The 130,291-nt window shown below is 32.0% G+C and overlaps 7 protein-coding genes, 1 long non-coding RNA gene and 1 pseudogene across 10 annotated transcripts; 6 read left to right on the top strand and 3 right to left on the bottom strand.

The window, feature by feature from the left end:
• The first annotated feature begins 9,577 nt into the window (after nt 1-9,577).
• On the top strand, nt 9,578-21,521 carry LOC137810567 (uncharacterized). The gene is made up of 2 exons (XR_011080922.1): nt 9,578-13,456; nt 20,988-21,521. It is a non-coding gene; the product is annotated as an uncharacterized lncRNA (long non-coding RNA).
• Nucleotides 21,522-43,257: 21,736 nt separating this feature from the next.
• Nucleotides 43,258-43,931, bottom strand: LOC137810564 (ubiquitin-ribosomal protein eS31 fusion protein). Its single transcript, XM_068611908.1, has one exon. It carries the CDS (start codon nt 43,875-43,877, stop codon nt 43,410-43,412), a length of 468 nt encoding a protein of 155 aa, XP_068468009.1. The 5' UTR covers nt 43,878-43,931; the 3' UTR covers nt 43,258-43,409.
• Nucleotides 43,932-50,503: 6,572 nt separating this feature from the next.
• LOC137808993 (uncharacterized) lies at nt 50,504-53,194 on the top strand. Its single transcript, XM_068610136.1, has 6 exons — nt 50,504-51,106; nt 51,196-51,421; nt 51,505-51,941; nt 52,023-52,373; nt 52,458-52,602; nt 52,722-53,194. The coding sequence occupies exons 1-6, from the start codon at nt 50,504-50,506 to the stop codon at nt 53,192-53,194; spliced, it is 2,235 nt and encodes a 744-aa protein (XP_068466237.1).
• A 5,460-nt stretch (nt 53,195-58,654) lies between these two features.
• LOC137810565 (ubiquitin-ribosomal protein eS31 fusion protein) lies at nt 58,655-59,373 on the bottom strand. The gene has a single exon (XM_068611909.1). The coding sequence runs from the start codon at nt 59,276-59,278 to the stop codon at nt 58,811-58,813; it is 468 nt and encodes a 155-aa protein (XP_068468010.1). The 5' UTR covers nt 59,279-59,373; the 3' UTR covers nt 58,655-58,810.
• A 3,573-nt stretch (nt 59,374-62,946) lies between these two features.
• Nucleotides 62,947-68,204, top strand: LOC137808992 (uncharacterized; annotated as a pseudogene).
• A 1,887-nt stretch (nt 68,205-70,091) lies between these two features.
• On the top strand, nt 70,092-73,148 carry LOC137808991 (uncharacterized). The gene has a single exon (XM_068610135.1). The coding sequence runs from the start codon at nt 70,092-70,094 to the stop codon at nt 73,146-73,148; it is 3,057 nt and encodes a 1,018-aa protein (XP_068466236.1).
• A 4,571-nt stretch (nt 73,149-77,719) lies between these two features.
• LOC137810562 (uncharacterized) lies at nt 77,720-83,605 on the top strand. The gene is made up of 9 exons (XM_068611904.1): nt 77,720-78,076; nt 78,957-79,314; nt 80,609-80,642; nt 80,867-81,100; nt 81,969-82,058; nt 82,594-82,659; nt 82,741-82,832; nt 82,913-82,960; nt 83,280-83,605. Exons 2-9 carry the CDS (start codon nt 78,986-78,988, stop codon nt 83,395-83,397), a joined length of 1,011 nt encoding a protein of 336 aa, XP_068468005.1. The 5' UTR covers nt 77,720-78,076; nt 78,957-78,985; the 3' UTR covers nt 83,398-83,605.
• A 1,310-nt stretch (nt 83,606-84,915) lies between these two features.
• LOC137810560 (uncharacterized) lies at nt 84,916-87,796 on the bottom strand. 2 transcript variants are annotated; one of them, XM_068611902.1, is made up of 6 exons: nt 87,392-87,796; nt 87,235-87,317; nt 86,635-86,721; nt 86,117-86,265; nt 85,760-85,891; nt 84,916-85,336 (listed from the first exon to the last, which is right to left on the bottom strand). In XM_068611902.1, exons 1-6 carry the CDS (start codon nt 87,528-87,530, stop codon nt 85,147-85,149), a joined length of 780 nt encoding a protein of 259 aa, XP_068468003.1. In that variant the 5' UTR covers nt 87,531-87,796; the 3' UTR covers nt 84,916-85,146. The 2 variants fall into 2 exon arrangements, with proteins under 2 accessions (XP_068468003.1, XP_068468004.1); XM_068611903.1 differs by having other exon boundaries at nt 86,117-86,262; nt 87,392-87,789.
• An 11,624-nt stretch (nt 87,797-99,420) lies between these two features.
• Nucleotides 99,421-103,991, top strand: LOC137810563 (ATP-citrate synthase alpha chain protein 1). 2 transcript variants are annotated; one of them, XM_068611907.1, is made up of 13 exons: nt 99,421-99,713; nt 100,197-100,305; nt 100,728-100,904; nt 101,015-101,176; nt 101,286-101,366; nt 101,507-101,558; nt 101,685-101,799; nt 101,940-102,021; nt 102,775-102,870; nt 102,962-103,063; nt 103,255-103,371; nt 103,466-103,582; nt 103,697-103,991. In XM_068611907.1, the coding sequence occupies exons 2-13, from the start codon at nt 100,207-100,209 to the stop codon at nt 103,766-103,768; spliced, it is 1,272 nt and encodes a 423-aa protein (XP_068468008.1). In that variant the 5' UTR covers nt 99,421-99,713; nt 100,197-100,206; the 3' UTR covers nt 103,769-103,991. The 2 variants fall into 2 exon arrangements, with proteins under 2 accessions (XP_068468008.1, XP_068468006.1); XM_068611905.1 differs by having other exon boundaries at nt 99,602-99,950.
• The last annotated feature ends 26,300 nt before the right edge of the window (nt 103,992-130,291 follow it).

Below are 130,291 nucleotides of genomic sequence, written 5' to 3'. Positions count from 1 at the left end.
AAGTTGGGCACCCTATTCAGTTCTTCAGTAAGAAGCTCTGTCCAAAGAAACAAAACAGTTCAGTTTATGTAAAGAAATGCTAGCAATTACTGAATCTGTTAAGAAATGGAGACACTATCTTATTGGAAATCACTTTCAAATTATCACAGACCAACAAAGTTTAAGGGGACTACTTACCAGCGCTTGCCATACACTGGAGCAGCAAAAATGGGTTTCACGACTTATTGGGTACAGTTTTGATATCCTCTATCGACCCGAACGTCACAACCAAGCTGCAGATTTCCTTTCCAGGCCACCACCCTCATTTTTTTTAGTCATCTCCTCCCCAGTACCAGAGATTATGGATTTCCTATGAGCTCTTCTTGGATGATTACTTGAAGATGGTGCGGAAGCTTATGGATGAGAGTGGACAAGGTCCTCCTAAGAGGTGTGGTGACCTTGAAGGTGCATGAAGAGTATGGACATGGGGAGGTTCGGCCAGCCCCTTTGTAGGTGGTGAAAGGAAGATTAAAACCTAGAAGCTAGGCAAGGAGTAAAGTATGGCACTAAATGGGCAGCATAACATTACTCAATTTAATCTTGAAAATACAAGGTGTAGGCTGCTCCTTTTATAGGCTAAGGAGGACCATAATGTAACCTAATGCTAATCAAAATGAAATGCAAATTACTCCAAATGGAGCACATGGAGCACATGGCCGGCCATGTGAGGAAATGTTCTAGAACGTGAACAAAATCTAGGGTAAATCACATGTAAGACAAGTTTATGCTATTTACACTACACTTAGTACTAAGCTACCCTTAATGGGCCTTCATGGAGCATATACATGTTGCTTTCTCTCCCATCCGTGGCTTGGCCAAAGGCTCCCAGTCGTAGCTTGGTCATGGACCTAGTAAGAGGTCCTAGACGCTCTCATCCTCCTTCTAGACGCTCCCCCTCTAGACGCTCTTCTTCATGTGCTAGACGCTCCCCACTTGGCTCTAGACGCTCTAGGTTTGGCTCTTTTCTTTCATGGGGTGTTGAGCTTGGCCCTCTTCCATCATCCCCTCCCCCTTGGAAAGGATTTGTCCTCAAATCCAAGTCGTCTTCGTCGTCATTGGTACCTACAAATGGAGATAGGTCAATTACATTAAAAGTATCATGTACTCCATATTCAAGAGGTAAGTCCAATTTATATGCATTGTTGTTGACTCTCTTGAGGACTTGAAAGGGTCCATCACCTCGGGGACTTAGTTTGGACTTCCTTTGAGTTGGAAAGCGGTCTTTTCGGAGGTGAAGCCAAACTAAGTCTCCTTCCTCAAAAATTATTTCTTTCTTCCCTTTATTGTTGTATATTGTATACTTTTCATTTTGTTGTTGTATTTGGATTTTAATCCTCTCATGCATTTTCTTCACAAAATCGACTTTGATTACTCCTTCCTTATGCACAAAATCTTGTGGATTAGGAAGAGGTAACAAATCCATAGGTGTGAGAGAATTAAATCCATATACCACTTTAAAAGGATAAGCATTAGTAGTCTTGTGGACCACTCGATTGTAAGCAAACTCAATGTGGGGAAGATACTCATCCCAAGATTTATGGTTTCCCTTCATGATAGCCCTAAGCATAGTCCCAAGAGATCGGTTGACTACTTCAGTTTGGCCATCCGTTTGAGGATGACAAGAAGTTGAAAATTGTAGTCTTGTTCCAAGTTTGCCCCAAAGAGTTTTCCAAAAATGGCTTATGAACTTGGGATCTCTATCAGATACCATGAAGTCTCAACACTTTGGGGCATCTTTGTTACCTACTTCTAGGGAGACCATGAAGTCTCACCACTTCTCTAAAGAAGAGTCTAGAAATATTTTGAGCATCATCTACCTTGTGGCAAGGAATAAAATGGGATATCTTGCTAAAACGGTCCACTACCACAAAGATAGAGTCATGGCCTCTTGCAGTCCTAGGGAGTCCTAAAATGAAATCCATGCTAATGTCTTCCCAAGGAGCATTTGCAATCGGCAAAGGGGTGTAGAGTCCATGAGGCATTGTTCTAGACTTTGCTTTTAAACATGATATGCATCTAGAACAATGTCTTTGGACATCTTTTCTCATGTGTGGCCAACAAAATTTTGCTTTCAAAAGGTCTAGAGTCTTATCAACTCCAAAATGGCCCATGAGTCCCCCCTCATGTGATTCCTTGACAAGGAGTTTCCTATGTGTGCCTTGGGGAATGCAAAGTTTTCTTTCTTTAAAAAGATATCCCTCGGCCACATAGTACCCTCCTTGCGCTCTATGTTGACATTGGGCATAGATGGATGAAAGTTTTTGATCCTCTTGGTAAAGCTCTCTTATGTGATCAAATCCAAGAATTTAGGCACCCAATTTTGAAAAGAGTGTATGTCGTCTTGAAAGAGCATCGACCACTATATTGGTGCTTCCTTTCTTGTATTTGATTACATAAGGAAATTGTTCAAGAAACTTCATCCATTTAGCATGTCTCTTGTTGAGCTTGTGTTGGCCTTTTAAATATTTTAAAGACTCGTGATCACTATGGATGACAAATTCTTTGGACACAAGGTAGTGTTCCCAAGTCTTTAGGGCTCGCACAAGAGCATAGAGCTCTTTGTCATAGGTGGTATAGTTGAGGGTGGCACTATGGTTTCACTAAAATATGCAATGGGGTGTCCACCTTGTAACAATACCGCACCTATGCCTACTCCTGATGCATCACATTCTATCTCAAAAGTTTTGGAAAAATTTGGAAGAGCTAGAATTGGTGCATTGGTGAGTTGAGCCTTTAGCCTTTGGAAGGCTTGCTCATGCTTATCATTCCAACAAAATGCAACATCTTTTTTTACAAGTTCATTCAAAGGAGAAGCTAGACTTGAAAAATTAGGCACAAACCTTCTATAGAAGCTAGCTAACCCTTGAAAACTCCTTACATCACTTACATTTTGTGGAGTGGGCCACTCTCGGATGGCTTTGATTTTCTAGGGGTCAACATGCACCCCCCTTTTGTTGACTATGAAACCTAAGAAAACTACACTATCTACACAAAAGGTGCACTTATCCCTATTGGCAAAAAGACTATTTTTCCTAAGCACTAGAAGAACTTCCCTAAGGTGACTTAGATGGTCTTCTAGGGTTTTACTATACACTAGAATATCATCAAAATAAAATACTACATATTTACCTATGCAATCTCTCAAGGTATGATTCATGAGCCTCATGAATGTACTAGGGGCATTAGTGAGCCCAAAGGGCATCACCAACTACTCATATAATCCAAATTTGGTCTTAAAAGCGGTTTTCCATTCATCACCCTCTTTGATTCTAATTTGGTGATATCCACTTTTAAGGTCAATTTTAGAGAATATGGTTGACCCATGTAGTTCATCAAGCATGTCATCAAGCCTTGGGATTGGATGCCTATACTTGATGGTGATGTTGTTAATTGCTCGACAATCACAACACATGCGCCATTTTCCATCTTTTTTGGGCATCAACAAGACAGGTACAACACAAGGGCTTAGGCTCTTTTGAACCCAACCCTTCTCCAACAAGTCTTGAACTTGTGATTCTATCTCCTTGGTTTCCTCGGGGTTTGTTCTATAAGCGGGCCTATTTGGTAGGCTTGTCCCCATAATGAAGTCAATTTGATGTTCTATACCTCTAATGGGAGGGAGTCCAATGGGTCCCTCATTAGAGAATATATCTTCAAATTCACTTAAAAGTTTTTATATTTGAGGAGGTAGATTCATGAGTTCATTACTTGTGGCAGTGCATGTAAGTGTTCCTTTACAAAAGACTAGGCTTGGTTGTTCAACAAGAAGCAAATTTTCCAAAATGTTTTCAAAAGGCTTTTCTTGTTGAGCAACCTTGTGGGAAGGAACACTCTTATCCCACGCCTTCCTATCCCTAAGAATTTTCTCTTTTTCTAGCGCTCTTTTTTTTTTTCCCTCATCCCTCTTATGTTTCATTTGTATTTGGTCTTTCACCACTTGAGAATGTGGTAAAGGACTAAGTACAAATTTCTTATGCTTGTGGGTGAAGGAAATCTCGTTAGTGAGACCATCATGCAAGATTTTCTTGTAAAATTGTCATGGTCTCCCTAATAAGATGTGGCAAGCTTCCATAGGCACTACATCACATAAAACTTTGTCTTTGTAGTTCCCTATGGAAAACTTGATTTCCACTTGCTTATCTACACTTAGTTCCCTATTTTCATTAAGCCATTGTAGTTTGTAAGGTTTTGGGTGAGGAACTACTTGTAGGTTAAGCTTTTCCACCATTCTAGCACTACAACAATTACAACTAGATCCACTATCCACAATGAGAGAACATATGTTTTCTAAAACATTGCATCTTGTATGGAATATGTTTTCCCTTTGTGTTTCTATGGATGTGCTAGGGTGATTGTTGAGGGTTCTCCTAATCATAAGCAATTCTCCCTCTAGTGGAGCTACCCTCTCATCCTCTCTCCCTTCCTCTCTTTCACTAACCTCATCCTTGCCACTGGTGTATTCATCTACACCCTTTAAAAACAAAGTCCTTTGGTTTGGGCATTGTGCTTGCACATGCCCTCTACCATAGCACTTAAAACACTTAACATCTCTAGCTCGGATGGGTGGGGTGGAGGTTTCTTTGGTTAAGGGTTTGGTAGGTTCTTTTTGTTTTTCTCTTGATGTGCTACCCTCCCTTCTATATTCTTTCTTGGGATAAAAGCTAGAGTAGGAACTCACCCTTTGACTTGAAGTTTTGCGCAAAATTTGTTGTTCAACTTTAATGCAAAGTTGAACCAAGTCATTCAAGTCTTGGTAGGGAAGGAGTTCTACCCTATCTCTTATCTCAAGTGAAAGGCCACTAAGGAACCTAGCTATGGTGGTGTCCTCCTCTTCCCTAATGGATGCTCTCATCATGTAGAGCTCCATTTTCTGCCTATACTTTTCCACACTCATGTTCTTTTGTTGGAGTCTTTGGAGCTTGTCCATTAACTCCCTATGGTAGTAGGAAGGTATGTGGCGACGTCTTAGGGCTCCCCTAAGGTCATTCCAATACGTAATGAGAGGTTCCCTATGAAGACGTCTTTCTCTTTCGAGAGAGGTCCACCAATACATGGCGTTCCCTTGGAAGCTAAGGGCGGCTAGGGGTACCTTGCGTTCTTCACTCACCCTATGGCAAGCAAAGAGTTGTTATACTTTCATCTCCCAATCTAGGTAGATTTCTACATTCTCCTTACCATGGAAGTGAGGTAGGTCTACTCTAACCTCCCTTGGCCCCTCTTGCTCCCTTTGCCTATTTCTTCTAGGGGGTGGTTGGTAATATTTATTGATTGTAAGGCTCCCCTCCCTTAGAGACTCATTACTTTTAGATGCATGAGTATGAGATTTTTTTTATTTTTGTGACTTCTCTTCTAGGGCTTTTAGTCAACTCATTAATTTTAGTCTCATTCTCCAATTGTCTAAAAGAAATCATTTGCACAGTTTGTGAAACTTCTTTCAAAAGAGTTTTTATAGATTTTACTTCACTTTCAATAGACTTTGGAGAATGAGAAGAAGAAGACATGACTAAAGCTTTGTGTATACAAGTATTTTACTTGAGAAAATTTAGGAAAGTCAAAGAAGGTAGTTTTCCAGGTAAGGGAGGTGAGTCACAATGGACTACTTAAATACCAAGCCTTTGCCTTAGCCAAAAACTATCCCTCAATGTCTTCACACAAAACTTTCTCTTAGTAAACCACTTAGAACACAATTAAGTTGAGAAATCATATTTTAATGCAAGAAAACAATGCAAGCTAACTAATTAACCAATCAAGGATTAACAAAGCTTAAACAAAGCAACACAATTGAAAAAGCGAACTAATTAAGCAATAGATGCAATTAAAAACAATTAACAATTGCTAAACTAGATAGTTCTACACTAGTCAGTTCGAGGTGAGGCTTCTTGGACACTTGGAGCCCTTGAAGACACTCACCGTCTAATCACGTAATTAAAGAAGTAATTAACAAAAGTTAAGTTGCAAAAAAAATTAAGAAAACTCCATTTGTTGATCTTTTTTTGCTATTGGCACTTGCTTGGTTGTCTTTTCTTTGTTGGGCCCTCCAAGTGTTTGTGGTGTTTTTTTTTTTGGTAAGTAATTGTTTCTGCCCTTGCCTTTGTTCCTCTTAGAATTAGGGACTTAATTCTCCAATCCAGCACCTATCAAGCAAACTAGACCTCACTCAAGTCAAATTTTCACTCAAATAAGCACCAATTGAGAATGAATCCAACATCAAATTTAGAGGCCAAAGAATTAAAACAAGAAACAATTAATTGGAAAAATAGTACCACACAAATGGAATTAAATTGTGACAACTAGAAAGAGTTCCAAAGAAATATTAGACAAGCAAATAAAGGTAGTCAAAGAAAGGTAGGCACACAAAATGGATCCTAAGAATAGCACTAGAATTGATTTCAAAATAAAAAACAGCACCATTGAAAAATTGTTGTGGGCCAGAGAGAGTGATATTCCCCGATTTATGCTGAGCTGTCCTTTTAAGATTTGCTTCTGAAAATTTATATGCCAATAATTCAAGATCTTAACTAAATTCTGGCGTTGGTTTCACTCCAAACGCATGAACCTTTTTTTTTAATAAATTTTCTAAAATCAGTGTTCAGTTACGCCAACTGTAGCGCCAGATTTGCACACTGTTTTTATAATATTTATCATTTTTTTTCTATTGACTCTTTTCAGCTGATTCTTTTTTTGTCTTTTCTGTAACACCTCAATCTTGCATAATCCAGAGAATCAGAAATTTCCTATGTGGGAAAATAATTTTCTTAAGCAAAACAGCCAGCACAGAGTTATGCAAAACAAAGGATTCTGTAAAATCTGGAAAAAAAAACAGCAAGATACCAAAAGAAAAACACAATGGAATTGGTGAAAAGGAATTTGTGTAGATCTAAACACAAATATAATTACATAAGGAAATTGTTCAAGAAATTCCATCCATTTAGCATGTCTCTTGTTAAGCTTGTGTTGGCCCTTTAAATATTTTAAAGACTCATGATCACTATGGATGACAAATTCTTTGGACACAAGGTAGTGTTCCCAAGTCTTTAGGGCTCGCACAAGAGCATATAGCTCTTTGTCATAGGTGGGGTAGTTGAGGGTGGCACCATGGAGTTTTTCACTAAAATAAGCAATGGGGTGTCCACCTTGCAACAAAACCGCACCTATGCCTACCCCCGATGCATCACACTCTATCTCAAAAGTTTTGGAAAAATTTGGGAGAGATAAAATTGGTGCATTGGTGAGTTGAGCTTTTAGCCTTTTGAAGGCTTGCTCATGCTTTTCATTCCAACAAAATGCAACATCTTTTTTAACAAGTTCATTCAAAGGAGAAGCTAGACTAGAAAAATTAGGCACAAACCTTCTATAGAAGCTAGCTAACCCGTGAAAACTTCTTACATCACTTACATTTTGTGGAGTTGGCCACTCTCGGATGGCTTTGATTTTCTCGGGATCTACATGCACCCCCTTTTTGTTTACTATGAAGCCTAAGAAAACTACACTATCTATACAAAAGGTACACTTATCCCTATTTGCAAAAAGACTATTTTTCCTAAGCACTAGAAGAACTTCCCTAAGGTCACTTAGATGGTCTTCTAGGGTTTTACTATATACTAAGATATCATCAAAATAAACTACTACATATTTACCTATACAATCCCTCAAGGTGTGATTCATAAGCCTCATGAATGTACTTGGGGCATTAGTAAGCCCAAAGGGCATCACCAACTACTCATATAATCCAAATTTGGTCTTAAAAGCGGTTTTTCATTCATCACCCTCCTTGATTCGAATTTGGTGATATCCACTTTTAAGGTCAATTTTGGAGAATAGAGTTGACCCATGCAATTCATCAAGCATATCGTCAAGCCTTGGGATTGGATGCCTATACTTGATGGTGATGTTGTTGATTGCTCGACAATCACAACGCACGCGCCATTTTCCATCCTTTTTGGGCACCAACAAGACAGGTACAGCACAAGGGCTTAGGCTCTTTTGAACCCAACCCTTCTCCAACAAGTCTTGAACTTGTGATTCTATCTCCTTTGTTTCCTCGGGGTTGGTTCTATAAGCAGGCCTATTTGGTAGGCTTGCCCCCGGAATGAAGTCAATTTGATGTTCTATCCCCCTAAAGGAAGGAAGCCCAATGGGCTCCTCATGGGAGAATAGATCTTCAAATTCACTTAAAAGGTTTTCTATTTGAGGAGGTAAATTCATAAGTTCACTACTTGTGGCAGTGCGTGTAAGTGCTCCTTTACAAAAGACTAGGCTTGGTTGTTCAACAAGAAGCAAATTTTCAAAAACGTTTTCGAGAGGCTTTTCTTGTTGAGCAACCTTGTGGGAATGAACACTCTTCTCCCACGCCATCCTATCCCTAAGGATTTTCTCTTTTTCTAGCGCTTTTTTTTTTCCTCATCCCTCTTTTGCTTCATTTGTATTTGGTCTTTTACCACTTGAGAATGTGGTAAAGGACTAAGTACAAACTTTTTATACTTGTGGGTGAAGGAAATTTCGTTAGTGAGACCATCATGCAAGGTTTTCTTATCAAATTGCCATGGTCTCCCTAATAAAATATGACAAGCTTCCATAGGGACTACATCACATCAAACCTTATCTTTGTAATTCCCTATGTAAAACTTGATTTCCACTTGCTTGTCTACATGTAGTTCCCCATTTTCATTAAGCCATTGAAGTTTATAAGGTTTTGGGTGAGGAACTACTTGTAGCTTAAGCTTCTCCACCATCCTAGCACTACAACAATTACAACTAGATCCACTATTCACAATGAGAGAGCATATGTTTTCTAAACCATTGCATCTTGTATGAAATATGTTCTCTCTTTGTGTTTCAATGGATGTGCTAGGGTGATTGTTGAGGGTTCTCCTAATCATAAGCAATTCTCCCTCTAGTGGAGCTACCCTCTCATCCTCTCCCCCCTCCTCTCTCTCACTAGGCTCATCCTCGGCACTAGTGTACTCATCTACACCCTTAAGAAACAAAGTCCTTTGGTTTGGACATTGTGCTTGCACATGCCCTCTACCATAGCACTTGAAACACTTGACATCTCTAGCTCGGATGGGTGGGGTGGAGGTTTCTTTGGTGAAAGGTTTGGTAGGTTCTTTTGGTTTTTCTTTTGATGTACTACCCTCTCTTCTAAACTCTTTCTTGGGATAAAAGTTAGAGTAAGGGCTCACATTTTGACTTGATGTTTTGCGTAAAATTTGTTGCTCAACTTTAATGCAAAGTTGAACCAAATCATTCAAGTCTTGGTAAGGTAAGAGCACCACTCTATCTCTTATCTCAAGTGATAGGCCACTAAGGAACCTAACTATTGTGGTATCCTCCTCTTCTCTAATGGAGGCTCTCATCATGTAGAGCTCCATTTTTTGTCTATACTCTTCCACACTCATGTTTTTTTGTTGGAGTCTTTGGAGCTTATCCATCAACTCCCTATGGTAGTAGGAAGGTATGTGTCGGCGTCTTAGGGCTCCCCTAAGGTCATTCCAATATGTAATGGGAGGTTCCCTATGAAGTCGCCTTTCTCTTTCGAGAGAGGTCCACCAATACATGGCGTTCCCTTGGAAGCTAAGGGCGGCTAAGGGTACTTTACGTTCCTCACTTACCCTATGGCAAGCAAAGAGTTGTTCTACCTTCATCTCCCAATCTAGTTAGATTTCTACATTTTCCTTTCCATGAAAATGAGGTAGGTCTACTCTAGTTTCCCTTGGCACCTCTTGCTCCCTTTGCCTATTCCTTCTAGGGGGTGGTTGGTAGTAGTCATTAATTCTAAGGCTTCCCTCCCCTAGAGACTCATTACTCCTAGATGCATGAGTATCAGTTTTTTTTTTTTTTTTGTGATTTTTGGGATTTCTCCTTTTGGGCTTTAGCCAATTCATTGATTTTATTCTCATTCTCCAATTGTCTAAAGGAAATCATTTGTACAGCTTGTGAAACTTCTTTTAAAAGAGATTTTATATATTTGACTTCACTTTCAATAGACTTTGGAGAGTGAGGAGTAGGAGACATGGCTAAAGTTTTGGTGTATATAAGTGTTTTACCTTGAGGAAATTTAGGAAAGTCAAAGAAGGTAGTTTTCCAGGTAAGGGAGGTGAGTCACAAAGGACTACTTAAGTACCAAGCCTTTGCCTTAGCCAAAAACTATCCCTCAATGTCTCCACACAAAACTTCCTCTTAGTAAAATACTTAGAACACAATTATGTTGAGAAATCAAAACCTTTTTTTTTTTTTCAATGCAAGAAGACAATGTATGCTAACTAATTTCACAAAGCTAGTCGGTTTAACACAAAATAAGCATGCAAAGCGTCACTACTAAACAAAAGAAAAGGCAATTACAAACAATTAACAATTGCTAATTAAGAATTCTATACTAGTCGGTCCTAGGTAAGGCTTCTTGGACACTTTGAGCCCTTGAAGACACACTCACCGTCTAAAACGTAATTAAGAGGTAATTAACACAAATTAAGTTGTAAGGAAATTAAGAAAAACTCCCTTTGTTGACCCTCTTTTTGCTAAATGCACTTCCTTGTTGTCTTTGTTTGTTGACCCTCCAAGTGTTTGTAGTGTTTTTCAAGAAAGCTTGTTTCGGCCTTGGCTTTGTTTCCCCTTAGAATGAAGGTTTTAATTCTCCAATTCCAGCACCTATCAAAAGACTAGACCTTACCCAAGTCAAGTTTCCATTCAATTAAGCACCAAAGGAGAAATAAATTCCAGCTCCAAATTAGAGGTCAACGAACAAAAGCAAGAAACAATTTAATTGAATAAAACAGTACCACCAAAAGGAGTTAGATTATGACAACTAGAAAGATGTCCAAGAAATATTAAGCAAGCAAATAAAAGGTACTCAAATAAAGGTAGGCACACAAAAACCCTAAACCCTAAACCCTAAGAATGACACTAGAATTAGATGACCAAATAAAAAAACAGCACCACTGGAAAATGTTGTGGGCTAGAAACGTGTTTTTCTCCAATTTATGCTGAGCTGTGTTTTTAAGATATGATTCTGAAATTTGATATGCAAGATATTCAAGATCTTAGCTAAAATCTGGCTTTGGAATCACTCAAAACGCATGCACCAATTTTTTTTAATAAATTTTGCAATTTTGGTGTTCAGTTACGCCAGCTGTAGCGCCTCAGATTTGCACACTGATTTTAAAAGATTTATCATTTTTTTCTGTTGATTCTTTTGAACTAATTCTTTTTTTTTGTCCTTTCTATAACACTTCAAACTTGCATATTCCAGAGAATCAAAATTTTCCTATGAGTGAAAATATTTTTCTGGATCAAAACAGCCAGCACAAAAAATTTGAAACAGGGGATTCTGGAAACTGGAAACAAAAAACAGCAAGATACCAAAATTTAAACACAATGGAATTTGTGAAATAGAATTGTGTAGGATCTAAACACAATATGAACTCAAACTAAAATTAAAAAGGCACCGAAAGATCAAAGAACAGCAGATTCAAAGCAATTAAAGATACCCAAAATTCAAGAAACAATCAAGCCAAATAAAGGACTACTAAGAATTGTTGACATTGTGGATGAACATGACTTGACAAAACATATAAGATTCAGAAATTAAAGATTCAAAAGCTTAATATGAACCAAATAAGAAAGCAATAAGGACTCAAAAGCCTAAAAGAAAATAGCAACTCAAAGGTGTATGGAATCCTATCACAAATTGCACAAGAACTTGTTCAAGATCAATTGAACAAAAGTGCTTCGGTTGGATCTTCCACAAAGCACACCAAAACAAATTAAAATGCAAAAAACAGCAAGACAATTATGGAAATAAGATAAACAACATGAAATAAAAGAAGAACTAGAAATGAAAAGACCAAAAGCAACTCATCTTGAAGAACCAAGCTCATGATACCAAATGATGCCATTTTCATGAAGGTCTTCTTGAATCATGTAAGAAAGTGGTGCGGAAGCTATGAAGGTGTGTGTGCAAGATCCTCCTAAGAGTGGTGTTGATCTTGAAGGTGCATGATAGGTATGAATATAGGGAGGTTCGGCCAGCCTAAGGAGATGTGAAGGAAGTGAAGTTTAGAGCCTAGAATTCTAAGAGAAGCAAAGCTTGGCACAAAATGGCAGCATAACTTTACTCACAATAAACTTGCAAATACAAGGTGTAGGCCTTCCTATTTATAAGCTAAATGGCCGTAAGTTTTAAGCTAATGTCTAATGAAATGAAAGCCAAATTAAATGCAATTCACAAAGCACATGTGCCATGTGCTCATGACCGGCCAAACCTAGAGAGTTTCTAGAATGTTTCACTCAAATATGTTTTTTACACTACTCTAATTACTAAGCACCCCTAATGGGCCTTTATGCAACATGTACAAGGCTTTCTCTCTTCCATCCGTGGCTTCATTCAATTGGGCTTGAATATGCTTAGCCATTGACCTTGTGATAGGCCCTAGACGGTCTAGGTCTCCTCCTAGACGCTCCATGGGTAGCCTTTCCTCTTCACGTCCTAGACATTCCTTCCTTCTAGCTAGACGCTCATCATGGCCTAGACACTCTTCATGGTCTAGTGTTGGACTTTGGCTTTCATGGCTAGATGTGCTTGGCCCTCCTCCATCAATAGTCCTCTTGCCCTTTTAAAGTTGTTACCACCTCCTAAAAGAATTATGCCTAAGGGACCAGTAACTACTATTGGAAATTTTAGAAAACATAAGAGGATTAGAGGACACACACAACCATCAAAAGGGAAATATTGTGAGAAGTTGCCGAAAACAAAAGAAAAACAAAAATGGCAACTTCACACAATTAAGTTTTCTCCAAATGCTCATACTAACTCCTTTGCTTTGTTTCAAGATTCCCATAGATTGACATTTGATCCGGGAGGACACACCTTGACGAAGCAAGAGGCTGCTATTCGAGATCAAGTCTGTAGATCTGAGAATAGATCTTCTCAAGAAGGAGGAGATGATGGACACCATCCAGCCACAGCCATCCCCCTAGCTGAAGAAAAGCATTGAATTTGAGGACAAATCCTTTTCAAGAGGGAGGGGATGATGGAAGAGGGCCAAGCACAACCTCACAAGAAAGACAAGAGCCAAGACATGAGCATCCAAAGCCAAACCAAAAGCGTCTAGGGCTAAGGGAGGAGCGTCTAGGCCAATGAAAGGAGCGTCTAGGACCAAATTGCTAAAGTCCATGGCCAAGCGAATCCATGCAGATTTGTTTATGCTACATGAAGGCCCATTAGGGGTAGCTTAGTATTAAGTGTAGTGTGAATATCATAAACTTGATTCCATGTGATTTACGCTAGATTTGCTCACATTCTAGAATGTTTCCTCACATGGCCGGCCATGTGCTCCATGTGCTCCATGTGGAGTAATTTGCATTTCATTTTGATTAGCATTAGGGTTGCATTAAGGTCCTCTTTAGCATATAAAAGGAGGTGATGGCATTTTCATGAAGTTCTTCTTGAATCAATGTAGAGTATGGGGCGGAAGCAATGAATGAGAGTGAGCAAGATCCTCCTAAGAGTGGTGTTGATCTTGTAGGTGCATGATAAGTATGGGTATTGAGTGGTTCGGCCAGCTCAAGGGAAAAGATGAAGGAATTGAAGTTTAGAGCCTAGGATTCTAGGGAGAAGCAAAGTTTGGCACAAAATGGCAGCATAACTTTACTCACAATAAACTTGGAAAATACATGAGATAGCCTCCCTATTTATAGGCTATTTGGGACGTAAGACCTAAGCTAATACATAATGAAATGCAAAGCCTAGGCCATGTGCCATGACCGGTCACACCTAGCAAAGTTCTAGAATGTTTCATTCAAATGTGCTTTCTACACTACCCTATCTACTAAGTACCCCTATTGGGCCTTGATGCAACATATACAAGGCTTTCTCTCTTCCATCCGTGGCTTCATCCACTTGTGCTTGTACATGCTTAGCCATTGATCTTGTGAGAGGACCTAGACGGTCTAGTTCCACACCTAGACGCTCCATGGGTAGCTTCCCTTCTTCACGGCCTAGACGCTCATTCCTTGGAGCTAGACGCTCTCCTTGGTCTAGACGCTCTTCATGGTGTGGGCTTTGGCTCCCATGGCTAGATGTGCTTGGCCCTCCTCCATCATCCCCTCCCCCTTGGAAAGGATTTGTCCTCAAATCCAGCTCGTCATCGTCATTGGTACCTACAAATGGAGAAAGATCAATTACATTAAAAGTGTCATGTACTCCATATTCAAGAGGTAGGTCCAATTTATATGCATTGTTGTTGACTCGCTTGAGAACTTGGAAAGGTCCATCTCCTCGGGGACTTAGTTTGGACTTCCTTTGAGTTGGAAATCTAACATTGCGAAGGTGAAGCCAAACTAAGTCTCCCTCCTCAAAAATTATTTCTCTCTTCCCTTTATTGTTGTATTTTGTGTACTTCTCATTTTGTTGTTGTATTTGGAGTTTAATCTTCTCATGCATTTTCTTTACAAAATCAGCTTTGATTACGCCTTCCTTATGCACAAAATCTTGTGGATTAGGAAGGGGTATCAAATCCATGGGTGTGAGAGGATTAAAGCCATATACTACTTCAAAAGGAGAAGCATTAGTAGTCTTGTGAACTACTCTATTGTAAGCAAATTCAAAATGGGGAAGGTACTCATCCCAAGATTTGTGGCTGCCCTTCATGATAGCCCTAAGCATAGTTCCAAGAGATCTATTGACTACTTCGGTTTATCCATCCGTTTGAGGATGACAAGAAGTTGAAAATTGTAGTCTTGTTCCAAGTTTACCCCAAAGAGTTTTCCAAAAGTGGCTGATAAACTTGGGATCTCTATCGGACACTATACTTCTAGGGAGACCATGGAGTCTCACCACTTCTCTAAAGAAGAGTTTAGAAATATTTTGAGCATCATCTACTTTGTGGCATGGAATAAAATGGGACATTTTGTTAAAACGGTCCACTACCACAAAGATAGAGTCATGGCCTCTTGCAGTCCTAGGAAGTCCTAAAATGAAATCCATGCTAATGTCTTCCCAAGGAGCATTCGCAATCGGCAAAGGGGTGTAGAGTCCATGCGGCATTGTTCTAGACTTTGCTTTTAAACAGGAGATGCATCTAGAACAATGTCGTTGGACATCTTTCCTCATGTGGGGCCAACAAAATTTTGCTTTTAAAAGATCTAGAGTTTTATCAACTCCAAAGTGGCCCATGAGTCCCCCCTCATTTGATTCTTTGACAAGGAGTTTCCTATGGGTTCCTTGGGGAATGCAAAGTTTTCCCTCTTTAAAAAGATATCCCTCGGACACATAGTAACCTCCTTGCGCTCTATGTAGACATTGGGCATAGATGGATGAGAATTCTTGATCATCTTGGTAAAGTTCTCTTATGTGGTCAAATCTAAGAATTTGGGCACCCAATTTTGAAAGGAGTGTATGCCGTCTTGAAAGAGCATCGGCCACTATATTGGTGCTCCCTTTCTTGTATTTGATTACATAAGGAAATTGTTCAAGAAATTCCATCCATTTAGCATGTCTCTTGTTGAGCTTGTGTTGGCCCTTTAAATATTTTAAAGACTCGTGATCACTATGGATGACAAATTCTTTAGACACAGGGTAGTGTTCCCAAGTCTTTAGGGCTCGCACAAGAGTATAGAGCTCTTTGTCATAGGTGGGGTAGTTGAGGGTGGCACCATGGAGTTTTTCACTAAAATAAGCAATGGGGTGTCCACCTTGCAACAAAACCGCACCTATGCCTACCCCCGATGCATCACACTCTATCTCAAAAGTTTTGGAAAAATTTGGAAGAGATAGGATGGGTGCATTGGTGAGTTGAGCTTTTAGCCTTTGAAAGGCTTGCTCATGCTTTTCATTCCAACAAAATGCAACATCTTTTTTAACAAGTTCATTCAAAGGAGATGCTGGGCTAGAAAAATTAGGCACAAACCTTCTATAGAAGCTAGCTAACCCATGAAAACTTCTTACATCACTTACATTTTGTGGAGTTGGCCACTCTCGGATGGCTTTGATTTTCTCGGGATCTACATGCACCCCCTTATTGTTTACTATGAAGCCTAAGAAGACTACACTATCTACACAAAAGGTACACTTATCCCTATTTGCAAAAAGACTATTTTTCCTAAGAACTAGAAGAACTTCCCTAGGGTGACTTAGATGGTCTTCTAGGGTTTTACTATATACTAAAATATCATCAAAGTAAACTACTACATATTTACCTATACAATCCTTCAAGGTGTGATTCATAAGCTTCATGAATGTACTTGGGGCATTAGTAAGCCCAAAGGGCATCACCAACCACTCGTATAATCCAAATTTGGTCTTAAAAGCGGTTTTCCACTCATCACCCTCCTTGATTCGAATTTGGTGATATCCACTTTTAAGGTCAATTTTTTAGAATAGAGTTGACCCATGCAATTCATCAAGCATATCATCAAGCCTTGGAATTGGATGCCTATACTTGATGGTGATGTTGTTGATTGCTCGACAATCACAACACATGCGCCATTTTCCATCTTTTTTTGGCACCAACAAGACAGGTACAGCACAAGGGCTTAGGCTCTTTTGAACCCAACCCTTCTCCAACAAGTCTTGAACTTGTGATTCTATCTCCTTAGTTTCCTCGGGGTTGGTTCTATAAGCAGGCCTATTTGGTAGGCTTGCCCCTGGGATAAAGTCAATTTGATGTTCTATTCCCCTTAGAGGAGGAAGCCCAATGGGTCCTTCTTGTGAGAATAGATCTTCAAATTCACTCAAAAGATTTTCGATTTGAGGAGGTAAATTCATAAGTTCACTACTTGTGGCAGTGCATGTAAGTGCTCCTTTACACAAGATAAGGCTTGGTTGTTCAACAAGAAGCAAGTTTTCAAAAACGTTTTCAAGAGGCTTTTCTTGTTGAGCAACCTTGTGGGAAGGAACACTCTTTTCCCACGCCTCCCTATCCCTAAGGATTTTCTCTTTTTCTAGCGCTCTATTTTTTTGTTTTCCTCATCCCTCTTTTGCTTCATTTGTATTTGGTCTTTTACCACTTGAGAATGTGGTAAAGGACTAAGTACAATCTTTTTATACTTATGGGTGAAGGAAATTTCGTTAGTGAGACCATCATGCAAGGTTTTCTTATCAAATTGCCATGGTCTCCCTAATAAAATATGACAAGCTTCCATAGGCACTACATCACATAAAACTTTGTCCTTGTAGTTCCCTATGAAAAACTTGATTTCCACTTGCTTTTCTACATGTAGTTCCTCATTTTCATTAAGCCATTGAAGTTTGTAAGGTTTTGGGTGGGGAACCACTTGTAGCTTAAGCTTTTCAACCATCCTAGCACTACAACAATTACAACTAGAACCACTATCCACAATGAGAGAGCATATGTTTTCTAAAACATTGCATCTTGTATGAAATATGTTCTCTCTTTGTGTTTCTATGGATGTGCTAGGGTGATTGTTGAGGGTTCTCCTAATCATAAGCAATTCTCCCTCTAGTGGAGCTACCCTCTCATCCTCTCCCCCTTCCTCTCTCTCACTAGGCTCATCCTCGCCACTAGTGTACTCATCTACACCTTTAAGAAACAAAGTCCTTTGGTTTGGACATTGTGCTTGCACATGCCCCCTACCATAGCACTTAAAACACTTAACATCTCTAGCTCGGATGGGTGGGGTTGAGGTTTCTTTGGTGAAGGGCTTGGTAGGCTCTTTTGGTTTTTCCTTGGATGTACTACCCTCCCTTCTAAACTCTTTCTTGGGATAAAAGCTAGAATAGGGGCTCACCTTTTGACTTGATGTTTTGCGCAAGTTTTGTTGCTCAACTTTAATGCAAAGTTGAACCAAATCATTCAAGTCTTGATAAGGTAAGAGCTCTACTCTATCTCTTATCTCAAGTGATAGGCCACTAAGGAACCTAGCTATGGTGGTTTCCTCCTCTTCTCTAATGGATGCTCTCATCATGTAAAGCTCCATTTTTTGCCTATACTCTTCCACACTCATGTTCTTTTGTTGGAGTCTTTGGAGCTTGTCCATCAACTCCCTATGGTAGTAGGAAGGTATATGTCGACGTCTTAGGGCTCCCCTAAGGTCATTCCAATATGTAATGGAAGGTTCCCTATGAAGACGTCTTTCTCTTTCGAGAGAGGTCCACCAATACATGGCGTTTCCTTGGAAACTAAGGGTGGCTAAGGGTACCTTTCGTTCCTCACTTACCCTATGGCAAGCAAAGAGTTGCTCTACCTTCATCTCCCAATCTAGATATATTTCTACATTTTCCTTTCCATGAAAATGAGGTAGGTCTACTCTAGTTTCCCTTGGCACCTCTTGTTCCCTTTGCCTAGTTCTTCTAGGGGGTGGTTGGTAATAATCATTGATTCTACGGCTTCCCTCCCCTAGATACTCAATACTTTGAGATGCATGAGTAAGCGTTTTTTTTTATTTTTGTGTTTTTTGTGACTTCTCTTCTTGAGCTTTAGCCAACTCATTGATTTTGTTCTCATTCTCCAATTGTCTAAAAGATATCAATTGTACCGCTTGGGATACTTCTTTTAAAAGAGTTTTCAAAGATTTTACTTCACTTTCTATAGACTTTGGAGAGTGAGAAGAAGAAGACATGGCTAAAACTTTGTGTATATAGGTGTTTTACTTTGAGAAAGTTTAGGAAAGTTAAAGAAGGTAGTTTTCCAGGTAAGGGAGGTGAGTCACAAAGGACTACTTAAGTACCAAGCTTTTTCCTTGCCAAAAACTATCCTCCAATATCTTCACACAAGACTTCCTCTTAGTGAAACACTTAGAACACAAATAAGTTGAGAAATAAATGCAAGAAAACAATGTAAGCTAACTATGCAACAAAGCTAGTCGGTTTAGCACACAAATTAAACAAAATTAAACATGCAAAACGTAGCTATGAAAGCAAAAGAAAAGCAATTACAAACAAGTAACAATTACTAATCAAGAATGCTATACTATTCGGCCCTAGGTGAGGCTTCTTGGACACTTTGAGCCCTTGAAGACACACTCACCGTCTAAAACGTAATTAACAAGGTAATTAACAATAAACCAAGTTGCAAAGGAAATAAGAGAACTCCCTTTGTTGATCCTCTTTTTGATTAGTGCACTTCCTTGTTGTCTTTGATTGTTGATCTTCCAAGTGTTTGTAGTGTTTATTTCAAGAATGCTTGTTTCGGCTTTGGCCTTGTCTTCTCCTTAGAATGATGGTCTTTAATTCTCCAATTTCCAGCACCTAGCAAAGGGCTAAACCTTAACCAAATCAAGTTCCCATTCACATAAGCACCAAAGAAGAATAAATTCCAGCACCCAAATTAGAAGTCAAAGAACAAAAGCAAGAAACAAATGTAATTGAATAAAACAGTACCACCAAAAGGATTTAGATGATGACAACTAGAAAGAGAGTCAAGAAATTAAAGCAAACAAATAAAGGTACTCAATTAAAGGTTGGCACACAAAAGAATTCCTAAAGAAAAGCACTAGATTAGATGACCAAATAAAAAAAACAGCACCACTGGAAAATGTTGTGGGCCAGAAAACGTGTTTGTTCCCCGATTTATGCTGAGCTGTATTTTTAAAATTTGACTCTGAAATTTGATATGCAAGAGATTCAGGATCTTATCTAAAATCTGGCTTTGGAATCACTCAAAACGCATGCACCATTTTTTTTTAATAAATTTTGCAATTTTGTTGTTCGGTTAGGCCAGCTGGAGCGCTTCAGATTTGCACTCTGATTTTAAAAGATTTATCATTTTTTTTCTGTTGCTTCTTTTGACCTAATTCATTTTTGTCCTTTCTATAACACTTTAAACTTGCATTTTCCAGAGAATCAAAATTTTCCTATGAGTAGAAATATTTTTCTGGGTTAAAACAGCCAAAACAGAGAAGGTGAAAACAGGGGAATCTGAACACTGGGAACAAAAACGGCAAGATACCAAAGTTTAGACACAATGGAAATTTGTGAAATAGAATTGTGTATGATCTAAACACAATATGAACTCAAACTAAAATTAAAAAGGCACCAAAGGAGCAAAGAACAGCATATTCAAGCAATTAAAGAGACCCAAAATCAAGAAACAATCAAGCCAAATAAAAGGACTACTATGAATTGTTGACAATATGGATGAACATGACTTGACAAAACATGTATAGATTCAGAAAATTAAAGACTCAAAGCATAATATGAACCAAATAATGAAAGCAATAAAGACTCAAAAGCCTAAAAGAAAATAGCAACACAAAGGTGTATGGAATCCTATCACAAATTGCACAAGAAATTGTTCAAAATCAATTGAACAAGAGTGCTTCGGTTGGATCTTTCACAAAGCACACCAAGAACAAATTAAAATGTAAAAAACAGCAAGACAAGTATGGAAAGTAAATGACAATATGAAATAAAGAAGAACTAAAATTGAAAAGACAAGGAGCTACTCATCTTGAAGAACCAAAGCTCATGATACCAAATGATGGCATTTTCATGAAGTTCTTCTTAAATCAATGTAGAGTATGGGGCGGAAGCAATGAATGAGAGTGAGCAAGATCCTCCCCTAAGAGTGGTGTTGATCTTGTAGGTGCATGATAAATATGGGTATTGAGTGGTTCGGCCAGCTCAAGGAAAAAGATGAAGGAATTGAAGTTTAGAGCCTAGGATTCTAGGGAGAAGCAAAGTTTGGCACAAAATGGCAGCATAACTTTACTCACAATAAACTTGGAAAATACATGAGATAGCCTCCCTATTTATAGGCTATTTGGGACGTAAGACCTAAGCTAATACATAATGAAATGTAAACCAAATGAAATGCAAAGCCTAGGCCATGTGCCATGACCGGTCACACCTAGACGCTCCATGGGTAGCTTCCCTTCTTCACGGCCTAGACGCTCATTCCTTGGAGCTAGACGCTCTCCTTGGTCTAGACGCTCTTCATGGTGTGGGCTTTGGCTCCCATGTCTAGATGTGCTTGGCCCTCCTCCATCAGGAGGAGCCTACACCTTGTATTTTGAAGATTAAATTGAGTAATGTTATTGATGGAGGAGGGCCAAGCACATCCCACCATGAAAGCCAAGACCCAAAGCTAGACCATGATGAGCGTCTAGACTCAAGGAAGGAGCGTCTAGGACGAGAAGAGGGAAGGCTACACATGGAGCGTCTAGGGGGAGGCCTAGACCGTCTAGGCCCAATTACAAGATCAATGGCTAAGCACATTCACGCCCAATTGAATGAAGCCACGGATGGAAGAGAGAAAGCCTTGTACATGTTACATGGAGGCCCATTAGGGGTGCTTAGTAATTAGAGTAGTGTAGAAAGCATAATTGTGTGAACATTCTAGAATCTCTTTAGCTTTGGCCGGTCATGAGCACATGGCACATGTGCTTGGTGATTTGCATTTCATTTGGCTTTCATTTCATTAGATATTAGCTTAGTTTATACGGCCATCTAGCTTATAAATAGGAAGGCCTACACCTTGTATTTGCAAGTTTATTGTGAGTAAAGTTATGCTGCCATTTTGTGCCAAGCTTTGCTTCTCCCTATAACTCTAGGCTCTAAACTTCACATCCTTCATCTTTCCTTGGGCTGGCCGAACCTCCCTATGTTCATACCTATCATGCACCTTCAAGATCAACACCACTCTTAGGAGGATCTTGCTCACACACCTTCATAGCTTCCGCACCATTTTTCTTACATGATTCAAGAAGACCTTCATGAAATTTGCCATCATTTGGTATCATGAGCTTGGTTCTTCAAGATGAGTTGCTTTTGGTCTTTTCATTTCTAGTTCTTCTTTATTTCATGTTGTTCATCTTATTTCCATAATTGTCTTGCTGTTTTTTTGCATTTTAATTTGTTTAGGTGTGCTTTGTGGAAGATCCAACCGAAGCACTTTTGTTCAATTGATCTTGAACAATTTCTTGTGCTAATTGTGATAGGATTCCATACACCTTTGAGTTGCTGTTTTCTTTTAGGCTTTTGAGTCTTTATTGCTTTCTTATTTGGTTCATATTATGCTTTTGAGTCTTTAATTTCTGAATCTTATATGTTTTGTCAAGTCATGTTCATCCACAATGTCAACAATTCTTAGTAGTCCTTTATTTGGCTTGATTGTTTCTTGATTTTGGGTATCTTTAATTGCTTTGAATCTGTTGTTCTTTGATCTTTTGGTGCCTTTTTAATTTTAGTTTGAGTTCCTATTTGTGTTTAGATCCTACACAAATTCTATTGTGTTTAAATTTTGGTATCTTGCTGTTTTTTTTCCAGAATCCCCTGTTTCAAATTTTCTGTGCTGGCTGTTTTGTTCCAGAAAAATATTTTTGCTAATAGGAAAATTTTGATTCTCTGGAATATGCAAGTTTGAAGTGTTATAGAAAGGACAAAAAAAGAATTAGTCCAAAAGAATCAACAGAAAAAAAATGATAAATCTTTTAAAATCAGTGTGCAAATCTGAGGCGCTACAGCTGGCGTAACTGAACACCAAAATTGCAAAATTTATTAAAAAAAATTGGTGCATGCGTTTTGAGTGATTCCAAAGCCAGATTTTAGCTAAGATCTTGAATATCTTGCATATCAAATTTCAGAATCATATCTTAAAAACACAACTCAGCATAAATTGGGGAAAAACACGTTTCTGGCCCACAACATTTTCCAGTGGTGCTGTTTTTTTATTTGGTCATCTAATTCTAGTGCCATTCTTAGGATTCTTTTGTGTGTCTACCTTTATTTTGGTACCTTTTATTTGCTTGCTTAATATTTCTTGGACCTCTTTCTAGTTGTCATAATCTAACTGCTTTTGGTGGTACTGTTTTATTCAATTAAATTGTTTCTTGCTTTTGTTCGTTGACCTCTAATTTGGTGCTGGAATTTATTTCTCCTTTGGTGCTTAATTGAATGGAAACTTGACTTGGGTAAGGTCTAGTCTTTTGATAGGTGCTGGAATTGGAGAATTAAAACCTTCATTCTAAGGGGAAACAAAGTCAAGGCCGAAACAAGCTTTCTTGAAAAACACTACAAACACTTGGAGGGCCAACAAGCAAAGATAACAAGGAAGTGCAATTAGCAAAAAGAGGATCAACAAAGGGAGTTTTTCTTAATTTCCTTGCAACTTAATTTGCGTTAATTACCTCTTAATTACGATTTAGACGGTGAGTGTGTCTTCAAGGGCTCAAAGTGTCCAAGAAGCCTCACCTAGGGCCGACTAGTATAGAATTCTTAATTGGCAATTGTTAATTGTTTGTAATTGCCTTTTCTTTTACTTAGTAGTGACGCTTTGCATGCTTATTTTGTTAAGTTTGTGATAAACCGTCTAGCTTTGTTGATTAGTTAGCATACATTGTTTTCTTGCATTGAAAAAAAAGTTTTGATTTCTCAACTTAATTGTGTTCTAAGTAGTACTAAGAGGAAGTTTTGTGTGAAGACATTGAGGGATAGTTTTTGGCTAAGGCAAAGGCTTGGTACTTAAGTAGTCCTTTGTGACTCACCTCCCTTACTTGGAAAACTACCTTCTTTGACTTTCCTAAATTTCCTTAAAGTAAAACACTTATATACACAAAAACTTTAGTCATGTCTTCACCTCCTCACTCTCCAAAGTCTATTGAAAGTGAAGTCAAATCTATAAAATCTCTTTTAAAAGAAGTTTCACAAGCTGTACAAATGATTTCTTTTAGACAATTGGAGAATGAGAATAAAATCAATGAATTGGCTAAAGCCCAAGAGGAGAAATCCCAAAAATCACAAAAATAAAAAAAAACTCATACTCATACATCTAGGAGTAATGAGTCTCTAGGGGAGGGAAGCCTTAGAATTAATGACTACTACCAGCCACCCCTAGAAGGAATAGGCAAAGGGAGCAAGAGGTGCCAAGGAAAACTAGAGTAGACCTACCTCATTTTCATGGAAAAGAAAATGTAGAAATCTATCTAGATTGGAAGATGAAGGTAGAACAACTCTTTGCTTGTCATAGGGTAAGTGAGGAACGTAAGGTACCCTTAGCCGCCCTTAGCTTCCAAGGGAACGCCATGTATTGGTGGACCTCTCTCGAAAGAGAAAGGCGTCTTCATAGGGAACCTCCCATTACATATTGGAATGACCTTAGGGGAGCCCTAAGACGCCGACACATACCTTCCTACTATCATAGGGAGTTGATGGACAAGCTCCAAAGACTCCAACAAAAAAACATGAGTGTGGAAGAGTATAGACAAAAAATGGAGCTCTACATGATGAGAGCATCCATTAGAGAAGAGGAGGATACCACAATAGCTAGGTTCCTTAGTGGCCTATCACTTGAGATAAAAGATAGAGTGGAGCTCTTACCTTACCAAGAAGATAGACTTGAGCAACAAATTTTACGCAAAACGTCAAGTCAAAAGGTGAGCCCTTACTCTAACTTTTATCCCAAGAAAGAGTTTAGAAGGGAGGGTAGTACATCAAAAGAAAAACCAAAAGAACCTACCAAACCTTTCACCAAAGAAACCTCCACCCCACTCATCCGGGCTCGAGATGTTAAGTGTTTCAAGTGCTATGGTAGAGGGCATGTGCAAGCACAATGTCCAAACCAAAGGACTTTGTTTCTTAAGGGTGTAGATGAGTACACTAGTGGCGAGGATGAGCCTAGTGAGAGAGAGGAGGGGGGAGAGGATGAGAGGGTAGCTCCACTAGAGGGAGAATTGCTTATGATTAGGAGAACCCTCAACAATCACCCTAGCACATCCATTGAAACACAAAGAGAGAACATATTTCATACAAGATGCAATGTTTTAGAAAACATATGCTCTCTCATTGTGGATAGTGGATCTAGTTGCAATTGTTGTAGTGCTAGGATGGTGGAGAAGCTTAAGCTACAAGTAGTTCCTCACCCAAAACCTTATAAACTTCAATGGCTTAATGAAAATGGGGAACTACATGTAGACAAGCAAGTGGAAATCAAGTTTTCCATAGGGAACTACAAAGATAAGGTTTTATGTGATGTAGTACCTATGGAAGCTTGTCATATCTTATTAGGGAGACCATGGCAATTTGATAAGAAAACCTTACATGATGGTCTCACTAATGAGATTTCCTTCACCCACAAGTATAAAAAGTTTGTACTTAGTCCTTTACCACATTCTCAAGTGGTAAAAGACCAGATACAAATGAAGCAAAAGAGGGATGAGGAAAACAAAAAAAAAAGCGCTAGAAAAAGAGAAAATCCTTAGGGATAGGAAGGCGTGGGAGAAGAGTGTTCCTTCCCACAAGGTTGGTCAACAAGAAAAGCCTCTTGAAAACGTTTTTGAAAATTTGCTTCTTGTTGAACAACCAAGCCTTATCTTTTATAAAGGAGCACTTACATGCACTGCCACAAGTAGTGAACTTATGAATTCACCTCCTCAAATAGAAAATCTTTTAAGTGAATTTGAAGATCTATTCTCTAATGAGGGTCCCATTGGGCTTCCTCCCCTTAGAGGTATAGAACATCAAATTGATTTCATTCCGGGGGCAAGCCTACCAAATAGGCCTGCTTATAGAACCAACCCCGAGGAAACAAAGGAGATAGAATCACAAATTCAAGACTTGTTGGAGAAGGGTTGGGTTCAAAAGAGCCAAAGCCCTTGTGTTGTACCTGTCTTGTTGGTGCCCAAAAAGGATGGAAAATGGCGCATGTGTTGTGATTGTCGAGCAATCAACAACATCACCATCAAGTATAGGCATCCAATCCCAAGGCTTGACGATATGCTTGATGAATTCCATGGGTCAACTCTATTCTCCAAAATTGACCTTAAAAGTGGATATCACCAAATTCGAATCAAGGAGGGTGATGAGTGGAAAACCGCTTTTAAGACCAAATTTGGATTATATGAGTGGTTGGTGATGCCCTTTGGGCTTACTAATGCCCCAAGTACATTCATGAGGCTTATGAATCACACCTTGAGGGATTGTATAGGTAAATATGTAGTAGTTTATTTTGATGATATCTTAGTATATAGCAAAACCCTAGAAGACCATCTAAGTCACCTTAGGGAAGTTCTTCTAGTGTTTAGGAAAAATAGTCTTTTTGCAAATAGGGATAAGTGTACCTTTTGTGTAGATAGTGTAGTTTTCTTAGGCTTCATAGTAAACAAAAAGGGGGTGCATGTAGATCCCGAGAAAATCAAAGCCATCCGAGAGTGGCCAACTCCACAAAATGTAAGTGATGTAAGAAGTTTTCATGGGTTAGCTAGCTTCTATAAAAGGTTTGTGCCTAATTTTTCTAGTCTAGCTTCTCCTTTGAATGAACTTGTTAAAAAAGATGTTCCATTTTGTTGGAATGAAAAGCATGAGCAAGCCTTCCAAAGGCTAAAAGCTCAACTCACCAATGTACCAATTCTATCTCTCCCAAATTTTTCCAAAACTTTTGAGATAGAGTGTGATGCATCGGGGGTAGGCATAGGTGCGGTTTTGTTGCAAGGTGGACACCCCATTGCTTATTTTAGTGAAAAACTCCATGGTGTCACCCTCAACTACCCCACCTATGACAAAGAGCTCTATACTCTTGTGCGAGCCCTAAAGACTTGGGAACACTACCTTGTGTCCAAAGAATTTGTCATCCATAGTGATCACGAGTCTTTAAAATATTTAAAGGGTCAACACAAGCTCAACAAGAGACATGCTAAATGGATGGAATTTCTTGAACAATTTCCTTATGTAATCAAATACAAGAAAGGAAGCACCAATATAGTGGCCGATGCTCTTTCAAGACGGCATACACTCTTTTCAAAATGGTGCCCAAATTCTTGGATTTGACCACATAAGAGAGCTTTACCAAGAAGATCAAGAACTCTCATCCATCTATGCCCAATGTCTACATAGAGCGCAAGGAGGTTACTATGTGTCCGAGGGATATCTTTTTAAAGAGGGAAAACTTTGCATTCCCCAAGGAACACATAGGAAACTCCTTGTCAAAGAATCACATGAGGGGGGACTCATGGGTCATTTTGGAGTTGATAAGACTTTAGACCTTTTAAAAGCAAAATTTTGTTGGCCACACATGAGGAAAGATGTCCAAAGACATTGTTCTAGATGCATCTCATGTTTAAAAGCAAAGTCTAGAACAATGCCTCATGGACTCTACACCTCTTTGCCGATTGCAAATGCTCCTTGGGAAGACATTAGCATGGATTTCATTTTAGGACTTCTTAGGACTGCAAGAGGCCATGACTCTATCTTTGTGGTAGTGGACCGTTTTAACAAAATGTCCCATTTTATTCCATGCCACAAGGTAGATGATGCTCAAAATATTTCTAGACTCTTCTTTAGAGAAGTGGTGAGACTTCATGGTCTCCCTAGGAGTATAGTATCCGAAGAGATCCCAAGTTTATCAGCCACTTTTGGAAAACTCTTTGGGGCAAACTTGGAACAAGACTACAATTTTCAACTTCTTGTCATCCTCAAACGGATGGTCAAACCGAAGTAGTCAATAGATCTCTTGGGACTATGCTTAGGGCTATCATGAAGGGCAACCATAAATCTTGGGATGAGTATCTTCCCCACATTGAATTTGCTTACAATAGAGTAGTTCACAAGACTACTAATGCTTCTCCTTTTGAAGTAGTATATGGTTTTAATCCTCTCACACCCATGGATTTGATACCTCTTCCTAATCCACAAGATTTTGTGCATAAGGAAGGAGTAATTAAAGCCGACTTTGTAAAGAAAATGCATGAGAAGATTAAAATTCAAATACAACAACAAAATGAGAAGTACACAAAATACAACAATAAAGGGAAGAAAGAAATAATTTTTGAGGAAGGAGACTTAGTTTGGCTTCACCTTCGCAAAGATAGATTTCCAACTCAAAGGAAGTCCAAACTAAGTCCCCGAGGTGATGGACCCTTTCAAGTCCTCAAGCGAGTCAATAACAATGCATATAAATTGGACCTACCTCATGAATATGGAGTTCATGACACTTTTAATGTAATTGATCTTTCTCCATTTGTAGGTACCAATGACGATGACGAGCTGGATTTGAGGACAAATCCTTTCCAAGGGGGAGGGGATGATGGAGGAGGGCCAAGCACATCCCACCATGAAAGCCAAGACCCAAAGCTAGACCATGATGAGCGTCTAGACTCAAGGAAGGAGCATCTAGGACGTGAAGAGGGAAGGCTACACATGGAGCGTCTAGGGGGAGGCCTAGACCGTCTAGGCCCAATTACAAGATCAATGGCTAAGCACATTCACACCCAATTGAATGAAGCCACGGATGGAAGAGAGAAAGCCTTGTACATGTTACATGGAGGCCCATTAGGGGTGCTTAGTAATTAGAGTAGTGTAGAAAGCATAATTGTGTGAACATTCTAGAATCTCTTTAGCTTTGGCCGGTCATGAGCACATGGCACATGTGCTTGGTGATTTGCATTTCATTTGGCTTTCATTTCATTAGATATTAGCTTAGTTTATACGGCCATCTAGCTTATAAATAGGAAGGCCTACACCTTGTATTTGCAAGTTTATTGTGAGTAAAGTTATGCTGCCATTTTGTGCCAAGCTTTGCTTCTCCCTATAACTCTAAGCTCTAAACTTCACATCCTTCATCTTTCCTTGGGCTGGCCGAACCTCCCTATGTTCATACCTATCATGCACCTTCAAGATCAACACCACTCTTAGGAGGATCTTGCTCACACACCTTCATAGCTTCCGCACCATTTTTCTTACATGATTCAAGAAGACCTTCATGAAATTTGCCATCAGTTATGCTGCCCATTTAGTGTCATACTTTACTTCTTGCCTAGCTTCTAGGTTTTAATCTTCCTTTCACCACCTACAAAGGGGCTGGTCGAACCTCCCCATGTCCATACTCTTCATGCACCTTCAAGGTCACCACACCTCTTAGGAGGACCTTGTCCACTCTCATCCATAAGTTTCTGCACCATCTTCAACCAATCATCTAAGAAGAGCTCATAGGAAATCCATCACCTTCACCAACCACCCACCTCTGCTTCACGTGCCCATTTACTCCCGCACCTACCTTCACCTACCCATTTACTTCCACAAGTAAATGCACCTAACCATCTACCCACACCATCAGCGCACGCCACTTCATCTCCATCAATTGCCCATACTGTGCCACGTCACCAACTCCCTGCAGCAACTTCATGTGACTCTGTGCCGCATTCAATACAAGTAGCTGGCACACACCAAATTCCAATGTTACAAAACCAATCTCATTCCAAACCTTGCCCTTTGGGTTTCCCATGCCAATCTACAACCCACTATCAACCCCCTTTGCCAACACCACACCCCTTTGCCCAAAAGCCAACACACTTTCCCAATTTATTCCCACCCTCTCACATCCACCCCCACGCCACAAAAATTACCGTGGCCCACCAACCACTCCCCAGACTTTTTCCCCAAACAAACACCCACCAAAAATCCAGCGGGGCCCAATCTTACCCCCCCCCCCCCCCCCAAACACCAACACCAACACCCACTATCAATAATAACCCAACAATAACCACACCACCCCATTTTACCTCCCACACCCCTAGTTCCTATACCACCATGTCCTCCATCACAACTTCTCCGCCAAGTTCATCCATCCAAAACCTTGAGGACAAGGTTGCTTTGCAGGGGTCGACTATTGATACGGGACTCACAAGCACAAGGCCCATTAGAAGGACATCTAGGCTCATTTGGTTAAAGGATTATATCTAGAAGGATCTCTTTTGTCTTTTGTAGGGATTGGATCCCCTTTTCTGTTAGGATTTTCTGTTATAGCTTTTCAGTCTTTTCAGCACAGCTGTCCATGAGGACAAATAGTTTTTCAAAGGGTATTATATACCCCACTAGACTAGTAGAGTAGGCATGTTGTTGGTTATATTTTTTTTTATCCTATAAAAGTTGTTTTTATTCTGATATATCTCTATCCCAGCACTTATTTTTCTAGTTTTCTTTGTGTTCTTCCCCTTCCCTGCTCCATCACCGTATCAGTTTCCCTTTCCTTTAATCATCAATAATAATACCATCAGTTTTCCTATTCTTTTCCTTTATAAGAAAATTGGTTCCTTTAACACATAACATAACACACTCACTCATATATAAAGAGGGATAATCTGTTAGTTTGCTATGGACAAGGAGCATTGCTCTATGGCAGTGGGACTGTTTCCTTAATATTTCCCTATGATCATCAATAATACTAGACTTTCTATCAGTTTTCTTATTTTATTCTTTTTAACAATCTTGGTTCCCTAACACATACATACTCACTCATATATGCATACATAGAAATAAAATAAAAAATATTTTGTATTCTCTTTATCACATAATATATCTGTATAAATTTTTATTTCTCAACAGCTACCCTATGATAGGATTGCAAAGATTGATGAGTTGGGAATTGCTGGAAGCAAGCTGCTGTCTGGATTTCAACAAGCGCTTGGTAATTATACAGATTTTTTTAGCACGTGTTACTGTAAACTAATGATATTGCTTATTATTCACTTTCGGGGGCGTTTGCTTCAAGTCATGATTTATCATTCCCAGGAACGTAGTCTACCTAGGAATGTTATAATTGGAAAGTTATTCCTAGGCATATCTAAAATATGTTTGGTTAGCTTTCATATTTCTGAAAATACTTTTTAAATTCTAAATTAATTAAAGTAATAAAATAAAATAATGAACTTTATAATGGAGGTTACAAAGTAACTTCTATCATGCATATAAAAATTGTACCAACAATGGTATCCAGCTTTCTAGCAAACATAGGAATAAAGATTTGTACTTTCATTTTTCGGGAATGCAAAAGGATTCCATGGAACAAAACGCCTCCTTATTTTATAACTTTTAACTTTAATTGTGCAGATTTTATTGGGAGGCCTCCTATAGATATGAGTTCTAAATTAGTGGAGAAGATAATTGTGGCTAATGAAACTAAGAGAGTTAAAGCCTATATAAATTCTGGATGTAGGAAGCTCAACAACAGTATCCAGAGTTTAACAAACTGTAAGTACTGCTCTTTATTTTTTATTGGGATTGGTTGTCTCATTCCATTATTAGGGTATATCTCTAGACTCAACATGGGCTTAGTGACTCATAAGTACATTTTTTTTTTCTTAACCCTTTTAATTTAGTATGATGTATTGAGAATGTTGTTCTTTATTTGAGTCTGATATTTTAAAAGTGAACCAATACTGTTACCAATGAATCTTCTTTATTCTACTTAACAGGAGTATGACGATTGATTTTCTTTGAGTGCAGTGTTAAGTTAATATTAGATTATTCCATAATTTTTTATAAAACTATACTCATGCAGTTTTACAATAGTTACTCTTTTTATTCATGAATTCTGTTCTCATTAAATTATCCTATTTTTTATTTATTTTGTGACCGAAATTTGGCAAAGCATTGTCTTCAAGATCAGTTTGGTTTGGGGTATTCTGCCAGTCATAAAGGATATATGTGTTTATCTTCAACTGACAGAATCTTTATTTCTAAAGATGACATTTTTAATGAGCATAGTTTCGATATCCTCATCTTTTTTCAACCACTTCCACATTAATTCCCCTTTGGTTTCTACGTATATTCCTGAAATATTTCATCCTAATCCTATTGTTCCTGCAACTCCACAAGTGACTCAATCAAATCCAAAACTGTAAAATAATCTCTTCAAGACTCTTAATGGTTTGCTGCTATGAGTACTAAATAGTTTTATGTATGGAGAAATTTGGTATTCTTTTTTGTATTTTTTATCTTTACATAATAAAATTCCAGTATCAGTGTTTGCTATCAGCTTGCAATTTGTTTCTTTACATTTATCCTGTCTGCTTTTCTCACTTATTCAGCTTCTCTCTAATTCTTTTATGTGTCTTTGTTCCAAAAAGATATATGCTTGAATCTGCATTGTACAATCTTTAGTTATCAATTCTCCGATTGAATTCTACTTATTAATTTATTGCTATTTATTCTGCTGCTGACTATACAACTGTTTCAATATGGCAAAATATGCATACGGAAGTTCACTCATGCACACGTGGACTCTGTAACCATATAAGAAAAGGTATGGCCTCGTGTTTTTAATGATTGATCCATGACTGCTATGCTTCCATAAGCGTATACATCCTATGATAGACTTGAATATGTATTTTCTCTTTTGAAGATTGGAAAAGAAACTCGTTAAAATGCCCTATCCAAATAAAATGTAAATTTACGAAGATGTATTTCCAACTTGGAGGAAACTTATTTTCATTTAGTCAATATTGCTTTCTAATTTCAATTACTTAATCAGTAATGGGCTTCTTTCTAGCTCCTCTATGAAAATATTTTGTTGTAGATACTAACGCTGTGTTTGGCCATCATTAATTTAAAAGTTCATATCGACTGTGTGTTGTATATAAAATTTCTTGGGTTGTAAACTTTATGCTATAACCATCATGGTGATCTTGCCTTCTTTGTTTTAGTATATACCTTTAAGCTTTTTTAAAAAGTAATTGCTTATTTTAACTAGTTCTGAGAGAAATTTTTAATTCCAAAAATTAATCATTCCTAAACATGCAGTTAGTTTGGCATTTAACTAGTCATGTATGTTTTGCAGCTAAGGAAATACTTGATGAACTTGAAGGTCTATTGGGGGATGTAACAAGTGCTATTCAGACTACAGATGGAAAATTATTAGCCTTCTCTGGTCTGGATTTTGATGTTGGATTAAATGACCAAGCAATCTATAATGATTTGGTAATATTATTACTTATTTGGGAAGAATTTCTAATTTAATTGCTAACTTTTTTCTCCAAATGTTCCTTTGATTGAGTTTCTTCCCCTGCTCCCCCCTTCCCCCAAGAAAAAGCAACCCCAGCAGTTGATACTTCTTATTGGAGTTGCAATGATGATAGAGTGTTATGTGAAGCTTGTTATTATAATCTTTACAAATAAAACCTGTTAAATAGAATTTGTTATCTGCTCCTCTACCAAGTTCACTGACCTCTTTCTCTTCTTGGTTGGGAAGTTGTACTCCACTAAATTCAAGAATCATTTGCATGATATAAATATAGTAGTGGAAATTATGGAATCCCTGCTTACTAGAACAGCAATTACACCTTTACTCAGGAGGAAAAGGATGCTTTGTCTGATTCTCAAAGTCCTGATATCACACATTTGGCCATGGTAATGGCTTTCATATATAGCATGGTAAAGCAAGACTATTTGATGCAGGTAATGAATGATGTGTTTTTGTGAGCTTAAAGTGAGTGAAAATGAAGAATCCTTAAAATGTTTGCCTATTCTTGCAGGAAAAGATTGTGTCTGCTTTAGATCTGAGGATGTCATCAGAAGAACTAGAAAGCTACTGCCAAATGTGGTCTTTGCGCCCCTTCATAAATGATGAGATCGTGAATGGAGCTTGGGAACATATTCATTGAACATTCTTTTGTTTCTTATTTTAAGTATACAAAATTAGTTATCATTGAGTTCGATAGAATTGTATAATGCTATAAAACCATCCTTACTTTTCTAGATTTTCACTTTATTTTTACATTCCTCTGTCTCCTCCCCCTTATAAAAGCATCTAGTTTTTTCACTTGTTTGAAGAAGAGAAACTATATTATCAAATAGTGTTTGTCTCTTATTATTTTTAATTTATTTTTTCTTAAAATAATAAAAATATAAACCTACACAAAATTATGTCATTGCATAACAGGGGTACATGCACCAGTTCTCACAATGTAGGCAAGAACTACATAGGACTTTTTATGCAAATCCCAATGGATTAAGATTTCAGCATTTCAAAAACATGATATTATTTGAACAATGGTAACAACAAAAGTGAGAAAATCCTTAACACTTACAAATACGATTATTATTTTAATTTAACTTATTAGAGACACTAATTAATCAATTACTATCGTACACAATATTCATATGATTAAATGTGTTTTTAATATATATAACAAATTTTAAAAATACAAAATTGATTTTTATTTAAAAAAAGGTTGACGGGCCAATGATGGACTTGGTCAAAAAATGGTACCCATTTTGCTACCTGTAATTTCTTTTTATTTAAATATTGCATGTTTTTTAAGTAGCCTAGATCACTTTAATAGTTTTATGTTTCCCAAACCATAATGATAATTAATGGAACAAATCTCACTTTACTGAGTATTTTTTTTTTAATTAAGTTAGACTTAAATTTGATTACTTTAATATGGCACCAGAGTCATTTCTTAATGATATTTGAGTAATTATGAGTATCTATTTGTCACCTACTATTGGATCCTTTCCATGCTCGATGTCTTCAACGTGAATGCTCGATATCCTCGACATTAGGGATGTATGTTGAAAAACTCACATCGAAAAGAGATATAATCAAATTATAATGTATAAGTGAGTGCAAACCGCACCTTATTAAATTAGTTTTTGTAAAGTTGAATTAACTTAAATTTCATTACTTTAATATGATATATGAGCCACTAAGATTATATCCCAGTTAAGATTAGTTGGGCCTATCGTGCCACCCGCCATTGGGTCTCATTCTATTATCATACTTGATGCCTTTGATATCAGGAAGTGTGTTAGAAATCTCACGTCAAGTAAAGATATGAACAAATTATAATATTAAAGTGATGAATCGTGGGCTAAGACCAACTTCCTCTACTTAACATTAAGGAAAATTATTCCTCCACTTCCATACCCCCCCTGCATCTTCATATTAATTGTGAAAAGTCGGTTGTAACCTTTTTTAAAAAATTTAAATAACTCTAATCCCTTTTTAAATAACCTAAGATGCACCTCCATACATCTCTTCTAAATGCAATACTTCTATTCTTCTCTAGTCGTAGCATTTGAGAGATGTCGGTTCCATCATTTAAGCGTGTATGAGAGGGTTGACGAGAATATTCATTGTATCCGAAGTTCCTTAGTGCAAAGTTTTTTTTAGTTTTGTACTCCATTTTTGTACTTCCCTGGTTCTTTTTCTGGGTTTTGTGACTTCCAAAAAAATGAAAAAAAAAATTAACGAAAACATAACAAAACTTATCTCAAGCACCATTGTTTGCCATCAGCCACCACAAGCAACCATCACCACTTGAAAATGAAGAAAAAGACATAACACTCTCCACCATAAGGGTATTGTTGGAATTATAAAAAAAAAGTATGGAGGTGCAGGGAAAATGTATGGAGATGTAGGGAGAATTTTCCTAACATCAATGGTAAAGAAAATGGACTTCAAAATTTATTTAGTCCAACTACTTAAACTCCAACCCATTAATTATTCTTCTAAATCATGTTAATTTTGACTTGTTATATGTTATCTTCAAATTGGAATCATTATTCATCAACATGTAGAGGGTTATTTCTTCCTCCATGCACATGGTTTCTTCATGCACCTCCATGTGTTGGAAAAGTCTAAAATGACCATGTTTTAGACTTTTATATTGTAAAATTCATAAACATGTTCTAGATTGTACAATCTAAAATACATTTTTATATATAAAAATATAATTCAAATTTTTGGATTACAGCCTAAAATTGTACATTCAGAATATATTTCTAGATTACACAATTTAGAAACATATTTTGAATTGTACAATCTATAATATATTTTTGAATTATACAATTTGAAATATATTTTATTAATTTTGGATTGAACAATCAAGAATAAGTATTCAGATTATGCAATTCAAAATGCTTTCAATTCAATGATAATTTAAATTTTCTCACACATATGGAGGTGCAAGAAGAAAGTATAGGGTGCTAAAAGAAATTATTGTATACAAAATAACATTAGATGATATATCTTCATGGGCTTATCATTAAAACCATAAATGATTATATTTTTTCCAAACTTGTTACATAGAATTTGTATTGTACAACTTTAATAGATTTAGAATATGCTAAGTAAGCTTTATTCAAAAATTGTTTTAGGTAGTACTTATCTATTTCCTTCACTTATCTTTCACTTTTTTTTTATCATTGTATAAAACATCTATTTTATATGAACATATAAGGGAAACAATGACCATGAGTCTAAACAAAGATAAACATACTTCTTACTAACTTGAGAAAATAAAGAAAAAGATATAGATTATCCTCATATTTATATATAAGATATATGTGATAAAGTGATGAGAATATGAGGAAAATAACTATATGTGATAAATTGAAATAACTATATGTGATAAATTGAAACAAAATTAACTACAATATTCATATCCTAAATGAAATATTAACAAACTCAATGTGGCATGGTAGCTTTCCATGAAATGTTACGAATTTTAATCTTCCAGCGACATGGTATGCATTATGATTACTTACGAATGTTCCCTTTACCTAAAAGTATTGGTCAAAAATATTTAAATGTTAGATTTCTTCTTTAATTACAAATTTCAAACAACAATAATTACATAAATATATATACTTTTAATACAAAAATTATTCTTTATTTGAAACTAATTCTAGAAATATATCAATAAACAAAGGATATCTAAACAATTATTTTTATTTTTATTAAAAATCTTCCAAATTTCATAATAGTAATATTTCGATCAATTAATCAAACACACAATTTTGTTTTGTTTCAGTCACATCAATCATATTATCTACTATCTTTCCAATCAAATCTACTCATTTTCCACTAACTTTTCCAGCATTCAAACAACATAATTTTTCACTCTCTTTTCCCTTTATGTCCTTCCCTTTCCACTTCCACCCTCATCCAAAACCTCATACTTTCAATTTCATCATTATGTTCACTTCCTTATTCTATAGACTGTTATTGATTATGAAAAGATAGACAAAGTGGTTTGACGTTACATAGTGATATATTATGAATGATATGTATTCTCAAACGGGATTAAAATCAAGAGAATTATTGGAACTCCTCTACCTCCTCAATCGATCGGTTAGCACTCCTTCTATTCATCTCCAAGTGAGCTCCTTCCTCTCCTCTTCTCACTCCGCCTCTCCACAAAGTCCAGACTCGGATGATACTTGTAAAAGGCACTCTGATGCTCAAGTCAGAATTTAGTATTTGACACTAGATACTTTGGGCATCATATAATGACATACCTGGTTCTTGGATTTTGTACCTATTTATATGGTTGTCATGGCCCTTTCTTATTGGGCCAAGTAGTTGGGTCATGTTTAGAAGTGCATTACCCAACTCTTAATTGCTGATTAGCATCACTAATCTTGTTTAAGCATAATAGTTTTTGTGGTGTCAGTCGACATAATGATCGGCGGGTGCAGAGTCATAGTCTCGGTCGTACAAACCCTGTCGGTACAATATGATAGGATAAAACAGGTTTTCTAAACATCTCTATTTTTGGATGTGTTTTTAACTATAGAACTAAATTTTAGTTACATTTTTTGTTTTTATTAAATGCATGGAATTTATTTTAAAATACAATATATTTATTATATAAGTTTAGTTTGATAAAAACAAAAAAATAAAAATAAATAATTTTGATTGACATGTTAGCTATTATTGGAGAAACATTTCACTATATCAAAACAAACATTAAGAGCACTTTCAATTGGTTTCTCAAAACAGTTGTGCAAAGAAACAAACAAATAGAACAAGTATATAAAGTAAAAAAAATGTAGAATACCAAAGAAGTCTTTGTGTTACTATTTAGATTTCATTGATATTAGGTTATTCTTTTGAGAATAAATTTAATATTATTAATAAAAATAAATTTTATAATATATAAAAGAAAGTAATTTTATGTATCATATTTGAATAATAATAATAATAATAATAATATAATGTAATTATGATAGAAAAAAAGACTATAAAATTTTGTATATTAATTTCAATTATATTTTTTTTAGAATAATTTGATATAATGTAATGTGTAAATTTTCGAACATATTAATTAAATAAATAAATATTCTGTGTAAATAATTCAATATTTTTTAAAATATAAATAATTTAAATTTTTAAATAAAAAAATTTTAAATGTAATAAGTGTAGTCATTATTAGATTGTTCACCTCGAGATTGCAACAATCTTTATTTCATTAATAATGAGTTTTATGTTCTTTTATGTAGAGTATGCAGACGTAGTACTAATTTTAATATGTGACTTTATCTTAACTTTGAGTTGAATTAGATCTAGTCTTAATATTTTGTATTAAGGTGAGTTTCATAACTCGTTAAAAGAAATAAAATATCACTCCTATTAATAAAAATTATTTTTACTAAATATGATTATAAAATATAGTTGTTTTAATGTATGAAATAAAATTTATAAAAAAGTTTAAAAAAAATCATAATTATCTTATGTATTATTCAATATTGTAATATAACAAATTTTCTAACTCATAAATCATGAAAAAATTCACTTAGATACAGTCAATATAATTATTTTGAAAGATAATACTTGTGTATACCGAAACAAAATTTTAGAGAAAATTTTACCATTTTTGTAACAAAATTGTAATATATTTATTATATAATTTAATTTTTAATATATAAATATATTAATTATGATGTTGTCTCAAATTTATCCATAAAAATTAAAATCTTAAATAATTTGTAATAAATAGTAAGATATATATAATTATTTATCTAAAACTATATTCAGACACTAAATTTAAAAATTTAAAGTTGATGATTTAAATACTTTATATAAGTAAGTAAAATATGTTAATCACATAAAAATTATTTAAATTTTCCATACAAAAATCAGTGAAATATTTATGGTAAAGTAAATTTTATTTTATTTTATAAAAATAATTTTGATATTTGTGTGGTGTAAGTCGTATATTTTGTTTCATAAATTAAACTTAAATTTTACTTTCTATTTTTTTTAAATCTTATTTATCCATTTTAAAATAATATTGATAAAATATATAAGTTAGTTAATTGAAACTAAAAATACTACAATAACAACTAGAAAATAGATATCAATTTGATTTGAAATTAATTTTTCAGTCTATTAATTAAATAAAAAATATTATATATATATTATTTATTCACATGTTTTATTTTATATATAAATTTATAGAAAATATATATACATGTGTGAAAGAAATTATATAACATTACATTGATATCAAGGTGAAATATGTTTTCAATCTTTATAAACATGTTAAAATCTAACTGAGTTTAATCTTTGTACAATCTAATTCAAAAACATATCTTAATGGCGTCATTGATTTTCTGTTTTTGCCTTAACTCAATTCAGATTTCTTCTCATCATCATAGTGATTTTCTTCTTCACTACGTGCCATCACATAAAAAATCTTAAAATAAAAGAAGAAACAAAAAAAGTTATTCATTAAAAAAAACACATGAAGATATGTGATTCATCAACCATAATTATTGTACCTCAAAAATAATTTTTTTGAAGTTTTCTAAATTTTTTTAGTTACTCACTTCGAAACATAACACTTTTAATATCTTCACTTTCATAAAAAAAAAAAAAAAAAACCTACAAGACAGTCAGCATATAGTCTCATTCAACTTTAATTCATTTGACTTTCATTTTCAAAATACATTGCTTCAATTAATTTGATGTTACATTCAAGCCCAAATTGTGATTAAAAAATATGCATACAAATCACAAAAACTAATAGAATAACTAAAATTTGAGTGAATTAATTATCATTATTTTTACTTTATTAATTTTTTATATTTTTTTTCTTACTATAAAAGGATTAAGAGAATTCTAAAAAGGAGGAATAGCGCGGGAAGTGCAGCTTTGCGTATAAGTACGTGGATGTTATCGGGCAGTCGGGTAGGGAGGATCTTACGTTGATACAGGCAACCGGCCGACAACGCCCCGCGCAAGGCGTTGGGCGACTTAGGGTTTACTTCAACATCTCTATCAGAGGATTAGACATCCTCCCATGCTACGGTTCCCTGCGGTCCGAACCCGGTGCCGCATTAGGTTAGGGAGCTGGGCTTTTTTCGCTCCTCTCACATTCATTCGTTCGAGCTGCTTTGCTCCTCCGCATCCCAAAGCGCGCTGCCCTCCTAGGCGCGCAACACTAAGTAATCCAAGCCAACCCACATTACTGACTAACGGTGGATAATCATATTTCTCACAGAGGAACTGAAAGCCGATAACGCATGAGGGCCCTTCTAGTTCCCGTGGGAAGAATCTAGAGCTCTCTCTCACCCTCAGGTGGCTATCAAGAGGTTTGATCGCGCAGGGATTGACTGTACTCGAAATCCTTTTATCACTCAATTTGCAAGGCTGATTAAGGCACAAGAATTAGGTATATGCAGACCAAACTTTGTAGTGTTGACTGATCACAAGCAAAGAAGGAAGGTCTACCTGCAAAAGACTCTCTCATGCTTAAGTTAGCAAGGATTTATAACATTTGTGAGTAAGAGTATAAAGATTTTAGTATGTCCCCTTATTGAGAAAGTTATCGCCTATTTATAAGTCTAGTTGGACTCAAACCATTAAGAAAAATATTATCAAGAGATATAAAGGGATTTTATAATAGTAATCTATAATTATTAATAACCTATAACCAAGTTATGATCTAATTTATGTGTTTTAAATATAATATTAAACAAGCAATTATTAGTCTGAGTGTATTCGGTTATATTTGGGGTATGCAAGTCCTTCCGCTCGAAATTTGAAGATCAATTTAAAAGATGAACTAGCTCAACTTGATTTAGATAAGTCAACCTTTGTTTTCTTTGTTTTCAATTTTAAGTAATGTCCGTTAATTATTTCTGATAATTGTTTGAACTCGAATAATAACTTGATTGTTTGGTTCAAGTTAGATAAAATTTCTCGATATTCGCTTAAACTAAAATTGTGATTTAACCGTTTGGTTCAAATTTGATAAAAATAAATTATGTTCATTTGAACTCAGATTGTGAGACTTGACTGTTTTTTTTCGTTTGGATTGTGACCTTTTGGTTCAACTTAAATAATAGCTTATAATAAACTTATAAGCTTGAGGCATAAAAGTGTAATTGTCTAAAATAGAAAGGTATCTTCTTTTTTTAATTTATTAGTATTGAAATCTTGAGTTCTTACTTATGTTATCTTAATTGAAATGGGTGAAATTCATATAAAAGTTTATCCGAGTTAATAATAAAAATTGAAAGAATAAATGTTACAAGGAAATGTATCTTTCACCACATTTACCTCTATTTATATTTATAAAAGTGAATAAAAATACTATGCATATTAGATTTGAATTATCATAACTTTTTAGATTAATTTTATTTTATTATTATAAATCATAACTTTTTAGATAGTGTTTTTGCCTCCATCTAAAAAAAGAGTGCTTATAAAATAGAAAATTCAGAAGACAAAATCATTCCGAATCCAGAATTAATTTTTTACTTCCAAAATAGTAAATCCATAATTAATAAAATGTTTTTCATAAAGAACATTCTAAAGTGGTAGGACAGCCTTTCCAAGAAAGAGTCACGGACAATCGTTTCTGAAAATCTCCTATTTCAAAACGAACCTTACCCCTTTCTTTTTCTTTTCAGTTGTATACAACTTTAAGGATTATCAAAAGTATCATTTCCATTTTCAAAATCACCCACTAATCATCACAAAAACAATGGAAAGCATAAGCATATATGCATACATGTCTGATTATGTCCCTTGAAAGCACACTAAAATCACTAAAATCATCAGAAATACTAACTGCTTAATCTGAAAAGTGATAAAGATAATGGCAGAGAAGGGGACAAAACAAAAATGGCAGAGAAGAATAACGAAAATAACAAAGAAGAAGACGATGTACTTATGTTCTTAAAACTTCCTTAAGGGTGCACGAAGAAACACCTCTAGTACGAGGTTTACATAGGAATTGCCAAGCCTAATAAAAACATTAACCGTCAAAAGGGAAACATTAATGTTCATTCTATTATTTTCCTAAATTGATGCTTAATCTAAATCAATTGTCACAGGACTACAAACACCAAACGCAAATCAATTTTTTAAGGTGAAAGTATTTTAAAACAAAAAAAAAAGACAAATCAAAGATAAATAATACAGGACCTCAAACACCAAATTGTTTTCGTAACCAAAAAAAGCAACACAAAACTCTTATAGACCTATCTGTAATACATTTAAACAACCTTATTCAATTTGTAGTGACAAGAATAACAACAATAATATTGACGGCGTGAAACAACTTTTTCTCCTAGATCCAAATTACAAAACCCATATCTCCAGAAATTGAAGGAAAAAAAATTTTAGACACGTACATTAAATTAAAACTTTCTTATAATAAAATAGTATATTAAAATCATAATAACAAAAATAACGTTAATAAAATAATTCAATACTTAAAACTTGACATAACACAATAATGGCGACATACAATCAAAACCCTAAACTGAATTACAATTTAAACTTCATATCAAACAAAAGCTAAATATGGCCCATCTTGTTATATAAGATTCTTCGAACATTATGTTAACATCGTGCTTCATTTTGTTGAACACCGCATAACCAAATATCATAAGTTCAAGAATGCTATCAGTAAATTCATGAATTTTGTTTCAATCCAAAATAGACCCAACAATTACAAAAATCAATCAATATCACCCTAACAAGAATATAAAACAAATAATACCAAACAAATAATAATCAACCAAGAGCTTCAAACAAAATTTAATATACAAATAACAAAGCAAAATTATCATGTTCAAACCAAATTAGTTAATCATAACCAGAATTCAAATGTTTTAAGTACGTCCGACAAAATATACACTACAATCTTTTACACTTGCATTTTATAGAAACTTCGAAAATCAAGCGAATAAAAAATATCAAACGACGTTCTAAAGACTTTACAAGACTGCACCATTCTAAACATCCTTCCAGTCAATCAATAAAAACCAGAATGGGAACAACACAAAAAAACATCCCCAGTGGAACAATATCACTGAGTGACAAACACAACATCAATTAAGTAACATCATAACTACATTAAAAGAAAACAAAGACAGCAAATAATCTGGTTGTCTAATAAACCAGTTCCAATCCTGCATCAATTTTAAATTGAATATATCACCATAAATCAGTAAAATTTGGCAGAAAGCTTTAACTATATTCAAACAATCTGCAAAACCCACAAAACCACATCTGTGCAATATCAATTTAATATCAACATCAGAAAGAAAGAAACCAACTGTAAGAATCAGCACATACCGCAACTCACAACCATCACATGATGAACTGAAGATCAATTAATCAGAAACCTTAGTGACATACTCAGATTCTTCCACGATCCAAAAACCTACAACTTCCATTTTCTACATCACAGTCTCTATATCAAAGAACAATAAACTATCACACCAATTCAATCATAAACTACTTCACCAAATTAACAATATAGGAATGCGAATAATATATAATTCAAAAACGATAGAGTATTCATTAGAATTAAACCAAAACAGTCGCAACGCTAAACGAACAAAACATGAACCAAAACTTTAAAAACTAAAAATAATGATAAAAAAGCAAATCCGTTACAAATTAGGCACCAGCCTTCTGGTAGACATAAGTGAGGCCGCACTTGCCGCAATAGTGGCGATCGAAGTGGTTGGCCATGAACGTTCCAGCGCCGCACTCAGCGTTGGGGCACTCCTTGCGGAGCCTCTGCACCTTACCGGAGTCGTCAACCTTGTAGAACTGCAAGATGGCGAGCTTCACCTTCTTATGCTTGTGCTTGATCTTCTTAGGCTTGGTGTAGGTCTTCTTCTTGCGCTTCTTGGCACCACCGCGGAGACGGAGGACAAGGTGGAGGGTGGACTCCTTCTGGATGTTGTAGTCGGCGAGGGTGCGACCGTCCTCGAGCTGCTTTCCGGCGAAGATGAGACGCTGCTGATCCGGTGGGATTCCCTCCTTGTCCTGGATCTTGGCCTTGACATTGTCGATGGTGTCTGAAGACTCCACCTCAAGGGTGATAGTCTTCCCCGTGAGGGTTTTCACGAATATCTGCATTGCTGCGGGGAACTAGGGTTTCCAATGCAGGGTTTGTTCTGGGAAGGGGAGAATGAAGATATGGAAGGTTTATATAGTCGTATGAGTTAGGGTTTCTGTTGGACTTCTTTTCGGCCCAAACCTTGCTGGACCCAACCCATTAATGTTAAGCATTTCATCTCTTATTATTTGCACTCCACACTTTCCTTTTTTTTTTTTCTTATGCCCCTATTACTAACATTGTGGAAAAAAAATAATATAATCTGTTGTGTGAAATAAAAAAACGTGCTTTAAAATAATTATCTTCTTAACTGTATGTTTATTTTTTTTATTTACTATATTTTTTTCAAAAATAATTCTTCAATTATTTCATTTCAACACTAACAATAAATTTAGGTCGCTTTTGATGAGTAAAAAATATAAATTATTGTCAATTTTATATTCAATTTCTACTATATATAATTATTAATTAATAAATTCAAATTTAGTTTTTGTAAAATCTAGAATATATCAATACTTAATATTAGTCTTGTGGCTCTTTGAAAATATTGATCCATGTAAGGGTTACTGGGTTAGTGTACTTCTTAAACTTTAGAAAACAAATGTTATTGAAAAGAATAAAATTTCCAATTTATAAATGATATTTTTCTATGACATGAGAGTTATATTATAAATTATTTGTGAACAAAATTGTAATAAGGAACCTCCCATATAAATTTTATTTTGGTCATTTTTTCATTTAAAATTTTTTTAAGTTTAAAATATTATAAATAAGCTTCTAGTAGTATTTTGATATTCAAATAAAAAATAATATAATTATAAATAAAAATAAAAAGTAGAGGTACATTGCATATTAATCTGTTAACAACTAACAAGGAAAAATATTTTTATCTCTAAAATATTAAATGATTAAAATATTTTTTGGTGAATTATTATTCTGCCATTTTTTCCTTTTCATTAGTGAGTTACCACTGTTGTTATCGAAAGATAAAACATGATTTCAAAACATCTTCACTTTTGAATGTTTTTTGGTAAAATTAAGGTTTAACTAAATTGTTAAATTTCTTTATTAACATAAACCAAATACACATTCACTGCATGCATGCCTATTCACGTTATTATTAATTTAAAAGTGTATAATTTTATTATTTTTATTAATAATTAATTAAAAAATAATACAATATTCAAAATATACATAATTTTGTAAAAATAATATAAAAAGTATATAATTATTATTTTAAAAAAATATTTAATTATTTATCAAATAAATAAATAAATTTTTATTTATTAAAAGATACAATCATCGAATTAAAAATAAATATAAATCATTTTAATAATTCTTTAAATAATTAAATTTGTTTATATATATAACTATTTTAATTAAAAACATAATAATGTCTTCTTTATTAATAAGAATCTATCCAATTTAATTTTCTTATATAAAAATAGTAAGAATTTGTGTAGAAAAAAACCTTCTTTATTAATATTATTATGATAGACCAGCCAAACACATGCGTAGTTAAGTATCCAATTTTTGTTTTTATTTTTATTTATGTATAGTTATGTTTAATATTAAAAATTGAATAAAAGAGATTATATGTATCAATTATAAGTAAACAATCTATTTTATTAAAACTAAATATATCAATTAATTAAATATACAAATGAAAAAGAATATTTTAATAATTTTAGTGTCACCATTAATATTATCTGAACAAATACAAATATATGTTTTCATCATTTTCCATTAACCATCTCTTTCCTTTACATAATAAAGTCAATGGAAGAAATAAATAAATAAATAAACACTCTTGTTTTTATTTTTCTCTTTGTGCTTCCTTCCGTGAGTCTTCTTTATCCTTTTGGATTAATGACTTCTACTATTTCGTATCCAATAAGTATGAAACAAAACAGAAACATGTAAATAAGCTTAATAAAACATTTTTTTTTTAGTTTTAAAGGCTTAACAAAATTATCTTAGAAGACAACAAAAAAAAAACGAAGAATGGTTAATGCTTATAAAACAATAATTGTAGTGCTCTTATAAAAAAAACAAAAAGAACATTTGAGTCTTTAATAAAAAGAAAAAAAAAACAGGACTTAGGGAAAAAAGTGAAGAAATAAGCAAAAATATCGTGTGGATATCTCATACCCAAAAAAAACAAAATATAGTGTCTTATGAAAAAATAAATTGAGAAACTTACTCATTTGAGCAAAGTGAGTGATGGGAATTGGAGAAGAGAGCGTGTTGGAGAAATAGACAAATTTCATGCACTTGGTGATGACAACGGTAAACCAATACAAAAACTATATACAAAATCTTACATAAAAAATGCAATGCATGTAAAGAAGATAGAACAATTGGAACAAGCCAAGAAAAAAATACATATCCACGAAAAAGAGAAAAGGAAAAACATAATGAGAGTGACAATGAGAGCGTGTCTCGGGAGAAAAGGATGAAAGAAAATAGAGTGAAGCTTTAGATACATTAGTATTGTAACTGATCAGTTTAAGGGCAGTTAACACATTCGTATCCAAGAAGTTTGAGAACAAAACAAAAACATGTAAATAAGCATAATCAAACATTTATCTTTTTAGTTTTAAAAGACTTAAAAAAATATATATTTGAAACAAAAAAAAAAGAGTGGTGAATGGTTAATATTTATTAAACAATCCTTTTAGTGCTATTGGTAAGAAAAAAAAAACATTTGAGTGTTTAATAAAAAAAAATGATCTAGGGGAAAAATAATGAAGAATTAAGCAACCGAAGAGAGAAAAGAAGAAAAGGTGAGAAGGGAAGTGTGTGTCTAGAGGAGAAAAAAATGTGAGAGAAGAAAGTCTACATTATTATTCTAACTTATTATGACAACTAAGAGAGTTAAGGGATAAATTTATTTTTATTTTTTTGGAAAGAAGTGATAAATTTTGTATAGAAAGAAGTGAGAAGTGATTAAGAAAGTTATATTTGATTTTCAAATTATAAAATTATTAAAAAAATAAAAGTAAATATAAAAAAAATGACAAGAATATTCAAGATAATAATAAAAAAAACCTTTTTATTATATATTTTAAAATATTAATGTACTGGTAGGCTAAAACCGAGAGGTTTAGGCCGAGAACAACATTGAGTAAACAATGGAAAAAGGTTGAAACCGAGAGGTTTAAACCGAAACCTGAAAGGATAATAAAAATCATAATAAAGCCCAATTTAAATAAGGAACTTGCACAAGGGGGTGTAAAAGTAATAAAAAGGTGTGAGAAGAAAGTCCAAAAGTACTGTAGAAGGCCCATCAACGAAACCCTATAAATAGGAGGTCCGCACAAGAAAAAGGTAAGAGTGATTTTATCTGATGAACGTTAAACCTTTTCTGACTTTGACATCGGAGCGACTTGCAGGTACCCCCCACCTGTTGTGAGGAGAAGCCGAGAGCACCAGCCGAGAGGAGAAGCCAAGAGTTTTCATCAAGGAGAGAAGTACCCGGCCCAAGATAGTATTCAGCCCAAGATTGAAGGATTAGTCTTGATTAACCCATTTCAAGTGTTCTTGGTCCTTGTTGTAAGAACAATTAATATAAAAACATAATAGGAAAGTAAATGTATATATATATATATATAATTTTTGTTTCCTTTTTAGTCAATTAATTTGATGTCTACAAATTACAGAATCCTCTGAGTAGTGGCCTCAATTTAAATTTCTCTATTTTTAAACTCAAATAAATTTAAATCCTCAATTTATCTTCTTCTAATACTCTTAATTTTCATTTAATTACAAAAACTATTTTTTTACTAATTGATACATATTTTAAATATATAAACTAAAAATATGGTGTATTTCAGTAAGATTAGTTTTGGTTCCAATATAATATTTCACTTTCTTCATAAAAAGATTTAAGAGTGTACAGTAGTACATAATTTGCTGACTTTATGTGATAAAAAAAATCTATCAAGGGTTGTTTTTGAGTTTGCATAACTATGATAAAATATAAAATAGACACTAAGGGTAAGTTTGTATCTTACGACAGAAAGTTAGAAAATTGAGAAGCAAAGAAATACCTAAAATGTTCGTAAATTAAGAAATAAAATACATAAATCTTGGTAAAATAGTTACAGTTTTCTTTCTTCGCATATTTGTGAATATTTGTGAATGTAATTAAAAATATATATTATAATATAAATAATAATAATAATAATTATTAAAAACTTAATATAAATAATAACTAGAATTAAAATAATTAAAATAATAAACTTAATAATAATAAATTTATGAAATAATAACTAGAATTAAAAAATTATAAATAATAATCAATATTGATAAAAATAAATAATAGTAAAATTAAAATTAAAATTAATTTATAATATATATTTTATAATTATTAAAAATTTACATCATTATTAAAGTCAATTTTTTTACATAATTATCACATCATTCACAAAATTCAATAAACTTTTCTCATAAATCTACTCTAACATATCCTTAATACAAACAACCTCACTTTCCTCTCAAATCACTTTAAGGCCCCGTTTGGATCCAGGGGTGGTACTGTTGTCGACGACGGAAGTCACAACACCACCCCGTTTGGATCCATGCATTGTTGCGGGTGAGGGTGGAAGGAAAGAGAAAGTTGAGTGAATTATGCTTCTCCTCAAAGATGAAGAGAAAGTTGCACTGTAGAGTGGGAGTGCCAAGTCATCCACACGAACTTACAATGTTGCCCTTGCTTTTGTGCTGGAATTAAGAAGAACAGTGGCCCTGCATGCATGCCACATGAAACCATGAGATTCCTGACTTGGCTCAGGAATCGTTTGACCGTGTGTGAAACTGTGAAAGGTGAGTGAATGCAGTGGGTGAGGTAGGTGGGTGTGGAATGAAGCTGGCTATATAACACGAAGCATGAAGGTGGTTCCTCCATTCATAGAAAAGCAAAGAAAGCGAGCCATCAGAGAGTGCAGTGTAGTGTGGTTGGAGAGATTCGTAAGCCATCATAGTTTGTGTTAGGGGCTTGAGTTACATATAGCTTGTTCATCTCACGTCCTGGGTTCATCTCTGTGATTCATCTGGGTTCATCTGTGGGTTCGTCTGAGGTGAGAGCGTGTCTTCGAATGGTGCATAATCGATTATGGCTGAATTAGAACTGGTCAGATAATCGATTATGGTGAAGATAATCGATTAAGCAAAGTTAGTCATCTATTATCTGTAAAAATTTCAAGCCATAATCGATTATGTTCTAAATTTTTTGAAATTCTGTGTTTCTTATTTTGTTTTATGTGGTTTTCAGGCACTGGTGTTCTTCATCCTATCAGTCATCCTATTGTGATGTTCTTGCTTATCTTCAGGTTTTTAAATTTTTTATGTAAAGTTATTTTTTTTATTTCTATTTTATATTTATGTTTGGATGATTATGGTTTTGTAATATAATTTGTTTAGAATTTAGTTTAGTTAATTATGTTAAGGAGTTAGTAAATTAATGTTGGTTGTAATATAACTTGTTTAGACTTTAGTTTAGTTAATTATGTTAAGGAGTTAGTAAATTAATTCCTTTATTTGATTTATTGTTTTAATTTTTGTAGATAGTTATAATTTTTATAAGATTTAAAAAAAAATATTTATTTGTATGAATTGAATGATTTACATAATGGAAACAAAAAATTTGTAAAGTTTAGGTTTTTGATTATAGTAAACATAAATTATTAATGTTATAATTAAATCAAATAAAAAAAAATGTTGTAGTGATTAAAGAAAACTGAAAAAGTTTAGTTAAATATTGTTTATAAGAGAATAGATTTATTTATTTAAAATGATTGGACAAAAATTATTAATATTATCATTAAAAATATTAAAAAAAATGTTTTAGTTATTTTTGTTATAAGATTTAATTGTTTATAAGAAAAAAATTAATGTTTTTAAAATGAATATTTTAACAATTGGAAATAGAAATTTGTAATTTGTAGATTTTTTAAAAAATAATTGATATTTTAGAAGTTGTATTTTTAATTGATATTTTAATAATAAATGTACAAAGTAATTTTTTGTTTAAAAATGAATTGTTTATAAAAAAGATTTACAAAATTTAATTTAGACAGAATGGAATTCAAAATTTTAAAAATATTTTTATAGGGTTTTATTTTTGTAGATTTAACATAATTTATTAATGTTATAATTAAAAACATTATAAAAATGTTGTAGTAATTAAAAAAAACAGTCAAAGTTTTGAGTAAAAATATGATTTTGACTTAATTTTTTTTAATTTGTATTTCACATTAATTATTGGTGTTAGAATTAAATGTTATAAAAAAATATTATAGTAATTTAAAAAGTCAGAAAAACTTCACATAAGAAATATGAATTTTTAATAATAATTTTAAATAGTTATTAGTGTTTCAAAATTAAATTGTTTATAAGAAATAATATTTTATTTGTAAATAATATTTTTACAGAATACAATTAAATTTTGTTGATGTTTAGTTAATATTTTTTGAGATTTTACATAAATTATTTGGTTTGTTTATATTTATTTTTTGTTTGATTAAATTATGTTATTGAATGATATAGTACTTTTTATGAATTTTTTTATTAAAATTAATTAAAAGTACGTTTTAGGGTAATTGTATTGGTGTACTTTTACACCGATACGATAACCGCATTCGGTATGAATTCTGAAAGAAATTATGACGAGGCAGAGATGGTACACTTTGAGGAAACAGTTGCAATTTATGACGATCTTGTTGCGGCGAACATGAATTTAATTTCACAAATCAAAGAACAAATAAAAAATAATAATGAAGGTGCATCAGTCATGATTCTTTGTATGATTGCTTTTGGATTGAAATTGTTACGCACGGTGCCTACTACAAGCAACTGTATCAGTGAGTCTCAACCACAAAAAGAGCGTCGCAGACAAGAATTGATGGAGTACTTGGTTCACACTGAACAATCTCGTCACATTATTCGCATGAGACCGGAAGCTTTCATTAAATTATGTGAACGAATACGGGGAACTGGACTTGTTAAAGATGCATATCGATCAACCGTGGAAGAACAAGTAGCGAAATTTCTGCACATTATTGGGCATAATGTGAAGAATCGAAGTGTGTCATTCTTTTTCCATCGGTCTGGAGAAACAGTTTCCCGTCACTTTCATAATGTTTTGAGTGCAATTTTAAGGTTGGAGGGGGAATTCTTAATTCAACCAAATGGAACGGTTGTAGAACCACACATCCTTAAGAATAGTCTATTTTTCCCCTACTTTAAGGTTTGTTGATAATAACATTACTTGAAATTATGTGTAATGTCTTCTTTAGTTTGTGTTTAATTAAAGTTATGAATTTTTGTTTACATTAGGATTGTTTAGGGGCCATAGATGAGAGTCATGTACGTGCTAAGGTTGCACGTGCTGATGCGCCTCGTTTTCGAGGGAGAAAAGATTGGCCAACCCAAAACATATTTGCAGTCTGTGACTTTGACATGAAGTTCACATATGTGTTAGTCGGTTGGGAAGGAACTGCCTCCGATTCAAGGATATTGAAAGATGCTTTGGGACGAGGCGATCCTTTGGTTATTCCAGAAGGTTAGTTATAGGGGATTGGGTGTGCAGAAGAATTAAAAGGTTGTAGTAGTATATACTAACCCAACTTTCCACAATCTTTGTAGGAAAATACTATCTTGGTGATGCAGGTTTTATGTTAAAACGAAATATAATAACACCTTATCGCGGGGTGAGATACCATTTGAAAGAATATTCGCGAAGAGGACCACAAAATGCAAAAGAGTTGTTTAATCATCGACATTCATCACTTAGGAACGTAATTGAGAGAACCTTTGGGGTGCTTAAAAAACGTTTTCCAATTATAGCCAGTGGGACTGAGCCACATTATGATGTGGATACTATGACAAAAATTGTTTTAGCTTGTTGTATTCTGCATAACTTTCTACGCGGGATCGACAATGATGAGTCTCTGCTTGAAGAAGTAGATAATGAATTGTTAGAACAAGATATCCAACCAAGCACCACCCATGCTCGTGAACATGATTACAGGATAGAATGTGATATTAGGGACGCTATAGCAAACGAAATGTGGCAAGATTATGTAAACAATTAATTTCATGAAATAGTATATTTTCTACCATTTTTCAATGTTTGTCATCCTAACTTTATTTAAGTTAATTAGATGGATCGCGGAAAAAATGTGGCTTCAAATTCATCAGGTTCTTATCGAGAGTTCACCAAGTGGACGACGGAGATGGACCTAATTTTGCTGAATGCAATGATTGACGAGGTACGAAAAGGGTGTAGAATTGATGGTAGCTGGACCACTCAAGGATACACTAACATAGTTATGGCTTTCAATGAGGTTGGTTTATCGGGTATTAAGAAAAATAATGTGAAGAACCGGCAAAAAAGCCTGAAAGACAGGTGGAGGGAAATCCATGATTTGTTTGGTGGATTAAGTGGTTTCGCATGGAACCAGACCACCAAACTTTTTGAAGCTGAGGACGAAGTTTGGAGTGAGCTGATTAAGGTACAATGATAAGTACTTTTTTACGTAACAATTACATTTAACTTCACATTTCGCATCTTATACTAATATGTGAAATGTATGTAGGCCAAACCATCTGCAGCAAAATGGCGTTTCAATACCATTCGCCATTATGACCTCATGGAGGAGTTGTGGTCCAATGATAGAGCCACGGGAAGTTGGGTCAGGACAGCCCGTGACATCAATTCACCTCCTGACATGACCAATTTCAGTGTCAACCTTGGGGAGAATAATATGGATTATATCCCCGAACAACCGAACTTGAGGAGACAGATGACTACGTCCCACGATCACCTGCTCCTCAATTCCAATCTAGTGACACTCCTTCAGACACACCATCAAACACTCCTTCTATGCCATCTGCTGGCTCTGCGGGCACATCCTCATCCCGAGGATCAAAGAGAAAAGGCTCCACTATGGACAGTGTTGATGAACAATTTGCAATGTTGAATACTAATCTTCAACAATGTGTGTCATCAATGAAGGATGGAAATGAAAATGCCTCTCAGTTGGTGAATATTGCTGGTGCACAGGCAACGACAACTCAAGATATAGCTGACGAAATTAGACGAAGAAACGACCTATATGCTGAGCATGTACACCACCATCGACGCCATGCCTCATACCAGTACTCAGAGTCTGATATTTGGGCAATACTCGTGGAGCTAAACATTCAAGATGAACAACTCATGGATCAATGCTATGAGTTTTTATGTGACCATCCCGGAAGAGTTAAGCAATTATTTGGGATGCCATATGAGCGTCGAATGACAAAATTGTTTGGATTTATGACTAGGCATTGATTTCATATCTCTGCATGGGGGTTACCTTTAATTATTATTAATGTAATATTTGACTGTCTTTGTTAGTAGCTGGACATGTAATATTTGACTGTCTTTGTTAGTTATTGGACATGTAATATTTTGCTTTGTGAACTTCTACTTTCATTAGCAATGTAATATTTTGCTTTCAGCACTTGCACTATTTCTTTATGATATTATGTTAACTTCTAATATTATGTTAACTTTTGTTTATTTATTTATTGTAGTAATTGCATTATAGATGACATCATCATCCCACAAACGTAACGGAACCCGTAAGGGTAAATCTCCAGCAGAAGATGTTGACGTTCCTCCTCCACCAACGAGAATTCCAAAAGTTCTTGATTATTCAAGATACTTCAGTACCAGGCGTCAAATGGTGGTTTTTGAAAAGAACTTTCACGCAAGAGCAGTATTACCACCAAAAGTGATGCATACTCCATTTTTTGTTGGTCCAGGATTTGAATTCCAAAATCTTCTGAATTGGCAAGGTTTACAACCTTTCCTTGGAATTAATCTTCCGTATTATGAGGATTTGGTAAGAGTATTTTATACAAATGCAAAATTCACACCTGTTGGTCACCTTGCCATTGAGATTTGCGGAAAAATGATACACATTAAAGAAATAGATTGGATGACCATTGCTCATCTACAGTATGACGGTCTTAAGTTAACCCCTGGGACGATCCCTGAGGAACTGAATTTTGATCGAGGTCTAGCATTATTGTCCATGATTCGTGAAGATGTTGAAGGTGAAAATCTAAAAAATGTCGGTAGTCTGAAAATGAATGACCGACGGTTGCATTACACATGGGTGCATATCTTGTGCCCTCGAGGAAACAACTATGCACAACTACTGAATGAAGATATTTTCATGATGTGGTTAATCTAGAATAATGTATGCATTAATTGACCTCATTACATAATGCAACACATCATCAAATGCCGGGATAACAAGATGCCTCTCCCATATGCAAATTTGATAACGAGGATCTTGCAGGTGTATGGCTTCGACTTGTCGAATGAACAAGCAATAATGCTAGGCTGGAATCATTACTTTGGCAAAAAAAGTATGAAAAAATTAAATATATTCCAGGTCAATGGCATATGACAACTTGGTATACCTCACCATGCACACGAAGAAGATGATGAAGAGGATGAATTGCCAGCATAAGATGTTGAAGGTGGTCAACCTGAGGAGGCAAACCCCACTCAAAGGGAATTGTTAACTCAAATTTTGTCCGGCATACAAAACATGAATACCCGAATTGACAGGGTTGATCAAAGGATGGACAAAATTGAGGATACTCTGAGTGACATTCGACGTCATCAAGGCCATTGAGTGTTTTATCATTATGTTATTGTCATTGTTTTTTTCTTCTTCTAATTTTCATGTTGAACATTAATGAATTGTTATTGTTATTTTTGACGTTCACATTGTTATTATTGTTGTTAAGGTTTTATGCTACTTTTCATCCTACTCATTTACATAATCATATTGTTTTTAATGTAACTTTTTTACCATCGTATTACTTCGACGGCATTGGTTAAGTGTCATTAATGTCTGCGTATCACAACACGTCGTCATCTAGTTGTACTGGTTGTAGTGTGCAAAAACGTGATACTTTTACCCATGCTACTGGGAGCTCAAGTGTCTTCATTGATCCTATTTGTGATTATGGACAATTTGCTGTCTTGAGAATAGCGACAACACAAAAAAAATGCTGGAAATTTTTTTTTCAAAACAGATTAGAAGTGGCATGGTTCTAGGCTGTAATTTTTTCAAATGGTGCATTGAAGACGTTGTTGATGAAAAAGATGAAATTATTATCATACAACGGAATAAGATATGTCTCCACAAGAAGGATTCAAATGTTATTACTGGGAATGTCTTTTCTTTTTCTAATTAACATTATTATGTTCTTCTTGTAATGACTTTATATTATATATTTTGACACCTACTTAATATTCATGTTATATTCTAAATTTCTATTTTCTTTTTAAAATATATTCATTTTGCTATTCATAATAATGAAAATTATTATTAAAATTAATTTTATATATATTTGTATATATATAACATAACATAATTTATAAAATCATTTATAATATTAAAATTATGTAAATAAATTAACTTAAATAAAAAATAATTCTTAATTAATAAAATGTTAAATAATATAATTATACTTTAATTTTAAATTATAATTAACTAAAATATGAAATCGGATTAATCATTATTTATTCTTTTTTTATATACAAGGGTAAAATTGTAATCTCATAAATTTTACTATTCAAAAATAATTTATAATATTCTTACAACTATCACATCACTCACAATTTTCAATAAACTTTGCTCACACATTCGCTCTAACATACCCCAATACAAACAACCTCACTTTTCTTCACACTTCCATTGTCACTCACTCTCAACTTTCTACTCCCACACACCCTCTAATCCAAACACACCATAAATCTCTTCACCAATCTAAATACACCATAAATCTTACTATCATTGTGTATGTTTTTGGTAAATTATTCTTCTCGGGCATGTAAAAGCATTACATAGCAATTTTCGAAGAGGATAAAAAACACAAGTAATTGTGTTGAAAAAATTATATTATTATTGAAGTTTAAACAAGAATTTTTATAATAATTATAATATTAATATACTATAATATTATATTAAATACAAAAATATGGCACTAGACTCATGTAACTATTTTTAAAATCATAAGCAAAACTCAGGCAACATTTATTAAGTAGTTAAACATAAATACATAAACCATACTAAATACTAGTAGTTAAACATAGCCAGACTTTAAATTTTTTATTAAATAAAACAGATAAAAGAGAATAACGTTTTTTTCTTAAGGAAGCGTAATTTTTTTACTTAAGAAATAAAAATCTAAAATTCATGATAACAATATATAGTAAAAATGGAATAAAATGTAAAAAAAATGATGATGTTAATATTGAAGTACAATAGATCAGAAAAAATAATTCCTACGACAAAAAAAATTTAAGTTTTCTGATTTATTTAAGGTTTATTAAAATTAAAAATTTAAAATAATTTCAATGTATTGAAAACCAAAAAATTATACTTAATTTTATAATTATATATAATAAAATATTATTTTCTAAAATTTCAGTATTTTTTAATTATATCTAATAAAAATATGTTTTCTATTTAGTTAAAAAACCAATTTCTTTAATTATATATAAAAAAATTATAAATAGTAAATTAAATTAAACGGGTAAATTCCCTATCTAGCACCATTTACACTTTTATTTCCCTAACTAGCACCTTTTGTTTTTATTTCCCGATCTAGCACTCTTTTGTTTTTATTTTCCTATCTAGCACCCTTTTATTTTTTATTTCCTTATCTAGCACCATTTCAAAAATAAATTAAAAAATAATAAATTAATTTTTTTTTATAATTGTAATTTTGAATGCATTAAAAATTAAATATTTTTAATGTTTAAAATAGTTAGAAATATAATTAATGAATAAAGAAATGTGTCTTTACAAAATAAAAATTAAAAAGTAATAAATTTAAAATGTTTAGTTTAAAAATTATTTTTTTAAGAATGAATAAAATAAAAAATTAAACTCTACAACAACATAAAAGTTGAATATATAAACATAAATTAATATTTATTTTTATTATTATTGATGATATAATTATGTTAATTTCAAGTAAAAAATACAGGACATAATTATAAAAAAACAAAGTTAAATAAGGATTGATATGAACATAAAAGAACAACATGATGAAAAAAAAATGTTCATATTGTCAAACATCATGACACACAAAAAGAATATGTCACAACATTACCATTGAAGAAAATATTAAATGAATTATCATCTTTCATTTATTTTCATTTTTATGATCAACCTACACTTATTTAGTATCGCCTTATATCTCTTATATTTATCTTATTTGAATTTATTTTTATATTTTTTATCTTTATCTTAATTTGTTTTGTCTTTATTTTATATCTTTTATATTTTTAGTTATTATTATTTTTCTACCATTTTTTTTTATTGTTGTTCTTTTTATTTTCTAGACTTGTTTTTTTTTTCATTTTTTGCTTCTCATTTTTAAGCATTTGCATTAGTTATCTTTTTATGATTTTGCATTTAGTATAGACACTTCAATATTACTTGTGTATCCACTATTAAGTAATACTAATTGACTTTGATTTTTTGTAATTATTTCATGTATTTTTTACTTAAAATTAACATGATTACATAATCAATAATAATAAAAATAAATAATAATTTATGTTTATAGATTCAACTTTTATGTTAGTGTAGAGTTTAATTTTTTATTTTCTTCATTCTTAAAAAAAAATTTAAATTAAAATTTTAAATTTATTTTATTTTATTTTTAAAAATTCATTTCTTTATTCATTAATTATATTTTTAACATTAAAAATATTTACTTTTTAATACATTCAAAATTAAAATTATCAAAAAATAAATAATTTATTATTATTTTATTTATTTTTGAAATGATGCTAGATAGGGAAATAAAAAATAAAAGGGTGCTAGATAAGAAAATAAAAACAAAAGAATACTAGATAGGAAAATAAAAATAAAAGTGTAAATGGTATTAAAACTTGTCTAATTTCCTATTATTTTTAATTATTTTTTATTTTAAGTATTAAAATTGTATGTTTAAAATTATTATATATTAAAAAATTGAAAACATATATTTCATATTCGATCTATATGAAATATAGAAAACCTATATGTTTAATCATTTTATTTTTTTTAATTTTATACATTATTTTAAGATTTGAAATTGTGTATCACTTAGACGAATTTGTTTTTTTAAAAAGCCTAGTTGTGGTTGACGATTTTAGTTTTTTTTTAAAAGCCTTGTGGTTGATGATTTTAGTATTCAGAAGGCCCATTTTGGAAAATTCGTAAAAAAATCACACTGGGAAAAAACCCGAAAATAACAAAGCCAAAATCAAAGTACTTAACCATAGCCAGACTTGAATTTTTAAACAGGTGATTCAGGTATATAATTCATAGTTGCCTTGTCATTACAGATCAACTCAATTTGTTTACACTATATTAAAAAAACGTAATTTACCAGGAATCAACCAAGAATTTAAAAAATAACGAAGAAATTCTGCCCTAAAAGCAAGCAAACACCTTCGACACCCAAAACATGATTCTCAAGTTTCCAATCAACCAATGGGAATGAAAAAACAAAACATGATTGTCTACAAACTATATTTTCAACGCAAATAACAGCTTAATTCCGATTAACACACAATTGAACATAATCAATTAACCTCAAAATAAATAAATAGAACAAAATTGCGAGTATCAGAAAACACTTACAACAAAAAACACTAATGTAGCGCCCGGGAACATTCACAAAATTAGCATGGCATCAATTAAAAAATCCAAAGCAACACAAAATCTCAAAACCAAATTCTAAATTTCATTCTAACAAAAATAACAACACATTGGAGAGAATAAAGAGAGAATAAAGAGTATCCATAGAAGTTTTATCAAAACAGTATTAAACGAACAGAACATTCCCAAATTTATATACTAATAACTTAAACAATTAGGAATTAGGCACCGGCCTTCTGATAAACATAGGTCAGGCCACACTTGCCGCAATAGTGGCGATCGAAGTGGTTGGCCATGAACGTTCCGGCGCCGCACTCAGCGTTGGGGCACTCCTTGCGGAGCCTCTGCACCTTGCCGGAGTCATCAACCTTGTAGAACTGCAAGATGGCGAGCTTCACCTTCTTGTGCTTGTGCTTGATCTTCTTAGGCTTGGTGTAGGTCTTCTTCTTGCGCTTCTTGGCACCACCACGGAGACGGAGGACAAGGTGGAGGGTGGACTCCTTCTGGATGTTGTAGTCGGCGAGGGTGCGGCCGTCCTCGAGCTGCTTTCCGGCGAATATGAGACGCTGCTGATCCGGCGGGATGCCCTCCTTGTCCTGGATCTTGGCCTTGACATTGTCGATGGTGTCCGAAGACTCCACCTCAAGGGTGATGGTTTTCCCCGTAAGGGTTTTCACGAATATCTGCATCGCTGCTGGTGGCTAGGGTTTCCAGGGTTTGTGCTCAGGAAAGAGAAAAGGGAAGCTGTGGAGAATTTATAGGGCTCTTCTGTTGGGCTGTTCATCGGCCCAAATTTTGCTGAACCCGGCCCGCTAATGTTAAGTTTTTCATCTCCTGTTGTTATTTACATTTTCACTCCCCTTTTGTTCTTTTACTTCCAAAGCTATTTCTTTAGAAAGATCACAACTTACTATATATGGTTCAATTATATTCAGAACTTGTTGTTGTGTAGATTACAATTGACATTATACCAATTACTAATATGATAGAAAAATATAACGGTCATTTATGACAATTATCTACTTATATGTAAGTTTGATTCTTTTTATTCATTCTCTTTTTAATTTTTTTTTAATTATGTCTTATATTTATCTAGACAATAAATATAATATTTAATAATTTTCTAATTACATAAAAAATATTTCATATAATTTCACATCTATGTAAATCCGCATTTAACAAATATAAAAAAAAAACTATGTCAATTTTTTTAATCTAAAAATTCTATTAACAAATATAAGATTTCATACTTTTCTAATTACATACATACATTATTTCATATCAATATTAATCCGCATTTAACACATAAACAAATCAGCCAAAAAAAATAATTTTGATATAAATTTTTTATTAACAAATATAAAACTTAATATTTTTCTAATTACATGAAAAAATTATTTAATATCAACATAAATCTATATTTACCAAATATAATTTATTTCCTACTATAATATAATATAATTTCATATCAATACAATTTTAACTCTTTCCATATGCATATTTCATTTTAAAGAGGTCCTTAAAAAGTCCATAATGGATTTCCACCAACACTCTAATCAATCATGGCTTCCCATTACAGTCTTGCAACACTTTTCTTTAATTTATTTATAGAATAAAAATAATATGAATCAAGACTTTTAGTCCATATCAACAATTGACACAAATGAATTCAACACACCATTCCATTTTCAATTACAATACAAGTAAATTAATAAGGGGTTAATCGATTATGAGGCCAACATTAATCAATGAGGATCAAGTATGCATAGTGAAATAAAGCAAGGTTAATGTTGTGAAACCATCCTCTCGCATTTCCATCGTCTCATATCTTTTCAAATCATCAGAAAAAAAAAACTATCTTCATTTGTGTTTTTCCATCTATATGAACAACACACACTCGAAAGAAGCAGACACAGGCTTAATGTGTGAAGTGTTTCCTAAGTTAAAATTTAATCTCAACCCCTTTAATTAAAATAACAGTTTTCATTTTAAAAAAAAGTTGATTCTAGTTTTCTTACTTTTTAAAATTAGTAATATATTTTAGTTTTTAATTTTATACTTATTATTTATTTATTGTTAATTAAACTAGTTTTAATAATACATTAAATGAATAGGCTAAATATAAAGTTTAGTTGTGCTAAAATAAATAAATAAATAAATATATATATATATATATATATATTCAAAATATTCGAAGATACTTATAATAATATAAAATCTAATCAAATTGGGTGTAGTCAAATTAAATTGGATGTAATTCAATTAAATTAGATGTACTTATATAACTTTACAATTGGAAGGAAAAATATTTAATAATTAATCATATCTTTTTTTTTAAAAATATATTTTGAATATTTCAGCCTAATTTCAAGAAAAATAAATACAAATAAATTTCATAAGGAGTTGATGCAAGTCAAGCTACATTCATATTATGAGAAGTCATCTCAACATGCAAGCGAAGACTTTATCAGAGGGAGAAATTGACAAAGACCAAAGCATTTAAAGTTCTTCCTGCTGGTCTTTTTAATAATTAGCATATGTTGTAAATAATTTGGCCTCACTTTGGGGGTCCAAATAGCAAATATAGGCTAGAATAAGGTACTTTTAGCATAATAGGGGGTGTAGGTAGCATTTTAGCTTGTTTCTAACCCTTTTAAAATGCATTTTGACATAGTTTATAGAAGGACAAACCTAGGTTGCGGGTTTGACTTAGTCAAACCCTAAGACTGCCCATTTTTTTCATTTTTCTCATCCTACCCATTTAACTTGTTCCCCAAGGCTCCTTCACCTATAAATAGGAGGCCTACCTAGTGTATTTGACAAGTTGAAATTAATAGAAGAAGAGTTATTCTACACAAATTGTGTGAGGTGTTAGTGAGGTTTGAATTCCTCTTAGCATTTAGGTCTTATCTTGTGAGTATTGAGAGCTCTCAAGTGGCGGCTATCATCACTTATCTTGGAGGCCAATCACACTTCAAGTGGCGTGTCATCACATAAGTTTTCTCCTTCCTTCATCTATTATTCCTTTGTCATTCCATTTTTACTCTTTATATCATGTTCTTGTTTGGTTTTCCTTGTTTCCATTCGACAATTCTATTTGGTTTATTGTTCTTGTTCTTTAATTTCGCACCTTCTAGCATCATGTTCACCACATAATTGTCTTCTCCTTTTGCTATTATGAAGTGAACATTCACACTTACTTAACCACTTGGTTAAGTTTGTGTCCAGTGGGGATCTTCTTGAAGTTCTCACCATATTCTTGCTTAAAATCTCAATCTAAGTAAAATGTCACACCATAAAATGAACAATCCTAAAATGAACTCAAATCAGGAGTACTCACTTATATACTTGTAATTCCCTATATTTTAGTGACTTAAGTGTTAGAGAATTTGTTGCAGGGGGATCTCCTATCATCGTCTTCAACAAACTTGGTGATCATTTCTTGAAGTTATAAGTCAGTTTGCAAGGCAAACTCCCTTCTTCCACCTCGGGAGACCAATGCTCTTTTCGATAAGAATATTTGGTATCTACCGTGGAGCACGAGTAAAATTGTTCTTGGACCACAAGTCTTATGGTACTCACTAGAAGTAGAATTGTCACTTCATCATCATCATCGTGATGGACTTCTCAACTTCAGTTGTTCTTTCGGTTTATTTGTAAGTTTGTGTGTTTTTACTGTAGTACCCAACAATGGTATCCGAGTTTATTTTTTTATTATATTTCTCATATGTTTGTTCCTTAATTATGCGAGAATCAAGTAAAGTTTCAAACATGTCAAGGATTCATTGCATTTTATGTGGTTTGGATGTTAAAACCCATATTTCATGTTTGTCATTGCCATAATGAACATCTTTGGATTCATTATACATGGATTAAAGTTGTACTACTTTGAGGCCACTATGGGAAAAATCACCAAAACCTTCCAATTTCATCCCTCGTCACTATAACGAAAGTGAATTTTTTCATCAAAATGGTTCAATTTGTTTTCGTTTATTACAACTTTGGGTAGACTTTGTTTTGAAGAAGTCGTACACGACTTTAATTTAAATTTCCTTAGATTAATTAAAGTCATGCATGAGTAGCATGACTCCAACGTAAAATAAATTAACTGAAGTTGTACATAACTATAGTGATTTTAGTTGTTTTATTTTACATTAAAGTTGTGTAAGGGTAACACAACTTCAACTTTCTATTAATTTATTGGTTATCGTATGACTTCAAATTCACATTGTTGGTGCAAAAACCGAAATTGGTATGTTCAAATGCAATAACACTTATAAAAAGGTAACAAACAAGAGCATAAGAAAAATAAAATGGCCCCACATGCACAAAAATGGTACCTAAAGCAATGATATAAATGCATGGAAGGTGCAAATGGTAAGTGAATGTGTAGAACCAACCAAAGAGAAAAAAAAAAGGTGGCTATGCTTGCATTTTCTAAAAAATGATTTATCTCTCTAATTGTGTTATGAGAGAAAAATATTTAATCTAATTGCTAACAAAATCAACCTTATGTAAATAAGGCACATAAATGCAAACAAACATCACCAAATTGTTTGACTAGTCACGTATATAAAGTAAACAAAAATAATTATAAAACCTAAAGGAAGCAACAAAAAAATCAAAAACCAAAAAAATAAATAAAATAAAAAACTATAAAAACCAAAAATGTCAATTTACAGCTCGCGACAACGAAAAAATTAATAGAAAGTTGGAGTTGTGTCCTCCTTGCACAACTTTAGTGTAAAATAAAACAATTGAAATCATTATAGTCATACACAACTTCAATTAACCTTAATAAATTTTTCAATCAAAGTCGTGTCAACCATGCACGATATCAGTCTCAAATTTTTTTAACCAAAGTCGATATACTATGACCCAAATTTGGTGTATGTTCAATTTCATATTTAAATCGTGCGCCACGAGCACGAATTATTTGAAACAAAGTCATGTTAAAGAGACATGACATACCAAAACTCGTAAATAATTTTTTACACATCCTCATAATAAACAAAATTAATTGCACATTTTTGTGTGTAAAAATCAACAAAAATGTCACTATGGATAATCTTTGCAAACTTCATAGTTGGGAATTTGGAAAATATCTTATACGTGTTTATGATGTGTTTTTTAGTATTGAGTTGGAAAGACTAACTTTAAGTTGGAGAGAATTGTACCTTTTACACTATTGATTGGGTTCTCCTTGAGTCAAATTCTATTTTTATCGAATTTCCCAAGCCTCTGGTTTTCCTAAGCAATACAGAGCAATTCAAATTTATTGAGCCATAATTAACTTAGTGGACCATTAGTGGGAGGTTTAAGAAATGACAAAACCCAGTTGTTTATGAAACGTGATAAGTGTCACATTTAAGTAATACTGCATATTAAAATACAGTTATTTATGGATAAAATAACTATAATATAATCCTTAATTTATGAATTTACATCTTTTTACATATTTTGTGATTTTAATATGAATAAGAACGATTTATTCCCAAATTTGTGTTAATTACAGGATTTTAGGGAATAATGGAGATGAAAGGGCAAAAAAAGAATATACAAGAAAAAAAAAGGGAAAACTGGAACGCTCCAAACACTCGCCCAAACTCGCTCAAGCCAAAAGCACCTAGAGGATCTCGCCCAAGCGAGCTCAGTCACGCCCAGGCGATATCACTCCAATGACGTTGGGCCTGTTTTTGTCCAACTCGCTCAGGCGAGCACAATTACGTCCATGCGAGAAGTCACTGAGCCCAAGCCCAACTAGGTTAAATATGACACAACCCTACACATCAATTGAGAGAATAGGAGGTGATAGAAAACTTTAAAGGAGGCAGTCATCAAGGGGAAACATCCTGGATCTTCTTTTCTTGCTTTCCATGTTTGTAATGGCCAACATGAGTGACTAATGTAACTTTTGGGATTGGGAGTAATCTATTCAAACTCTTATGTATTGATGTGATATTTAAATATAATAGTTTGTTCTTGATTGATGATTGATATTGTCATTTTATTTGTAATGCTTGTTTATCATGATTTAGATCCTTATATTTGACTGGAAAATATCTCTAAGTTTCTAACCCAAATGATAATGCTTTAACATATTTGATGCTATGAATATATTTGAAATGTTAATTGTTATCAGCATCTAATAGTAATGCTAAAGAATTTTTATAAACATGCGAAAAATTGATATTTAGAAGACTATCTTAATAAATTTATATGCGAGAAATTGATATAAATGACTTTTATATGGGTATCAACATCAATCAAAGGATAGAGTATTACTATGCTTTTCAAAATACAAAAGAGTAAGAAGGATGAACCTCAATCCGAATTTTCCCAATTTAACCAATAAACTCTTTAACTTGCTTTCTTTATAATTTTTGCAATCATTATAACAAACTCCCAACAAACTTTATGATTTTGTTTTCTATTTAGTGAAACTTATACTTGATACTTCAACTGTTCCTTGTGGGTTCGATATCTGTCTTTAGGGACAAATTATTACTTCTAACGCGATACACTTGTCGTAAAAGAGTCATCAAAGGGTATCAGCGTGTAGCACTGGATCACCCTCTCAAAATAATTGGTATTACTGATGATGACTTGTTGATCATGTATGATGTGGATGAGACACCAAACACTCACACTATAAATCTCCTGAGGTGGTTTGATGTACTACCCATTGAAAAGTTATATATGTTCATTTGAATTTCACGAGGATGATACGAGTTGGACGACTTCATTTCACAGGTATGAGAGTAGTAAGACAAGGTATGCACATGATCACCAATCTAATGACATGTTGGCTAATGTTGGTTGGCATTGAAGCTTTTGCTTTCGTTGAATCAACGATTTCATTTCTTAGATGAAAGCTTATTAGCATAGTTGTCTTGGATTGTAATCATGAATAAATTCATTATTTTAATCAGGATTAATCTAATTAGGTGTTTTAGTCTAAATTATTATTTATGCTAATCTTGTCTAAATTATTCATTATAGATGATCCAATATTTCTCATATTAGATGGTTTGACTAGACGGTCCAATGACACATTTGTCCAGGATTAATTGAAGAAAACACCTCAAAAACATAAAGTGTGATGAAGATGGAGGTGTAAAAAAAGTCTTATGCAAATTACGAAGACTATACGACCCGATAGACGGTCTGAAGAAATCGTCTGCCATTGATTAGTATGCCACTGATTAAGCAAAAGTCCAAGTTGTTTCTTTGAATAAAAGCAACAAAACAAAATCTTGAGTAGAATAATTAGAGAATAAAATCTACAATAAAATTCAAGAATTTTGGAAATCCAAAAATTGAGAAACTGTGAACAATATCTGAACTGAAATATTATTTCGTGATCCTTAGAGCAAAGAAACCTATAAATCATGAATTTTTCACAACGAGATGTGTTTGAAAAATACAACATAATAATTTTCTTATTTTCTTCATTGTAATTTTTTTGTTTTGCCTTCGTGTGGGACACTAATTTTTTTTGGGTTTATTCTTTTGTGATTTCTCGATGAATTTTGGGGTTCTCAATAAAGTCTTATCCTTCAATTTAATGTATCAACTTATGCTTAATTATTTGATCTTTTTGAATCATGGTTTTTGTTGCGGAATTGTTTTTAAATGCTTGTTAAGAATTCAATTATTTTCTTTAATTGAAGTTCTTGATTAGTTTACTTAACTGTAATAAATTTCTTGTTTGCTCAATTCAAGAGATAGAACATAAATATCTCACGAGTAAATGCTTGAAGACGAGTGAGATATTTAATACATCAGTAGACATTTGTTCTGTTGATGAGATTATATTGAATTTTATTAATGCTTGTTTGATTAAGTTCAACATTTGTGAAAATTGAAAAAGTGGAAATCTTAAAATAATTAGTGATGAATTCATTGTTGAATAAACTTGAGAGTCAATATGCTTCCTTTACTGTTTTATAATTGTTTATCTAATTTTTTTGCATAACAATCTCAACCTTTTTTTTTTATCTTTATTGTTATTGATAGTTGTCATTTTGTTGTCAAATTAATATGATTCTAGCGTATACTTGTCTAACACTAGAGAGATGATAGTATAATTGTGGACAAATGTCCCCAAGTCGTCTCCTAACGAATCCAATAGTAAAATCAGTTGATCAGGGTTTAAAATCTATCTGCAAGCAATAAAAGTTAACAATACAATAAAGATAAAAAGGGGGTTTGAGATAGTTGTGCAAAAAATATAAAAGAGATTAAAATAGCAAATAAAAAACGGTTGATCCCAAGTTCTTCTACCATTGAATTCTTCACAGGTTCTCTAAAGATTAATCTTTTCTCAATCCTCCAACAGAGCTAAACCAGATTGAACATGCGCCGATCTAATTCAACTGAAACTCATCAGTAAAGCATACGTCTACTAGTTTAATCAATACCCACTTTGTTCCATGCGTATACTCCATGGGAATGCTTACCTCCTCTCTCTTGAATCATGCGCCCAAGAAATTAATTAGAACAATGCGAACTAACTAAGAAACCAAAGTTTAAGATAAGGAAGACTCTCAATCGTGCGTTCAAGTACAACCTCTCACAAAAACTAGTTTTCCAGAAGATTAGACAATAAAAACAACTGCTATAAAGAATTGAAAAATGAAACTTTTATTAAACAAAACCTCAGAACTCAATGGAAAATTACAAAGGAATCAACCAAAAAGGTTTAGCCTTCCATGCGAAGGCAAAACAAAAGAATTACTAAGAAGAAAATAAACTAAGAAAACCCTATGAAGCTCTCTCTTTTCTCCTTGATGTTTGTGTCCTTTTATAGGCTTTTCTGCTCCAAGGATCTTGGGAAAATATTGCAGTTTAGATTTTGTAAACAATTTCCACTTTCCATAATTCTTTTTATTTTGCAGAAGTTTTGCTTCTAATTCTGTTTCTGGGATCTTGTAGCTTTTTCTCTTTCTTCCTCTCAGGATTTGTTTTCTGTTTTGATTCAAAGAAGCAACTTGAACTTTTGCATATTTGGCCCATTCACAAGTGTAGATGCTTCAGATCATTTACCCTAAAAACACAAAATTAACAATAATAATATATAAGGCCTAAATAAACCCAATTATAAGAATATTAATTAAAACAATGGATTTATTTATTATTATAGTCCAATAATCTATGATTAAGGCTATTGAGTGTGAATAAATATATGCTCATCAGTTATTTCTATTTGTTATCATTTACAAATAAGTCTTAAACATTGGTTGACTGAATTTACTGTTAGATTCTTTAGGAGATGACTTAGGGTCATTTGACCTTATTTATATTATCATCTCTTTGGTATTAGATGACCTAACAATGTGTAAGACGAACTTTAGTGAAATCATTTTAATTTGATTGTTAAACAACCACTATCAGAAACCTATAACCATTATGATAGAGTGACATTATCTCATTACTTAAATCCTAAAATATAATTTAAAAGATAATATGCAGAGGTACAAATTTATTTGAAATGTTGTCGAAGGAGTACAATTTCAAGGATATCATTGGTAAAATGGGACCAATAGCCCATTTCTATTCTACAATTTTCATGCTTTTCTTTTGGAAAATGCATACAAGTATAATTCTTTTTAACTTGGAATTTGTAAGAGAGTGAGATGATTTTGGAAAGTCATTTATGATATTGGCTTGTTTATGAGCTTGAAGCATATACAACTTAAGTGACTTTGCTCTGAGTTTTTAACTCTGATTGTGTGTCGATGCCACTCATACAATTGTGTCTTTGTCTTGGGAAATATTTTTTGGAAATTCATTAATTTCAAATATTTTGTTTGATTTAGAGGGAATTTTGTATATAATTCAGATATAGACTTCATTCAAGGGAGAAACAACATTTCTACTTATGAGCGATTGAAATTTTTGTTCAAGAGAACATGTTTCTCTTTGTGAACCGTATTTATTATTAATGTGACTGATCCACAATACATGAGAAAAGTCTAAAATCCCCCATTTTTTCCTGTGTTGGGAAGTTTTGTTTTGCAGACCAATTATTTTTTATGTACCGGTGAGAGTTGCACGACCGATATAACGTCTCGAATCCTAACGGTTGGCCAGCCGAATGTAGTTAAGGCACACGTCCGTCGAGCCGACCGATAGCTCAAACCCAATTATGCTCAATTAAGGTCAGCAAAGCTAATCCGTGATTAGGAGTTAGGTAATTCAGCCCTAAACACGACCCAACCCCTTAACCTGACCCAATAAGGAAAGCCCACCACATGTAATATAAATAACGCACATTCCAAGAAACAGGTATGTCATTATCTACAATACTCTGACAACCGAGTGTCAAACCCATTTTGCTGACTTGAGCATCCGAGTGCCTTCTGTAGGTACCCCTCGTTCGATGTTTACGAGAAGACTGAGGACACAGGTTACAAAAGAAAGGTGAGTAACGAGCAGAAAAGATTGGAGAGCAATACAACCGACCGACAGGAAGGAAGAAAATGAATCCTCTCAATAGTTCTCTAGACCACAACCCTTATATGAGAACACTTTATTTGTGCTAAATATATAATTTCATTGATTTATTATATTCATGGTAATGCATCTCAATGATTTTATATTTTGTATTTTAGTTATCCTTCTAATCTTAACCAATTCAGAGAAAGGCATGTGTCTTTGTCATCCATGACTTTTAAAGTTTAGTAGGTCACTAATTTAAACCGTTTCAAAATAAGGCATAATTTAAACTGTACTGGGCCGAGAGATTGGACCGAAAGCAAGGTGTACTAAGACGACCGAAAGCAAGGTGTACTAAGACGACCGAAAGCAAGGTGTACTAAGCCGACCGAAAGCAAGGTGTACTAAGACGACCGAAAGCAAGGTGTACTAAGCCGACCGAAAGCAAGGTGTACTAAGCCGACCTAGAGCTCAACCCGAAAGTAAACTAAATAACGAAAGAAATAAAATAGAATGGAAATTATTATTAAGCAAAAGCCCATGTAACTGGGCCCAAATATGTAGGTATGTGTAGTAAATGTCTAATACAAAAAGAAAAGGCCCAAATAACTTCTGGGCCCAATAAAAGAGTAGTATAAATAGAGGGTCATCCTGAGAGGTAAGGGTGGTTGAATTCATTTTAATATCCTGTAAAACTGAATCTAACTTTGGCATCGGAGCACCTTTCAGGTACGCACACCCATCTGTGAGAGGAAGCCGAGACCAAAAACCGAAAGATCTAATGGAGTAAATTAAAGTTGACCGGGAAGTGTCAGTCAAGCAATTCAATAAAACGTGAAAGATTTTCGAACCAAATACAAACCAAGAACAAGTAAGCCGAAAGATCACACCGAGAAGGGAGTCCGGAAGCGAAGGCCGAAAGGTCAACGGGTGGAAGACGAAAATAGTTTGTTTCTAGGTCCTTGTAAGAACATTTTGGCGCCCACCGTGGGGCCGAGAAACAAAATGAGCGAAAGAGGAGAACATTCTAGAGAACAAGAAGATTGTCAGAACGCCACGACTATGGCCATGTTAATGCAATTGCAGGAGGAACTTGAGACACTGAAGAAGAGTAATGAAGAGGAGTTGAGCATGTTGAGAGCTGAGAATGCTTACATGAGACAAAGATTGAATGGAGAAACAGCGTTAAATACTTCCCCGAGAAACTTTGTTAATGAAAGAGAGAACAAGGAAGAGAGTTTCGGGGTTACACAAAGGAGGATACCTGAGACGTCCGGTGTCGCTGTGGAAACGCCAGTCAGAAGACACCCGTTTTCTGAGACTATAATAGAGACCCCATTACCTGACAATTGGAAGAGTCTAACAATAGAGAAGTATGATGGGAGCCCAGATCCAGATGAACATGTTGCAATATACACAACTCAAATAAGTCTGTACACGTGGAATGACGCCATTCTATGTAGGGTTTTCCCAACTACCTTGAAAGGAGCGGCTCTGAGCTGGTTTACCCGGCTACCACCCTTATCTGTTGATTGTTTTGACACTTTGATAGAAAAGTTTGGAGCTCAATTCGCTACAAGTAGACCACATCACTTAACATCTATAGCTCTCGTAAACATAAGACAAGAACAGAATGAGTCACTGCGAGCTTTTATGGAACGCTTTGGAAGGATGGCTTTAAGTATTAGAAACCTCAGTCCGGAAGTTTCTATGCATCATATGATAACTGCCTTGAGACCGGGACCATTTGCCGATAGCTTATGCAAAAAACCAGCCGTAAGCCTTAATGAATTAAGACGGCGCGCAGCAAAGTTCATGCAGATGGAGGAGTTAAGGGACTTTAGGAATCAGGCAAGGATGGACGTGAAGAACGAGAAGAAAACAAATGAAAGAGAGGCAGGATATCAAAGCAGACGTTTCAGAGAGGAACCCCGTGGCCGAAAGTTTCAACAATACACACCATTGAGCACAACTCGGACCCGAATACTTCAAGAGGCGATGGCAACTGAAGTAATACCGCCACCAAGGAAAGCACGAACCCCAGATCGAGCTGACCATAGCAAACGTTGCCAGTACCATAAAAATCATGGCCATCACACTGAAGAATGCATAGCGCTGAAAGACCGAATTGAAGAGTTGATTCAGATAGGGCAATTAAAATGCTTTGTTAGAGTCGGCAAAATGAAGGCTAGTCAAAGTCCAGAACAAGATGTTAGGGGTAGAGGAGAAAAATTTGGAAGAACGACTGATATACAAAACGATCGAAAGGAGAGAAGAGGAGGAAGAGACGAAAAAAGAGATCTAAGAAGTGGAGGAAGCCATCTCCATTCTCAAGAGAGAAGGAGCCGACAACGCAGTTTGGGAAGGCCAGTCAGGGGGTTCATTAATACCATCTCTGGAGGTTTTCCGGAAAAGGAAACATATAATACGATAGGAAAGAAATATTTGAGAGGTGCCATGACCGTGAATTATGTTTTCAAAAGAAGAAGCTTGCCACCTATGTTATTTACTGATGAAGATTTCCAAGATATTGATCCTGATCAACGAGACCCAATGGTGATAACAATTGAAATTGCCAGGTACGCGGTAATGAAAACTCTAGTAGATCAAGGGAGCTCAGTCGATATTCTGTTCTGGGAAACCTTCAAAAAATTACATTTGAAAGAACAAGACATGGTTCTTTTGAAGGAGCAAATAATTGGGTTTTCAGGTGAAAAGGTTGACACCAAAGGATATATTGATTTGCCGACAACTTTTGGTAGAGGAAATGCAACGAAAACAATTACAATCAGATACCTGGTGGTAAATACTCGTACTTCCTATAATGCCTTGTTAGGAAGATCTTCGTTGAATAAGTTGGGAGCTATAGTGTCGACGCCACATTTGGCAATGAAATTTCCAACTGAACGGGGAGACATAGCAACCATATATGTCGATCAAAAAGCAGCGAAAGAGTGTTATGCGACCGGATTGAAGATGGTCCAAGAGCCGAGAGTGGCGATCGGAAGTATGGAAGCAAGAAACATGGTTGCAATGGTGGACTTGGATCCCAGAATGAACGATGACGAAAGGATAGAGCCAAGAGAAGAAATTACATCGGTTCAATTAGGCGAAGATGAAACGCAATGTACATATGTTGGGGGTAGTATGCCCGAAGAAATGATTGATGACTTAGTGGCAGTAATAAGAATGAACAAAGATTTGTTTGCCTGGAAGGCATCAGACATACCGGGAATTGATCATAACATCATTTCTCACAAATTATCTGTTTGCCGAGAAGCAAGACCGATAGCTCAAAAACGAAGGAAGTTGGGAGAGGAAAGACGAAAAGCTGCTCTTGAAGAAACTGAAAAATTGTTACAGGCGGGTTTCATTAAAGAAATCCAATATACGACTTGGTTAGCAAATGTAGTTCTCGTCAAGAAGGCAAACGGAAAGTGGCGAATGTGTACTGATTATACAGATTTGAACAAGGCATGTCCGAAAGATTCATATCCTTTGCCGAGTATTGACAGGTTGGTTGATGGGGCATCTGGTCAGGCCATGATGAGTTTCTTGGATGCTTATTCCGGTTACAATCAAATACAAATGTATAAACCTGACATCCCGAAGACTGCATTCATTACCGATATGGCAAACTATTGCTATCAGGTCATGCCTTTCGGTTTAAAAAATGCCGGAGCAACATATCAAAGATTGATGGATATGGTGTTTAAAAAACAAATTGGAAAGAATATGGAAGTGTATGTGGATGATATGATTGTCAAGTCTCATGCGGTAGATAACCATGTGAAAGATCTTGAAGAAATATTTGCACAGATAAGGAAGTATAACTTGCGATTGAATCCGGAAAAATGCGTTTTTGGAGTCAAAGGTGGGAAGTTTCTCGGCTTCATGTTGACTAACAGAGGAATTGAGGCAAATCCAGATAAATGTGAAGCAATAATGAATATGAGGAATCCGATAAATTTGAAAGAAGTTCAGAGGTTAATAGGAAGGTTAAATGCATTGGCAAGGTTTTTGCCAATACTTGCCGAGAAGTCCAAACCGATAGTGAAGTTGTTGAGGAAGGCCGAAACGTTCACGTGGAATGAACAATGCGAGCAGGCTTTTGCTTAATAATAATTTCCATTCTATTTTATTTCTTTCGTTATTTAGTTTACTTTCGGGTTGAGCTCTAGGTCGGCTTAGTACACCTTGCTTTCGGTCGTCTTAGTACACCTTGCTTTCGGTCCAATCTCTCGGCCCAGTACATAAACCATTTCAAAATAAGGCATATATGATTATGATAAATGAAGTACTCTTTGTTGGAATTGAAAATCAAAACGGGCTTTTGTTCAATCTTCCATATGGATCCTTTCTTGTACCTAGGGGTAGCACGAGGTTAGAATATGCAATTAATGAATGCTTCCAATTAAATTTGAACTTACACCCCATTTTTATACAGAATGACAAAAATGCTCTTAAATAAAAGGGTATGGATAAAAATATATTACAGATCTCTCTTTTTGAAATACTTTTAATGATTTGAATTTCTGAAACACTTGTAGATTGTGAAATCCTTTTTTCAAATACATTTTCAAATTTTATTTTCTGAAAAAAAATTATTTAACATATTCTTTTGCATTCTAGAATTGCCTTTTCATAATAGAATTTTGATTTTTTAATTTTATTTCCAGAATACAATAATAAATTTCACATTTATTTTTCTGAAATATTTTTTTACTTCTTTATTTCAAAAATAAAATATATTTTTGGAAATTTAAAAATACATTATAAGCATGTTCAAAAAAGTTGTGCAGGAAAAAATTGTCTTATAATGTTACGCGAGTGGTTGGTAAGGGCGATAAAAGTGAATTCATGATGTGTTTGTTTAGACAAAGGATTTTCCAGTACTAAAGGAAACTTAAAACTTGTCACATGTGTAATAATTATACTTAATATTTCATCATCTAAAACATAAATGTATAAATTTAATCATTATAAACTTCAGAACTTCTTCCTTATAAATTTGGTAACTTATTCTTTGTAAACTTATATTCATCCATTACTAAATTTGTATAAAATTATAAACTTTAACAAGTTTTATTAATCTAATATTTTTTATTATATTATTTAGTAGAGGTATATTATGCACTCATTTTCTTTCGATTGTCAATTTCAAGGTTAGATATCAATTTTTTTTTCTTATTCATTATATTTTTCTCTTTATTTTTTATATATACTACGTTAAAAAATTATTATTATTTATGTTAAGTTAATAATAAATTTGTATAATTACTTATTAAACAAAATTGTACTGATTGTACCAATAGTATCTCAACAAAAGAAATTTTTGTTTTTAAACCAAAATCACTTTGATAAAATCTATACATTATCTTCCAACACAATCGCTGGTGACAAAAAAGAGAATCTAATGAATGAAGCTATAACATTTAAAAAGAAAGCAAGTTTTGTCTTAGATACTTTTATTCCAGATACATAATTTACAAACTTTTAATAAACTTATAATTTTTTTTAATATTTCAACATCTAAAAGTAAACTAAATTATGAATTTAATAATTATAAACTTATAAAAAAAATCAATATAAACTTATATTCATCGATAACTAATTTTGAAAAAAAATACTAAATTCAAATTTTATAAAGTTAACCATATTTTGTTGTATTATTTAGTATATGGACCTATTTGTCGTTAATATGTTATATGTTTAGAAAAAATATTAATAATGATGTTTATATAAAAAATAATAGGTGACAGTCACTTTTATTATTTGGATAATTTACTTTTATTTATATTCTTGAATTTTAAATATAATTAAGACTAAAATAGAAATATTAAATGTATATATATTTTATATGTTATTATTGATTTTTTTTTTCAGTTTTAAAATATAATTAAAGATAAAATAAGAATATAAAATATTTACACTCAAAAAAGAAACCCTTTATATTATTATAGATATTACGTCACTAAATTTATAATTATTTATTAAAACTATTTATTAAGTTATTTAAAATAATTCTTAATATAAATGATTTCATAAGACTTTAAAAACTATATTAGTTAATTTTGATTTAAAAAAGATAAATTTATCATTAATCATTAACATAATAATATTTTTTTTAGATATGATTGATATAATAGTATAAAAAATTCAATCTCTTAATACATTAATCAATATAAGAACCAAATATAAACATAACAATCTACAACACCCATAAGGGTGAATTAATCATTTAAATAACCACATAACATGATATTTCATACATATATACATATATTAGTCATACATTTTTCATTACAGAAAGCACCACATCAAATTACATCTGAATCATATCAAATTACATCGGAATCATTTGTATCCAATAATAAGAGTTTTTAACTTCATCTCAATCTTTTAAAGTATCTTATCACACTCAATGCCTTTTAGATGATTTCTACTAATCATTTCACAAGATACTAGAATCTAACCCTTAAAAAACATACTGAATCAAGGAAATATTTGTTTTTACTATAATCAACATAATGATTGTATTTATAATATTATAATAATTTAGAGTATTATAAAAAAAATTAAATAACTTGTTTTATTTTTTAATTTTATATTTCTAATTGTGATACATGTTTATATTGTAGGTTTCTGATAAAGGAAGTGTGCTAACAAATTCTAGAAATCAAGATGAGCATATGTGATTGTTGAAGAATTTAGTATAATACGGAAATAATTGATTGACTTATTTTGTGCTTTGTAGCAATATGTTATGTTTTCATTTGTAGTACCTAGTCGTTTTATATTGCTTCATTGTAATTTTTTAACTCATATTTTGTGTTTAATTCGAATTTCAATTTGTTTACTTTATATATTTTGTAATACTTTTATATATATTTTGATATATCTTGTTAATTGATGAATGTTATAACCATTTATTTGTTTTATTTATTGAAAAATTACTTCAATAAACATAGATAAATAAATACAATAGATGTAAATAATTGTGGTTTAAAAAACACATGAATGCCTAATTGATAAATGAATAAAATAAATAAATTTTTGTAGTTTTGAAACCTATGGTATTTTTTACGGAGGTTTTGGAACCTATAGTATTCTACTGATGTTCTTCAACATTTTACGAATGTTTTGAAACTTATGATATTTTATGGAGGTTTTTAAACCTATGATATTTTATAGAGGTTCTAAAACATGTGATATTTTACGAAGGTTTTGAAACCTGTGGTATTTCCCGGAGGTTTTGAAACCCATGATATTTTACAGAGGTTATAAAACCTATGGTATTTTATGAAGGTTTTGAAACCCATGGTATTTTACGGAAGTTTTGAAACATATGGTATTTTATAGAGGTTCTAAAACCCATGGTATTTAACAGGAGTTTTGAAAGACTTTTCCATAAGTTTAAAAAAACACCGAGAAACACATTTTTCAGAGATGGTTTAGTGGAGAAAACTGCAACATTGGATAAATGACTTAATGGAAGTTTTACTCTCGAGTAATGTAAAATAAACCCGGTTAAAATATTTTTTCTTATAATGAAAGTTGTTTACAATTTTATCATTTAAATAACTATTTTTTAATTTTAAATGATTCTTTCCATTAAAAAAGTACACGATACAAAAATTACATTAATATATAATGGATTCTTTTTTTTAAAAATTTTGTTTCCAATTTTATCCTTTATAATATTAAAATATAACAAATTTAATAATAATTTATTATTTATTTTAAATTAAAAAATTAATTTTAAAAGTTTAGAGAATTTTAAATTAAAAAAACAAAGAATTTATTAAAAATAAATATACTTATAATTTAATAAATAAATCCATTAACACAATTTTACTTTTTATAAATTAGAAATAATTTATTGAAAAAATAATTATTGTTATAAGATTATAAAATTATGGAACTCTAATATTTTCGTTTTATATAATAATATTTATAAATTTATATCATATATTAATTTAAAACATTATAATTATTATAAACTTAAAAATATAACATCTATATAACAATGATAACAGAAAATAGTTTTTAAAATTTTTAAAAAATGTAATAAGTATGAGAACGCATATATACTTAGTTTAGTTAAATATTTTCGGTTTTTACACTACTTTTTATTTTTATTTTCTATGGTGGATTGTGTGTTATGATTTAAAAATATTATTAAAATAAAATAAAGAAATGATGTGACTGACAAATCAAGAGTGCTAATAGAATATGATATTCTATCTTTCTAAATAATAACAAAACTCTTTCAATACAAAAGTATTTTAAATTTTTGAATTAATTTATTACGAAATAAATATATCGAAAGCAGATTGTTTAGTTATTATTTAATTCAAGAAGTCCAACGACCACACGCTTCAGCCTCCTCTTTATAAGACGGTTTGTAAGTCAATTTTTTATATTCATAAATTATATTTTAGCTTAAAATGTTTTTATTTATTTATCTCACTATAAGTATAATTTTTAATTTGAATTTAAAATAGTGTTGTATTTTCAAAATAATATTATTTTCAATTTTAAAACACGTATTTAATATTTGCTATTAATTCAAAACATAAAATGTATCTCATTCTGTTTATTTACGTTACAAAACATTAATTAATATTTTTTATCCAAAAAGAATCGTAACCATCTTAAAATGTAAGATTTTTTTTCAACAGAAAAATGAGGAAACACAAAAAAGTCAAGAAAAAGCAACTAACCTTAAATATATGTTATCTCATATCCTTAAAACAGATATGTGAATAAATTGCATTGTAAAGAGCAGAGGAAAAGGTTTTCCAGTGAATTTTGGTTGATCCCAAACCTACAAACTGGGATCAGCCACTCGCTAATCAAAATCAATTCATTGAATTCCTTTCTCACTGTTAATTTTCTGATAACATCAATTTGTTGGTTCATTAAATCAATCTTAATTTATCTTCATTTTCTGGTACGTACCCATATAAAAGGAAGAAGCAAAGCATCTTCTTCTTCTTTCAGAAATCACGCCTCTGCCGTCTAATTTTACTTCTCAATTCTCTGTGAGTGCTTCTACTCTTCTTTTCTTATTTATTTATCCATTGTTCTGTTTCTTTCAATTGGAAATCAGTTATCAGTTTTTCGTCTCTTCAGTTTGATAAAGTATCAAACTTTTTGGATTTTTCGTGAAAAATTTATAGTAAGGTTAATCTCTGTTTATTGGCTTGGGATATGGGAGGGGTTCTCAATTTTCTTAATCTCTGTTTCCTGCACTTGACTTTAACACTTCTCGTTAAGGTTAATAATGGCGAATTTTGCTCTGTCACTCTTTCGTTTAACTCTGTCTTCTTTTTCTTTCTTTTTTTGAATTTTCTGAATGCATGAAATTCTGCTACTGTTGTACTTTGATGATGCTAGTGTTGTTTCTTCATAATATTAAAGTTTTCATTTTTGTTTTACCCTGTTGTGAGGAACTTTATAAGATGAGAACTTCACGTGTTTCTGACTAAATTCCCATTATTTTTCAAAAATTTGTGTGGAGTGGACTAGGAGCTGTCTCTACTCTCTTCTCTATCATTCTAATGCACCCAGTACCCAATTAACTCTTGTGATGTTTTTCTGCTGAGAGGGAGTGGTTGTATTGTCTCTGTTGTTGTTAATAACATAGGCCTTGTCAGGATAAATTTACCTCTTGTAAGAGAAGATATTAAAAAGAAGAAAAAAATGAAGATTATTTAAGAAGTTAAAATTAGTTAATGAATTAAGTTTTCTCGTATATTTTGTCAAAAAGTTGTTTTTAACTTATAACGGATGTTTAATCATTTTATCATCATCACTGTCGTATCCACTCTTAACTGAGTGCATAAAAGATTAAGAAATTGAAGGAACTTATTAAGCAAAGAAATTATAAGTAACTCACCAGTTTCTTAATATTATTAACAGATCCCTGCAGCCATAGTGGGCAATCCACTATGGCACTGCCGCCAGATACTACTCTCCCAAGTTATTGGTTGAATTGGAGGTTCTTCCTATGTGCACTATTTATTGTAATGACTATGGGCCTAGCATCATTTTTGATATGGAAGTATGAAGAATTCAGTAAACCAAGGAATGAGAGAAGAGAAAGGCAGAGAGAAACAGCTGGGACTCTTTACGAGGATGAGGCATGGAATACATGCCTTAAAGGAATTCATCCTGCATGGCTGCTTGCTTACAGGATATTTTCTTTTGTTGTGCTTTTGTCTTTGCTCACTACCAATGTGGTTGCTGATGGAGGTGGTATATTTTACTTCTACACTCAGTAAGCTTACATTCACATATCCTATCTATTCTAGTCTTGATGCAACTATAGCGATGATATGGGCTAAATAAGTTATGAACAAACTTGTTTGAAGTTATCTTTTATTGCTACCTCAATAGCAAGCTAGTGACTTGTATATTCATTTATTTATTAGTTACTTTGGAGCAACTGGTGGGGCTTTTAAAGAACATTTTCTAGTTGGAAGTTCTTTGAACCTATGAAGCTCAGCTCTTCAATGTCGTGTCTCCCTATCCGACAAAGGACACCTCTACGAGTTGCTAAAGTGTCAAATTTGGAAAAACATTTTTTTCGACACTCTTTAGATATAGTCCAACATGGTTCCAATACAATGTTAATGAAGGCATATACATTGATTTATTTAACAAGTTGGAAAGTAAGAAACCTATTGTGTAGGGTTCTATTTCTCTGAAAACATAAACCGTCTATTTCACATTTACATTTGGTGTTTCTCCTTCACTATTTAAATTTGTCTTTAGATGAATTTAACTTAGAGGATATCTTTTTCAATAATGGTAATCAATAAGGGAGTGAAGTGTCTTAAATGAATTAAATCCTTTTTTCACTTTTTAGATTTTAGATGGATTAATTAGTTCTGTTTTTGTGTTAGGAAATAATGTATTTTATAGTTATATTTAACTAACTTTTTATAGATCATTTTGAAAATAATCTTGATTGTCAATTTAAATAATTCATAATGTTCAATGTATATATACACACATCGACCTATTTTTGGAAATTATAAGTACTGTCATGTCTATGTTTGTATCCTCGCTTCATAGCTTTGGATAGAGTTATTCTATTTAGAATTTGTTACAACCCTGGGACAACTTCTGCTCTAATTTTCTGTTTAATTAGTGTGCTTAAATCTCAAATTTCAGTTTTCTATCAACAAAACTGGTCTGGATTCAATTCTTCTGTTCCTTCTCTGCACCTCAATCATATATCCTCTTTAAAATGCTGCCAACTAAGTGAGAAATGAACACTTCTCTTAAATGTATACCTCTTTTTGTGCATAATTGGAAGTATTTTATTTGGGGATAGCATTGGGGACAGAAGATTTGAGTTAATCTAATAAGTCAACATTGAAGAGCGTTGATCTGAAAGCACATATATATTGCATGTATTGGAGTATTCCAGACCCGTGTGATGAAAGAGTGTATGTTTGAAGAAAATGATTACCTGATTGACTTTTATGATAAAACATCATTGTCTTAATCTTTTTTCTTGATTAGTTGGCTAGAAATATGCTGATTACTTCTTTGGTGTTGAACAGGTGGACATTTACTTTGGTCACTATTTACTTTGGGGTAATAACACTTATCATCTCTAACTCATCTTCTGATATTATAATGAAATTGCAACTTTTTTGAGTTTAGGGTGGAACTTGTTCCAGTTGGGTTATAATACATTCTGAGTTACAGGTTTATATGCTCCTTAGGAAAAAAATTTGAACCTGTCAGTCAACTTTTCTTTCTCTTATTTTGATTTTATTCCTTCTCCAAGTGACTTCTGCTCTTAATTTCACTTTCAGTTTGGGTCTTGTATCTCCATATATGGATGTTTCTATAAACACAAAACAATTGATGGCAACACAGTCAATCGGGCAGATTTGGATACTGAACAAGAACAAGGCACTTATGTGGCTCCTACACTTGATGGTACTCCAGAATTGCCTAACCTGTATAAGAATTCCAATACCTATCAGGAGCCTCACACTCGAAATATTGCTAGTGTATGGGGTTATATTTTTCAAATAATTTTTCAGGTATGTGAATTTGAAAAGTAATCAGGGTTATCTTAGAAAAGTTTATCTGTTTGAGATGGAGAAAGCATGGATTGCCAAATAACATTTTTAAACTGGCTTTTACAAAGAGCCAAATAGAATTTTTTCAAAATTAATCATGACACTGTAAAATATTTGATTATATAGCCTGGAGAGTTTTTTGAGAAACTTGTTTTATTGGCATTTTAGGTAGTCAACATCCTTTATATGCATGTATTGTCTCTACCAAACATTTTTAGGGTGTTTCACCAACTAAAACTTATTATGGGACAGAATTGTTTATACACACCCTCTGTGTTGTTTTACTAAATTTGTTTAACAGATTGAGCATCTATAGAGAATTGTTTTTCTTGTCTCTTAGTTGCTCTTTCCCTCTTTTCTTTCTAAATGTTTTCTGTCAAGAACACGATTGGATAAGAAAGTTCCTAGTGTAATAATATTTGATCCGTCATGGCTGAAAAGGAATTCTGCTAAATGTCCATTGTAGTAGTAAGCTATCCTTACCCAGATAGCTAATTAATCATTTAAGTTATAGTTTGAAAGTCCCAGTTACCTATTTAATTTTTAGAGAAAAGTGTTAAAAAAATGTATTAAAATATAAATTTGCAGATGAAGGTACACTCAACGATCATAAGTTTGTAAAAGCCTCTGATGCAATCTCTCTGTCAAAGTTGTGTGTTTTTTATAATGTCTTCTTGTTCCTCTCGCCTCGCTCCTTTTATGCTACTTAATTCAACACTATTGCATGCTGTAAAAAAAATTAAACACTTGCATTTGATTATCATTGTGTTATTGATTGGTTGAACTAGGCAATCTACTGATTTGTTTTCATTTTCTTTTTAATATATAGACTAGTGGAGGTGCTGTGGTGCTCACCGACATTGTATTCTGGCTAGTCCTTTATCCATTTATGACAGGCAAGGATTTCCGTCTGGAATTTGTGAGTATTATTGATCCTGTCCCTGGTCTGCCATTTTATCTTTTGGTAAAGAAAGTTATACTTAATATACTAATAAAACTTTTGGAGAATGTTTGGCCTTTCCTTTATAGTTTCATTTTTGTTATAACACTTCTGGAAATTATTGATATTACTAATGAGTCTGTTGTCCTGTCGCAAGTTTGCAACTCATCATATCTATCCCAGCTGTATCATATTTTCCTTAAATGTGAGGGAACAGTTTTGTTAAAAAAATCATTAAAATTTTGCTTGTAGTTGTTTTGTCTTTTATTTATAGGATATTCAACTGGCACATGCTACATGTAATTAGCATCAAAGGATTTGTGCTTTTCTGCATGTGGTAAACATTGATTACCTCACGAAATATGTAACTAATAGGTGTGGTTGTTTTGAAATACCTTAACGAAGCCAAAGAAAGTTGAATGGGATTTTGGTTCTGATAGAATAGGCTGGTCCTCTGCTACTCAGAAGATATTTTCATAAAAGAATCCTAATGCTTGCACTTCTCAATTTGCAGATGGATGTTTGTCTACACTCCCTAAACGCTGTATTCCTCCTCGGTGAAGCATTATTGAATTGCATGGTGATTTTTTATTGTGTTTTATTTGTTTGCTCATGTCATTTCTCATTACGTACCTACTAACTTCTTTCTTAACACATGCAGAGATTTCCGGTGTTCCGATTTGCATATTTTGTTTTGTGGACGTCTATGTTTGTGCTTTTTCAGTGGATCATCCATGCTTGTGTTTCACTATGGTAAAAGCCAGTATCCCATTTTCTGATGTTGCTTTTCACTTGACACAATTCTGTTTATAATTTTCTATCCGTTTTTCCAGGTGGCCTTATCCTTTCCTTGACTTGTCATCCCCATATGCAGCCTTATGGTATGTGTTCTTAAATTCAGTGCATCATCACAACTCAAATAGAATCTGTGAAATTTAAATTTAACTTTAACACTAATTGACATAAGATTACCCCTTCATATGTGAAACAACATTACTTATGAGGGGATGCTGACAACGAAACTAGAAATTTGGTTATGAAATTTTGGTTTAAGTCTTCAAATATGACAATCTTACAAGCAATATTATCATGTAACATTGCATGTTTATCTTACATGTTACCAAATGCAGCACTAGGTAATGAGATTAATTTAGGCATTCAGATGATGATATTTATCTCGCTCTCTTGTGGTACTTTTAGGTACTTAGGTGTGGGTGTAGTGCACATTCCATGCTATGCAGTCTTTGCTTTGATAGTGAAGTTGAAACACTTGTGGTTGTCAAAATTGTTTCCTGGGTCCTGTCAGTTTGTACGGTGATGATACATTCATGGGCAGTCATCGGACTAGAGCTGCCTTCTACATGGCTAAAGCAGATTTGTGTGGCATGTGTTTGTAACTTCAGATTGAATACATGAAACTTCTCTGCTCTACTCTAACCATGTTTATGGTATCTTCTATCCGAGATAAACCTTCTACAATATTCTTCTATATTGATCAAATCAACCCCAGTAAAATGTTACAAAAAGTGCTGTTCTTTTTTAGTATTCAGTAAGTATGTTAATAGCATCTGCCTAGCTATGTCAATATGATTCTTCAAAGAAATTACACGAGTTAAATTTTCAGGTGATCGTAATATAAACAAAATTATTTTGTTCATTTATAAGAAATTGTAATGAAGATGGCTTTTTAAAGTAGTTACTATTAAAATTAATAAATTCATATTATAATTTGTGATTATATGACAATGTAAAATTCCAAGTATTTTTCTAATGACGTCTTCCTTGAACACCAGTTATACTTTCACTTTTGATTATCACCCTAATTTTTTGGACGAACAGTGATAACTTATTTCCTTAGTTTTGTTACGTTTGAAAGTGATTTGTACGAAGTCCACGTCTTAAAGTAGATCTGTGGGTAAAATAAACCCTTCAAATTGTAATAATAAGCAACTCTAATCAACACTGTATTTTAATATAATAAATCTGCTAACTACGAATGTAATTTATTCCATCTGCATGCTGTTTTAAAATATGAGAAATGAATAAATATGAGCATTCTATAACAAATCATGAATCGATTAAAATATCAATAATTGATTTTCTCATCAACAATTAAAATTAGTTACTTTTCATTTACTCGCTTTAAAGTAGTGATAAATAATGTCACAAAAAATATTCTTAATGAACTTCCCTTTAACCCTAAAATTAGTTGATAAAGTAAATAATATCAATAAAAGAATCAATGATCAATACTGCTTGCATATTATGCATAATATAACAAAACATGAATGTGAAAGTATTAGTAATTGATTTTTTGTTATCAAAAGACAAATTACTGATTTCATACCAAATATGTTAGTTAACATGCAACGTTTTTATATGCAAGATCCTGAAGATTGTATGCAGCAGTGCTACTTGCCACAGCCGGGGAGAGAAGTCCTCTAAAGAGGATGAATGTTATTACTCGATGAGAAAACAAAATGTGTAAAAAACACTAAAATTCCAACTACAAGCATTTTCCACATGCCTCCAAGAAGTTGCTATTGGACGAGAAAACAAAACATATATATAAAGCAACTATTGTGGTTAGGATAGAAGAATTAACCAGTTTTTGGGTGCCTACCACATCCTTATGCATGTGTTTTCATCAACAGAAATTAATGGCTTAATCCTTATGCATCTGCCGGTACGACACCCTAGTAAATTTTCTTGGTTATGTAACCCAAAGTAAAGTGACCAAAGGAGAATAATAGCCGGAAGAATATGAAATAAATTTGAGGACATGGGGCTCCAAAGTTATGAAATAAAGTTGAGGCAGAGAACAGTAAAAAGTAGATAAAGTAAATACAAGTACCGATACCATTATACGAAAAATTATAATCCTATCAATTTACCAGAACTTACAATGAAATAAATCCTCGTTTGGTTCCAACTCCAACCAAACACCCCAAAATCCTTTTTCTCTTTTAAGCCAGACAGCACTTAGAATAAGTACCAACCAAGATAAACAACACTACCCATTCACTAACTCAACCAAAATCCGTGAGCTTTAAACGCAATATCTAGCTTATTGCTTTACATGTTCTCTGATAAACTCTTCCAGCTGAGATATTTCCCCAGTTAAACCAGAAGCATCTGCAGCTGTTACTTTGTTAGAGCACTGGGTAAAAGAAAATGGCTCATCCGGTACCCCCAGGGTGAACTCATTTGCAATGTCAGCATCTGATATCGCACTTCTTGATGCCCTCAATTTGTCTCTGGAAAATATATATCAAGAGTCAACAATAGAATTGACGGTGAAATCATGAAAATAATCAGGTTATCATATATTAAAAATAAATAAAAATGCACATTTCAATAAACTGATCAGTTGATTGAGAGCACAAATATAAGAATGTGAATGAAACTCAAAAGATTAGAGTAATTAAAAGGAAATAGAAGATACTTCTTCAATATGAACCAATCAACAATAACAGCATTGACATATGAATGTGTATATGTTCCATCCAACACAGAGAGAACCAATCACGATAACAGCATTAACATATTAATGTGTATATGTTCCATCCGACACAGAGAGAGCGCACAAATATTATCAACTGGACAATCAAACGAAATCATACAGTAGTTGGTGATAGATAAAGTGAATAGAGATAAGATTTGGGACTTTTAAGGCATACATTTCCTTCTCCATCTGTCTTCGGATAAACTCTTTTGTATGAGCAGTGACTTTGTCTGTTTTGTTGCAGAGAATAAGCACTGGAATCTTCTTCCTCACAACACTTCCTTTCGTCAATAGATCATACAGATACCTAAAAGTAAAAAGACAATGTTAGTATCCTGGTATCTGCTTTACTCACATCTTCCTCACGAAGAGTAAAAAAATATCAGTTATTTAATATCATAATGCTAAAATATCTTGAGTATGTTGTTGATATGTTCCATCATGGCTTATTAGTGCTTGCTAATATTGACAAAAAGTTGTAGATAATAATATAAAGATGATAATCTAGCAACTAATCAGAGGAAGGAATTACTCTGAAGCAGCTCGACAGTTTGGTAAAAAGTCCAAAGCATCAATCACAAAAACTATCCCAGCCGCTTGAGGCAAGTACTCATCCAGTTTGGGTCGAAGCCGAGAATGGCCAGGAACATCAACAATATGAACAGGTTTTATCTTGCCCTTCTGTCAAAAAAAAAAAAACATAAGACAATATTTGTTCTATTCTATTGTCCGATTCCACAATCAACAAACAAAAATTACGTCCCAAACAAGTTTCTTCTAACAATTAAGAAGTGAATTTAAATCTAACTCAATTTCAAGCAAGCATCTTAAAAAAACAGCTTAATCCTGTAATTCAAGAAAGTATTCTAGTGTGGGAAGCTACAATGTTATCCTTGTTTCCTAATTGTCGATGTGAGATCTCCAATATAACAACTAAAGGTAAATATCCTCTTTTTATGAAGATGAGAAGCCCAATTTGTTGCATCTTAAAAAAACAGCTTAATCTTGTAATTCAAGCAAGTATTCAAGTGTGGGAAGCTAAAATGTTACCCTTGTTTCCTCATTGTGAAGAATAAAAGTGTCTTCATTAGGCTCCATGGATGTAACAGTACCCTCATGAGTAGAGCCATCCCTAAGCTGCAGTAGGCATGAAAAGCGAGTCAATAACATTATGTTAGTATGAAAAATGTTAATACAAAGAAAAGCTAACACTTCCCAAGGAGTCTGATTATATCCCAACTTGTAATACCACTCAAATGTTACACAAAATTCATTTTAGGCACACAAAAAAATCATTTTAGGAACACCAAAAAAACTCAAGGTACTGAGATACATTTAAGGATCTGACCTCTTCCAATTGTCTCAAAAAATATTTTTCATGCACACAAACTTGAAAGATCCTAACCACATACTTAAATGACAAAGGTTATCTATCAACCGTCTCACACCATGTTGGTATCATTACTAAAATTTAAAACTAATGATGAAGGTACCGGGCTATGCATTTGAAAAAATGTCAACAATGACCTAACCTAGGTCTCAATCCTCTTCACCGAGAGCAAAACCTAATTTTTTTCTAATTTTCAGAATAACCAAACCAAACCAAACCAAGCCACAAACTAAACTATGATTGTGATTTGGAGCAAATACCTGATAGAAAAGAACAGTTTTTCCACTCCCACTGAGCCCCGTCAACACAACGGTGTTTGACTTCGCGCGCTTCAACAAACGTACTACAAACACAATCCAACAATGAACACTATTGATCGATTAGAAGAGTAAGAATTAGACGATAACGCGAACTCACCAGAGAAAAGAAGCAGCGTTGTGAAAATCGCGATGGCAGCAGCAACGTAAAGCTGATTCGGTGGAACCTCTCGAAGACGATCCATGGCCAGATTCGACAAGTGAGAAAATTGTTCCTTCCACTGCTCCAACTCTTCCATTGGGAACTCGAGTTTTTGACGTTTCGTTTTGGTGCTGGGTTCGATGTTTTCAACAAAGAGAAATAAGCCCAGTGAAACTCCTGCTTCTCAACAAAGAGGATGCAGAGGCAAGTTTTGACCGCCGTAGACGGCGGTTTTCAACGGCGCTCTGAATTTTCCGATTTGCAGATCTGGCGTGTCGACTGTCTAGCAGGCATTCTTATGAGCCTTTGAAATATGATATCAAACGACAAAGCAGGTGTCGTTTACACTATGTTCTTCTTTTACCTTATAGGCTTAATTATCTATATCTATGAGATTTTTTATAAAACATTTTTCTATTTTATTATTGATTATACATTAAATTATATATATATATATATACTGCTTTTACAGTTAACCCCAAAATAAAAATGGTTATAAATTAACATAATATAGTAAATGAGATATTTTTTATATTTTTTGTTACAGATTAAAATATATATCTAATAGAATATCTCATTATATATTATATTAATTATAAATACTAGTGGAAACACAGTTACGATTGAGTTTCTGTATCTGCATTTTTTTTTACTTAATTTTTACGATGATAGAAATTTAACATACATAAATAATTTTGTATGAGTTCGATGAGTCGAAATTGAAAAGTAAAAAATTGAGTGTAGAGAGTGATTAGAAATTGAGGTTATTTTATTTTATATGTGAGTTTTGGTATGAAAATGTGTGAGAGTATTTTTATTTGATATTAACGAAAGCAATTGTTTTGCATTTCTAATTTTCATTGTTTCTTATAATTTTTTTATAAATATACTAGTGAAAACAGAGGCTGCTTTAGCGAGAGGAATACATAGAGTTGAGCATAGTAAAATAAGAAATTGAAAGATTTCGTTGAAATTGTTCGTTTGTAAATTTCCCGAAAAGGCAATCATAGGTTCTTCTCTCCATCGGAACAATAGGGTCGTTATGCTCATTACTAAACTTGTTGAAGAGATAAAATAGAACCAAGATATATCTTTTTGATCAGAGGTTGAATTAATCATCAAAAGAAGAATTAGGCCAAAAATGAGGATATATTATGGGAAAATCAAACTTCCATCGAAGAGAAGCAAATGAAAGGCTTTCATAAAAATTCTTGTAGAATCGAGAATGAAGTTTTCATTTTGTACATGTCAGATCATGAATTAGTAACTGCATCCAATCTCCAAAAAATCTGTGTATCTGCATTTTTATTATTATTATTATATTATATATTATTATGTGTATTATTCATCATATATTTTAAATATCAAATATCATTAAGTAAAAATCAGATAGAAATATTTTCTCTCATCATTTATGAATTTCAACCTATTATTTTAATAATTAAGTTGCAATAAAAAAATATATTAAACAAATTTAAATTTATAACACAATAAACATAACCAATTTTAATTGGTTGTTACTAACATAAAACTAAAAAATAGAAATATAATAATGAAAAGAAAAAAGAAGAAGAATAAGATGAGAAACTCTGTAACAAACCTATTTTCTAATTCCTTTCCTCTTCTCTACAAGAATGTCGTATTCAAAACGCATTTATCCTCTCCTTATATGCCCACATCAACAATGATGTCAAGATAACTCTGAAACTTACAACAATTATCATTTTCGTGAATCACTAATTTTGATTTGTTGTTATTAACATAAAACTAAAAAAGAGAAATATAATAATGAAAAGAAAAAAAAAGAATATTAAGATAAGAACCTCCGTAACAAATCTTAAGAAAATATTTATTTTCTAATCCCTTTCCTCTTCTCCGCAAGAATGTTTAGAACGCATTCATCCTCCCGTCGATGCCCACATCAACAATGATGTCAAGTTAACTTTGTACTTTAAATAAATCACGTCATCATTCTTGTATCATTATTGTGAATCACTAATTTTGATTTGTTGTTACTAACATAAAACTAAAAAAGAGAAATATAATAAAAAAAAATAAGAAAAATAAGATGAGAAACTCCATAACAAACCTTAAGAAAATATTTATTTTCTAACCCCTTTCCTCTCTCAGCAAGAATGTCATATTCAAAACGCATTCATCCTCCCCGTCGATGTCCACATCAACAATGGTGTCTCTGTACTTGTGCAATCTGAATGATCTGTATTCCGCCTTTGGTGTACGAAAATGAAAAGCAGAATAAAAAAATTAAAATGATAAAAATGAGTAACATTAACAATTAAACAATCAAGAAAAGAAACTTATATTCACTAACGTGGGATGCATGCTCTTCTTTTTACTCTTATCTTGAAGAATGAATCTTTTTATCTAATGAAAGTGATATGAACAAAAGAGATAAAGTGAGAAAGAAGGAGAGAAAAACGATGATAAAAATTCCACATATAAATTCAAATTGAAAAGAAACTGTAAGTGAAAACTGAAAAAATAAAGATATATTTAAAAAAAACTAAATTCAAAATTGTTTTACATTCAAAAACTTCATTCTGATAATTGTTTTAATATTTACAAAATTACAAAAATAACTAAAAATAAAATTAATTTTTTATATATATATCAAAAACAGTTATGGGGGAATCCCCATTATATATATGTATAGATTTTATTTTATTTTATTGAGGCAATGACATCCACATAGTATCAAGCCCAAAATGATAGTGAAAATGAGCCAAAGAATGGGATGTTGAATCATAATACTTCAAACACACTTTTTGGCTTAGAACCAAATTCTGACACAACAACTCAAAACATTTACTGCACAAATGACTAAATTGTCACAATAATTATAAGTTGTGCAATCTTCTCAAAGTCAGAGTTAACCAATAAAGTGTGACTTTTGGAAGTGTGCTTATAAAATTAATTCATCAATCAAGGAAAGCGAGATGGGTTCTCCAACAATAATAATTATCCTCAAGGTTGGAGAAGCAATCAAAATCAAGTTTTAAGCAAGGCCCCTTTTAACAACGACAACCACTATATCTTTCATCCTAAGAGAGAATAAGCAAATTGGAGGATGCCTTGGAGAAATTCATGCAAACATCATTGCCCAACCAAAAGAACTTTGACGTTGTTGTTCAAAGTTTGGATACACAAATCGGACAAATTGTCCAACGGTTGAAGAAATCCAAGGAGTAATGTAAGTTAGTCACTACTAGGAGTGAAATAGTTATAGGAAAGGAGATTGGTGATAATTTGATTGTTGATGAGGAGAAAAAAAAATTGAGGAAAAAAAAATTGTGAGTGAGGGGGGGAATAAAAGGAGAAAGAAAAAGAGTGTACAGGAAGAACAGAAAAAAAGAAAAAAGTGAGAATATAAAAAAAGAGTGCTTCAATCCTAGATTTACCTTATCCACGTGCTCCCTCAAGGAAGAATATAGAATAACATTTTATCAGATTTTGTGAAATTCTGAAACAATTGAAGATAAATATTTATTTTACGGAGGCTTTGGAACAGATGCTCAGTTATGCTAGATTTATGAAGGATTTGTTGACCAAAAAGAGAAGATTAAAGGAGCAAGGGATTGTGGAATTAGAAGCAGGATGTCGTGCCATCATTCATTAATCTTTGTCATAGAAATCTAAAGATCCTGAGAGTTTTACCTTGCCAGTCACAATAGGAAATTTTACAGTGGGTAAAACATTATTAGATCTTGGAGAAAGTATTAATCTCATGTCTCTATCTATGTTTATTAAAGGATACGAATACCAGAGTTATAGAAGGATCCTAATATTAATTGAGTGTCTTTTCTAATTATCAATTGTTTCTCTTTATAGAGGAGAATAATTGGATGTCTTTTCTAATTATCAGTTGTTTATCTTTATAGAGGTGAATAACCTTTATTTTTTCTTTATGTGTTATGATTCTAATATTTAATTATTGATTCTTTCCCTCTTTAGTTAAACCTAGAATGAGTGTACTACTTGTATATATTCAGACCATTTGTTTTGATTTGAATAACAATAAAAAGAGATATTCATTCTCATATCCTTTACCTTCCTTTTACTCTTTTGTTCATCTTTGTTCTCTTTTATTCATCTCTGTTCTATTTCATAATATGGTATCAGAGCCATTTTGAGCCTATCCTAGCGAGTGTTTGTTGGGCTTATCAGGCCACCCGTTATCGAGTCGTTATTGGACCACCTATAATATGTTATCCCACGCACGAGCTGTCACTCTCGGCATGAGGGGGTTGTGTTGGAGATCCCACATCGACTAGAGATTAGGGCATTTCATTGTATATAAGTGGGTGCAAACCTCACCCCATGAGTCATTTTTATGGGGTTGAGTTAGGCTTAAAGTCCACTTCGTAAGATGGTATCAGAGCTCTGATTAGAGCTCTGGTTGCTACATTTATCTATGGGTGAAGTTGTTGATCCCTCACAAGATCTTTGTTCACCTTACCATGTTAGTTCATCAGATAATTCATCCTTGAATAGAGTTTACTCTCTCATTACACAACAAGAGAGACAAGTTTTTGGCTATCAATCCAAGGCAATGATTGCTACTAGCAAATGAGGTTATAAAAACAATGCTACAACCTATGGCATAGGTGGTGGATATGGAAGAAAATATACTTCCAAAATTTGCAGTTATTGTGGAAAGACAGAATATACCATTGATGCATGCTATAAAAAATGTGGTTTTCCACCTCATTTCAAATTTAAAAATCAGAATCATCATCAGATTCATGCAGCCTTTCACAATACAAATTTTAACAATAATAAGCAGAATCATGAAGGTTCAAAGTCAGAAGTGGAGTCTCAACAAATTGGTTTTACTCCTGACCAGTATCAAACATTGTTAGCTCTTTTACAACATGTCAAATCCAGTGGCAATGTTTCTAGTCAAGTCTCTGTTATTCCTTCCAACATGACAACACAAACTCGTAATAACTTTATTTCTTCTTTTAGTTATTGGATTATTGATAGTGGTGCTACTGATCACATTTGTTCATCCTTAACTTACTTCACTTCATATCATCAAATTGATCTTATTTATGTCAAATTACCAAATGGAAATCAAGTCATTTCAAATTATTCTGGAAGTGTTTTTCTCAATCAAAATCATGTCATAAACAATGTTTTGTATATTCCTTGCTTCACTTTTAATCTTCTTTCGGTAACAAAATTGATTGATAAACTATCTTGTATTCTTACCTTTGATTCTAATGGTTGTCACATTCAAGACAAAAATCCTTGAAAATAATTGGTTATGCTAAGATGCAAGATAGACTTTATATACTCAGGATCCCATCTTACCAGAAATTTCAAATTAAGCCCCTTGAATCTACACACATCATCAATACTGTTAATGTCAGTGCTAGTGATCTATAAACCCTTTAGCATTTTCGATTAGGTCATATTTTATATAAATGTATTGATGTTATCGAGAATAAACTTCTTTTTGTTAAATATAACAAATCTTTTGTTTGTGATGTTTATCATTTTGCAAAGCAAAAAAGACTTTCTTTTCCTATTAGTACATCTAAATCAAATAAATGTTTTGATTTGATTCATGTAGATGTTTGGGGACCATACTCAATACCATCAATTCATGGTCATAAATATTTCTTGACCATAGTTGATGACTATTTGAGGTACACATGGATTTTTCTTTTGAAACAAAAATCTGAAGTTGTTAAGGTTTTGGAAAATTTTGTTATTTTTGTTCAAACACAGTTGGAGACAACAATAAAAATAATAAGAAGTCATAATGGAATTGAATTTTTCATGACTAATTTTTTTGTCAGTAAAGGAATAATACATCAAAGATCATGTGTCAATACTCCACAACAAAATAGTATAGTTGAAAGGAAACATGGTCATTTATTAGATGTAGCAAGAGCTCTTATGATACAATCTCATTTACTCAAAATTTATTGGCCATATTCTGTGATACATGTTGCACATATTATAAACATGCTTCCCACACCTGTTTTAAACTATTATTCTCCTCATGAAATGCTTTTCAAAACTGATGCAGATTTTAATGGATTAAAGGTGTTTGGTTATTTATGTTATGCTAGCACTTTGTCAAGAAATAGAAGGAAATTTGATCCAAGAGCATCAAAATGTGTTTTTATTGGTTTTCAAAGGGGGACAAAAGAATATAATTTGTTGAATATTCTATCAAGAGAATTTTTTGTGTCTAGGGATGTTGTCTTTTATGAACAAGTTTTTCCATACCAAATGGTTCAAGATACTAGCAATGAAACTAACAGTCCTGACATTAATGATCAAATTTTGTTTGTTGAAGATCAATCTGTCTTAAGTCAACCATCACAAGCTATTCTTGCACCTTGTGATAATACACCCTGTGATAATGTTGAAAATAGCAGTGATAATAATTGTGAGTCACAAATTGAGGTTTCGGAAGAAGATTGTTCCCATATAAACCAAAACCTCAATGAAATTCATGATATAGAACAAAGTTCTGAATTAGATCCATCTGTACAAATGAACACAAGAATAAAAAGACCACCTGAGTATTTAAAGGATTATCATTGTAATTTTAATGTTTCCAGTACATCTTCAAGAGTTAAATATCCTTTGAATTCTGTTTTGTCTTATAGCAATTTATCACCTTCTTACAAATCTTTTGATATGTCTCTTTCTTCACATGTTGAGCCAAACACTTATTCTGAAGCTGTGAAACATGATTGTTGGAGAAAAGTTATACAATGTGAGATATCTGCTTTAGAGTCATATCAAACTTGGGAGACTGCTCTTCTACCTAAGAACAAAGCTGCCATAGGTTGCAAATGGGTATTCAAAATAAAATATAAGGCTGATGGGACAATTGAAAGGTATAAAGCAAGCTTAGTGGCAAAGGGATATACACAAACAGAAGGCATTGACTACCTTGATACTTTTTCTCCAGTAGCAAAGATGACCACCATAAGGTTGCTTATTTCTTTAGCTTCTATTTATAATTGGGAATTGAAACAATTAGACATAAACAATGCTTTTTTACATGGAGATTTTAAAGAAGATGTATACATGGTTGCTCCTCCTGGATTGCCTTTTATTCCACCAGGAAAAGTTTGTAAACTAAAAAAGGCTTTATATAGTTTGTCAAACTGCCATCATTTTTGCTTTCTATGGGATATACTCAATCTATGAATGATCATTCCTTGTTCATTAATTCTTCTGAAGGATCTTTTACAACATTATTGGTATATGTGGATGATATAATATTGGCCGGAAATGATAAAGAAGAGATTGCTCGAATCAAACAAGCCTTGAATTAGACATTCAAGATTAAAGATCTTGAGAATTTAAGATATTTTCTTGGTCTAGAAGTAGTAAGAAGTAAGACAGGAATAATGGTAAATCAAAGGAAATATGCATTGGAATTATTAACAGATGCAGGTCTTTTAGCTTGCAAACCTGCACCCACTCATATTGATAATCATGAGAAATTCTCTTCTATTGGAAGTGTTCCTTTCACAGATATTCAAGCCTACAGAAGATTGATTGGAAGGCTTATGTATCTCACTAATACTCGACCTGACATAACATTTTCTATGCAAACCTCAACCTTATGAGTCGGTTTTATGGGGTTGAGTTAGGCTTAAAGTCCACTTCGTAATATATACAACTTTCTCAGTTTCTTGTTAAGCCTACAATTGCTCATTATAATGCAACGATTAGAATTCTCAGGTATATTAAAGGGGCTCCAAGTCTTGGTCTATTTTTCTCTTCCACTACCTTTGTTTATCTCAAAGCCTCTTGTGGTAGTGATTGGGGCACCTGCGGTGATTTAAGACAATCAATGACTGGTTTTAGTGTGTATCTTGGGAATTCTCTCATATCTTGGAAATCCAATAAAGAAGGAACAATATCAAAGAGTTCTTGTGAAGGTGAATACAGGGCAAAGACTATTGTTACATGTGAAATTCAATGGCTAAATTATCTTCTTCGAGATTTCAAAGTTCCTTTTGAGCAACCATCTCTTTTATACTGTGACAATGACTCAACAAGATACATTGCAGCAAATCCAGTGTTTCATGAGCGTACAAAACATATAGAAATAGATTGTCACGTGGTCCGGGAAAAGTTAAAGAAGGGTCTCATCCATTTGCTTCCCATTTCCACCACAGAGCAACTGACTGATATTTATACCAAAGCTTTTTTAAGAATATTTGTTCCAAGCTAGGTCTCATCAATATTTGTTCCCCAGCTTGTGGCGGGGTATTAAAGGATACGGATACCAGAGTTATAGAAGGATCCTAATATTAATTGGGTGTCGTTTCTAATTATCTATTGTTTCTCTTTATAGAGGAGAATAATTGGGTGTATTTTCTAATTATCAGTTGTTTCTCTTTATAGAGGTGAATAACCTTTATTTTGTCTTTGTGTGTTATGATTCTAGTATTTAATTATTGATTATTTCCCTCTTTAGTTAAACCTATAATGAGTCTACTACTTGTATATATTCAGACCATTTGTTTTGATTTGAATAATAATAAAAAAAAGATATTCCTTCTCATATCCTTTACCTTCCTTTTACTCTTTTGTTCATCTTTGTTTTCTTTTATTCATCTTTGTTCTATTATATAATAATGTTGAAAAAATTGAAAATGTTGAAATATTACCTACAAGGATGACATTGCAATTAGCTGACAGATCAATAAAGTATTCACATGGACATAGAGGAAGATGTTGAAGTACCTCTCATTCTTGGATGCCCATTTATGAAAACTGCAAAAGTTATGATTGATATGGATGAAGGAAAGCTAAAAGTCTGAGTTCAAGATGAAGAAGTTAGCTTTGATGTATTTGAAGCTATGAAACATTCGATTGACCAGAGAGATTGTTTTATAATGGATGTACTTGATGAACTATATTTGGATAATCAAAGACAAATATTTGCAAATGATTCTTTGATGAAAACAGTCTCTAATAGTCATGAAGATCTAGAAGTCTGGGAAGAAAAGGAAGTCAAGGATTGTTTATAATGGAGAAGGCAAAGAAGTGTATCAGGAGGTTTTTGATGAATCACAATTGAATAAAGCCAGTCCTAAAAAATAGAATTAAAACCGTTGTCATCTCATATGAAGTATGTTTTTCTTGAAGAAAATTGAGAGAAACCAATTATCATAAGCAATCTTTTATCAGAAAAAAGAAGAGCAACAAGTACTAGTGTTGAAAGTAAATAAAAAAGCTATAGGATGGACTTTTATTGAGTTGAAAGGTATAAGTCCATCATATTCACTAGTGCAAAATGTATAAACAAATCCAATTTATTTAGTGCGGTTTTACGCTCGAACGTAAAAAACGCGATGATATTTTTGTAATTAAGTTCATTTACAAGTATAGTTATTTATACCGCCGCCCTTGTAAATCAAAACGTTTGATTTACAAAAGTTAAAATCATCAAAAATACTAAAAAAATAATTTTATTAAACATATTTTTTTCTTATAATGTGAATATTATTACTTATATCATTATTATTATTATTATCATATTAATTATATAGTAATAGTACACCACAACTTCTTATCTTTAAATGTTATTATTCTACATATCAAATATAGAATAAGATTAAAATTTGTTACATTCACATTTTTTTATTGTTATTATTTAATTATTATATCTTACTATTAAATAGTCCTTAACATATTCTCTTAAACTCTGTCAGTATTAACTAAAGTTTAATGAGATCATAAATGAAATTTATTATTTATATATGACTTCATAAATTTTAAATAATAACTCTGAGGATATTAAAACATGTGTTTTTAGTTCTTACCAGGTTGTATTAATAAAATTGAATTTTGAATTCTCAAGTGTCAACCTTCAAATTATATTAAGTAATAATTATAAATTTATTCAGTGCCCTTTTTCGTTTTCAATCCCATTTAAAAGATCTGTGTAAAATCCATCTCTATTGGTAGTGCAAGTTGAAATAATGTAAAACTTTATTACCATTTAAAGTTTATTTTTATACTAATTTATTATATGAAAAACGCATTTTATTTTGGTATTTTTTTATACTAAAAACACATTTTTTTATGAATGTAAATGAATATATTTTTAATATAATGAGCAATATATAATATTTTTTTTTCATGCAAGATTATGGGAAAAATAAAGTAAAGTGTAGAGACATTAATCCAAACTTATCACTATAAAAAAATCATGAAATAGAAATCAATTTTAGAGACAAATAATTAGTTCCTATAATGACTAAATTAGATATCATTTTAGAAACTAAAAAAAAATTGGTTTCTAAATTAGTTTATATTATTTATGATTGTTAAATAGTTTCTAAATTGATATCTAATTAGCTACCAATGTTTTTAACTATCAATTATTTATATTCTAAATTTGGTAGAAAAAAATTGATGGCTAATTAGATACCAATTTAGAAAACGTTTAACAATAATATAAACTAATTTAGAAACCAAAAATTGTTTTAGTGTCTCTAATTTAGTCACTATAACAACTAATTATTTTTTGTCTCTAAAATTGATTTCTATTTCATGATATAGTGTATTAATAAAATGTGATCAATACTCTAAAAATAAAATCATAACTATAATTGAATAACATATAATTGATCTTTTATCCTTAAATTAAGTGCGTTCATATTTGAAGAGTGATAATCTAGAAGTAATTGGTAATTTTTAGGGGTGGCAAAGCGGGTCGGCCCGCCCCGCTTAGGCCCGTAAAAATGCGGGTTGGTTTTCATGACCCGCCCTACATGGAGGTTGCCCCGCGGGCTTGCAAGCCGACCCACTTTTTTTTTTTTTTTTTTAACGTAGAGGAGGAGTGGAGGCAATAGCGCGCAAAGCCATGCGGAGTCGCAAGCGGAACGAGTGACGACGCTGCAAAGGAGAGTACGTCGTGTGCATTTTTTGGAACAACGTAACTACGTTGTGATTTGAGTGAAAACCTAATTTTCTTTCACTCAAAGTTATCACTCCTCCATTGGACCATTGCTGTCAGGTCAATTAATTTTTATTTTTTTGGCGGGCTAGGGGGCCAGCCCGCCCCGCCCCGCTGTTGGCCTGTGCGGACCGTAAGTTGTGCGGGGCAGGCTAATGCGGGTCAGCAGGTTGAAAACGTCAGTATGTCCCGCATTTTTACTGCGGCCATCCCACTTTGCCACCCCCTAATAATTTTGGTTAGACACAAGGGTGCCATTGTTATCAACATAACATGTTTGGGTCCAAATTCAAAATTTAGCAAATAAAAACTATTATTGAGTTCAAAAGAGGAGGGCCATTTGAATTCAGCATCATAAATATTATTTTGAATCTTTCTCACATCCAAGGCTGTAATGCATACATGTAAAGTGGGTAGGTTATCGTTTATGTATCATGTTCAAATTGATTGTGATAATGTTTCTTAAACGACAAAATCAAATTTGTTCAATTTTTTTATGCCAATTTAGTTATAGAATTTTAACGCATAAAAAATTGTAACATCAGCTTATAATTTTTGTATTAATTATGTATTTTTTTCTTGCTTCATATTTTCTTATATAGATTAATTTTGCTACAAGAATAAAATAAAATTCTCGATGAATTTATATTAGATGTTTTTTTTTTTACTGAAAATTTATAGCCAATACCAATGAAGTTATAGCAGTAGAATCACCAACTACCATAAATTAAATAAGTCTAGTTAATGTTTACTTTTTTATTATTTATTTATATTTAATCATTTATTTGACATGATGTCCCCACCCCAACAAAACTATACTCAGCTCCATGCATAAAAGATCTATTTGTCTAAAAAAAAACAAAGAATAGATATTTCTCAATGAGAACATGTTTGATTGTGAACTTATATATCACAATATTTTATTAAAATAAATAAATTTCACTTTAATAATGCACATAGAAAGATTCTTAGTATACTATGCTGTAAGAAAACATCTTTTTACAAAAAATTAAAAGATATCATTCTTAAAAATATATTTTTTCTTTCTTCCTTTTTTTTCAATCATATTCAGTAGAACCTTCACAAATTTGAAAGAAAAATAAGAGAAAAAAAATATTTTTTTACAAATTAAAATTACTTCAATTAATTTATATTTCTAGAATCAAAACACATAAATTAATTTGGTTTTTTTTTTCTGTCTTGTTATCTATTGTAGGAAACAAAGTTGGAAATACATACATTGGATGTGTGTAGGGAAGTAGTTGAATGAAAACTGAAGCTAAGACTTTGGTCGAAAGGAAGGAGTAGTAGGTGGGTAACCCTTCATGTGTATGCCTTCTTCTTGCCTAATTCCTCTTCATCCTCACACTTCACCAACCCAACCACCCTATCATTTTCTTTTCACCATTTCTTTCTTCTCCAACACAAATTCAATTATATTAAATTAATCAAATTCTGCACTATATATACACCCATCACAAACTCTCCACATTCGTTCACTTCTTTGTTAGATCTAACCACTCACAACGCCCTTTTCCTCATCTAACGGTAATTCCCAGCATTTCTTCTCCCTCATCCCTTCTTTCATGTTCCCGTACAATGTTCTCAGCCTTAAAGCTTCGATTTTGATGTGAATTTTGAGCCCCCTGAAGCGAATTTGAGATGGGGTCTTTCTGATTTTTATTCTGATGGGATTTGGTGTTTAAATTTGTTGCATGTGTGGTTGTGGTTCTTCAGATCTGTTTTGACTTTTGATGAATCATTGATAATTGGGTTGTTTTGTTCATGAAATAGAGTAAGAAAAATGGCGCGCAAGAAGATCAGAGAGTACGACTCCAAGAGGTTGTTGAAAGAGCACTTTAAGAGACTCTCTGGCAAGGATTTGCCAATCAAGTCTGCACAAGTGAGTAATCTTATAATTGGAAGGAAATATAAACATTGATGTGTTTATTATGCATAAGATCTATGATCTATCAACTAAAATTAGTTCAACACACTCTTAAGTTCAGTTATGCTTGAATAAGATCATTTATATTGTCAACCATCTAGAAATAGAGTGTCTCTGACTTTAATTTTTTTTGTACTGTCAATGTTAAATAATTTCATTTATATTGTCAACCATCTAAAATCATCTCAAGTGTGACTTTAGTAGTTATTGTAAATGTCAATAGATTTGTCAAATTGGAGGACAGTGGAAAAATCATTACAATGTTAGTGCATTCTAATTAAATTTATACTCCTTTACCATTCTGTATGTGGCTCATGTAGCATGGTGAATATAAAACTTGAGTAATGATTAATGAATTTGTTTCTATCTGTCTCAAGATTGATGCATCAACTGATTTCACTGAGCTACAAGAGAAGGAACCTTGGCTTTCATCTTCTAAATTGGTTGTGAAACCTGACATGTTATTTGGAAAGCGTGGCAAAAGTGGTTTGGTTGCTTTGAATTTGGATTTTGCACAGGTTGTCTCATTTGTGAAAGAGCGTCTTGGAAAAGAGGTGCTTTACTCTTGGGATTTTTCCTCTTTATTTTGCAGTTATTTTGCCATTGTTCTGCGAGATTCCCTTTCAACCTTGATTTATTTAGTCATGTTTTCTATAATATATAGGTTGAGATGAGTGGATGCAAAGGACCCATAACAACTTTCATTGTTGAACCTTTCATCCCACACGATGAAGAGTTTTACCTTAACATAGTCTCTGAGAGACTCGGCAACAGCATAAGCTTTTCTGAATGTGGAGGAATTGAAATTGAAGATAACTGGGATAAGGTACTGCACTACTACAATGCATATCTTTCACATTTCATGTTAAATACTCTATATTTTGTGCTGTAAATTTTTCCCTTGTTTAAGTTACTATGGCTTATTCATATTTCAGGTTAAGACTATATTCATTCCAACTGGAGTGTCTATTACATCAGAAATTGTTGCCCCACTTGTTGCAACCCTTCCCTTGGAGGTAAATTCAAATAAATTACTAATTTGTTCTATGAACAGATTAACTTTCGACTCTTTACCATACTTGGTTTATTCATCTTACTTTGATTTTTGATGTAAACCAATCCAACAATGTGATTGAATCCTATACTTTTCCTACAGATCAAGGGAGAAATTGAGGAATTTCTTAAAGTGGTTTTCATGCTGTTTCAAGGTATACAAAATATATCTACCAAGTTATCAAAATAGAATAGTAATCAACTTTATTAAAAGTTACATTTAAATTGTACCATTTTCTTTTATTTTATGTATTTATTTATTTGCTTATCATTTGTGCTAGATCTGGATTTCACTTTCTTAGAGTTGAATCCTTTCACATTGGTTGATGGAAAGCCTTATCCTTTGGATATGAGAGGCGAGCTAGATGACACTGCTGCTTTCAAGAACTTCAAGAAGTGGGTTCATTTTCTTACGTCTAATAAATGCCAAGTGTTATTTTCAAGGATAGAATACTATATTTCTATTTCCTAATGTAAAATTGATGTATATTTTGCTGTAAATATTTTTAAATTAACATATGTGATTGAATTTGTAGATGGGGAGACATTGAATTTCCACTGCCATTTGGAAGGGTTATGAGTGCCACCGAGTCTTTCATTCATGGATTAGATGAAAAGGTACATAAATATTACCCCGCATGTACAATCTTATTCAATCAAGTTAAACATAACATGTGCATCTGCGTTTTGCGTGGCTGTCTGTGTACACTGTACATACTTTTTTTTCCTTCTTACTAAATGTGAAAGTTATAATTCTGTAGCTGGGTAATGAACCTGTTAGATGAAAAGGGCCACCCACGATTGAATCTTTATTCATGGATTTGATGAAGAGATGCATAAATTTTTTAGCTGCATTTACAACCTTGTTCAATTTAGTTAAAATTGTGTCCGCAAGATTTGTTTGTTTGTGTGTGTACACAGTACATACTAATTTTTCCTTTGTTAAAAACTATTACAATTTCAATATTCTGAAATCTGGCCAGAGGATATAGGGAAGTAAAAATGGTTTAGGTCTCTTGGGGGGGCGGCAGGAATGAACTTATAGGTGCAGCATATTTGAACTTATGAAAATAACTTATAAGTCATATAAGCTCTTTTTAGCTTATATCAAAATAAGCTCTTCACAATTTCAACAATTTTTGCGGTCAAGTTTAATATAAGCTATCATGTAATAAAAGGTTATTATAAAATATAAGCTTAATTAAGCTATTTACCCAAATGCACCGAAACATTTATGGTTATCAGTATCACCTGGTCTTAATACCCATACACATACTCCTCTAACAGAATAATGTATTGATAAATGCAATAATACTATTGCTTATAGTTGTTATTCTGGTAGTTAATTTGCTTGCTTATTTAATCTTGCAGACAAGTGCATCTTTAAAATTCACTGTGTTGAACCCTAAGGGACGAATTTGGACAATGGTAGCTGGGGGAGGTGCCAGTGTCATCTATGCTGATACGGTGTGTTTCTCTATATTGAAACTAAATTCATGGCAAATATCCATATTTTGTAGCATTAAGTGGCATCTTATGTCATACAATATTAACACAGGTTGGAGATCTTGGCTTTGCATCTGAGCTTGGAAACTATGCTGAATACAGTGGTGCACCCAAAGAAGACGAAGTCTTACAATATGCCAGAGTTGTAATTGATGTAATTAACCTATATCCCTGTTTTATCATTGGTCTACATATTGATTTGATGATTTAAAATTCGTGCTTACAAGACAAGACAATTCTTGTTTGAAGTGTCTCATCATATATTAGCCTATGATTTGCATAGTAACTTTGAACCAGATACCACAGACATGTTGCATCTATTATAATCACCTTTTTTCTCTACAGTGTGCAACTGCAAACCCTGATGGCCAAAAGAGAGCTCTTGTGATAGGAGGAGGCATAGCCAACTTTACTGATGTTGCTGCTACATTTAGTGGTATAATTCGGGCACTGAGGGAGAAGGTAAGCCTTTGATTATGGAGCTTGGTTCAGATATATTACGATAATCTTCTTGTAGTAGGTAGGGTGAATTGAATGTTGAGTTATTGCTATTCAGGAGTCAAAATTGAAAGCAGCAAGGATGAACATTTATGTGAGGAGAGGAGGGCCCAACTACCAGAAGGGTCTAACTTTAATGCGAGCACTTGGAGAGGAGATTGGCATCCCCATTGAGGTAACATAATTCATGTCTCTATTATTGATATCGTACTGAACAACCAATTTATGTTGTTAGGAAAACTTGGCTTGAGGGAAGTCTAATGTTCTTGGTCATCTATCTTTCCTACAGATTTATGGACCTGAAGCCACAATGACTGGTATATGCAAAGAGGCAATACAATTCATTACTGCTTCTGCTTAAGGTCGACACCACCTTCATCCATAATATTTTTCATGGCAAGTGTGAAGTGAACTTGATTCTTAATTTCCATCCTTATTCCGAAATTGGGAATTTTGATTAGAGCATATGTTTATGAATTCAAGCCATCCAAGAAAAGTGACCATGAATATTGTCATATTGTTTTTTGTAGAATTGATGGCATGACAAATAATAAATAGTATTTCGTTACCATATTTAGTTTTAACTTCCAAGAGTGTTCACATCTTCACACTTTCAACTATTATCTAGTATGTCAATTTTTTCATCATACCAACAACATTTGGTTCATCCATTCCAGGGTGAGTACCTAACCACTACCTGTCCTAGTTCCAACTTCCAACCAATCTTGGTCTTCTCATAATCCAATATTCCAAATAACATTATCTAATTTGGTGACTTTGATCAGTTAGGTATTAGTTGGATTTCGGTCTTAGTGTATATTCCTATATCATCTAACTCTAACCATATTTTATGCTAATAAATACGACTAACTTTTTTTTCATTTGCTCATCTGATGTCTTTTTTAAGATAAATTTTTCTTCTTTTTAATTCTATTTTTACATTTTAAACTATATAAAATTTCTGATCCAATTTCAATAACATTATCATTTTAAAGGTGCCAGACCTTATTAGTACCTTGTTCTCTCTCTGTATCTCTAGTTTACTTACTGCATTTTTTTTAACACTTTAAAAACACTGCATGATTACGAACACATTTATTACCACCAGACTAACACTATAGTATTGATGTATATGCATGTGAAACATTATAGTTCAAGAATGAAATTTCCAAAACTCTAATTACTTGCTTCAGATATGCTTCCATTATACAATAAACTAATAATACAGATTCAATTGGTACAAATAATGATGGGATCAATGAGTTTAAAATTAGTTTTAGTTTTAAACTGAAATTTTATGTTCAATTATGGGATCAATGAGGTAAAGAAGTAAATACAGAATTTAATTTAATAAATATTATTTTTTAAATTTTTTTGAAATATTTGTTAAGAACTAGTCTTACTTTTTTTGTAAGATTTTTTTTTCTAAAGGAACCGATGAAGAGATACCAGATGTTTTCAAAAAATTAAAAAGGTCCCTCAATTATAATTTATGGTGATATTAGTCTCTCAATAAATTTTACTCAGTTTATAATAAAGTCCCTTTTTTTTAATTTTCCTCTCTATAAAAAGCCTTTAATCCTGTTTTTTTTCACTCAAATATTTAGAGCTTTTGGATGACTTTGAGATTGAATTTTTTTTATTTGAAAGGTTTAGAAATACAAAAATTGATCAAATCTTAAAGACTTTTTTATAGTGTTAGGTTATGATTTTAAAGATGGTCTTTTAAAATAATTTAAATTTGGTTAAACATTAATTTTCATTGGTGGATTTTGAATGAATGCTTAAAATGTTTGGACGAGTTTAATTCACATATTTTGTAAGAAAATGTAAATCACAACATTTGAAGAATAAGTTGACTACATCAATTAAAAACTTGAAACACTTGGTTACAATTAAAAATATAAAAATATATTTCAAGTATTAATTATCAAAAACTTAATTTTGAAGTTATTGAAATAAGTAAATACATATTGAACCTGTTTGAATTAATTTATCTATAAGTTACTTCTGGGAAATAAAATTAAAAAGAAAATTTGAAATTAGTTTCTCCATAAATTAGGTAAAGTGAGCCCATTGGACTGGAAGAGGTTAAACAGATCCATGGCAATTGCTTCCTGCACTATATCACTGCACCCAATCATAGGAGAAATTACGAAAATACCCTTAAAAAATGGGTACATATAAAATTACATTCTGGATCCCCTTTTTCAGAATCAATTATTTTCAATTCCGGACTTTTTTATCCAGATTTTTATATCCAGAACACAAAACTCTCTTCCAGATCTATTTTTCCGGAATGCATTATTTTCAATTCCGAATTTTTATTTCGGAAATAAAGGGTATTTTTAGAATTTTGAAATTATGCTGGGTGCAGGTTCAAAAGTGTTGGGTGCAGAGGAAGCATTTGTCCAGATCCATTAGCTCAAGATTGGGCTAAAAAGAGAGGCAAGTAAAATTTGGGGGGTTTTTTTAAATAGCGAAACAAATGAAACTTTTTAAAATATATTTCTAATGAAAACTAAAATAAAACAATTTTACGAACCTTTGACTTTAATTTATTTAATTTAAAAAATTTAAATACAAGGATATATTATTTAAAGGTAAAATATTTTTTAATTCCTCTAAAATTTTTATTCATTTTTCAATCCTCTAATCTTAAAATATACTATTTTCGGTTCTCTAAGCAGTTTAGATGATAGTATTTGGACTGCATTTTAAAAAGTTAAGAAGGAAAACAAATTAGAGGAACTGAAATTAAACATTACTTTGTATTTAAGATATTTTAAGGTAAAAACAGCTTAAAGTATAAACAATGTAAAATATAATATTATTTTAGATTTAAATTTAAGGATAATTTTTTTAAACTTAATTTAGAATAATTTTTATGATGAACAAAAGTAGTATGTACTAGTCCGCCGCCACCAAATGGTTGGTTGGAGTAAATCGAGTTTAATTCTTTTAAACAAAAATCCAACTTTAAATTTTATTCATAAAAAATGTTATTGAAGAAAAAACCTCACAGAAAATAATCTATCAAATTATTTTTAAAAATTAATAATTAATAAAATCAATTTTTTAATGAATAATATGGTTGAAAAAAAATGGATAGTCATTTTCATGAATTAAGCATCTATAACAGTGACTAGATATTCTCTATATAATTATTTCATTGAATTGTGAGCTTGAATGTGATCCACACACATGTAACTTTTTAGGTTAATATTTGTTGATAAGGAATGAAATGTCCAAGAAAAATAAATCTAGCTACAACTTGGGTGAGAAAATCAATTCGAAGTTTGCATTGTTTTGGACACGATAAGAAGGAATTTTCAAAGGGAATCTTACACACGAAAATAGATTTAGGGGGAGTAGTTATATGATATTACACAATTTTTAACTAATATGATAGTTGGAATTTAAAAATTATTTTAAAGGTATAAAATGTAAATTATAAATTTATTTTTATTATTAAAAATTATTTGAATAATAAATTATGATATTTTTTTTATGTTTGACTTAGTAATTTTTTAATATATAATTGTTTGTATTTTTAATAAAAAATTAAAAATATAATAAAAAATTGTGCTAAATGGAAATAAATTTATTAAATATATTAAAATTTATGAAAATAATATTTATTATTTTATATAATTCTATATGTTTTTTTTATATTATAAATTTTATTTTATTATTTCCATTATTTATAATTATATGTTGTTATTAATAGTATAATAATTTTTTTGAAATTGTTAAATAAATTTATTTAATATTTAATTTTGTATATTGTATATATGTAACTATGTTTTGCAAATGCATGTACAAGGTATTTGGATAAAATACAATAATCTTACATGGAATTACTACTTGTCTCTTCATTTGTGTGAAAAATAAATAAAAAAATGCTTTCACCCTCTTTCTATCATCTCCCGCACTCTCAAAATCATTGAAATAAACACAAGAAACACCCACTTTGGCCTCCCTCCTCATTCTACATACCTAGAAACAACACAGTGTAGGTATTCTATTACATCTTAAAATGATATTTATTGTAATTATTTTGATTTTTTTTTCTAAAAAATAATAAATAAATTGAAATTAGTTTATTCATAAAATAAATTTAACTTATGTTAACCGGTCATATGAATTTACCTTGATGATGAGATATTGTGATGTTTATGCGCACGACTGTATGAATTCACAACGAGTAATATGACAGGTGCATGTCTTAGGATGTTAATTTCAATACACGAATCTTCTAGAAGTAGAGTCAAGTGTCTATGTGTGGTGAGTCAGTAGAAGTCTTACATGAGAAAGATGAATTATGAATTATAATAGACACTTATGGTTTGTGAAAATGTATGAGAATTCATGACTTTATGTTGATATTTAAAGTTATATTTTAAAAAAAGCTAGTTTATCATGTTGTTTGCATTGTGTTTTATTTTCTTTAATCCATGATGATCATATATTTACACGGGTGCAGATAATGTTAGAGGCTATGAAGCTTGGACACTCCTCTTAAATGGTGTGTCGGTGTCGGATACTCGTATCGGACACTGACACTCGTATGACACTTGTAAAACACGTATTTGTGAAGTGTCTAATTCAAAAAGTATTTGTTGGATTTCTAACAATTCTAGTACGATTCTAACACAATTTTTTTTTAAAAAAATACATTAATTTTCTAAAAACTCAAACTTATTGTATAAATTTTTATTATGATTATAAAAATAAGAAACAAATACTTTTGAACCAGTCATGAAAAACATCTTTCTGCTCCAAAAAATAATCTAGAACATGTGCACATAAATCTTTATTGTCAATTTATATAATTAATAATTATATAATATATAAATGCGTGTCCTCGTGTCCTACATTTTAGAGATTATATGTATCTTCGTGTCCGTGTCCGTGTCAGTGTTCGTGCTACATAGGTTACAGGTGATGAAAATGTTTATTTTATTTTGAATATTTTGTTTTAGTCTTATATAAATATTTGAAATTCCTATGAAAAGGGATATATTTTGTAACACTATGAAAGAGTTATATATATATTGCATATTACCGTTATTAGATGTGGAAAAAAAATATAGGGATGTTACATTTTTTATATATGAAAAATCTCTCTTATGTGGTTTGCACATATTTTTATTATTTAATTTGTCTTATTAAAAAATATTTTAAAAAATATTTATTTAAATATTTTATTTGTTATTTTTATTATTTTTGAAAAGAAATTTTTTCCAAATTTAGTAATTTTCATTTCCAAGAGTTTTTTCTTTGTATTGTTTTGTTTTAAGTCCACTTAATTTTCAATCTCTCGTGAATTCAAAGTGTAGATTTTTAGTATTACAAGTATTTCTTAAAATATTTTATATTTATATTTTAACAAAAAAAAATATAATTATTTATTTTATTTATTTATTTATTATAAATCTCACACTAGAGGTAAAATCAATTCATAGTATATAAGTGAGTGTAAACTTTGTTTTACGAGCTCAAACTGATTTTATAAAATTGAATTATACTTAAAATTCAATTTTTAAAATGATATTAAAGTCATTTAAAATCAATTCTAACAAAAAATTGTTAATCTATTATGACACCTGTACCGCTATCAGATATGTAGTCTCACACATGACTTAACAATCTCTACGTAAAGGAGTTATATTGGATATCTCATATTAAATAGAAATAAAGTCAATTTATAATATATAAAACCCATCTTATAAACGTAAGGTTAAGTTAAAATTTCTTAATATATTTTCTTATCATTTTGTGACTTTTTATATAGAGTAGATTTCTTTGTCTCCTATGGTTGTAAACTACCTTACAATTTTTTTTTCTTTATCTACGCATAGTTCTTCTAATTCAATTTTAATATCGGTTAATAAAGAAACTCTAAAAATATACTTATTTATAGATTTTTTTATATATATTTTAACATAAAATTGAAGATGTGACCCAAAGGTTATCCCCACTTAAGATAACCTTTTATATATTTTTTGGGGTTATTATCTGTTGATAAGATTTAATCAGGCTTTAGGATAAGTATTTTTTTTATATTTTATTTGATACAGCAAAAAAGTTGTGCAAAGTTACTTAAATGATGAACTATCTTTATCATCACCCACCACAAAAACAACTAATCCAACAACAAAGGGACACACTCACTTATAATGTTTTTTAGATCTGCAACCTCATTCATTCCATGTAATCATTATTTTCACCTAACAATACTTGTAAAATACTTTTTTAAATATTTTCCTATTTCTATAAAAATAAATAAATAAATATTATTTTAAATATTTAAATTTTAATTTCATACTTGTTCTTACAAGACGCTACAAAAAGATATATATATCTATTCTTTCAACTCGCATGAGACTTTTATATGTAAAAAACACTCTTATGCATACTAAAGTCAGCTCCATATATTCATGATAATAATAAATATACAATTAAAATTAATGAAATTATACTTAGGTTATTCTGAATGAGTCTTTTTAATACTTTATTAGTGTTTTTCGTTATGAATATACATGTTAATCTTATTAGTTTTTTACTGGCCAACATCATCTCGAAACTGGTTAATACAACTTAAAGTAATTAATTGGAATATGTGTGGTGTTATAAACTAAATTGATGTACTTGATTAAAAATAATATCATTATCTCAACATTAGACAATATAATACTTAGTTATAAAATATTAAAAATTATTGTATGAGTATACACAAAAAAAAAAAAGTAAGAAACTCATTTAAATATATGTTTTTTTATAAAAAATAATCAACCACAAAGTTGATAAAAATTCATACCAACTTATATTTTTAATTAACTTATATAATAATGATACGTGTTTTGTCAACCCCTCTAAGAATAACATTTTCAGTTATGCTTAATGATGATATTGAGTTTTTCTCTTTTGTGAATTTTGGGTGGTTTGCGGAAGCTTTGTGGATTGTTGATGGAACAAGACCCTCCTAGGAGGTGTGGCTGCCTTGGAGGTGCATGAAGAGTAGGAATTTAGGGAGGTTCGGCCAGCCCCTTTGGAAGATGAAAGGATTAAAGATTAAGACCTAAATCTTAAGCAAGAGAGTAAAGTATGACTCAAGTTTGACAGCATAACAATACTCAATTTAATCTTACAAAATGAGAGCCAAGCACCTCCTTATATAGGATTGGAGGGCTGAAATTTGATATGCTAGCCAAATTACATGCAAGTGTAAGCACATGGAAGCACATGGAGCACATGGCCACCTAGCCTTCACATGGCCGACCTAGATTAGTGTGGTAGGTTCTAGGTAATCCTAATTTAATCCTAATTTGCAGAATTAAACAAGGTTCACAATGTTATGCTATTTGCACCACAAATAAAACTATGCTAACGCTTGATGGGCCTTCTTGGAACATCAACTCTCTTGGTCATGGACCTTGTTGTCCTATACGCTCTTGTGGGTGTCCTTCATGCAAGGTTGGTCCTAGACGCTCTTGTGGTTGCCCTTCATGCAAGGTTGGTCCTAGACGCTCTTTTGGTTGCTGGGGCCTCTTCCATCATCCCCTCCCTCTTGAAAGAGGATTTGTCCTCAAATCCATTGCTTCTTCTTCTTTATGGCTAGGGGGATGGATGTGTATGGCTGGATGGTGTCCATCATCTCCTCCTTCAACTATGCTTGTCCTCCCGGATCGAACTTCCATCTAGGGGAATTATCAAATAAAGCAAAAGAGTTAGTTGAAGTAGTTATATAAAAATCAACTTTATGAAGTTGCCATTTTTGTTTTTCTTTTGTTTTTGGCAACTTTTTACAATATTTCTCTTTTGATCGTTGTATGTGTTCTCTAATCCTCATTTTAAAATTTTCAATCTTTGTTACTTTTTACTTAGGCATAAGTCCTTTAGGAAATGGTAACAACTTAAAAGGAGAAAGAGAATTAAGTCCACATACAATTTCAAATGTAGAAATATTAGTAGTCTTGTGGACTACTCTATTGTATGCATGCTCGATATGAAAAAGATACTCATCCCAAGAATTGTGGTTGTCTCTCATGATTACTCTAGGCATAGTAGAAAGAGCTATGTTTTCAATTTTATTTTGACCATTCTTTTGAGGATGATAAGAATTTGAAGAGTACAACTTAGTGTCAAGTTTTTCCAAGAAAATCCTCAAATGATGGTCTTGAAATTTTGGAGCTCTATCCAACACTATGTTTGAAGATAATCCATGAAGACTTGTCAATTCTCTAAGGAAGAGTTTATCCATATCCATGAAAATGGAATCAAAACCTTTTGTTGTCCTAGGAAGCTCTAATATGAAATTTAGGCTTATGTCTTCCCAATGATCATTTGCAAAAGGTGAAGGAGTATAGAGTTCATGAGACATTGCCTTAGGTGTAGTTTTAAAACAAGAAATGTATCTAGGGTAATGTCTTTGAACATCCTTTCTCATGGGTGACAAAAGTTTTCTTTTACAAAAGGTAAGGCTAGGTTGTTCAACAAGAAGCATATTTTCAAAGGTATTTTCAACTTTTCCTTCTTGTTGAATGACCTTGTGGGAAGGAACACTCTTCTCCCACGCCTTTTGCTTTCTAAGGGTTTTCTCTTGCTTTTCTATTTTTACATTTTCATCACTCTCACTAGCTTCTTTTTCTTGGCTACTATTCTCATCTTTGTCCCTTAAGATCATAGATCTTTCATTGGAACATTGAGATGCTAGATGGCCCTTACCAAGACATTCTAAATATTGAATTTCTCTAGTTTGAGTGTGTGAGATATATGCTCGGCTAGGTTTTGGGAAAGTTCTAGAGATGTTTCTTTTGTATGCTTTTCCCCTCTAGGAAACTCATCCTTGTCATAAGATACATAGTATGAACTTTGTTTTTGACTTGATTGTTGCCTCAAAATTTGTTTTTCAACTTTAATGCTAAGTTGAATCAAGTCATTTAAATCTTTATAAGGTAAAAGTTCAACTTTGTTTCTTATCTCAAGTTTGAGACCACTTAAAAACCTAGCTATGGTGGTATGGTTGTCTTCGTTAATCCTTGCCCTCTTAATATATGACATCATCTTTTGCCAATATTCTTCTACACTCATATCTCTTTGATGAAGTCTTTGGAGCTTGTCCATCAACTTCCTATTGTAAAGTGAGGGAATATGGCGACATCTCAAGGCTCCCCTAAGGTCATTCCAATATGTAATGGGAGGGTCCTTGTGGAGATGTCTCTATCTTTTTAGGGCATTCCACCAATACATAGCATCACCTTGAAAACTTAAGGTAGCTAAGGGTACTTTCTTTTCTTCACTCACATGGTTGTAAGCAAACAATTGCTCTACCTTCATCTCCCAATATAGATATGTTTCGACATCTTCTTTTCCATAGAAATGAGGTAGCTCTACCTTAACCTCCTTTAGGTTTTCTTGTTTCTCTTTCCTAGCTCTCCTAGGGGATGGTTGATGATATTCATTTATCCTAAGACTTTCTTCCCCAAAAGAATCATAAACTTGAGAGCTATATGCATGAGAATGTAATTTTTTTGAAATTTGAGACTTCTCATCCTTTGCTTTAGTCAATTCATTAGTTTTGGCCTCATTCTCCAATTGTTTAGATGAAATTGATTGAATATCCTTGGAAAGTTGTTTTAAAAGAGATTTCAAGGATTTCACATCACTTTGAAGAGATTTAGAGGAGTGAGAAGACATGGCTAAAACTTTGTGTTTAGAAGTGCTTTACTTTAAGAAGAAGAGGAAAGTTAATGAAGGTAGTTTTCCAGGTAAGAGAGGTAAGTCACTAAGGACTACTTAAATACCAAGTCTTGCCTTAGCAAAAAACTATCCCTCAAAATCTTCACACAATTCTTTCTTTAGGTAAATCATTTAGAACACAATGAGGATGGAGAAATCAAATTTTATGCAAGAAAACAATGCAAATCTATTTAACAACTAAAGCAATTTATCAAAGCTTTAAACAAAGATAAGCATAAGCAAATTAAAGCAAGATTTGACACACAAAAGGAACCTAAAGATTGACACTAGATTTGATTTGAAAAACCAAAACAACACCACTGAAAATGTTGTGGTCCAGAAAGCGTGACTTAAATGATTTATATTGAGCTGGCTATTTTGTATTTGTTTCTGAAAATTTAAACATAATCAATTCAGTTTCTTAACAAACTATTGGCGTTGGTTCCACTCCAATCACATGTGCCAATTAATTATAAATTTTTTTCCAAAAACAGTGTCCAATTACCGTCAGGTATAGTGCCAGAATGCACACTTCTTTTGTATGATTTATCTTTTTTTTTTCTATTTTGTTTTTTCAACTGATTCTTTTTTTCTTTTTGTGCTAACACCTCAAACTATTGAAATCCAGAGGCTCATAATTTTCTTATGACGTATTTAATTTTCATAAAGCAAAACAACCCAAACAGATTTGTGAAAACAGAGGATTCTGAAATCTGGAATCAAAACAGAAAGATATACTTCAAAAAACACAATGGAATTAATGTGATGGAATTTGTGTGGATCTAGCACACAAATATGAACTCAAACTAAAAAGAAAAAAGCACCAAAGGATCAAATCAAAACATAATTCAGATTAAGCACACAAATCAAAACAAGAAACAAATAATTCAAGAAAAGTACTACTAAGATTTGTTGACAAATTTTGGAATCACATGACTTGACAAAACTTATAGATTCAGAAAATAAAATGACTCAAACATATTAATATGAACCGAATAGAATTTCAATAAAGACTCAAGCAACCTAAAAAAATCAAAAACAGCAACACAATGTACCAAGAATCCTACACAAAATTGAAATAAGATGCTCAAGCAAAATTTGAACAAAAACTACCGATTGAAATGCATAGAAAAGCATTCAAATCATATTAAAATATAAAAAACAACAAGACAAGATGAACAATATGAATATAAGAAGAACTCAAGCAGAAAAATACAAAGAGATACTTATCTCTTGAAGACCATAGCTCTAGATACCAAATGATGGCATTGAGCTCTTCTCTTTTGTGAATTTTGGGTGGTTTGCGGAAACTTTGTGGATTGTTGATGGAACAAGGCCCTCCTAGGAGGTGTGGCTGCCTTGGAGGTGCATGAAGAGTAGGAATTTAGGGAGGTTCGGCCAGCCCCTTTGGAAGGTGAAAGGATTGAAGATTAAGACCTAAATCTTAGGCAAGGGAGTAAAGTATGGCTCAAGTTTGGCAGCATAACAATACTCAATTTAATCTTACAAAATGAGAGCCAAGCACCTCCTTATATAGGATTGGAGGGCTGAAATTTGAAGAGCCAAATACAAATGAAATGCTAGCCAAATTACATGCAAGTGTAAGCACATGGAAGCACATGGAGCACATGGCACATGGGAGCACATGGCCGGCCTAGATTAGTGTGGTAGGTTCTAGAAATCGTAACTAATCTAGGTAATCCTAATTTAATCCTAATTTGCAGAATTAAACAAGGTTCACAATGCTATGCTATTTGCACCACAAATAAAATTATGCTAACACTTGATGGGCCTTCTTGGAACATCAACTCTCTTGGTCATGGACCTTGTTGTCCTAGACACTCTTGTGGGTGTCTTTCATGCAAGGTTGGTCCTAGACGCTTTTTTGGTTGCTTTTCATGCAAGGTTGGTCCTAGACACTCTTTTGGTTGCTGGGGTCTCTTCCATCACTTAAGATCAAAGTTGTCTCATGATAATCTCCGATTATGCTTTACTAGGAATATACTGTGTTGATCACAATTATTTTAATCATAAAATGAAATCAAACACATTCATATTTACCATTAAATTCTAATCATAAAATAAATCTGAAAAATCACATTGTTTGAATTATTCGTTTTAAATGATAAGATCAACATAATCAGTAAACTAATTGATAAAAATAATTATGACTCAAAGAGAAAATTAATTATAAATGTAAATTCTAAACCTAAGAAAAAATACATTTATATCTTTTCAACTTAAAAATATACCAGATAAACAATTTATCAAATATTTTGTTTTATTTTTAAAGTCGTTTAGAAGTTTATCAAAATATACCTAAAGCAGTTGTATCTTTTACTCCCTCTGATTTTTCCTTCAATTTGTTTTAAAAAGTATTAACGCATTTTTTTATTATATTTTATTTACAATTTGGATTGTATAAAAAATATGATAATAAAATATTTTGAAAACAAAATCTTAATTTAATAATTTTATTGGATTTAAATAAAAGTATCCCCTGTATAAAATAGGTGTACTTTCTAGAAGAAGAATTGTAGTAAAATAAGTTTTAGTAGTCAATATTTACCTAAACTTCAAGTAAGTAAAGTACAGTACGTGAGTGTGAATTGTTCTGTCACCGACAAAACGTGCCTTATGATTTGTTAGCGCACCCCACCCAAAAGCAGAGAGAGAAAAAGAGAAAAACGTGCCTTGTTATTCTGATTTAATTTCACTTATTAATTATAAGTAAATTTTTTAAAATTATTAAAATAGTAAGTTGTATCAAGATTTCATCCACACAATAATTTTAATTTAGAATGGTGTTACTCATATTTCAATTAAAGTTATACTATTTTTATACGATTTTTTTATTTTCTTAATTGTTTTAAAATTTTACTTATTTTAATATTCTGTGAAATTATAATAGAAAAAGAATAGTAAAAATTCGATTTATAATTTTATTATATGCTTTATCAATTTTTATGTCTTTTCTTTTAAAACATATATAATACCTAGTATTGATGGTGATGATTAAGAAACATGCGCTCATCTAAATTCTTTATTCGTGTGATTCATATGTATGGTGAGGATGGTGCGAAAGAAAAATTATCAACGCTACCTTATAACATATAAAGAATAAATTATAATAACTTACATAAATATTAGATATTAAAAGTACGTCTAATTTAATTATATTATTTTCATCTAGAAATTATTAATTAAATTTGAGTCTATTATAAATATGATATGATATTAAATAATCCACAACCCACATAAAATTAGTCCTTACTTTGAAAGCAAATAAAGGTAAGACATGAATAAAAATAATTGAAGGATTGATCTCCACTACTTTACCAACTAAACATTTGCTTTAACTCTTCAATTGACATTTTCTTTTTTTAATTATCAAATAAAACCACTATACCCCCTCTCATTATGATAATACTACTGAATCAAATAGTTCATTTTCTAGAATCTGACACTGTGCATTATGTTCCAAATTTCACGCCATTCACAAGCACAGCGGTGCGAACAATGCGACTTTCTGACACGGTTATGTCACTTTTGCCCCTTTTCGTCTCCTCTCTTTCTTTCTATGTCAATTTGTCAAACACTTTTTTACTCCATCTTCTAGACCAATTATCACATTATTTGCCTTATCTAAACCTTCTAGATCAGTTACCAGATTATAATAAACATATAATTATATATTTATTAGTGATTCAATATAATAAATAACATAGCTCGAACAAATTTTCATTAAATAGATTATAGTGTCATCTTAAACAATAAATTTTAAATTTAGTTTAATTTTATAATATAAAATGAGATTTAACTTATTTCTATTATAAATTTTTTTATAAACGATCGAATAATAATATGATAATAAATAATACGATAAGTTAATAATTTTTTGTTTAAAAATAAATTATGGTACTTGTTCCGATCTCAAGTCGGAGAGATAACATCGTTAGGGTCAATCATCTTATTTGAAATATTGTCCTTAAAAAAGCATTTCGATGAATTGAGAGAGAAGGAAGTATATAAATTATCTTTGACCTCAACTCTTAAACGATGTAAAACTATATTAACATACGAAAACAATACTATTAAAAAAAATATTCTAAACTTAATTTAATTTTATAAAATCAGTTTACAAAATCCAAATTAAAGTTTATGTACAATTTTGTTGTGGTACGAATCTTCACTTTTAATAAAGAAACTTAGATATATAGTTAAAGTGTTTTTTAGTTTTGTTCTAGTATTTACTAATTATAAAAATTGTGTTTGAATGGTCCCCCATTGATTGGGGTATGGTTGGCACCGTCTTCCAACCAAAATGACACGGACATTGAACATATAAGCAAAAGCTCCATATTAGGGTATTTGAGTGGGTGATACATTGGTTATCAGCTATTTCTATTGGGCATCTACATTTGTCTTCCACTTCTAATTAATAACTCAAACATTTTAGGTCAGTTTTGGTAATGATGTAGTTCGTTTTCTGTATATATCTTTTGTTCAGGCCATAAAACCTACACCACCAACTACATATCCCACATACTGTGTTTGTGCCTGCTGAGTGTAGTGACGTTGTCTCTAAAAAAAATCATCAAATAAAAATAAATTTTAGAGACTAAAATAATTAATTGTAATAGTAACTAAATTAGAGACAATTTTATAAACTAAATAAAAATTAGTTTATGTCATTGTTAAGATTTTTTTACCAAATTTAAAAATTAAATAATAGGCAGTTAAAATTTTGATTGCTAATTAGATACCAATTTAAAAATTATTTAATAATAATATAAACTATTTTTTTAAAGTTTATAGAATAATCTTTAATTTAATTATTATTGTAACTAATTATTTTGGTCTCTAAAAATTAATTTCTATTTCATGATTTTCTTGTAGTGTGTGTTCTCTAATTAATTGTTGTTGAAAAAGCATTAGTTCATTTCAATGTCTTTATGTAGTCACAAAGAAAATGGCTTACCAGGTTTTTGTTGACAAGTAACAAGTTTAGGTGAAAAATTTCAAACCAACCGGATTAAAGATTCCCTTTATAGATTCGTCTATGAATTTTAATTAATGTTGTCTTAGTCTTAAGTCTCCATAAACTTAAAAGCTGAAGTATTCAAGGTATTATTTTACATAGACAGTCAAGACCTCTATTGACATATTTAAAAATGGTTATATCAATAATATGAATAATTTTCCCATTCACTCTAACAAAATAATTGTATTGTAGTTAACATTTTCGTTTACCCATATCTAATCCTATAATATACTTATTTAAAAATGGTTATATCAATAATATTAATAATTTCCCATTGACTCTAACAAAACAATTGTATTGTAGTTATTCTAATATTCTTTTACCCATATCTAATCTTATGATATACATAAATGATCAACATAAATATTTACACATGTACTGGTATGGACCGACCGGTCAAATGCCATTACTCAGTTCCCTTGATCGGACTGACCGAGACCTGGATGGACGTGCAAACCTACCGATACACTTAAACCATTAACGCTCAAATCAAGGTCAACAAAGCTAAACTATCATTAAGAATTATACATCCTTAAGTGTGATCCACTCCACAAATCTGACCCAATAAGGTAAGCCCATTAAAATAATATAAATAACGCACATTCTAAGATCAAGGTACGTCATTATCATTGTACACCTCCGAGTGTCAAATCCCCCTTTTACTGACTTGAGCGTTGGAGTGCCTTTTAAAGGCAATATATATATATATATATATATATATATATATATATATATTACAAAGATTCTAGCTTGAGCGAGAATGGGTCTCGTTCAAGCGAAAATTCTCTCGCTTGAGCGAGAATCAAGTCGAGAGCACCGAAAATTTCATCCCATGTCTCACTTGAGTGAGAATTTACTCGCTTGAGCGAGAAAAGACCCGAGAACACCCTTTTTTTTCATTCTATTCTCACTTGAAAGAGAATTATCTCGCCTAAATGAGATATGGAGAAAAATCTGCATAATTTTGCCTAATTTCACCATTCAGAGTCAAACAAAACAGTTTCAACAACTCATTCATTTCAAAAGTAACTTGCACTAATCAACTATACAAATCAATTAAATTTTTAGATTCAAACCAAATCTTCTACCATAAATCATCTATATCAAAATCAACATTTTTCACATTTTATTTCAAATAATACCACATTACTCATAAACAATAATTCTTGCAAACCAAAATTAGAACTAATGACCACGTCATCCCACATCCAGTTCTTTTATCCTAGGGTTCTTTTGAAAAATTAAACTAGCTTCCCTTATCTGAACTTGAGCAGATGCTCCTTAAGAGCTCCAAACTACCAAAAGTTCAAGGGTAGCCTAACTTGCACCACAAAGTCCTGATAAAAAATCTAACTATACCATCAGGACCCTGAGCTAACAGAGATTAACCCTGAAGCTAAAAGAGTCACATGTAAAGCCTATGCAGAGAGAAACCTAAGAAGTTCAAAATTTACCTCAAAGAGAAGAGTAAAATTGAACTTACTCAATCAAATATTCTGATCGGGTAGTCTTGTAGATCTTGCTGTCAGGAGTCTAATGACGAACTCTGGTCGTCAAACTAATGAGTGAAGAAGTTAGAATCTTAGAGAGAAGGGAGAGGAAATGAAAAAAGAACTTCTAGAGAGATGGTAGTTCTTTTGAAATGAAACCCGAATAACTGAATTTTCTATTTATATGTTCTTTCATTTTAATAATAAAATATTCAGGTGTCATTTAAAATATACCACTTCTACTCTAAAGTAATTTTTTAGATCCTTACAATTCACATTAATCATGTCAGACTTCTATTGTACCTTTGGACATGACATAGCAAATTGTTGTTCATATTTTCGTAACAAGGCAATAATATCTTCTGGATATTGATGGTCAACTTGTAACATGCACTATATCTTCATCCTTCGATCAACAAACCAAGATTTGGTTCTTTCAAAAAATTTCTTCACAAGAGCACATGTGGGTAACGATCGCGCTTCCTTTAATATAGAGTTCATGTACTCATCTAAGTTTGTTGTCATGTGGTCATACCTCTTGCCTCTGTCATATGCATGTGTCCATATTTTCAAAGGTATTTGATCTATCCAGGAAAAAGCTTGCTGAAATTGTGATCTTAGAGTCAAAAAATTTGCCTGGAGAGTTGGCTGTTTCATTTCGTAAACTATAAGAATGTAAAAAATGAAATAATTTAAAGTAATTCTATTGCAACAAGAATAATCAATAGAAATCAATTAAATTAAGATAAATATTCATGTTTATCAATTGTCTCTTCACCTCGACATTCTTGAACTTCTTATTGAAGTTAGATGCAATGTGGCACATGCAATATACTGATAGGAGACCATGCCCTTCCCAAGCAACTTCTGCATATTTTAATGCAGATATTTTGTTGATATTTTGTTGTGGTATGACATCTGAACGTAGCAGGAGAAAGAACAAACAATGTTATCCTTTCATCCTCTAACAACTCATTTCTTTATGAGTAATCCAACAAATTAATAATGTTATTTCTTATTGTTGACAATTTTTGTGGACTCCATATCGGCGACACTACAAGAAAATCATGAAATAGAAACTAATTTTTAGAAACCAAAATAATTAGTTGCAATAGTAACTAAATTAGAAACCATTTTAGAAACTAAAAAAAAAATGGTTTCTAAATTAGTTTCTATTATTGTTAAATAGTTTCTAAATTGGTATCTAATTAGAAACCAAGATTTTAGAAACCAAATTTAGAAACTAAATAATTGGTAGTTAAAACCTTAGTTGCTAATTAGATACCAATTTAGAAACTATTTAACAATAATATAAACTAATTTAGAAACCAATTTTTTTTTAGTTTCTAAAATGGTCTCTAATTTAGTTACTATTGCAACTAATTATTTTGGTATCTAAAAACTGGTTTCTATTTGATGATTTTCTTGTAGTGGACCTCAAATTACTGGTCTAATTACAATTGATGTGACAATTGTAAGTTGAGAGGTTGTACCTATAATTTGTTTTGCAACTGTCAAATTTCATCAAGCCGATCGACAACAATTCGAGTATCAACAAAATTCCACATGACCCATGAGACCTCGATAAAGTGCACAAAGAAGACATGCGAGGGAGAACAAATAAGTATTGACCACAATATCACTAGAGGTGGATAACAATGTGGAATGATCGACAAAACCGTTTAATTCAGGGAGTACCATTCCACGAAAATGACCATTTGCATGATAATTCAACTTACATGCAATGGTACATCACTCATACCATTCGCTACATCTTACCAATAGAGATTACGTCTGAAGATGATGTAAGTTCAATTTACACCTCATTTTATATTGTCATTTTTTTAAATTCCTACATTAATTATTTTTTTAAACAATACGACATGTCACCCGATAGTTTCAAAGGTCACCCTCATCATGTTGGGTCTTCTTCAAAAGTTGAACAATTTGGATAACAAGTCGAACTTGAATATGCCACCAATCAACCACCACAAATATTCAGCTTTATGGAGCACCACCACAACATGTTTGCCCAATTTTCCTACCAGCAAGTGTCATCAACTTACATCAATTTTCCATCGCAGAGAATTATTTTTTCTATGTGTCCATCACAGATGTTTGGTACTTCAACAATGATACCGCCCTCCATATTTTGGCCAATTCCTATCATGCATTATTATTGATCCACAATGCCGTCATTGGGATCTGATTTTCCATCTGACGACAACAAGGAAAATAATGGCGATGATAACCTACCTCATATACCCATTTTTTTTTCCTTAACCCTGCAAATTCTTATTTTTTAAAATTAAAAATGTATGTTTCATATGCAATTTTAGGTGAAAATGTATATGGAATATACGAGTTTTTCATTTTTACAGAACTCGTAAATTTAATTAGTGATTTTAGTTGATTAAATCATATAATCTATATAGGATTTATCTATTTTCAAATAAAAAATTACTTATTTTTGGAATTTGCTTTTAAAATTGCAGTACACCGAAAAAAGAACCTCATTTTTCTCTCTGGCTTCGCAGCTCATCCTTATTGCATTTGTTAAAGTGGTTTAGTTTTCTGGTTGTTGCAACGTCTTATCATCTTTCATGTATCTTTTTTTTTTCTTTTTTTATATATAAAACATACCTTTTTAGATGAAAGCATCCATGAAAGATTAATAATGATTAATCTTTTACAAGATAAAATCTACAAAATTATTTTACAAGAAATTTTTCTTATAAGTAAATAAATAGATATCAAAATTAAGGTCACACAGTGATATATATTGAAAATAATGACTATTGCGTGGGATACTTAACCAATCTAATTCATATATAACTCTTGATCATACTAATTAATTATATCTAATCAGTTTCTAGTCCAAACAAATTTTGATTAGGCTATACTCTGTTTAGAATAGGATTTAGTTAACTTAACTTATAAGTAATACCACCCTTTTTTATGTAATTTTTTTTCAATAATTTTTATTTCATCATTATTCATATACCATGTAAATCAAATAATGGTTACTTAGAAGAAAAAAAATTTGCATAAGTTTAAAACATATAGAAAGAGTAGGTTAAAAAATAGATAAAACTTCTAATTAAAGATAAACATAAAAAATAGGCTATAAAAACACACTAATAACTTTGAAATTAGAGGTTAACAAATGTATAAAGTAATATTTTGCCCTAACTTTTTCCTGAGTTAATGTTTTAGTTTTTAACTTTCAATCAACTTTATCATTTTCAGGTCAAATTAAGATAGATAAATTTGAACTGCCTGGTTCAATGAATCTTGTATATTCATAGGTGAGATTAGATAAAAAAAAATATTGTTAAGAGATTGAAAAATATTTTTGAAAAAATAAATTAAGACGATAATTTTTTTTTTAAATACTAAAAATATTTTTTATTAGAAAATGATATAGTCTAGAAAAAAACTATGTATCTTCATTATATTAGTTACTATGTGAAAGTTATATAATTTTTCGCATGAAAATCACTCATCCCTTAACCGTGAAAATTGATAATAAAGACATAAATAATAGCTAAAGAAAAATATAAAAATAAATATCGATGAAATATTTACTTAAAAACTAAAACTAAAATTAAAAAAGAAGTTTAGAAAACAAAACATATTTAACCCATGAGTTTTTGCTGCTATATCCTAGTTGGTGAGACATGATTTTTGGGCTATCACTCTCATTTAACTACCATCATCCTCAACCATAAATGAGTCTTATCTAAATGATAGAAAAAAGTTGGTGTAAATTATACCAACATCATAAATTAGAGTTAAATTAAAGTTTAGGTTTTAGTTTATAATGACTATTCTTCATTATAAAATAATTAGAAATCAAATTTCAATATCTTAATTCATATTACCTTTTTTTTTTCAAACAAATTCGAGTTTATTTCAAAATTATTGATAATTGATGTAAGTGCTGTGGTTCTTTTTTCTTTCTTTTTTCATACGATCAAATTAGATAGTTGACTTCTGGGCAATATCAATACTTTCCAATTTTGTTTAGACTTACATATTGTTATAAAAACTGAATTTTTGAATCAATTAATTAGAATAAAACATTAGATTGGTTTTATTTAGTCTTACAAAGAATTGGAATAAAATCAGTTATATCAGTTTAAAATCGGACAAAATATCCAAAGCTGATAAAAATAATTTAGTTTCAATTGAACTTTAACACATTTTAAAATGTAAAAAATATAAGTTTAATTAATTTATATTGTTCACCTAGAAAACAATTTGAAATGTTTATTTTAATTCTTATGAAATGATATATTTTAATTCTAACAACAGTATGTATTTTTAGATGTTGATTTAAGGCCGAAATTGAAATACACATTTAGTAAGTATAAGAACTAAAATCATATTGCATTTTTATATAAAGGCTAACTGATGTTCAAATACACGTTGACGTTTAAAATTGGACCTTATTTCGAACAAATTATCTAAAACAAAATACATGTAAAAAATATAAAGCTAAAATCATATTTTAAATATTTCTAAAGAAAATAAAGATAATATAATTCCAAACCTATGGATGGTATTGTTACCATAAGTTAGTGCTGGGAAATTTAAAAACTTAGAATAATTTCATATAAAAATTATTTAAACCGTGAAGTCGTATTTTCAAAACTCATACTTCAATACAAATTTTAATTTTTTTTATAATTTAAAAAATTTATACTTATTGATATGCTTTTTTTTTTTTGTTAATTATGTCCAATAATTTTATATTATTTCGTGTTGGAGATCCCACGTTAACAAGAGATTATGACATTTCATTATATATATATATATATATATATAAAAGTGGGTGCAAACCTCACCTCATGAGTCAGTTTTATGGGGTTGAATTAGACTTAAAGTCTATTTTGTAATATGCTATCATAGTCATTTTCGAGTCTATCTTAGCGAGTGTTTGTTGGTCTTATCAGACCACCTACTATTGAACCGTTATCGGACCATCCATAATACGTTCCAGAAATAATTTTTTCTTTCTAAATTCTCTTAGATGTCTTTTAATATCTTGAATATAGTGATTTACAATAATAATATTATCTAAATAAACTTTTTGTATTGTCTGTGTGAAGGAAAAATATTCTAAAGATAAATTATCGTTAAAGTGTCTATTTGAAGGGGTTTGTTTGATTACCTCCACTAATCTCACATTATTTAAACTTCAATATTAATAATAATATAAATACACGTTATTTTTTTTAACTCTTGTAGATAGCTTTTGAACACAAAACCTTTTTATCTTATTCCAAAAAAAAGTTGGGACCAAGTTTGGACCAGTTTCCACATGGGGGTTCACTTATATTGTTAATCTTGTTTTTCTCTGAAGAAAAAGTTGAAAATGAATGGATATGAATTGGTGGAGAATTTTCAAGATGGTGGGACCAATTGGATATGAATCAATGGAGTAGGAGAGGAGGGATACATCTGAAAGTAAATAATGCAATTGGACAAGGCAATAAAAGAGTAAAGTCACCTTCATAACAAGTTCAAAATGAAACAGAACTATCTTTATATTTGCAGCATTCCATTGGATTTTTAGTTTTCAGTGCATAAAGATGAAAATATTATATACAATCTCAACTCGTACAATTCTCTTGGTACTGCTAGCATCATTTTTGTGAATGAAAAATTTTTAAAACGTGTAGACACTTTTTTAAAAAATTGTAAAAAATGTTAGATAAAACAAAATCATATATTTAAATACTTTGAAGTAATGATCGAAAGTACGACTTATCTATATTATCCATATAGGTAAATTTTTCAAAATCTACCTATTTCAATCATATTCGTAAAATATTCACCCTTTTTATAATTTTTCCGCTAGTGGGGCATGATATTAAGCTATCAACAAAATTATACTATCATCATTACTATACCATATGATAAAAAAAAAAAGTAACATTTTTTAAAACGTACAAAAAAAAATAACACGAGTAAGAGCAGAGATTAAATTTTAAGTTATAATTTTGCTTCTGAAGATTTGTTACTTTTGACAAATTCACGTTTATTTCAGAATTATTGATGAATTTTATAAGTTTATATCTATCTTGCTTGGAACATATTGTCGTATCTCTTTTGTGAAAGAAATGGATAGTTCAGGGGTTGTATTTTTGTCGGAAGATCCGAAAAGAGTTCTTGTCTTTTTCTTTTTCTGGAGAATTGTATTTAGAGATTGTTTTTATATTTCTAAAATATTGTTTTGAAATATTACTTTTTAAGTTTTAATAAATTAATAAATTTTTATCTGCTTACTAAATTACTAATAAACGTATGAAAAATTTAAAATAGTTTTAAAAAAAAATTGAATTAATATATTTAGTGTTGGAGATTTCATATCGATTATAAACAATAATATTTTATAATATTTAAGTAAGTACAAAATTCATTTTAAAAATACGTTTTGTAAAATTAAATTAAAGTCAACTTTTTATTATTTAGAAAAAAATCTTAAAAAAAAAAAGATGAACTTAGATTCATGAGTTATAAAAGAAAATCTTAAACTTTTATTTTATTTTATTTTAAGGAAGCACAACTATTTCCTTTGTTGTTATACTCTTTTTTAAACTCTCCTGTTTCTCTCTATAAACAAAATTCTATCTCTATCTTCCTTCCTTATTTGTACCCTCCAAAATTTAAAGCAACTTGTGTTCTTGAGATATGGTAGGACTTTCCAAGTTGGAACTTGATAGGTAAGGAATTTTAATTTCTAGGAACCTATCTCTCACAAGGAAAGCTAACACTATGTAAAATTTGAAATTGAGTTTTGCTTTAAAAGTTTAAAATTTAATGTCTCGTATGTGTTCAAGACAAAAACATAAATTACAATAGAAGAATAGATTGAGAATTAAGTTTGATTTTAGAATTATGATTTAGGTAAACAAATGTGAGTTTTTAAGGTTATATTGAATGAGTTGTAATTTTGTGGTTCCATTTTTAATTTTTTGTTGCATGTAATTGAATAGGAACTTTGAAATGTTAAATGAGGTTGATTTGGTTGGTTAAATGAGGTTTAACTAAAGAAAGCACCTCAAAAACATCAAATGTAATAAAGATGGAGGTGTAAAAAGAGTTTGATGCAAATTACAAAGATTAGATGATCTGGTAAATAGTTTGAAGGAAACGTCTACCACTAATCAAACAAAAGTCCAAGTTGCTTATTTGAATCAAAATGGGAAACAAATTTTGGCTAAGAAATTAAGAGAATAAAATTTACAAAATCTCAGAAACAAAATTGGAAGGAAATCATTAACAACAAAAAATGAAGAAAGAGATTTGCGTTAAATTTGAATACAAAATCTAGAAATTTTGGAAAGTTGGAAACTGAGAAATTGTGAATAATATCTTAGGCCAAATATTTTTTTGAGAACCTTGGAGAAAAGAAAACTATAAAAAAGATGCAAGCTTCAAGGAGAACGAAGCAAAACGCGTTCGAAAAATAGAGCATCATAGTTTTCTTATTTTCTTTGTTGTAGTCTTTTCGTTCTGCTTCTATGGAAGACTAAACTCTTTTTAGTTGATTCTCTTGTGATTTCACAGTGAATTTTGAGGTTTCTATACAATAAAGTTTTGCTCTTCAATTTACTTCAACAACGTATGTTTTACTGTTGATCTTTTTGAATTTTGATTTTTGTTAAATGAATTTGTTCTTATTGCTTGTTGATAATCCAATTCCTTTCTTTAATTAGATTTCTTGTTTAGATCACTTAGTTCTAATCAATATTTTTTCTCTTAGTCCAAGAGGTAACAAATAAACGTCTTAAGAGTAAACGCTTGGAGATTACTGTGACACTAAATATTTCAATATACGCCTATTATAATAATATAGATTTTATTGAATTTGATCAACACTTGTTTGATTAAGTTCAATTGTATGTGAAAATTGAAAGGATATTAGTCTAAAGAAAACCAATGATGAATTCACTCTTGAAAAAACTTGAGAGACAACATGCTTCCTTTTATGATTTTTAAGTGTCTACTTTACTTACCTGCATAAAAATCTCAAAATCCTCGGTTTTATCTTTATTGCATTTCTAACCTTGCTTGTTGATACATTTGAACACTAATTAACTTAATTTATTTATTGGATTTGTTAGAAGTCGACTTGGGATCATCTGACCTTATATATACTATCATCTCTTTGGTGTTAGATGATCTCCAATAAAATCATTTTAATTTGATTGTTATACGAAAATTATCAAGGGGGATAATGATTATTTGTGTAATTGAAATTCTTAGTGATTTATAATGAATTGGTTGTATAGTAGTTATTTTATATTAACAATAATAAACAATGAACAATAATAAACCAGTTTTTCAAAAGCAAATAATATTTAAATCCTTTAAAGGTAAGCATCTCAAACTCAGTTAGAATTTGAGTTTATGAATAATAACAAAACATCTATAGCATATAAAAATACTACACCAAAACAATTATTGGTGTAAAACTATTGCTCTAATAAACAACTTCCAAATCAATAAACAAACACTTAATAAAAGGAAACATATCACACAAGAATTAATCATATGCTCAACATCAAACTTTTAGAATTAAGATAGAAAATCATCATGATTTAGTTATGAATGTGCGCCCTCACCACTTAATCAAGATTTTTTTATTCTTAATATTTTTACTTTCAGAACATATATTTAATTCAAGTTCAAACCTTGTTTCAAAATCCATTTTTAAACATTCAAGTAGAAACTTTTCACTATATTTTTAGTTTAAACTCAAACAAATATATATATATATATATGAGCAAAAGAAACATAACGAACCCACTACCATCAGGTCATCCTAAGGATTAATTGCTCTAATACCATTAAATGTGACATCCTCATCCTTAGTTATATCACATAAAGACTAGATCATGCAAGTAATTATCTAATTAAACGTATAAATATGTACATATAAATACAAATTGTCCATACAGTACCTTAAAACATATCCCTTCAAAGGAAATTTAATATTTACATATTTTTTTTTAAATAAAACACTCCATTAGCTTTGAGTGGAACTCTAACACCTGCGACATCATTTGCTCTTGTTTAATACACGATCATATAAAGTCATATAAAGAAAAATAAACACAACACGAACAATAGAGTAACCTAGAATTTTTTAAAAAAAACTTCAATATAAATGTAAATTAAAATCAGAATAAAAAAATTTACCATTGTCATACATTTCAGTTTATCAAACCGAAAAATGCCTATAAATAAATCATATTCAATATTACTCATGTCATAAATTTACAAACCAACATACACGGACATTTGACTCTACTTTAGAATGTTTCGTGCATTGACTTAGACTCAAAGATCTGCATATGTCATACTATCTCATTGTGAAATTCACACATTTATGCCATAATAATCTCAATATCAAATCACCTCATATGACATGGTTAATTCATATGACCTATAAGACCATATTATTTCTCAAATCACAAACAAAATAATATGAACCTCCTTTGATTCTCAACACCTGATAATCTTCATCTATATGATTCCAATATACCAGTAGAGTCAGGATACATCATTCTAGATGAATCCCTAATCAATGCACATCATAACAATCTCAATACAATATTTTCTTTCGTGAAAATACTATGTCTTAATCATATTTTCACATAATTCATATCTAACAATACACACCAATACATCATTCAATTACACAACAATTTATATTTTTAAAACAATCTAAGGATATCTAAAAATCACATAAACACTTAACTAATTACTTTTAACCACATATATGAATAAAATTTTACAAGAAATTAATTAAAAAAATAATAAACCAATCTTTCAATAGCAAAAATCAAAATTTTAGATTTTTTTAGCTTGAGCAAAAATCTCGTCGCTTGAGTGAAAATGAACCCAAGAGCATCCCAAAATTTCACCCCATTTTCGCTTCAGCGATAATCCTCTCGTTTGAGCGAAAATTGACCCAAGAACACCCCAAAATTTCACCATATTTTTGCTTGAGCTAAAATTTTATCGCTTGAATGAAAATAGGCCTGAGAGCAAGATGTATTTATTGTCCTAATCTAACTTGAGCGAGGATATTTCGCTTGAGCAAAATTAGGAAATACAAGTCATGAAACTGATATCTTTCAAGCCTTTTCTCAAAAGTTCAATACCAAATATGTATTTTCACAAAGCACATCAAAGCAAAATGATACCACCTTGCTCAAAGTTGTCCATGTACTTTCATTGATCTCCTATGTCAACCCATATATCTATATATTCTTGATTTCAAAACCAAATTCATTCAAATTCAACATCTAGATTCAAACAACTCATATTTATGAATCTTTACACTTCAAATGAATCAGAATACAATTCAAACACATTCAATGACTTGTTGAGATCAAAATCAACATGTAATTTACCAAATCAACAAAATCTACTAGATTTATACCTTCATATTCAATCTAAATCAACGGATACTAATTTACTCAAAACAATCTTGCAAAAAAAAAAATGAAACTGGTGACTACGTCACCTCACATCCAACTCTTCTAACATATGGTTCTATTGAAGAAAAAAAAAAACTAACTTCCTT

Source organism: Phaseolus vulgaris, chromosome 2, assembly GCF_000499845.2.
Source record: "Phaseolus vulgaris cultivar G19833 chromosome 2, P. vulgaris v2.0, whole genome shotgun sequence".
NCBI lineage: Eukaryota > Viridiplantae > Streptophyta > Magnoliopsida > Fabales > Fabaceae > Phaseolus > Phaseolus vulgaris.
This window is presented reverse-complemented; position numbering and strand designations above follow the sequence as displayed.

Excerpts from the sequence above, each read along its gene's own strand:
- LOC137810565 (XM_068611909.1), bottom strand. The coding sequence starts at position 59,278 with ATGCAGATATTCGTGAAAACCCTTACGGGGAAAACCATCACCCTTGAG.
- LOC137810560 (XM_068611902.1), bottom strand. The coding sequence starts at position 87,530 with ATGGAAGAGTTGGAGCAGTGGAAGGAACAATTTTCTCACTTGTCGAAT. Across the intron at positions 86,266-86,634 it reads TTCACAATGAGGAAACAAGG|AAGGGCAAGATAAAACCTGT; the intron begins GTAACATTTTAG and ends TTTTTTTGACAG. Across the intron at positions 85,892-86,116 it reads AACTGTCGAGCTGCTTCAGA|GTATCTGTATGATCTATTGA; the intron begins GTAATTCCTTCC and ends TTTTACTTTTAG.
- LOC137810564 (XM_068611908.1), bottom strand. The coding sequence starts at position 43,877 with ATGCAGATATTCGTGAAAACCCTCACGGGGAAGACTATCACCCTTGAG.
- LOC137808993 (XM_068610136.1), top strand. The coding sequence starts at position 50,504 with ATGAATTCTGAAAGAAATTATGACGAGGCAGAGATGGTACACTTTGAG. Across the intron at positions 51,107-51,195 it reads TATTTTTCCCCTACTTTAAG|GATTGTTTAGGGGCCATAGA; the intron begins GTTTGTTGATAA and ends TGTTTACATTAG. Across the intron at positions 52,603-52,721 it reads TCCTGACATGACCAATTTCA|ACACACCATCAAACACTCCT; the intron begins GTGTCAACCTTG and ends ACACTCCTTCAG.
- LOC137810563 (XM_068611907.1), top strand. The coding sequence starts at position 100,207 with ATGGCGCGCAAGAAGATCAGAGAGTACGACTCCAAGAGGTTGTTGAAA. Across the intron at positions 101,177-101,285 it reads TTGAAGATAACTGGGATAAG|GTTAAGACTATATTCATTCC; the intron begins GTACTGCACTAC and ends TTCATATTTCAG. Across the intron at positions 102,022-102,774 it reads TTCATGGATTAGATGAAAAG|ACAAGTGCATCTTTAAAATT; the intron begins GTACATAAATAT and ends TTAATCTTGCAG.
- LOC137808991 (XM_068610135.1), top strand. The coding sequence starts at position 70,092 with ATGGCCATGTTAATGCAATTGCAGGAGGAACTTGAGACACTGAAGAAG.
- LOC137810562 (XM_068611904.1), top strand. The coding sequence starts at position 78,986 with ATGGCACTGCCGCCAGATACTACTCTCCCAAGTTATTGGTTGAATTGG. Across the intron at positions 82,660-82,740 it reads AAGCATTATTGAATTGCATG|AGATTTCCGGTGTTCCGATT; the intron begins GTGATTTTTTAT and ends TAACACATGCAG. Across the intron at positions 82,961-83,279 it reads TCCCCATATGCAGCCTTATG|GTACTTAGGTGTGGGTGTAG; the intron begins GTATGTGTTCTT and ends TGGTACTTTTAG.